Source organism: Vigna unguiculata, chromosome 10 (genome assembly GCF_037176805.1).
Source record: "Vigna unguiculata cultivar grain cowpea cultivar isolate G323 ecotype 2 chromosome 10, ASM3717680v1, whole genome shotgun sequence".
Taxonomy (NCBI): Eukaryota; Viridiplantae; Streptophyta; class Magnoliopsida; order Fabales; family Fabaceae; genus Vigna; species Vigna unguiculata.
Window position 1 is genome coordinate 44,818,212 of NC_140801.1, and position 126,967 is coordinate 44,945,178.

The window sequence follows — 126,967 nt, forward strand, 5'->3', positions numbered from 1 at the left end:
CACATGCTTAATCCCTTATTCCGAGCCACAACTCAAGGGATATGTTCCGAGCTCAACTCAAGGAACATCAGCAAGACCTTTAAGATATCCTAGAAGCCTTGTAGATCACGCACACAGAATCAACAACCTAAGGTTGCTGCAGTAAAATCGCCTGACGTGGGACACGTACCGCCAGGCGCTGCTCGCTTCTAGACCGCCTGGCGGGGGACATGTGCCGCCAGGCGCCAAGCACCTCTGATGCTACTTTTTCAGCAAGTATCACCTGGCGGGACAACCCTTACTACCAAGCACCACACACTTCAATACTCTACTGGTTTTGTAGCTATTGCGTCAAACACCACCGTTAGGCGCTACACCAATACTTACGCATGTGTAAGGCGGTCAACCCTTACATTGAAACTAGGATGCGTCGGCAGGGGAATCATACATATATTCATTACATACATCATGCATTTAATCAAAACATGTAAAATCAGAGTAGTCCAGCTCCCCTAACCTTCATGCCAAAGAACATTTTGGCAAAAATAAAGTTTAATCTGGGTTCACCAAGGTTTGAACCCCCTCACCATGCCAAAGCCAAATCAATGTTAACCATTTAACCAATTCATGTTTCATGACAATTAATATAATTTTATGATTATATTATCACTCAACATGCTCTAGCATATTATTAAAAACAATAATACTAAAATAAAACACAAACGACATACATAGGACTTGAACCCAAGTTCTCTCACACATTTAAGTACTCTCAACCATTTAAACTAGTACTTTTCTACATCATAGCAATCCGCATTAAATATCTTAAAGGCTCTTACTACCCGCATTTTTTAAATAATTATTTAAATTTTTTGAGTCTTACATTCCCCCTACCTTAAAGGATTTTCGTCATTGAAAATTGGACTTACCAAGAAACAAGTATGTATAAGATTGCCTCGTGAGGTACGAGTACAGGGCGGATATTTATCCAGCGGGTAGAGTACGGGGGAGCTACTACCTGTATCCTACCTGCCCTATTGACATCCCAAATCTAGGGGGAGTTCATGATTTGTAGATCAAGCTCCTTAGTCTTTAGGGTCTTGAATTATATAGATGTTCTTGTAATTCTTGTAACTCTATTGATTTAGTGGAATCCTCCTAAGCTCGGGTTGCTTAGGAGAAGACTGGACGTAGATTCATCTTGAATCGAACCAGTATAAAAATTGTTGTGTTTTCTTGCTTCTTTCATCTTTTATGTCATTCCTAATTGATTAAGTCAGTCCATTAAATACAAATTTGGAAAACTGGTATTGGGATTTTAAAGATTGAAGATAATTTCAAGATTCCATTAAAATCAGTGAAAGATTGAATAATGAATTCACCCCCTCTTGGTTGGCTTATATTAGACATATCTCTTTTAACATATACTACAACTATGTTTGAGAAGTGGTAGAGGAAGGAAGTGTAGACTCTGGCAAACTTATAAGTTGAGTGTGAGCAAGTGCCTCTTTGATTTTTTGAAAATGATTATTTGTTATGAATTAAGATTTTTCCTATAAATAATAAGACACACATAAAAGTTGCTCCACATTCTCTCATTCTCTGTTCTTCCTTTTATCTCATTCTCTTTATTATTAGCTTTATTTCATAACATTACTAAATATCTAGAAAAAAAAAAGTATTTTACCTCCCTAATATTATATATTTGTCTCCCTACCCTTGATTCTTTACTTTTACTTTAAAAGATTGGTTGATTGAAACCCAAATAATTTCTTATTATCCCTACTGAATTAAGGTCTTAAATCCACTAATGAGTTTAGATACACAAAATATTCAAACCAATGAAATCCAGTTGACACTGATAGCTTTATGTGGGACTGATCTCACTGTGACCTATTAAAAAATAAGCAACATAAATGGTAAAGAATAAAACATGACGTAAATAAAAATTTGAATAAAAATCTTCAAAGTGAGAAAATATGAGAAGAAAAATCCTACATCAAAAGAATTTTACTCTGATACTTATTTCTCTTGTTATAAAAAGTGTGTAACGTTGTTTTTCATAAAACACACTATAATTACTTCCTTTTTATTTTTCTACAAAGAGAAAATTTAAAAAAAGAAAAATAATTTTTTTATTAGTTATGTGTTTTTATTTGTAGGAGAGAGTATTATTATTTTTTTTTTTAGATTTAAAAAGATGAATGTATTTTATTTTATTTTCTTTAAATGTTGATAATTTCTTATCTTTGTTAGAGAAAAAGTAGAACACCCTATAATTTTGATTAAGTGCTAAAAATAATCAAAGAACAATGTGATAAATAAGCATTAGATCATATAAGATCAAATGATTTCATCTAATAAACGATAAACATTGTGCAATCTTAGATAAATGTCTAATAATCAAAGAAAACTCTTATACAATAAAAATACGTAGAAATGAGCTAACCTCAAACCACTAAAAATATTATATGCTTGTTTTATGGTTGCGAGAAATGTCTATTACCACTAATGTATGACAAAGATATTTGTTCTCCAAAGGACAAGATACATCAGAAGATTTCTCAAGCGTGAGTTATTTTTCTTCGCCAAATGTCTAAACAAAGCCTTATTAATTTTGGAAGTATTGTCACCTTCGTACAACACTATATCTTAAGCTGATTCAAGAAAATGTGCACTACATAAGGACATGATAAGCAATTCTAGCTATTGAAACTTTGACAAAATGAAGAAAGAGCATCTATTATTGCATGTAGTGCGTTAGAGGCACCCATCACTACCAAGCTCGTTATAAGAAAAGGAAATATGTTCAAAAGAGCTTAAGCTACTCAAACAGCCAGAAACAGATTTACAACTACTTCTTTCTTCTGAGGCCTGTATAAAATGTTGAAAATATTTTAATATAATTTAAAAAATAAATAATTAAAATAAAAAACTTACCGTTACTCGTGTTTATAGATCTTTAATTTATGGGTTAATGTTTTTTATGATTAACGGCTATATTTTTATTAGAATTTACTTCTTTGTCTTCCTTTTCTACCTATAGATACCACCTAGGCGCATGGGAAAAAATACAACAATAGAGACAACAAAACACTAGAATTTTCTCAAGAGTGTTCTTCTTTTCTTCTATATACTATCTCTTAAAATAGTGGTGTTCATAAGGTTCGGAGATCCTTCGCTGCACTCGATCGATCTGACGAGTTGTTGTATATTGGGAGAGAAACGCATATGATTTGAAAAACATATAATTGTGTATCCGTTGAGCCCTGTGCAGTAGGGGCGTTTTTCTCTCTAAGAATAATGTTATGTGTGCCTCAACGCAAACTATTTCTACTCCTTACCTTTTATCCATTATTTATTATTGTTATCAGAATTATCAAGTATCTAATTAATATTCTTTGATTCATATACATGTAGTATTATTATTGTTCTAATAATTCTTATTATGTTATTTCATATTTTTATTATTAATAGTATTATTTGAGTAATCATTTTTTAACATTCTTAGAGAGAAAAATTCTTGTTATTTCTATTTTTGGTTACTCGTTTGTATTCATTTCTAACATTAAAAATGATATAGAATTGGAAACTGAAAACACATTTTATGAATGTGTTTGTTATGGTTATAAATAAATGAGTTTCAACTAACCCTAAAAATTGATGTGTATAATTGTTTCTATTTCTATTGGTAACAATAAATGAAATTATGGGTAAATAAAATTCCTGCTCATTGAATAATTTTTTGTGATGTCTATAGCTAATGTTTATGTTATTATATTAATTTATGCTTTAATATTGTCTATTCTTACCATTGATAAATATGTTTTATATCATGTATATATTTTAAGTGTTTGTATGAAAATAATTATAAAATAATTTGTCATACTAAAACTACTATTGTGTTATGGAAAACACTTGAAGTAAACTTTGCATTTGCAAAGGAAAAAAATTAGCTTGATATTTATATGAAAAAAAAGACTGATAATAAATTATCATACTTATGAATTCAAAATTATTGTTTATGACATGAAATTAAAATGAATTATTTTAACATGTTTAAGATCATGTAAATGCTGATAAAAGAAGAAATCTCCATATGATAAATTGAAGGGATGGTCAAGTAAAAACTAAACTTGTCTTCCAACAATTATTTAAAAAAAAAAATTCATGTTTTTGAATTTAGAAACTTTCTTGTGCTCAACAAGGTTATGAAGTGGTTTCCAAGTGCAATAAGATTATTATTTCTAGACATGTGTTTTGATATGGTATTAATCTAATGGTGCAATGGAAGAAAAAAAATGTTTTGATATGGTAAATGTTATGTGTCAAGTTCTAGCTTGCTTAACATTATATTAGTGAAATTTTATATCATGCTTATTATTTTTTGAACAGAAAAGATTGTGATAACAAATTTTATGAGTTATGAAAGAAAAAAGAACCACATTTAAAATATTTCAAAGTGTGGGGGTGTCTTGCAATGGTAACATATCTGTTAATAAAAAAATCTTGGTTATATATTATAAAGTGAATGAATATATACCTCATTGTTTTGCCATCTAGTGATAATATTATTTGTGTTTTTTCTAGTTATGACAATATGTCCAATTTCTTGAGATGATTGAATGATATTTTAATGTAAATTGGATATTTATTCTAGTGGCACAATATCAACTATTGGTTATGGTTATGTTTTAACCTTGGATGAAGGTGTCCTATCATGGAAATATGTTAAAAAGTTGTTGTCATGATCTACTATGCAAGCATAAATTATTCCTTTTTCTAATGCATCCTGATAATTAAATTGTTATATTTAAAGTTTTTAGTAAAAATGTCAATGAAATTGACATATGAGAATGAAAGACAAATATATTAGAAACTTAATTACTCATGATATTATCTCGACTTTGTCAAGTCAAAAAGAAATATTGCAGATCTGCTTATCAAAGGGTTGATGCATCAACAAGTATTTGAGTCGTGGAGGGGAATGAGATTATAGCTCCTAAATTAGTTGTAACAATGGACACCCATCTCCACATGAATCGCGATCCCATGAATGGAGTTCAATGGGTAACAACGAAGTTGTTGTTGACTAAAGTACACCAAATAGTTTGATTAAATTTTATGTCTCATTCCTATGGCGAGGTGTACTATAAATTGTGGCAATAATAAGGTTGAGGTATGTGCATTATTATGCTTATTTTGTAAAGGTTTAATTACTCGAATCATACCCATTTTGGTTCGAAAATTTCAAAATGGTACCCACTTTAAACTTTGTCTCAATTTAGTACCCAATTTTGATTATTGCATCAATGTAGTACCCTCTGTTAAGTCTTCACAAACGCCATTAACTACCTTGCCACGTGTCAGTCTCTGGATTTTTTAATTTTTTAATTTTTTTTTGAATTTTTTTTTTAAATTGCCACGTGTCAAATCCTTGATGTGACATGTGGCATTGTCAGTGACACGTGGTAAGGTATCGCCATGTGTCAAGGTACCTTGCAAGTGTCATTGTCTTCATTTCAACTTAGTCCCCACATGTGTCTATTTGTTTCAATTTAGTACTCATATATATTTATTTGTTTCAATTTAGTATCGAATTTATTTCTTTGAATTTTATTCAAATATTTTTTTTTTAAATGGAGAAATATTGTATCTCTTTTAAGACAAAATTTATTATTTATATAAATGCTATATTGATATTTGTTACTAAAAATGAGTTATAAAATTAAGTATTGAAATTTATATTAAAGTTAATGGTAAAAGTCATGAATAACATATTTGTAAGTCATTTTTAATAACAAATATAAATATAACAGTTATATAAATAATAAATTTGGTCTTAAGGGAGACACAATATTTCTCTATTTTGTAAAAAAATATTCAGACAAAACTAAAACAAATAAATTGGGTACGAAATTGAAACCAATAAACATATATGGGTACTAAATTGAAACAAATAGGCACATGTGGGGACTAAGTTGAAATGAAGACAATGACACTTGTTAGGTACCTTGACACGTGGCGATACCTTGCCACGTGTCACATCAAGGATTTGACACGTGGCAAAAAAAATTCAAAAAATTCAAAAAAAAATTTAAAAAATAAAAAAAAATTAAAAAATTCAGAGGCTGACATGTGGCAAGGTGGTTAACGGCGTTTGTGAAGACTTAACAGAGGGTACTACATTGATGCAATAATTAAAATTGGGTACTAAATTGAGACAAAGTTCAAAGTGGGTACTATTTTGAAATTTTCGAGCCAAAATGGGTATGATCCGAGTAATTAAGCCTTTTAAAAAATACCTCTTAATAAACCCAATGGTTGAGATATGTGCATTATTTTATAAAATACCTCTTAATAAACCCAATGACAATTATTGTAGGGGTGTGAGTCACAAACCACCAATTGAGGGTTTACCTAATAAGTGTGATGGTGGGGCTGCCATTGTGAGACATGGGCAAGTCTCTAAGTGACACTCATGAAATTGGATACATGCACAAGGTCGTAACGTGCACCCACTAATTAGAACCTATAATTAACACCGATATTATATGTGCGGTCACAGGGGATATAGCTCAAGACAATTAAGTCTCTACATTTTCTTGGGTGAAAGTTTATAAGCACTAAGTGTAAGGGTCAGACCCGGAAGGTTCCTTACGCTGAACTACAATATTTTGTTTTAAAAGATAATATATTTTGTTTTATTTTATTTTTTAAATTATGTGGGGGGGATTGTTGGAAATATTTTAATATAATTAAAATAAAAAACTTAATGTTACTCATGTGTTTATAGACCTTTAATTTATGGGTTAATGTTTTTTATGGTTAACTGTTATATTCTTATTAGAATTTACTCCTTTGTCTCCCTTTTCTACCTATAAATACCACCTAAGTGCATGGGAAAAAATACAACAAAATACTAGAGTTTTCTTAAGAGTGTTCTTCTTTTCTTCTATATACTATCTCTTAAAGCAGTGGTGTTCATAAGGTTCGGAGATCCTTCGCTGCACTCGATCGATCTGACAGGTTGTTGTATCTTGGGAGAGAAACGTGTATGATTTGAAACACATATGATTGTGTATTCGTTGAGCTCTGTGCAGTAGGGGTGTTTTCTCTCTAAGGATAACACTATGCGTGCCTTGACCTAGGTTATTTCTACTCCTTACCTTTTATCTATTATTTATTATTGTTATAAGAATTATCAAGTCTCTTATTAATATTCTTTGATTCATATACATGTTAGTATTATTATTGTTCTAATAATTATTATTATGTTATTTCATATTTTTATTATTAATAGTATTATTTGAGTAATCATTTTCTAACATAAAATCATTGAGGAGGAGAAGAAGAGTAAGAGACTATGTGCATAGTGCAAATATGTTGTAGAAAAAATTATGAGCCAATTAAAGCTTCAGAAACAAAAACTAGTAGTGTTCAAATTAGCAAGTTAGAAGGAAGAATGCTTCAATCTTTCCCACGTCGACAAACAATCATCTTCATCTAGCAAACAAAAAGGGTGATCCAAGATCACAAAAAATATATTATCTTCACATGATGAAGGATTATCTTGTTCCTTTTTAAGATTATTGAATATGGTGTGAGTTGATTAAGAAAGCAAAGTGAAATCCCCACTGGACATTAAGATAGCAAGCTATCTAGATGTGAAGGTTCCTTTCACAAAGCTCAAGAGAAGAAGATGATGGATTGATTCGAAACAAAAAGGAAATGGAAAGCACATAAATCATAGAAAACCAAGAACAATTAAAGGAAGAAGAAAACATAAAATGGAAAGGAAAGAAATGGTAAAAATGTGAGAAGCACGCCACTACAAGGGTAGGCTAGAAGCCATGGCAACCTTGAGGATGAGTGGATGTGTGCCGCCACTTGCTATGCAAGATAAGGCTTAAAAGTATTCACTCCCAAGGGAGGAAACTCTCACAAATGGTTGAGACACAAGAGTGTTTTACTTCAAAATGTTGGTACATAGGTACACTTGTTTTATACCTTTTACTTTATGCTTTATGCCTTTGCTTTACTCTCTCATCCACATCATTTATGCTCCCCAATCATCACGTGCCACCTAGCATTGCTTTCTTACTCCTAATTAACCTACAAAGCAAATAAACATAGATTAGCATGTTGGCTTAAGTCAAGTCAACTATAGTCAACAAGTCAAATCTAGTCAAAGGTCAACAAGTCAACTAAAGTTGATTCAACTAAGTCAACTTAGAGAATCAAAAATAACAAACACAAATGAAAGGGATGAAGGATTAGTGAACTTCCTTTCTAAACATGCTTGGTCTTCTTAAGCATGTGCCTTTATCCTTGGTTGGGGTCAATCCTTCATCATCACATCTTATCTAGGAGTGGATGTTTGACAATGAATACTCAATTATTAGCTAGGAGTGAATGTTATTCAAAGGATATTGTTTAAGCCAAAAGTGACTTGTAGAAAGAATACTTGAAGGAAATTAGTCACAAGTAGTGTAGGAAAGAATAGTTAGTTGAGCCAATGGTGGTATGGAAAATAATAGTAGGTAATATCATAAGTGGCTTGAGAAAGAATAATTGGTTGAGTTAAACCAAGAGTAACTTGGTAAAAGAGTATTCAAAGGACTAAACAAGGGTAACTACTAGATGTAATCCGTATAATCAAACAAATTAGTATAAAAAAATATTGTGTATACCCTATCTTTTGTACCTTGCATGTTATTAATGTCTCGAGAGATGTTGTACAAACACTTAATACAAAAAAATATTTTAAACAAGTACAAAGAAAATTTCACATATAACACTACAAGAAATCTCACGTTTAGCATCTTATAATCCCATGCAAATGGGAAAAAAAATGAACAAAATAGTTTCGGTTTGCATGTGTGTGTGACCTACCTTATTACTAGGTGGCTAATGAGTTTTGCGAGGATATGTGAAACCAACTCGAGTAGTGCCAATCAGACCGACCATAGAAATGGACATTAGCGTCACTCATTGTTTTATTTTAAAATAAATGTCATAGTGGGGACAAACCCTTGCTTATTGTTTTTTTATAATAAATATTATAATTATGGACAAGTAGACCCTCACTTATTTTTTTTTCTAATAAATATTATAGTTAAGGCTTAAATACTTTTTTGGTCTTCATTTTGGTAGTGTTTATTGCAGATGGTCCTCATTTTGACAAAATGTTTAAAATGGTCCTCATTTTTACTGAATGTTTAAAATGGTCCTCATTTTCGCATTTCGTGTTTTATTTTGTCTTTTTCTGTGACACCGTTTAAATCATTAACGGAACATTGTACATGTGGTGCGATTTGTATTAGGATGTGTTACGTGCCACCTGTACAATGCTCCGTTAATGATTTAAACGGCGTCACAGAAAATGATCAAATAAAACACGAATTGCGAAAATGAGGACCATTTTAAACATTCGGTAAAAATGAGGACCATTTTAAACATTCTGTCAAAATGAGAACCATCCATAACAAACACTACAAAAATGATGACTAAAAAGGTATTTAAGCCTATTGTTAAAGACGGCCTAACCCTCGCTAACTTTTTTTTAAAAATAAAAATCATAGTTCGAGATGGTGTGGCCCTCACTACCTATTTTCTTTTAAATAAATATCATAGTTAGAGGTGGTCTGGCCCTTGTTAACTATTTTTTTTTTAATATCAGAGAGATAGTCTAGCCCTCACTAATGAAAATGATTTAAAAAAATGTATGTTGGTCATTTATTAGCACTTATACTTATGTAATAAATGACAACTGGTGTAAATATTTATCATTATCACCTATACTTGTGTAAATATTTACAGAAATACCACGGGAGGCATTTTTAAAAATATTTGCATAGATTTTAGTTCTTTAGAGAACTAAAGTCTATACTAGTATAATCACATCTTAAAAGACGTATTTTTTCTTGGAATCAAAACCTATTAGATAATTTGAAATACGTTTTTTACATTAATGAGTTTTCTACAGCATGTAAAACTATAAAATCTTAATATAAAAGATGAGTCAAATTTGTATGTGACACATCATTAATCAATTTTAAAAAAAATAACAAATTATCTATTTAAAACATAGTGAAAATTACAAAATATTAGAATTAATTTAGATCATATTATTAAATATAGATACAAAATTATTAATTAAACTTTGTTTCTATTAAAAGTTGTGAAATAATTCAAGGTGGTTATGAGTGACAAGACTTTTATGGAACTCTAGATGATAAGATATTAGTGACACCATATTTATTATCACAATACATTTCGTTCTCAGCCACACTTTGATGGTCCATGCAAAATTGTTTTTATGGGCAACGACCATGTCAGGTTCTCATCAATAGTATTCAGACTTTATTGTTTTATTTAGCCAAGCAGATGATAAAATGGGGAAAATGAAAAGAATAAAAACTGAAATTATTTAAATTAATTTATATAACTATAAATAAAAGAATTACAATAATCTTTTTAATGTTATTTAGTTGAATAATATTATTTATTTTATTATAATAAAAATATAAATATTAATAGAAACTTAATGATATAATAATACTATTAAAAATATAATTGTGTGTGTATATAGATACATATATTAAATTTTATAACATAATTAATTATCTTAAAAATGTAATGGATTATCTGTTACATTTCTACAAAATTTTAGTTAGGCATGAGATGTTATCAGTCTCGACATAATATTGCGAGTGTAAATTCCTTCGGAATATGCAATTTAAAGATTATTCAGTAACAGCGTAAAATAACTTTGTATTGTCATTAATAAATTATTATTTATGATAATTTTTTATTTTTAAAATTAGATCAATAGTTTTCTGTAATTGACTGTGAGTACCTTATTATTAATATCTCTTATTCTCAAATATCAAATATTAATTTCAAGTTTAAACAATGAAGTACCTTTTTCAACTTGTTCTAATCACCATAGTTTTTGTAACCACTTATGTACTCATGTCAACCTTCAAACCAATGAAAACCTCAAAATACCCTCCTGGACCTTGGAAACCTGACTCACCAAAAACTTGCCAAATTTTATAAAATTTATGGTCCTATAATGAGTCTCAAGCTTGGTAGCACTACCACCATAGTCATTTCTTCTCCACATGGTGCCAAAGAAGTAGTTCAAAAATATGATCAAATCTTTTTCGACAATCCCAGATACTGGTTTGTAAAAAAAGAGGCCTACCAGATTTGATTGATATAGAATTGGTACACACTTCAGAAACAAGTGGCAAGAATAAGACTGTATGTATAATTTTTTGAATTTTTACTCCTATAAAAGTTTTTTGGATCACCAATGATTTGTAGTTCTTATCTATCACATACGTCACAAAAATTGACAAATAACAAGGTTAAGTACTTTTATTGGGTCACTGGTTTGCAATAAAAGAGGCCTACCAAGTCTCATATAGGAGTGATACACACTATAGAAATAAGTGGCGAGCAGCTTAAGGTTTTATGTACAATATTTTGAAACTTTACTCCAATGAAGGTTATCTGGACCACCAATGATTTGCAGTTAAAAAACATGTCTACTATGTCTAATACATAACTCCTAAATAATACACAAATAAGGGTGAGCAGCTCAAGACTTTCTATACAAGTACAAATATGTGAGTCATTCTATCATTATCCTTCCTATAAATATCAAATACAATTCATTACAACATAAATTTACATCTTTTTCAATGTGCATTGCTATGTTTGAATAAATAACAATGTACGTTACTAAATTAGAATAATTAAATCTAAGTCTTGAATCATTGATTCTCTACAGGTATTGTCTTCATCTAGTATCCAGTCACACACATATTTCTCCTCTAATGTGTTGTAGTAGTTCTCAATGACAAATCTAAACCAAAAATTTTCGGGAAGCTAAAATAATATACTCAAAATTTATATTTTTAATTATTGTCACTAATTCAATAAAAAAATACATAATTTAATATAGCTATAACTATAAAAAAATTGCACATATCTAAAGGATTGTCTATCTTTCAGATTCTTGAACTCATAAATAATTGAATCATAACTATTTTTCAACTATTTTTTTCAATTTAAATTACCATATTATATGCAAACTACTCATCTTCAATGTTCATATATTGAGAATGGATAAAAGACTCGTGGGATTGCACGAAGGGCGGGGGGCTATATTTTTGGGAGCGAACTCCAATTGAATATGAATTCATCTTCACCGATAGTTTTATCACTTTTAAAAAATAAATTTAATTATTTTGTTCTTCTTCAATACACCTGTTTAAAAAAAGTTTAAGACTAAAATATAATTTATAATAATCTAATAAAAAATTTAGAGACACAATTACTATAAAAACTATGATAATCAAGTGACAATTAAAAACCAGCCACGAAAAACCACATCATAGATTACTTCTTCTATATTCATAAAAAAATGAATATACACAAGAGTCATGAGATAGTGTTGAATATTAAAATAACATTTCACCATCAAGTGTGACAAAGAGAGTTACATTTTTTTCTTCAAGGATAGAAGAGAAGAAATGAAAAATAATGGCAGAAATAATGAGTGTATTTAATTTTTTTTTCTTCAACAACAAAAGAAAACATGTAAGCACATAAGCATAAGAGATGAGAGATGAGTACAACATTTGAAAAACTCAAAAGAATGAAAAGAGAAAAAAAATTATTAAACTTTTTCTCTTTTTTATATTTGATTTTATGTTTTATTATTGATTTATATTAAGTGTTATACTTTATAAAAGAAATAAATAAAAAATATCTAATTTAATTTTCATTCATTTTCAATATATTATTACCTAATTTAAAATTGTACATATAATTTAAAAAATTTAAAAATACATCTAATTTAAAAATTTTCAAAATATATATAATTTAAAAAAAATCAAAAATGGACATTGACACAGAGCAAAACATAAACAAAGGAACGAACTCTGAAACAATTGAAGGAAGTAAACAATGGTACACCCAAACAACGGACCGAGAGCGACAATGACGATGACGATGGAGCACAACGAAACAAGGAGCACAACGCAAGATAAATCTGAGGAAGCCAAACCCAAACAATAGAGCGAATTGAAATAAGCTTTGTATTTTGTATTTGATTCGTTGCACCACTCAAATTTTGGATTCCATGGATAAAACATGGCTTCATCACCACCTGAAAAAGAAAAATAGAAAATTGATTTTAAAAATGTCGCATGCACGTGCCAAAATAGATACTAAATTATTAGTTGATTTTTTTTTTGTTCTATTAAAAGTTGTGAAAGAATTTAACTTAGTTATGTTCCTTGACAAGACGCTTATGGAACTCTAGATTATAAGATATTAGTATCACACGATATTTATCTTTTAACAAAGTTTTTCTGACAAATTTCTCGTAATGACAACGTGGCAATCTCATTGGATGAAAACTATGTTTAGTGTGGGTTAAAAGAAAGGTTTAGTATGACTTAAAAAGAAAACAACGTAAAGGTTTGGTGTGATTTGAAAAACAAAGTAAAATGAATTTTTTAACAACTAAATTTTGACAACTTTATGTTACAATCTGAGATGACATCTTTTAAGTAGATTCTCATTTTTTTGTTTATCCATGTCTCTGTATTCTAAAATCACTTAGAAGATAACACCTCAGGTTGTAAAAGAAAATTATCAAAATTTAGTTATCAAAATATTATTATCTTATAAATTTTTGAACAATTAAATTTTGATAATTTTTTTTTATAATTTAAGATGACATTTATAAAAGTGAATTTTTTTCATTTACTCATTTATCTATATTTCAAAATCATATAAAAAAGATATCGTATCATATTATAAAAAACAGTTCTCAAAATATGATTGTCTTGTGTCAGAAACATTTCGTTCTGGCCACACTTTGATGGTCCATACAAAATTTGTTCTATCGACAAGGACCATGTCACGTTCTCATTAATAGTATTCAGACTTTATTGTTCTCATTAATAATGTTTTTTCAGTCTTCCTTTTCAGCAAAACAATGGAGTACCTTCTTCCACTTGTTCTAATCACCATAGTGTGTGTAACCATTCATGTACTCATCTCAACCTTCAAACCAAAGAAACCCTCAAAATACCCTCCAGGGCCTCGCTCTCTTCCCATCATAGGAAACATCTTGGAACTTGGAAACCTTCCTCACCAAACACTTGCAAAACTTTCTAAAATTTATGGTCCTATAATGAGTCTGAAGCTTGGTAGCACTACCACCATATGCATTTCCTCTCCACATGTTGCCAAAGAAGTACTGCAAAAAAATGATCAAATCTTTGCCAACAGGACAATCCCAGATTCTGTTCGACTTTTTGATCATCACAAACTTTCAGTGGTGTGGTTGCCACCTTCAGCACTGTGGAGGACCCTTAGGAGAGTTTGTGCTACCAAAGTCTTCTCTTCTCAGCAGCTTGATTCCACACAAGTTTGTCGACAGAGGAAGGTGCAAGAATTGATGGATTATGTGAAGGAAAGATGTGAGAAAGGTGAAGCCTTTGATATTGGTGAGGCTTCCTTCACAACTGTGCTTAATTCCATATCAAACACTTTCTTCTCCATGGATTTTGCTCATTACGCTTCCGACAAATCTCAAGAGTTCAAGGACATCATTTGGGGTATGATGGAAGAAGCTGGAAGGCCTAATATTGTCGACTTTTTACCAATCTTTCGCATGCTTGACCCACAAGGTGCACGGAGAAGAATGAATGGTTACTTTGAAAAGTTATTTGCGTTTTTTGATGGGCTCATAGAAGAAAGATTGCGTTTAAGGGTATTAGAAAATGAAGGCAACGCATGCAAGGACGTGTTGGATTCTGTGTTGGAACTTATGCTTCAAGACAATTCACAAGTGACTCGCACTCTTGTTCTGCATTTGTTTCTGGTGAGTGTGTGTAAAATTTTAATGTCAAATTGTAAATCATTTTACTAATTGGTCACATGTCAGGATTTATTTGTGGCTGGAGTAGACACAACATCAAGCTCGATAGAATGGGCCATGGCTGAGTTGCTACGTAACCCAGAAAAGCTAGAAAAAGTGAGAGAAGAGCTTCAGCAAGTCCTTGTCAAAGGTGAGAAACTAGAAGAATCTCATATCTCAAAGCTTCCTTACCTACAAGCAGTGGTGAAGGAAACTTTCCGCTTGCATCCACCTGCCCCAATGTTAGTGCCACACAAGACAGAAGTTGATGTTGAACTATGTGACTTCATGGTACCTAAAAGTTCCCAAATTCTGGTTAATGTATGGGCCATGGGAAGAGATTCAAGTATTTGGACAAACCCAGATGAATTTAGACCTGAAAGATTCTTGGAAAGTGACCTTGATTTTAAGGGCCAAGATTTTGAGCTAATACCCTTTGGAGCAGGAAGAAGGATCTGTCCTGGATTGCCATTGGCTTCTAGAACTGTGCATATTGTATTGGCCTCTCTTCTGTGTAAGTATAATTGGAAGCTCAAAGATGGAGAGAAGCCACAAGACCTGGATATATCTGAGAAATATGGGATTACTTTGCATAAGGCACAACCTCTCCTAGTCATTCCAATCCAAGCATAACACCACGGAAGATTGTGTTTTATCATAACAAATCTGGTATAAATAAGCATCTGTTTTTGCATAGTTCTTTCTCATGAAACTTCTTTTCTGCCTAAACCTTTGGTAATTGAATTTGCATAGAATAGAAAAAAACATAAGTAAATTATTGAACTTGTATTGGTTTTATTATTTTAATATATTGATATAAAGAGGATTCATTATAGAAAAAAAAAACAAAAAGTCATTATTCCGTGTAAGAATGTGGATTACCAATGTGTTGTTCCACGTAGTAGGGGACGAAGTTAATCAAGCATGTGTTTTGGTTTAGATACTAAACGAGTTTTTGAACTTGCTTAACCTTAATGGGTTAAGAGGTATTCTGAGGAGGGGTAAAGTAAGAATGTGCAGCATTCAAAATGAATTGTTTAGGCTAATATTTGCATCGTTACAAATGCTTCAATTACATCATCTGCTTATGTCGTCGAGCACTTGCAGCTGGAGCCTGATGCTTCGAATTCCTCATAGGTTAAAAGTACACCATACCAGCCTACAACTTCAAACATACTTTTCTACCATTTTTTTTTCAGGTTATTTGCATTTCCAGTTATGGAGGGATACACCTAGGAGTGAAACATGAATCTCTCCAAATAAGCAAATTAACAAATAAGCTGTCATACTTTTCTTCACCCGGATGACAAATCATGAAAAGAACATTAAAAAGTTCAGGGGAATCTTCAAATTCAGTCTTCAAAAAGCAGTTTGTTAATCAAGTCATCAATGGTGATTTGAGGTATGTTAAGGACAAACCTCTTTTCTAACATGTGGTACTCAACAAAGTAGCATCCGAGAGTAATAAGAAAGCCTTTTTTCAAATTCAGATTTTCATTTCTGAGAAAAATCTTAAACAAACGGTGCCTAAAACAAGTGACCTAATGATAATGGAAAAGGCATCCCTCCCACAAGTACATAACAAAAGACTGCCTAGTAGCCTAGTGTCACCAATCCATTCCCTAATAATTAATAAATGCCATCAACAAACGACAATATTCAATCCCCAAAGCTGGGCAGCCAAAACACATAGATACTTTTCTTTTTGGTGCTATATTCCAGTATATAATTATAGCTTAAGAAAGAATGTTAAAGCTACAAAATTTATTCCGCATCACCAGATCTACGATACGGCATGTATCTGTGGTCCTTGGCAGCATTCCTTCTCCTCCTTTTCTCCACAAATGCTTCAAGTTTGCCAGATGACTAAAAATGATGTATGGACAGATTTAGCAGAAAAGACAGTAAACAAGTGGTATAATAGGGTGGGGGCAGGGGTAAACACAAAAAGATGTTCTAAGATATATACCTTGAGCTGATTATATTTCTCAATCAGCCTTTGTTTCCGTATTTCAGCTGCAAGGAATGGAAAAGGATGTCAGCATATATAGTGATGCTTCATCAATGCATTTAACATGTATTTATCTGTTTGTAAATGGAAGAGAGCATGGCAGCAAGGATTACATTTCTTCAGATAAAAGGGACGTTTCCCCTGCTTTGTTGCTTCTCTCTCTTTCTTTTTATGATTGGCCAATATTTCTGTATCAATATTCTTCGTTGAATCAGACTTCATTTGTTTATCCTGAAAAAACATGCAGATATGATGAGTAAATCAATAAATATCATACTTTTGGAGGTAGAAGACAAACTAGTAAAAGTGAAGTACGTACAATCCATGATATACGTTCTTCTATTTCACTTATGCGCTTCGGATCTTTATACTTTTTCAATTGCTTCTTCAGACCCTGGTACAGCAAGATGATGTAATCAGAGTTCATAGAGTAAGCCCTACAAAAAATTCTACACGTATAATCTGGAAGACTACCTGTCTTTCAGCAGGGAGATCGTTTTCATATAAGAAATTATACCTCTTCTTAAACCTGCAAGTCCAAGTACATATATTACAAGAGAAGTTCCAAGATTTAGTTGAAAGCATTGTTTAAAATTAAACTACTTGGTTATGCACTAAGATACTGATCAACATAAGGATCCTTCAACATAGTAGAGGCATAATATGTTTCAAGTAAGGATATCAGAAGCTTTTTATATCAAGAAAGATAATTATTTATGACAGTGAAAAGATTATTATCCACAACAAGGATTATTTCAAACTTGACTGTTTAAAATTTCCTCACATTAAGAAAGTCATTCATTTTAAATTTACATGTTTTTCTTCACTGCTTTAACCACTCTCAGTAAGTTGACTCCTATATAAGAACGGAACTAGCGTCTTCTTTAGATATTAAGTAGTGGCACTTGGCTAGAGATGCTCTAAAACAGCAAAGGCAACCAGAACTAACACAACTTAAAAATAGCACGAAATTTCTTGAAGTTTATAATGATAACTGCATTGCAACTAAACAAGTGTACATGATGACAACATTAAAAAGGCAAAGAAGAAGAGCAAAGAGCACATGTCCAGAGATGAACATACCCATCAGGGTCAAGTGTACCACAGAGAGATTCAAATCGTGGATCACGTACAACCTGACATTATTAACGGTGTAGAAACTCAGAATAATATACATGTATGTAAAATGATGAAAAAATCATTCATCATATCAGTTTTAAAATTTAACATAACTTCCACAACTCAACATCATAGTACCAGCACAAACATTTTAAAACTTCTAATAAACACTTACATAGCCAGAGGTATTGCAATAATTCACTTAACCCATCTCATATCCAAAGTCTACATACATGACACTCATAGTCTTCATAATATGTGAAAATGTGTGTGCATGTGAAAAACAAACAAGATATAGATTGCAATTGGTCTTCCTACTCTACATAAGCTTGCAAATGGCCCTATAGGGTAGTAGCCTAGTAGGTCTAAAATATTAAAATGCTATGGAAGCTTCTACAGGGCCTCATTAGACTTTGAGTTAAACCTCACGAAGAAAGACAGTAACATAAATTTAAAGAAAAAACTAATAGAAAGTTACACTCTTTACAAGGAACAAATAAATCTACCTTCTTTGGAGCTTGGATGACCTCTCTAAAAGCAGAAACTGGCTTCTTGCTACTGGCCTCCATCGGCCTAGTAAAACATTACAAGTTTCTTTGCATCAGGTTTCATGGACACCAGAAACAAAATTAAAAAAGAAAAAAAAAACTCAATTAAACAGTTAAAAATGCAATACCTATTCTTGTTGGCCCTTTTTAACTTTTTGTCATCTTTGGGTTTCTGAAAAAAAGCATGTGCCCCGTTCGAGCGTGCTTTCTGCAATTCCTCAAACGTTACATCTGCTAACTCCTTCTCTATCTCCTCCTCCTCCTGTAATCATCAAAATCAATCACACTTCGCACTCACTATAAACCTAGTTTTGAAGAAATCCCCAAAAAAAATAAATAAAAACACAACAAATTATAACTTCATGAAACCTTTTCAAGTTACTCACATCTTCTGAGGAACTGTCGGTAATAGAGTCTTCTCTCTCGAGTTTTTCATACTGCGTTTCCATGGATTCTGGGACTGTGGCTCCTTGCTTTTCCCTTTTGACAAGAAAATGAAATCGATTAGTCCCCAAGAAAAAAAGAAAATTATGAATTTTACGTGAAAAAACAAAATTGTTGAAGTTGAAAATGCATAAATTGATTGTGGGAGGAGTACCTGAATCAAGTATTTTAGGGCCAATGTCGAACAAGACGGTTAACGGGTTCAGAGAAGAAAATAAAAAGACTGGTATTTGGTGGCGGAAACGAAAGGCAAAATTAAGACACAGAATGAAAACGCACCGTTTGTGACCAGGAAAAGGAAAAGGGGAAGACAATTGCTTCTGCACCCCCACTCTTGCTACCTGCACCTCCTTGTTCTAACGGGATTACAATTTTGTTTCTGTTTCCCTATTGGTTTTATATTTCAATCACGAATTAAGAAACTCTGCGCAACATCTAAAAAATAATACTGTATAAAATTAAAAATACTCAATGTGACTGTCTTAATCTTTTATTTTGATAACAAATTAAAACTACTTTTACTATAACATTAACAAAATTAAAGTAAAGAGAATAGTTTGTATGATTCTCCTTTTAAGAAAGTTTTTATATTTTCAATATAAATTTGAATGGTATTCTTAAATTAATTTTAATTTGTAATATTATAAAAAAAATGTAGATACGTTCGATGTATTTCTATAATTAATTGAAATTTAAATTATTAACTATATTATACTATGAAATATTAGGAATTTAAAATATTTATATACAATTTTATTTTTTGTAACAGAATCTACTTATGTTATATATTGTTTATAACATTTGTTCAACAAACCTATAAATACAAGATATTAACATAAAAGATATACACTCGGTTATTTTATTCATTATTATATTCATATATTTTATAATTGTCCTTAAATCTCTTTTTAACTTAGGGCATATAGACTTTTGCTTTGCAGTTGAATCTTTTATTTCTCTAAAGATTTCGAGTTATCGATAACTTAGTTATTGATAGAGAAGCCCTTCATGTAAATTGGATAAGAATACTAACCAAAATAAGCAATTATACGTATAACGGTTAAATATGATTGTAATTTTTAAATATGAATGCATTCAAATCTATAAAATATAAAGAGGATTTTTGATTTTGTATTTATATTTTAAAATATCAATTTTATCTTTTAAATATAATAATTTTTAAATTTTTAAAAATTATTGTTATTTTTACAAGTTTCTTATAAAATCGATTATTTATATTTTTTTTTTCTTTATTTATTATTTTATCTATTATGATATATTTTTTTTTATTTTTAATAAATATAATTTTAGTTTATATATTAACTTTTAAATAAAAATACTAACCAAAATAAACAATCATATCTATTAATTTTTTTTACAGGATAGGATATAATATGACATGTGATTGAAATTTGTAAATAACTTAAAGTTCAATGTAAAGTATTGTTTTTACGTGTAAAATAAATTTAAGATATTTATTATTTTCTAAGTTTGACAATCAAACTATATTAAAAATTTGAAATAATACATTCAAATTTCCGTCAAAGTAATTTATCATTTTATGACCACTTTTATTTTTTAAGTTTGACCACTTTTTTTAAAAAAATTAATGACATATATTGTGTAAATGGTACATATTAAAACTTGATATTTAATTAAGTTTATTCAATAATTTTATGCTCCGTAATTTTGAGATTACATGCGATTTTTACAGGACCAAGAAGAGCAGGAAAATAAAGTAGATTGATCTATGATTATTTTAAGTCTTTAATTTAATTTTATAAATATTTTATTTCTTTTTAATCCAATTAAACTTTATATCTATCATAAATATTTAATTAGTAAAATAAAAAAATAAACACCTACATATCTATCTATCTATATATATATAAAATTGCGAAATTTGTAAAATATATAAGATAAAAACAATTTTAAAAAATTACGGATAAAATTATTTAAAGAAACAAAAACTGAAATTTATAAGATAAGAAATAGTTTTTTTCACTTTAGTATAAAAGGTCTAACCCGCTTCACTTGAAACAACGAAACCACACAGTAACTGGGGAATGAAACCAATGAACAATGAAACGACTCGCGCAGGGAAGAAGAGTAAGGAACAGTTCTGTTGTATTTCTCACGAATTCTTTCGAACAGCGTACGCAAACCCTAACAAAATAGCAGTGATTCACGCTACCGGCGGGGCGCACCTTTGCCGGGAGTTTCGCCGCGAAAATTCTGCCACCACCGACTTCAACGGCGACATTGCCACCCTCTTAGAGAAGCACGTCGAGTCCATATCTCCGCCATTTTACGACGGGGACCGGTGCTTCACTTACTCTCATGTCTTGGATGCGGTTCGTTCCCTCAGCTCACGCCTCCGCTCTATCCTGCTTGGTGGGGATGACCCACACTTGATCACTGCACAATCTCCAGGTTAGTTATTCACTCGACGATGGAATGTTTTGGTACTTAGATTGTAAGCTAGTGTGTATAAACTTGTGAAGGAACACTTAAACAGAGAAAAATAAAACGAGTTAAAATTAGTTTATGCATATAAGTTTTTTTGGTAAAGTTCTCTCATATTAGCCCATTCAGTTTTCTTCTTCTAGAATTGTTTATGGAGGAATTTATTCGAACATAGTGCTTCACTTAAGGGAAAAGGGTATTTAAAAACCGCCCTTGGCAACAAAGACCTAGCACCTAATCAACGTGAGACTTTCGGTAGGGTTGCAACGGTTAGATAGGTAGTCAGTCAGTCAGTTTTCAGTTCCAAAAGCAAGCTACTTGCTTGTAAATGGCAGCATTGAGTGAACTTGTCGTGTGAGTTTTTCTTGTGCTGTTTGATGTGTTTGGTTCCATGAAATTGAAGGGAGAGTAAGGGAGTAGGTTATTTTTCATTTTTAAAATTGTGAAAATTATGAAAATGTTTATAAAAGTGAACAACGCAGCAACATAACGTTGCTTGGAGTAGAACTGGACTCGAGTTTCTTATTCAAGGTATTGTGTTTTAGTTTTTGCAAATGGAAAAATGTGGTTGGATGGGAAAACTCTGCCTAAGGTGGCCAATCAGGTCTTATAATCAAAATTAGTTATCGGCAAAATCAGTTATATTTCACGCCTACTACATGGTAACAAAAAAGTGAATAAGGAATTATTGATGGTTAGTCCAGGTTAAGAAAATGTGTGATTCCACTTCCAAATGTCTGTATTTTAAAAGATTTTACATATGCCTGAATGTGGAAAAGTTTGTGGTTGCATCCTGTATTCTGCTGCAGGTAGCAATGGTGTCAACCGTGAAAAGAGAACTGTACAGAAACCTGAGTCCTTGGAAACTGTCATGCCCAGTGAAGAGGCGTTGGCTGAATCAAGTGAAGAGTATAGGCCAAAGATAGTGGGGATTTATATGCCTCCTTCTGTTGAATATATCGTAGCTGTCCTTTCGGTACTTAGGTGTGGGGAAGCCTTCCTGCCTCTGGATCCGTTTTGGCCAAATGAAAGGATATTGTTTGTTGCCTCTTCTTCAAATGTTGATCTCATTATAGGATCCCAATCTTCTTTTGGTAAAAGAAATTTGGAGAAGCTTGATGAATCACATTGGCTGGTAAAGTCAAGTAGTTGTCCCGTTTTGAATTACTCCATTGACCAAAAACTACTAGATTGTAGTGGTCCAACAAATTTAGCATGGCCATGTGCCAATGAAAAACAAAGATCATTCTGCTATGTGTTGTACACATCTGGATCAACTGGAAAACCCAAGGGAGTGTGTGGCACCGAACAAGGTAACTTACTATAGTGGTTTCTTGTAGCTGTTATTATTGCATATAAAAGCAATATTTTCTATCTAAAATGTTACATTATTTCTTATCCTTGTTACACATGAGAAGAAGCATGTATTATTAACATCACTTGATTGTTTCCAAATCTCTTCGATGTTTTGGCTGTTTACACTATGCATAATGTATTATTGTTGCAAATTTCACATTGACTAGAAATACGGTTATATTATAGTATATGTTGGGTTCTTCAAACGAATATACTTGGGAGAGTTAGTACCCAACCTGAGATATGTGGATATGATAAATCATGAGGTATGAACCAACCCATACATTATATTGACACCATCATTAATCCAAAATCATAAGACAATGAGTTTGTGAGTTTTTCTTCTAATATATTCCTATCTTACGTATCTTCACTCAGGGTGGGACTACCGACTCCATACTTGAATTCCTCACAATCTTCCTGTCAAGTGTGAGTCTCCTCCACTCATTGCAAACTCCCATTCCACCTCAAAAGTGTTCTAGCCATATGTCCTCTACTTGTATAACACCTTCCACAGACAACGCCAATTGTAGTTGGGTTCACAACAGTAACAAAGCAAGATACACAAAAATAAGATTGAAAGAAAACACTCTATTATCATTGGAAGGTATCACAATACATCATACTTTCTATGCCCATAACGGTTTCTACATATAAAACCTAAGCTAAGGGAATAACTTAAAACCATTCAATGAAAAACTATTAAGATAGTTACAACATAACTCACTAGACAGTCTAATTAGTCTCAACATTACGTCTCTAGTAGATAGTCTTCTATTCCCTTCCAATCAGACAGTTTAAACGTATGATTGAGCTCTCTAACATATCATCTGTTGAACATGATTTAGAGCCACTAATTACATAATAATTTTAAAATAAAAATATATAGTTGTTTTGGTTTAGGGATATATTTTTTGTTTTTTGTTTAGATTGAAGGAATGTAATATAGAACAAATAGGCAATAAACAATAACAACTTTACAAAATATGCTTATATATATGAACTTTCATTTTTTAAATTTTTATTAAAGAGGTAGCAATCATTTTTAAAGTTTTATTAAAGAGGTAGCAAAGGAAAATGATTTCAAGTGATATTCAATTCTTTTATTCCTGTTATTGTTCATGAATAAAACTTGACTAAATGCATTTTATCTTTTCTTTTTCCTTGTTATTAAGGTATTTTTCTTTCCTTTATAGGTCATTTTTTTCATTCTTTCCTACTTTTTTTTTCTTTTGTAATATTTATTTATTTTTTCACATATATAGTGTTCTATTTGTTATGACTTGGTGAGTAATAAGAATGCCAACAACGATATCAAATTCTTCTAGTTCTAACTCAAAAATTGTAAGTTTATTTCATAAGTTGTTCAACAAGTTGATTATGCTCCTTTATAGACTTATCTCGATTTATTAGACAATGGAACAAAAGAAGGGGGAAATAATTGATGGTCTTGTTATTTTTGTTAAAAAACTTTTCGAAGTTCTTAATCTAGAGTAAAAGCCATTTATTGAAAATTTATGAGATTGGGATTAGTGTGGGCTCAAATGTCAATGAAAAATATTTGAGGAATTGAAATCAGTTGTTGAATTGGTAGAAAATAGGGTAAAACTTAAGTACGTTTTCTTAGCCACTAAAGATAAACATGATAATAGTTTATTAAAAGGGAGGAATAGTGATCCTTTAGAGATAACATTCAACATAGAAGATAGAAACAATCTCAAAGCTTTCATAGCTAAAATATTTTATTCTTATGGGTGTTCTGATACCCTTTCAAGAAGCCCCTATTATGTGAATTCATATTTGTTTGGTACAAATCATATCCATAGTGGCTTTATTTGTCTAGGTACAATGCATTGACGACAATTCTATTCCAACAAGAGAAAACACAAGTTGAGAGGTTACTTAAACTAATTAAATAAGCTTCGAACAGAAAAAGGGTTAGCATAGTCTTTGATAGATGGATGACTTCCTAAAGAAGACATTTAATTAATTTTGTGCCTACTAGTGAGGGGTTCCTATTTTTGTTTTTAAAAGTTGTTGATGCTACTGATGAAATAAAAAATAAACATTACATAGCTACAAAATGACTAAAGTTATTAAAGAAGTAGGAGAAGAAAATTTGTGCAAGTTATATCAGATAATGCTTCTTTGTGCAAATGGAATATCGTTGAAGTTTGATTTCCGAAATTTCTTTTGACACCTTGTGGTGTTGTTCAAACATTTAAATCTTGCCTTGAATATCGTTGATGTCATTTGTGGTGAGTATAGTTGGATTACAAAAATTGCTAATGATGTTTCTTATGTTAAGAACTCTATCGTAAACCACTTCCTGATAGATTAAGATACACATTTTGAATATGCTATAGTGATGATGTTCATTGCAATCCATTAGCAAACAACTTCGAATGTGAGAAATGGTTGAAAATGGTCAATCTCATGGAGATGCAAAATGTGCATCATAATTTGTCATGGAGTTTTTCATGATAAAGTTCCTAATATAAGAAACATCATCAACAATTTTTGTAACCCAATTACATTCCCCGTAAACGGCATCATTTCATTTTGTATTCTTTGTTGCACATATGTTCTTCAAGGTAAGATTAATAATGTGCACAACACAAGGTATCCAAAAAACTTAAGGAAATGAAACTTCAATCTTTGCACATAGGAGCATTATTTGATATAACTTTTACAAAATTTTCTTCTTCTACTTTTTTAATAACTTCAATCATTTTGTAAACTATGTAATGCTTATTTTTATTTTATATGAAGCATTAATAACTCTTGAAAAAATAGGAACCCCTTCACTAGTGGCCATAAAATTAAATAAAGGTCTTCTTTGGGAATCCGTTCATCTATCAAAGTCTATGTTAACCCCTTTTTCCTTCCAAGTTGATTTAATTGGTTTAGTAACCTCTCATATGTGCTTTCTCTTGTTGTATTAGAGTTGTCCTTAATGCATTATATCCGGGAGGATTAAAACCATTGATATTATGATTTGCAACAAACAAATAAGAATTCACATAATAGGAGTTTCTTTCAAGGTTAAAAGGCAACCCAAGCATTCTACTTAAGAGCTTTGAGATGGTCTTTTTCTTCTATGTTGAATGCCCCTCTAAATGACCACCATTCCTCCTTTTTAATGAATTATTCTCGTGATTATCTTCACTGGGTAAGGGAAGATGCTTTGGTTCACTCTATTTTCCACCAATTGAACAATCGTTCAACTTAATATTCTTCATTGACTTTTTGAGCACTCATTAATTTTGTTCCATAAATTTTCAATAAATGAGGTCTCACTCTAGAGTAAGAAATTTAAAAAAAAAATTGACAAAAATAGCAATACCATCTCTTGATTCACCTTCCTAGTATTCCTTTGTATAATAATCCGATAAAGTTTAGGAAGGAACATATCAACTTGTTAAGCATCTTTTGAAATAAACTAAACTAGGAAATTTTTGAGTTAGAACTAGAAGAATTTGGTATTGTTGTTGATATTTTTTTGACTCACAAAGTCATATATAAAATATTACATTTGTTTAGAAATCAAGAATAGAAAGAAAAAAAATAGTAGGAAAGAATGAAAAAAAGTCTATAAAGGTAAGAAGAATACCTTGAGAAGAAGATATAAAATGCACTTGGTCAAGCACTTTCTAGTAAAGAATTGAATGTCACTTTAAATAATTTTTCTTTGCTACAACTTTAATAAAAAGTCTGAAGTGATAATTGACATATATAAGCATATTGGTTAAGGTTATCTCTTATCTGGATATTTGTTCTATATTATATTCTCTCAATCTAAACCAAATCAAAAATTATATTCTCAAAACCAGAACAACTATACATTTTTATTTTAAATTATCATGTATTTTGAAATGAAATGCTTAACTAGTTGAATTTTTTTCTGTTATGCGTTTTTTAATTTTTTATAATTTCTTTAATATTATAGATTTTAATTAATGTTTTGTTGTGATGCATATACTTGAGATTGAGACTGAAAATATATGAGTAGTGGGCTTATGGGACCACTCTCACTTTCTTCTATTTATAATAAAAACTTATCCAAGTACATGGAAGACTAAGAGACTCCATTAGGACCCTAGGTGCATAATTAGATACAGCAGTGGAGGTTTCCCACACTCTACACCCTATACATAGGGTTAATGATACAAAATAGAAGTAATAATTCTAACACATATGAATGTTTATTTTTATACTTTTTAAGATTTTTTAAACTGTTATAGTATTTTATTTGTTGCTAATAATATTTTAAAATTCAGTTTATAACCTATTTAAAACTATTTCTATTTACTGCTATTATTATTTTAAAATTTGTCAGATGCAAAAAACTAGAAGCCTTAAAAAACAAAAGAAAACAGAAATCGATTTTATAGTGTGATTGTTTTATATATTAGTGGAATCTTATATCTGAGTCTAGTTTTGGTGAAAGGGGTACTGTGGATATTGGGGCATGTTGTTGAGTTCAACATGGGCTATAAAGACTTCTATTGGATCAAGGTCTAACCCAAAGGATGGTGCACATTTATACAATAGGATTATTAGTTGTACACCTATAAGCAAAAGTGTTAACTTCTAAGGAATCTTTCTACATATATTAAGCACTTCTTTTTATAATTGTCAGGGTATGACACTTTACATATAAGTACTTTAAGCTTATCTAAACGTATTTGTGTCATATATGTCCTCAACATGAATACGTGGGCTTGCTGAATGTATTGGTGCATTACATACTGAGGTAGACCTAGAACGGTAGTTTTGACCATCTACTTTGTCAAAAGTTATAGTATGAGTCCATGAAGAAGAGGAGATATCCCTTAATGCAACAAAGAAAAAACAGATGGCAACCCTACGGTTGTGAAAGAGAGAAACTATGACCAACCTAGATGACTTGCCAAATGATACCAAAATAAAGAATAGAGGGTCAAAATGAGCTCAGAAGACTTTGGCGAGTCGATCTATGGTGGTCTAAAAGGCTTTTCACTATTGGAATGATGTGCATTAGATGTACTCACCTAGGTCAGTCAAGACATTGATAGTGTGTCAACCAGAATATGGATGCACAGCCATTGAGGTTTGGTCATGCTCCTCGAGGTGCCTGACCCAAGTGTCGGAGGTCGGACAAAACCATGGACGTAACTGGATGGCAATTTCTTTGATGTATAGAGATAGTCAGATAGGGGGTCGACATGCTCTAATACCAATTTGAGAAAAATACAAAAGAATAAGTTGTCTTAAATAAGATCTATTTAAGACAACTTGTTCTAACAATATTTTTTTATGTATATTATATATATTGTAATTGTAGTATATTACAATTGTTTTACTTTTATATTCTTACCAGGTCTTTCTAATCGCTTTTCATGGATGCAAGGAATGTATCCTCTGAATGGACAGGAACTGTTGTTGTTTAAGTCATCAGTTAGCTTCATTGATCACCTACAAGAATTTCTCAGTGGTATTTTGACTGCTTGTGTATTGGTTATTCCTCCTTTCAACGAGCTAAAAGAAAATTTGTATTCTATTATAGATTTCCTGCAGGTATGGTAGTTCTGATTGTGCCTTTCTGATTTATGTATTGCCAATATTATCCAACAATATTACAAATTTATATTTTAAATATCACATGTTTGGAAAACATTCTGTATTCTATTTTTTTCTGTCACAGTATCAGTTGGTACTTAGTAATAAAATTATATTTCTTTGAATTCCTTACTTTGCCTGTTATATTAATTGCTTCTGCAGGCATATTTTATTAATAGGCTCACGGCTGTTCCATCACTAATGAAGACTATTCTTCCTGGATTGAAAACCAATGCTAACATGGCGGTTGAAAATTCACTGAAATTGCTTGTGCTTAGTGGTGAAACTTTTTCTTTGACCTTGTGGGAGATTCTTTCAACTATATTACCGAAGACATCAATCTTGAATTTATATGGAAGCACTGAGGTTAGAGAAGAAGGTTATCTTGTACATTATATTCTGTTTCAACAATGTTCATAATTTAAATTTGCTGTCTGGTTCATTATGACATTCTTTCCCCATCAATTTAATATAGCATTGTTTTATTTGATGCCTCAAGGTAATTTCAAATTTTTCCTGGCTGCTGTCTTGTTTTAGTGTTGCTTTGTTCCTGCTATTTAATGCTTATCTAGCCATGCATGTTGGATATTATAGACTAAGGTAATTAATTGGAAAGGAGTTGACACGGTGCTTGTCGAATTGCACTTTTCTAGTGTTTTGTATAATTATCATTGGCTAATGCATTTATGTTTCTTTCCATTTTTTTAACTAAGGTCTCTGGTGACTGTACATATTTTGATTGCAAGAGAATGCCATTGATTTTTAAGGAAGAAAGGCTAACCAGTGTTCCAATAGGTTTACCCATTCCTAACTGTGATGTGATTCTTCTTAGTGAAAATGGTGCATCAAATGAGGGAGAGCTATATGTTGGTGGTCATTGCATCTTTAGGGGTTACTACAATGAATTTAAGGAAATGTCTTATGCATTTGCAAAGTTGCTTCCACGTTACAGTTGTGGTGATTTTGTTAAAGGATGCCAAGATCAATTATACTTTAGAACAGGTGATTTAGTCAAACAGTTGCCTAGTGGTGACTTTGTATTTTTGGGAAGAAAAGATCGCATTGTAAAAATCAACGGACAGCGAATTGCCCTAGAAGAGGTTGAAGATTTGTTAAGAAAGCATCCACATATAAACGATGCTGCTGTAGTTTGTCGAAATAATAAAGCAGAACTTATGCTTGTTGAAGCCTTTATCATACTGAAGAAAAAAGAAAGCTTGGGTGAATCATTAGTACCTGCAATCAGAAGTTGGATGATGAACAAACTTCCTTCTGTTGTACTTCCCAATCGTTTCTTCTTCATAGAATCATTCCCCCTGTCTTCTAGTGGTAAGGTTAATTATGAGTTATTGGTTGGCTCAGAATTATTGACAAAGAATGTCAAAGATGAAGTTGGTAACATTGATTGCGGCAATCTTTTGCAACTTATTAAAAAGGTATGATTTCATTATTTTATAATGACATTATCATTTGTCTCGACACAAATCACATTTTCTTAGTGGACCATGTTGTACTGAACTTTATTGTAAACTCAATAGTCATAGTTGGTCTTGAACCATGGTGTAAGCTGTAAAGTATTTGACATTTACATTGTTTTAATTGAATTAGGAAGGAATATTTTATAAGTCATCTTGTTCAGTTTTTTTTTTTTTTCTTGAATGTTTATTTTATTAAATACACATCTATGATTGGTTATTTTCCTTTAGCTTTTTTTGTTTGAAGAATTCTTCACTCCTGTTCTCTCTAATAAAATTTTCTGAGGAAAGTGCCTTTTCTGAATATACATTTCTTTCCATTTTGGGATCTATATGGTGAGGACAAATGATGAATGAGTTTATGAACCTTTGGTATACATGCAACTTCTTGACCCTAAACTATTCATGCAATAACTTTGAGTCCTCTAAAGCATGTTTCCTTCTGGAAATTTCTTCAATTATTATTGCTCAATTAAAGTCTTTTACTAAGATTATGGATTCTGATTTTGGTAATTGCTTTAACAGGCATTTCATGATGCTTTGATGATTGAAAAGGTTTGTGATGTTGATGATGATTTCTTTATGATGGGCGGTAACTCTCTTTCTGCTGCACATGTTGCTTACAGTTTGGGGATTGACATGAGATTTCTTTACTACTATCCAAGTGCTCTTAAGCTTTGCATGGCTCTTCTCCAAAAAAAAGGATCTTGCACTTTGCATAACAGTCTGGACTGTTGTTTGCAAATAAACACAGACAGACAAGATAACCATATTTCTACTAATCATACTGAAAATTCTAGTCCTCTTGAGTCTAGGATGACATCCAAAGATAACAATGATGGTCCTATTCCTTCTAAACGTTTAAAGAGGGGTTTGACCAATGTTACATCATGGGATGATGAATCACTCCCATGGTATTCCCCTTCACTATTATCATTCTCATTGAACCGATGCAACAAGGTGTTGCATAAAGGACAGCTGCAAGTAATTGATATGCACCAAAATACTTGGTTTGCAGACATTCCAAGAGGCAACAGAGGTCACATGAAAGACTTTTGGAAAGTTTACATGGAATCTTGTGTCGATGCTTCACCGATGCTTGTGTTTAAAGGCACACACATTTATTTGTTCATTGGATCTCACTCTCATAAATTTCTCTGCATAAATGCTAGAAGGTAATTATGTAGCTTCATGTTTCTCTTATTATTGAACTAAAATTGATCAAAGTTGTGTTTGCTTTTTCATTTTTTAGTTTAATCTCCAGGTTCTAACGAAATTTTGCATACCAGCAATAACTCATTTTCTCATCTAATATTTGACAAATTTTTCATTTGGCATCATGATCATTTCCTGTACACTCAAATACTTTTTGTATAGATTGATGAATGATGTGGACCTGATTGAATTTGAGGTCCTAGTGGGCTAGGAAGCATTTGTTGAACGATTTGAGGTGACTACTATAATGAGTGTATCTGATAAAAAGTAATTTATCCTGCATCAGAAATTTTGCATTAATTATGTATTAGAATCTCCGTGATTGTAGCTATTCACTGAAAATAACTAATGACAGTTATTATTTCTCAAAGTAGGGTACGTGGTTAGGCAATTATATTTTTATTTTATGTTTGTTTGTTGACTGAGAACACTCCTTTTAGGAGATTTTTGTTTTGGAGAACATGTGTGTTGCTGCACTTTGGGTTATTTGTATTCAAGTTTATATTTTACTGGTTTATCGATTGGGCATGTCTCAAGTCACAACTAAAACAACTACAATCTTGATGATATAGCTTTTGTAACAAGCATCAATATGACAGAACAAAATTGATATATTATATGTTTTCTTTCTACAGTATCCTAGAACATTGGAAATTTTGACTATTACTCTCTAAAATTTAATTTGCACAATGTGGCAGTGTTATGCGTGAATTGGCAAGAATACAGGAAACACCAGCACCACTATAGTATAGTACCTTGTTTGGCACATTTCAAATACAACACTTCTCAGAAATGCCTTTGATACGACCTGTGCTCCTCAACCATGTCATAATTAGAAAATAATTCTTTTCAGCTTAGACACTTCTTTGACACAACTTGAACACAAGTGAAGAGAGTGAGTTGACTAAACACTTTATGTGCACTGCTATCATGTAGAAATAATAAGAAATTAAAAGAAAAAAAAATTATACTATAAACATTGTGAGGCTCATAATTTGTTTTCATATGAATTAACTGGTTGTTGTAACTATTAAGAGATATGTTTCTTAAAATTTTGTTAAGGTCATTGTTATAGAAAACCTGTAGAACTTTGCAAATTTGTTTTTATAGGGAGTTTTGTAGGTGTTAACTCTTATTTGAAATTTTTTTCTAGCTTAAAGCCCAAAATTTCAAGCCAATTTTTTCTCTTCAAAGCCCAGCTATTTAATAAAATTCACTCCCATTGCTTAGAAACATCCCTTAACCCGCACAACCCATTGCCTATTGTCTAAAACCACACCAGTTCTTGAATTATCTGTACATTTTAGATTTATCATGTTCTTCAATTGTCGCTGATTTTCTTGGTAGCATATAAAAAGAGGGTTAACAATGTAAGTGCCTTCAGGTATAGCAGTGGCATCCACTATTGATGCTAGAACTATATTTTGGTTTCTATTTCTTTTCTAGCACTACCGAAGCTTGTACCTAATCAATGTTTTAGTGGTTCTGTCCAGTGGGAGATCAAACTAGAAGGGCACATTGAAAGTACAGCAGCAATTGTTTCTGATTTTTCCCAGGTTGATTTTCCTTTGTTGTTAATATGAAGTTACATTAGTTATAAGATTATACCCATCTGTTCTAACATGTGACATTTCTCTAGGTTGTTGTTGGTTGTTACAATGGAAAAATATATTTTCTTGATTTTTTGAATGGACACATCTGTTGGATTTTCCAAACTTCTGGTGAGGTATCTTCTTCTAATGCTCAAATTTCTATCCTTTCTTGTTTGTGGTTATGGTGTCTTTCTTTTATGAAATCTCTTTTTCTTTTTTAATCACAATAGAAGAGATTACTAATATGTTAAGGAGGCTTCAGTCTTAGAAACATCTGACACTTTGACACTTGGAGTGTTAGTGTCCATGCTTCATTACTTGTTTTAGATGTGGTAAAGTCATTTATACCACTCACCTAACAGCATAAACATTACTAAAGCCTCCTTGTGACCCCATTTTTTTTTAAATAAAACTGAATTTCTCAGCATAGTAAAAGTAGGTCATCAATTTCCATGTCTCCTTAGGGATCTTGTGAGATGGGGTGTCTTAGAGATGCAAGCCATTTATGTAAATGCTAGTTTGTTCATGATGAAGACAACAATGTTTGGATTGCTAAATTTTGGGTATCCAGTTAAAACCTTTCACTTTGATCAGACAAAGTCTTGAGTGAAATAACCAGATAATATTTGATTCTTCAAAATTTTCATTCTGGGAGTATTTGTGTGGAAAAAAAATATGACTGAGTTTCTTCATTTCTTTAGATAAGTTGATGTATTATTTTGTTAACAAGCAGAATATTAACAGATTGTGTTCATGGATTTATATGGATGTTCTGCTCGTGTCTGTTTCAAGGGAATTCCATTTCTGATCTGATAAGACACAACAGCATTGTGGCATTTTTTCCTTTTTAATTTTTTATTTTATTTTAGAGGATGTGATGTTGCTATTTGACTTCATTGTTCATACAGAGGAATAAGTCTATTGTTATTCTTTGTTTGTCATTTGACTTCATATAGTCCCCTGCCCCCCTCTTTTCTCTTCTTTTGTGGTCAATCTCTTATTATGTTTTTGAACTCTTGAAGGTAAAATCACAGCCGGTTGTAGACAAACGCAGACAATTGATCTGGTATTTTGTTTTCTGTTCTTGCTTCTCCTTATATAGTGTTATTATACATATTCTCCAGTGTGCAATAGCCACTCACAAGTCATAGCTACCCAAATGATTGATTGCGTGCCCAGTCATTTTCCCTGTCTTCTCTTATATACAACTCAGACTCGGTACTTCCCACAATTATTGTCATGTATGCAAATTTGTTATATAGTCTGTAATCTCTCTTTTAGAACCCTTGTAGGTGGGCTGAATGTGCAATATACTTCCTTTAGAGGATTGCTGCTGGTTTGTACAAACCAATCTTCGAAAATACTATTTTTGGCATTTTGTTTGATGAGGAGAAGAATGAAAGAGACTAAAATTCAGGAGTTGTTATAGGTTGATAAATTTGTTTTTAGTTTGGCCTCTTAGTTTTATTTTGTTGGAGATTCTATACCGAGTAGATATGACTAAATAATAATGTATATGTGGGCAAGCTAGTTCTATGAGATTGAATTAAGCTTAAAATTCCACTTTCTAAAATAATATCAAAGGCTATCTTAATGAGAGGTTTAGTAGGCCTATCTGTTACTTGCTATCAGGTCCACTATTGGACCATTCACAAATAACTAATCCCACTTTAGAGATGTCTAGTCCTCAAGCGTGATGGGGTTGAGTGGGAATGGGAAATGTCCAGTCCTCATATGTGAGGGGATGTGGTGGATAATGCACATCGATTAGAGATACTAGATGACTTTTACTGAGATATATTAAATCCTTTGTCAATTTCCATCCCATCCGAGTTGTTTTTATAAGAAATTTACAACCTACATATTTACATTCAAACATGTCTTTTTTATTTTCAACTAAAATCTAATATACTGCGGTGATTATCTGATGACCAAATTCTATCCACACGGAAAAAAATTGACACACCTTTAGGACAACACAAATTGTCAAACCTAGAAAATCATAAGGGTGGAAGGATTCTCTATAAACATATGAAAATTAAGGATTTTGATGTATGGTTTAAGATTTCATTCAAGACTCTCAGTTGTTGAGTTTCCTCGCTGTGGGAATAAATTCCCTGCCTAATGTGCTTCCCTTTGATGCCCTCTACACATTGCTGTTTGAAAGTGTTTTCATTTCTAATTAATAAACTGAATGGGGTTTTCTTTGCTATTTTTTTTTTTCATGTTCTTGTTTCTTGACTTTTCTATTTAGAAGAAATCATATACTGTCTCTTGTAATACTTTTCTTCCCCCTTTAATAATTTTTTTCTGATAATATAATTCATAAAATTAGTAATCCGCCTAATAAGTACATGTTGGTGACCATATTTACAATCTTAACACCATCACACACAAAAATGTTAACTATTAGACTAGAAGCAAGGGTGGAACTTCTCCCTGTAGAGTTCATGTTCAAAGAATCTATTAGTGTGTCAGAAGGCTCTCATACATGTTGAAAAGGTATGTAACATGTAGCTTGATTGGAAATTATTTAAGTTTCCAGCATGCTTTGATGTTTATATAGGTGTGGCTCACATGATCGTAACTTATATGCTCTTGATTACAAAAAGCATTGCTGTGTGTTCAAGCTACCATGTGGAGGCAGTATATATGGGTCACCTGCAATTGATGAGGTGAGTTTCCCTTGTAAATGAAATAATACATACATATTGTTTAATTAAATATTACTATTGAGTTCTTACTAATTTTTGTGAAGGCTCGTGACTTGCTTTATGTGGCGTCCACTGGTGGTCGTATCACAGCTATATCAATATCGGTATGTGAATTTATAAATCCATTAAATACATGTACATGTATTTCGTTATCGGAGCTTCAATTCTGTATTTATATGCACTGCTTTGTTTCTGGGTGTGCAAATTTCATCCTTTGGATTTAGTTTCTTATGGAAATATTTTGTAGAAATGGCCAATTCTTTCCATTTAGATTCAAAGGTGTCCATTTGATGGTAAATAAACTATGTAATCATAGAAGAATGAACCTAAAAAGAATAAAAGGAACAAGAGGAAGCAGAGAGTTTTATACTTAATGTTTTATCTTGCAAACTGACAATTATTGATGTCTCATAGAGGAAAGAACAAAGAGAAAAAGAAAAGAAGTATTATTTTTTTTCGTGATAGTATTAAATTAGCAGAATATAGAGGTCTTTTCAAGTGTCAACTAAAAGTACAGGCCAAATGAAGTCTACCAAAGCCTCTTTGCATACCTCTGACAGGATGACAAGGAGTTAGACAGTTACACTAATGTTAAACATTTGGAGTTATTATGATTTAGGATTTGTTGCCTGCCTGCTGTTCACAACTTGAGCCATTTCACACTCGATTCATGACAAATCTAGTATAAATAGGCACACATGTTTGCTTTTTCTTAGTTATTTTTCATGAAACTGCTTTTCTACCGACATCTTTGGTGATTGTTTGAATTGGCATGGACGTGAAAAAGGTATAAAAAGTAAATGATTGAAGTTGCTCAGTATTGACCCAAGAGATCAATCCTTGGTTTGAAGTTTGAGGATTAAGTGCATAAATCTGTTAGTGTTGCTGAATAATGAAGTTGCAAACATGTTCAAGTCAGAACTATTGGCATAAGTCATACTTAAATAATCCTTTTCTGAATTCAGGCTTCTCCTTTTACTATTTTGTGGCTAAATGAATTAGAAGTTCCTGTGTTTGGTTCTCTTGCAGTCGCCCACAATGGAACTGGTATGTATTGTTACATTGCCTTTTGATTATGTGTTATACGCCCTTCTAACTATTTATGTCCTGTATTTTTTCCTTATAGCAGTATTTTTTTTCCTGTTTCTTCTAGTGATATGTTGCTTGGTGGATGGTCATGTTTTTGCATTGAGTCCAAATGGCTCCATTGTTTGGAAGGTATGAAATATGGATCACGTTAGGGTTGCAATCCTTAACTCCCGGATGGAAGTAATTTTAACCTGATTTGTTCCTGAATTTTTCTCAGAAAACAACTGATGGTCCAATATTTGCTGGGTCATGCATACCTTCTGTTCTTCCTGATGAGGTAGATCTATCTCTTCATGGATTTTACGTAGTCATTTACTTAATTCTTTTCCAGTTGCCTCGTTACATCCTTTTTTCAAGATCACTAAAAGATTGTGAAAGTTTATGCTGCTTTCTGTTTAAAATACACTATAGTAATAACTAATGTGGAAATGTATTCACTCAGTTAGTTTACCTGTAGTGCATCCAAGTAAGTGATATTTGTATTTTTAAGAAAATTCCTCCATATTAATATACAAATATTAGAATTACAGGTGAAACATATTACCATCTCACTAAATAACCAACGAAAGATTTATTTGTATTAGTAATTGTTTTATTTATTCCACCTTAGGTGCTTGTATGCTCCAGAAGCGGTAGTGTATACTCATTCAAACTGGTGAGAACTGACAGATAACCTTGTTTCCTTTTTATTGCATTTTGGCGGGTGTTAATTGCTGAATATGTATCAGTTTATTGGTTGATTGCTATTAGAATTTTTTTTATCCATCCCCTTTCCCTTTCTGATAATACTCCCATTTATCGAGTTGTGTTTCATAGCTTGTAGCTTTGTTTGGTTAGGGGTGTGGAAAGTGGAGGATTGATTTGTAGTGTGATTTAAAAATATTATTTATTAATTTCCAATAATATTTATAAAACAGTTAAAGAAAAGTTTAATGAATATAATTGTTTTAAAAAAACAAATATTGAATATAGTGGTAAATTAGTAATTTATCTAACAATTCCCACAAATCCACCACTTTATTCTCTCTTTCAAAACTTTTCCTATCAATCATCATAAATCTTCACAAAACACGTAAATTAAATACACACAATCCTCACAAATCATCTCAGATCAATGGTCACAAATAGTCTAACATATTAATACGCCTTGTGTTTTCGGTAAATGAGGCGAAAAAATAACTTGAAATTTTGTACTGCTAACAACCGTTGTGCATTCTAGTCCCTCCTCAAAGTATTATACAATGCCTTAAATGTGCATGTTTAAAAAATGAATTTTTCAGTGTGTACTGGACATACATCTATTCTATACCTACCTACCACTTTAAAGCACTCATAAATTGTCCTAGAACGCAACTATTTTGAATTTGCATTTTCTTATTTTCAATAATATGCCAAACTTTGTAGAAGTTTTCTTGTGTAAGACTTGAAATAAGATGAATTTCTTCTACAAAAATGATATCAAATCATTGTCCCATATAAGAATGTGTTATATTGTGTTGGTCCAAATTTCAGGGTTCACTAAGCATATGGTTCTGGTTTAGATTCTAAGATTTATGCTTACCGAAAAAATATAATTGGGAGGTGTCCTTTCACGTATGACCACATACTGAAGAAATTATTCTCACTTATTGTGTTAATGGGTATTCTGGGAGAAAGTAAGTATGTGCAGTGTTCAAAATGAATTGTTTAGATTAATATTTATTTTGTTCCATATGTTGGATTATCATCAGGAGGAGGGGGACCTACTATGGGAATACAATGTTGGACATCCAATTACAGCATCTGCTTATGTCGACGAGCACTTGCTGCTGGAGTCTGATGCTTCCAATTCCTCGGACAGGTTAACTTGGTCTTCTTAGGGTCAATTTTGATAAACTTGTACATAAGTACTTTCAGGAGAAGAAAATAATAAGAAGAATTTCATAAGTTAAAATTAATTTAAATGCAAGTAAACTAACACAAGAAAACTTGTATCATTTTTTCATAAAAAAGTTAAGTACTTATGAAAAAATTGACTCGAAGACATCTTTAAACTAGAAGAGAAAGTGTGCTATACCATACCAGCTATCAACTTCAATCTTATATTTACAAACTTTTTCAGGTTAATTTGCATTTGTTCCAGTTCTGGAGGCATACACCTTCTTCGAGTGAACATGAATACTAATTCCTCCAAAGATGCTTATCAACAAAGAAGCTATGTGGAAGAATTTGCAAGGCTAAACTTGGCAGGGGATATATTCTCTTCACCTTTAATGATTGGTGGTCGGATTTTTGTTGGTTGTCGAGATGACTACTTGCATTGTATTGCCCTTGAAATTCCAAAACAACATGAAACTTAAAAGTTTGTATATTTTAAATTTGGTGCACTGTGTAGGTGGATTGATTCTGTGTTTAAAGTCTGAAATGTATTCAAAAGTTTTAACCTAAGTTAGACGTGTTTAATCTACAGTTCTCTAGTGATAAAAATGAAAGAATAAATAAAAAAAGTTATTGAAGGCTGATTATGCTGGTATAAATACATTCAGCATAAGATTTTATTTCATGATCAATTTTCTTGCTTAATATAAGAATTTTGTTTACTTGACATCGCAGTGTATCAAATTGTTGCCATTTCAATATAGAAAAAAAATATTATAATAAAAAATATCATGTGTTTAGATGAAATATTTTAAAAATTGTAAGAGGATGAAATGTATTTATATATGTACAGTTTATTATAAAGAAGAGTTAACGTGTACATCAAAAATAACTTTATCCCAAAGCATGAATAAGAACTAAGGCTAGACATCCCTAGCCACGAGTCAACTCCTGTCTAAGAGGGGAGTGTCTTCGCTTGGATCTTTCTCTACTCACACAATTAGTAGGTGATCATTGCAAAAGAGAACATACACAAGGAGAACAAACGCAGACAAGAAGGATAAACTAACTTAAATAATAGAAATCATACAGTTCATTTATGAATATCAAGCAAGTATTCTACATTCATCAGAATTATTTAAAACCACCACAACACAGCACAGACACATGACTCTAAACTCAATATCCGGATTATGTAAGCGACATTAGATCTCTTGGTGGCGTGCTCCTGTGACGGTCCCCAAACTTTGAGAGTTTGGGCTCAAGGGGTTATCACCTGACCACTCCCAGGGTAAGTCACCTTTGTGTCTAAGACAGATCAAGTTCAAAGACTAGGATCTCCTGCTACTCCTCACTACATAATCCATTATGCTCTATCTGAGCGTGAATGATTATTGGAGTTTCAGGATACCAACCAATCAAGAGTCCTCATGTCTTTACACACATTAACATACTCTTTTGAATTTCCTTTGAAATTCTAGTTCAACCACATCTCCTCATAATCCAAATTCATAAAATTCCACCACTCATGTTATTAGTAACAACAATCCAAGCATATAATATGCTAATTGCACATTTTCACATTCAAACATATAATTTCATCCATTAAAACAGAGAATTAAACACTCAACTACAGTGGTTCTCGCTCAAGCTAGAAGATCTAGCCCAGGCGAAAGACTATCTCGCTTAGGCGGGTCATTCTCGCCTAAGCGAGGCTCCAAACAGTGGGAAATTAAAAATCTGAGTGAATTCTCGCTCAGGCTAAGTTGTTTCGCTTATACGAGAGTGTCTCTCGTTCAAGCGAACCCAGCTCGCCTAGACGAGAACTCGCGCAGGGACAGAGGTGAGTTTCTAGTGTTTTCGCTCATGCGAGAACTACTCGCTTAGGCGAAAACAACAGATTTCCAATCTGTTTTCACATGCAGAGCCATGAAATTTATACCAACAATCCCAATTCAGCACAAACAAGTGATCCAAACATCAAACAAACACAAATTCATGCAATCAAAGTCATCAGGGATAATTCTATACGAAATTTTAAGCAAAATAGTCAGTTTTCCTTACCTCTAGAAATCACCAATTAGCACGAATACTTTCAACAAGGGGGCACCTCAATTGCATAAAGGAACTGGAATGCATAAACTTAGAGTGAGAATAGGACCCTAATTCGATTTGGTAAGAATGGAGCTCCAAAATTTTGAAATTTGAAGAGAATTGGGGAAACTGAAGTTGACTTACATGGATGAGAAGGAAACTCAGTTGGGGGAAGGGTATCTGTTCTGGTCTCAGGTTTGCTTGCTGCAACAGAAATGGAGGATGGATCAGAATGGAAGCTCAAGTTCTCTGGTTAGAGAGAAGGCAAATGGAAACAAAAAGGGAAGAAATGAGAAATGTAGAGTGAGAATGGAGTGTGTTGTTATGTGAAAATGGTAGCAGAGAGAGAAAGAGAGTATATGGAAAAGGAAAAAGAGGTATCACAATATTTGAATTTGAATTTTTTGCAGTTGAATTGTGAAGTGATTTTAATTCATATTTTAATTCATATTTCAATAACTTATTTTATTATTGACATTTCACTATTTTTTAAAATATTTTCTTTATTGTTTTCATCTCTAATTATGACCACTTAGCTGCAACATAAAAACTATTACAATATGTTGTGTATGAATGGATATTATATTTATAATTTATGTAGGAAATTATATTACTATATCTTTTAATGTATCTGTCTGTTGTATTTTTAAATTTATATTTACATAGGTCTCTTAAAAGTAACAACTCTAAATATAAAGTCTATCATTTCTAAGAAAAAAATTGTATTAGTGAAATAAAATATGTTTTATTATGAATCGTTATAAAATATTTATATATTTATCATTAAGTATGGATCATTAATATAGTGAGAATTTTAATATGAATAAGTATAGTAAGTTATTTTAAAATTGTGATAATTTATACGTAGATTTTTTTTGTCCATATTTATTCTTTAATTTACTTTTAATAACCACTTTTTAAAATTTAAAGAATTAATTATAATAAAAATATTATAATTTACATAATTATTTATAATAAAAAAGTATTTATATATTAAAAAATTATACAAACTATTTGTTTCTATAATTATTTTTAACAAAATTCATTTTTTAATTTAATAAATTTTACTATAATAGAAAAAAAAGAGGTTAAAATACCTTTTTGTCCCAATTTTCATCACATTTTTTTCAAATAAGTCCTATTTTTGGTTTTGTGTTAAAATAGGTTCTAATTTTCGTCAATTTTGTTCAGAGTGGTCCTTTTTTGCTAACACCGTTTAAATCATTAACGGCACTGAACAATAACTGCCACGTGTCACTTCATGGTTTTTTTGAATCTTTTTTTTAAGTTTTTTATTTTAAATTTTTTAAATGTACACGTATCAACCCAGTAGCGTGTTACGTGTCACTTCGTGGTTTTTTTAAATTTTTTTGAATTTTTTTGAATTTTTTTGAATTTTTTTTTGAATTTTTTTTTGAATTTTTTAAAATTTTTTAAAATATTTTTTTAAATGTCCACGTGTCAACACAGTAGCGTGTCACGTGTCAAAGTTAATGTTATATATTCAATTTGGTCCTTATATTTGTTATTTTTGTTCAATTTAGTCTCAATTTTGGTTAACATTAACCAATTTGGTCCCTATCGAAGATGTGATCAAATTTAATTTTTATATCAAAGTTAGAATGATGTGAATTTTAATATATTATATAAAAATATTTAATAAAAAATTTAAATTTTAATATAAAAATTAAATTTAGCTTCAATTTGAAGAGGGACCAAATTGGTTAATTTTAACCAAAATTGGGACTCAATTGAACAAAAATAACAAATATAGGGACCAAATTGAATATAGAACATTGACTTTAATATGTGGCACGCTACTAGGTTGACACGTGGACATTCAAAAAAATTCAAAAAAAATTCAAAAAAATAAAAAAATAAAAAAATTCAAAAAAACACGAAGTGACGCGTGACATGCTACAGGGTTGACACGTGTACATTTAAAAAAATCAAAAAATAATCAAAAAAATTAAAATTAAAATTCAAAAAAATCACAAAATGACACGTCATTGTTCATGGTCGTTAATGATTTAAACGGTATTAGCAAAAAAGGACCCAATTGAACAAAATTGACGAAAATTAGGACCTATTTGAATACAAAACCAAAATTAGGACTTATTTGAAAAAAATTGACAAAAATTGAGACAAAAAAGTATTTTAACAAAAAAAAATAACACACAAGCGTGCATATATTTTGACTGATAACATAAAGTTAATATAAAGTTAACATAAACAAATGATAAACATGTTTCGATAAATTACTCTATAAAAAATTTAGTAGTACAAAATATGAAGTAAAATAAAATAAATTTATCATATAATAAATTTTTTTGAACAAATTAATTTGTAAATAGTTTGTTATATATTCTATAAAACTATCAAGTAACTTTAACTTATGAAAGAATTTATATTTTTCCTTTTTTTTTTCTTGTAAAAGCTTTTTTTTTTTAAATTGTTCAAATTAAATTAAAATCAATATCCTTTCAGGATTTTAACTGCTTTATTGACTATTGAATATATACTTTAGTTCCTATAATTAAATATAATATTATGCTTTAAAAATAAAAGTGGTCTATATTCATAAAAAATTAATCAACATGAATTGGTAAGAAAATTATTTTCCCATCCACTTCCTTCTTTCTTATTGAAAATAAATAGATCTTACGGTGTGAGCTCCTCAGCGGGATCTGTTTTCGAATACTGACAGGACAAACACTAACAGGAAACAAACGGACTGTGTTGTCGGCGTCAGTTTGTTGCTGAGGTTGTTTTGTTGTGTTGTCAGGGAAATCATCCTCACTTCGTTAGGTTAGTTCCACTTCTTCTTTCCTTTTACTTTCACTCTTTGTTATGTTCTTCTTACTCTTTCTTTTGTTGTTTACATTTTCTTCATCTTCCTTTGCCAATATATTTTTTTTCAATAAAATGTAGATCGAATCTATGGTGGGGTTTCCTGGGAATAGAAATTGTACTTTTCCGTGAACAGATTTTAGAACATGTTTGTTCAATTTAGGAGGATTCTGTTCGACACTACTGTTCCTCTTTCTTCTGCGAATTTGAATTCACTGTTCAAATTAGGCCTCTTTGTAAAATCTGCTTTGTTCTATTTGAGTGATTTGTGATTGTTAAAGCAGGAAATCTCTCTAGGGTTCTTGTTTTGGGGGAAGGGAATGCATTATGTAGATAATTAATGAATTTGTAATGCTGAACTCTGATGTGTTGGATTTTACCTTGGATACTGTACCTGACAGTGTATACACTTGTAAATGTGATCATAATTTAAAGTAAGTTTAATTGGAATATACGGAAAAGGTTAATTTGTTATTTTTTTCATTCAATCATGATGTTCATGAAGTGTAAAATTGTTGATTTTAATAATAATGGTTTAATTACATGTTTGATTTCTATGATTGTAAAATCTTTACATTCTTGGTTTCAATATTAAACAAAAAAAAAAATCGTTTTTGTTTAGACATAAGTAATTTTTAATCACTTCTAGTTTTTCTTTTCTAGGGACTAAAAAGGATTAAAGATTATAAGAATAAAGACTAAAAATGATTATAAGTAATGTGTACAGGGACTAGAATGGGATATGTTTAAGTATATGAACTAAGTGGTAAAGCTTTTTATTACTATAGGAACAATATGGGGTGATCTCTAGTGTAGGTTGATTTTTAATTGTTTTGAGGGTAAAAGAATTTAGTCTTACCATTTCTTAGAATTAAACACTTTTTCTTAGGATACTGACCTTTAGTTGTGATATAATATATTTCTTTCTAAGGGAAGCACCAAAGCAAAATAACCAAATTTCTTAGCAAGTTAAAATTAACCAATTCACCTCAGATTTTAGAGAGATTGAATTAAGAGCTTCTGGAAAAGTTGAAGAGCATATATTAATTTAAGCTTATGAGAGAAACTTAATTCAGTTTACCTTTCTTTTCTTTTCAGTGTGTATTTACAGAAAAAATTATCATAAAGACTTTATCAACAGGAATATAGTACTTTTGAGGTAGATGTTCTCATTGGTGTTAAGCTAGCTGTGTATGGCTATGGTTAGAGTAAACTTTAGATGCATGTATATGTGAGTTTTAGTTCAATAACTAAGGATCTTTTTTTTTTTCCTTTTACATCAATCTGATTCAAATGTTTAGTAACTATAAACTGTCCTCTAAAGGGGTTTTAGTCTACCAATTTGAAGGTTTTTAAAGAGTGAGCTGAAACTCGTGTTTGAATGATGGAAATTTAAGATCATTGTGGAAGGTTTTGGGTGATGGCCGGTTCAAAACCTGCAAGTGGTGAGGGAGAAACAATGGTTGTGGATGCTGCACCAAGGAGGCCCCGGATTCTGCTTGCTGCTAGTGGGAGTGTTGCTGCTGTAAAATTTGCAAATCTTTGTCATTGTTTCTCTGAATGGGCTGATGTAAGAGCAGTTGCCACAAGTGCATCTTTGCATTTCATTGATAGAGCTTCAATGCCAAAGGATGTAACTTTATACACTGATGACAATGAATGGTCTAGTTGGATGAAACTTGGTGATAATGTGCTTCACATTGAGCTTCGCAAATGGGCTGATATCATGGTCATTGCTCCATTATCAGCAAACACCCTTGGCAAGGTAATTAAGAATGTTATTCGGTAAACAACTCAAGTGCTTATTGAATAAATGCTTTGGTCGTTTCTACAATTGAAGAGAAAATATGATTACGCTGTTTGCAGAAAAGTTGCAACTTATAAACTGCTTTCAATAGCTACCCTGCATAAATTACGAAGGGTTAAATATGTTTTTAGTCTCTTAACTTGGACGCGAAATTGGAATTAGTACCTATTTCAAACTTTGATAGAATTGGGTCCCAAAATTTTAAAAATGAATGGGTATAGTCCTTTTAACCTAATGGCATTAAATTTTTATGGGCTTCTTAAACGGTATTCCAGGTTAACATTTGATCTAGAACTAATTAAAACGGTGTAAACAACTCACTTCATTATAAAACATGTTTGACATGTTAAAAAAATTTAATGTAGTTGGATTAAAAGGATTATATATTCATTCGTTTTTGAAGTTTGAAAACCAAAATATATCAAAGTTTGGGACAATAACGAATTTCAATTTCGCATCCAAGTTTAAGGACTAAAAACATAGTTTAAAGACTAAAAACATATTTAATCCAATTACTTATATAATCTATTTCATTTTCTTTCCTAGACATTTGCACAAATGCTTATGTCATAAGATAAAGCCTAAATAAGTTATAAATGAGTTCTTCTGAGCATATAGTATACAAAATGGTGGTACATTGTCTTTTCTACATGGTCACAACAAGTTGAAGTTATAGCTTATATTTCTCCAAATAGATTAAACAAACTGGCATGTCTATGACATACCTAGTCTATGACACCGTGCAGGCAAGTTCAACAAAGGATGTGTTTTTCTTTCCATCTGTTGGTGTTCAGTTTTGTGTGTACATATTTTAAAGGGTTCAAATGAGTTTCTGTTAAAGTAAGTTGAATATATGTTGCTGTAGATTGCTGGAGGGTTGTGTGACAATCTACTGACATGCATTGTGCGAGCTTGGGACTACAGCAAGCCGTTTTTTGTTGCACCAGCCATGAACACTCTTATGTGGAACAATCCTTTCACCGAGCGGCATCTCATCGCCATTGATGAGCTTGGGATTTCTCTCATTCCACCTGTTACAAAGAGGTTAGCTTGTGGAGATTATGGCAATGGTGCCATGGCTGAACCCTCTACCATTTACTCAACTGTAAGGCTCTTCTATGAGTCAAAGGCTCAGCAAGGTAATGGTGATATCTGACAACGTTCACAATTGAAAACAAGTATCAATGGCTTCCTAGGACATGTCTTGGCCCCTTTCTTTTATTGCATTTCTATTTCTCTTACATCTAGTCTGATCATAGGTGGTGTGTATTATTTGGGACAAAACTTAGATGTTTTCATCTTTCGGTGCTTTTTAATGTTGTTCTCCGATTAGAAACAGAGTTTTATCTCAGTAATTTGGAAAGCAAAAAAGTTTACATCAAGTGAACATTGTTTATTGAGATAAATGTCTAATTCTGATTAGAGAACAACATCAAATGCACATGAAAAACTGTATCAAAGTTTTGTCGTATTTTTTATTGCAGAGGGATTGTGCTGCAGATTCCTTTATGTATCAATATTGGTCCATGTTCATCTCCTTAATCAGAGGACCATCTGAACTTTCTTATGCAGAGAAAAAAAAAATCAGAACATTTTATGCAGATTGCACATAATGCCAACCTTTTAATAACCAATGAGTTTTCATGAAATGTAACATCTATAAAAATAGAATGCAGAGTGGTTTTTCCATAGCAATTATTGAAATTTCCTAAATGGGTAAAATATTTACTCTTGGAATATCATTGTTTGAGATTTTTTAGGTAAAATATTTTGAAAAATGTTATCTTTGTTTTCATCTTTATACTCCTTAACACACAGTAGGTAAAATGATGATATGTCAAGGTGTGCAAGTTTATCAATTTTAATCAAACACAATATGCCATCAAATCTGGTACCTTGTGATGAGATTGAATCTGACCCCATTTAAAGGGGTTTCCAATTTAAGTTCAGTAAAAGTATGGTTCAATTTTTTTTTTATAAAAGATTATTGATGCAATTAATTATTACTTCTAAACAGTTAATACCATCTTAATTGCATGAATGTTTTTTTTTTTTTGTATAGAATTATAATGTTAATTGAAAAAACAAAATGTTTGTATTAATTGGAAAAAAAAATGATGTTGATATTTGGAATACAATCCAAAATTAAATGTTCATGTTAATTGATGGAGAAATCAATTTTGTTTGTATCATCAATTGGTAACACTAGTTGCAATGCATATTTACACCTGAAGTCGCTTTCTTGCACAACCACCACTCATTTCAAATGACAATAATTTTATCATATAAGCTACAGAAAATTGTGTATATACTGTATAATTTGTTAAAAAAAATTATATTTCTTTTCAAGTGATAAATTATCTTGTGTATATATAATTATTTTAAAATCGTATGAGTTAGGATTCATTGCTTATACACAAGTTTATCATTGACAGTGTATGAAAAAAATTTAACTCAGAAAGACTAAACATTCATCTATTGTATCATTAATTTTATTTTATCATTAATCACAAGCTAATTTGTTGAGATTATTACTCTATAAAGCTGAATTTAAGGATACTTAAAAACCCGAGTTTAAGGAATTAATAGTGGACAATAAATAACAAGAATTATCACACAAACGCACCTTTTATTATCTCTGTCTAAGACGAAATAATTTATAATAAACAAATCAAATTTTCTCGTTTATTATTGTTAAAATATGCAAATGAATGAAATGAAGGTTAAATATGTTTTTTGTCTCTTAACTTTCAATAAATTTTGGAATTAGTCTATTTCAAAATTTCGAACCAATTTATTTCTTTATTTTTCGAAATACGTGAATTCAATCATTTTGATCAAATTTTGTTAAGCTTATTTGACATTTCAAACACGTTTCATAATAGTATTTGACTTAACATTAAAGTAAAAATGTTTCAAACAATATAAACAACTCAAATACAATTCTGAAATGTGTACAAAACATCATATAAACCTAACAAAATTTGACTAAAAGTATTAAATTAACGTATTTCAAAAGATGAATGACTAAATTAGTCCAAAATTTTAAAATAGACTGTTAGGTTACGGCTACAACTATTCTAAAATGTGAGAGAGGGAAGAGAAAACTAATAAAAATGTTTTTTCTGCCCTTCATTCATAACAAAAGCAACCCTAAATAAGGTTGTAATGGGTCAGGTGTGTCCCTGGATTACAGAAACATTCGTATGTTATTTTGGGCTTCCAAACCATAACTAACATAATTAAAACGTGATCACCAAAACTAACTTAAATGAAATCCTTCATCCAGTGAGGTTTTTTATGCTCTCTTATGGGCCTTGTGGTGGTATTGGGTTGTGTTGTATCATTGCCTACCCCTGAAGATTGCACTTTGTCCTCAAAGTGGGGAATGGAGGGAGTTTGGGCCGAAATGGGTGGCATTGGTGAAGTGGGTATTGGGCTAGGGTTTAATGTGTGGGGTTGGTCAATGTTCTGGATGGTTGTGGGGTTGTGTGGCTCGAGGAGGTTAGGTGGGGAATTAAATTGGGGAGCCGTTGGAGTGGGTTGAGGTAGCACGGTTTTATTGGAGAGTGTGGGAGGTGGAGTTAATGTGGTAGGTGGCAAAAGTAGATAATGGGTTTTGAATATGCGGGAGGGTTGTAGAGAAGGGAAACTCGAGGGGGTTAGGTGAGCTAAATTGGGGGACAGCTGGATGGGGATGAGGTGGCACATTTTCAGTGGAAGGTGGGCGGTGTAATTAAAGTTGTAGATGGGGAATGGGTTTGCACGTCTAAAGGGTTAGATACGGGTGAGTTAAGGGGAGGGTTTTCAGAATTGGAACGTGAGATTGGGGTTGCACAGGGAGGGTTCCATCTAAAGGGTCTTAACATCGAAACATGAAACATCGGGTGGACGCGTGAGGTAGGGGGAGGCGAAGCTCATATGCGACCATGCCTATGCGGCAGAGGATTTGGTAAGGACCTGAGTAGCGGGGTGCGAGTTTGGCGCAGGGTCGACGATGGATCGAGTGTTGACGGTAAGGTTGGAGGCGAACCCAGACCTAGTCATGGACCTCAAAACTTCTGTCCGAGCGGTGACGGTTGGCTTGATCGGACATACGTTGACGAGTGCGTCAGAGGTTGTTTTTGAGGTTGTCAGGGACAAGCGTATGTTGGTTAAGGAGGTCCGAAATGGTGGTGCCAGCGCGCGGTGTATGTAGCATGTCGAGGGTCGTGGGTGGGGGTCGACCATATAGTGCTTGGAACGGTGAGGTGCAATGGCAGAGTGGTAAGATGTGTTGTACCACAATTCTGCCAAATGCAGGTATTGGTACCAACTGTGCGGGTGCTCACTGGTGAAGCATCACAGGTAAGCTTCTAAGCCTCTATTCAACACTTATGTTTGACCGTCGGTTTGGGGGTGATATGGGGAACTGAACTTGAGAGTTGTTCCCTGTGCTTTAAACAGGGTACGCCAGAATGTGCTGATAAAGAGTGGGTCTCGATCAGAGATGATGGACTTGAGAATTTCATGAAGGCGGCAAATCTCAATGGAGAAGCGACGAGCCAGATTTGGGGTAGTGAAACTTGTGGGCAAGGCAATCAGATGTGCGTACTTGGTTAAGCGGTCGCATATAACCCAAATAATAGTGTGGCCTGCAGATGCTAGTAAGTGTGTGATAAAGTCCATGGAGAGGTCTTCCCAAACCTGAGCAGGGGTGGGTAGGTTGAATTAATCCTTGTGATTTATGGGGCAGGTATTTGTTGCTTTGGCAAATGGAGCATTGTTGAATGAAGGTTTTGACATCCTGACTCCACCCAGGCCAGTAAAACGAAGCTGCAACTCTAGAAAGGGTGGGTTTGAGTCCTGAGTGACCCGCCGTAGGTGATGCATGGAGTTCATAGAGGATGCACTGTCGAAAATCTTGTGTAGCTGGGAGGAATATGTGATTTTGAAAAAATAAGATCCTTTGGCATGTTGAGAAGAGACTAGGTAATCGGTGGTCTTTAGTGCAGGATTGAATGAGGGCCTTCCCTTCAGAGGTGGAATAAAAGTGTTGAAGTTCTTGAAGGAGGTTTGGAACGGGAGAGGATATGGCTAGTAGCAGTGAAGGGTTGGGGGTCTCTTGGCGGGATAGTGCATCTGCAACAATATTCTGTTTTCCAAGTTTGTATAAGATTTCAAAATCATAACCTTGTAGTTTAGCTGTCCATTTCTGTTGTTCTGGTGTTTGTATGGTTTGGGAAAGGAGTGTGTTTAAGCTTTTCTGATCTGTGAAAATTTTGAAATGGTTGCCCAACAAGTACTGACGCCATTTCTTGACTGATTCTGTGATTGCATACATTTCTCGTACATACACTGATGCGGCACGTAGACGGGGGCACATTTTTTTGCTGAAGAAGGTGAGTGGGTGGTCATTTTGATTGAGGATAGCGCCAATGGCAACGACTAATGCATCAGTTTCGAGGGTGAATGGTTCAGTGAAGTTGGGAAGATGTAGGGTAGGTATTTCGGACATATGTAGTTTGAATTGTGTAAAAGCTTGTTAGGCCGATGAATGCCATGTAAACTTGTGATCATGTAATAAATTCGTGAGAGGAGCGGTGAGTGTGGCGTAATGGTGTACAAACTTGCGATAAAAACCGGTGAGGCTGAGGAAACCGCATAACTCCGTGTGTGATCATGGTGTGGGCCAGTCATTGATGGCCTTCACTTTGTTTGGATCAGGGGCCACTCCGTCAGATGAGATGAGGTGGCCCAAGTAACTCACTTGTGTGGTAGCAAAACTGCACTTAGATAAAAACTGTAGCCGAACCTAATTCATCGAGCAATTCATCGATGGTGGGAATAGGAAAACGGTCACAAATAGTGACAGCATTAAGGGCTCTGTAGTCCACACAAAATCTCCATGTGCCATCTTTTTTGCAGACTAAGAGTACTAGGGAGGAAAAAGGGCTAGTACTTGGTTTGATGAAACCTTGTTCAAGCATTTCTGAGATTAATTTGGAAATGGTATCCTTTTGGGGGTGAGGGTAACAGTATGGTTTGACATTAATGGGAGGGGTTTGTAGGCTTATATCTAATGGGAGTGGTGAAGTGGAGGGAGGTTCCATAAATAATAGGTGGATGGAGGCCACGGCATGGATGGAGAGGAATTGGCAAAATTGGTGATAACTAGCTGGGGTGGCTAAAGTTGTAGTGGTGGCTTGGAGCGTAATGTGTTGGTTGTGGTGAGTGAAAGCGATACTTGGGATGGAAAAATCAGATGTGATGGGTCCCAAGGTGCGTAACCATTCAATGCCTAAGACAACATCTGCTCCTTCAATGGGGAGGAGGTAAAAAGGGATGCAAAATGTAGAGTCCTGAAAGGAGATATTCACTGAAGGGCAAAGGCCTTGATAGTTAATGAAAGCACCGTTGCCTACCATCACTGAAAAGGGAGGGGTAGGTTTAATTGGTAGGTGGAAGTGATTGGCAATTCGAGGTTGCAAGATATTATGGGAACTACCAGAGTCAATAAGGACTATGACAGGGAGGTTATGGATGATGCCTTTGAATTTTAGGGTTTGAGGGGATGGAGTTCCTGTGAGGGCTTGAGTGGAGAGATGAAAATGGACAAGGTCATGGGTTTCGGGTATTGTGGGTGAATCAATGGGTGGATCTGGGTCAGGTAGGGTGTCAGGATCATCCAAAAGTAATAAGAATCTAGAGGTAGAGCATTTGTGGCCAAGGATGAACTTTTCATCACAATTGTAGCAGAGCCCTTGGGCTCGATGTTCTTGTAATTGTGTTGGTGTGAGACGTTTAATAGGAAGGGTAAAGGGTGTGGAGTTGGTTGGGGTTGTTCGATTAGGTGTCGAGGTGGAAGGGTTAAAGGGGTTTGTATGAGAGGTTGGGCGGAAGGGTTTAGGTTTAGAGTCACGAAGTTTATCCTCAATGACTTTGGCCAGGCCAATGGCTTGAGAGATGGAGTAAGGGTTGAGGATGGTGAGTTCTTGTCGAATTTCAGGTTGAAGAACTTGAAAGGAAGTAGTTGAGGATGGTGTCTGGAGAGAGGCCAATAACACAATTACAATTTTTTTCAAAGCGAGTTTGATATTCAGTTACAGTGTTGTGTTGTTGTAGCTTAAAAAGTTTGGCTTGATGGTTAGTGTAAGAAGAAGGGCCAAAACGGAGTTCAAGGGAACGAGTGAATGAGGGACAATCGGTGAGGAGATTGTTTTGGTGCATCCATTTAAACCAGCTAAGGGTTGGTCCTTTCATATGGAAAGCTACCATGGATAAACAGTGTTCAGGAGGTATTTGGTAGAAGGCAAAATATTGATCAGCTTGGAATAACCAATCTAGGGGTTCACGGCCTTCAAAAAAATCGAGTTGAAGGTTAGGTGGTCTAATCAGTGGTGGTAGGGGAGCAGCAAGAGAATGGGGAAGAGGTTGTGTTGTCATGGTCGTGGAGTAGTGTGCTTGGGCATGGAATGGGGGGAATATAAGGAATGGAGGTGGAAGATGAACCAGGAGGGGTTAAGGATGATACCTGCTCAAGAAGGGCTGAGAGGGAGGGCTGTAGGGATTCCTGTTTGGTTTCTATGGCATCTTGACGTTGCTTTTGGGACTCCATATGAATTTGGATGGCAAAAAGGCGATCTTGAATGGCATGAAGAATGTCTTCTATTTCTTTAGATTGGGGTTTGGAAGGCATAGAGAAAGCAATGAAAGCACCAATGTTAGATTACGGCTACAACTATACTAAGATGTGAGAGAGAGGGAAGAGGAAACTAATAAAAATGCTTTTTCTGCCCTTCATTCATAACAAAAACAATCCTAAATAAGGTTGTAATGGGCCAGGTGTGACGATAAAAAAAATATTCTATTTATTTATTTATTATAGTATACTTATAAATATTTAGAGGCGAAAATTTATACACTAAGATATAATTATATTTAAAATATTCACATTTATATATATATTTACAATACTATATACTTCCTATATCCACATTGTTTAGTACATTTTATATTTCCTATACTGGAAGAGGAAGAAGGATTATTTATTTACAGTTTCCCCCTCATATATGGTTTATCAAACAGGTGGAGGGAAAAGGTTATGGATAGGATTCACTTGGACTGTTGGGGGTAAATAAAAGGTAACTCCGATTTGTCCTTCGATGACAATCGGTGCATTCGGAGCAGAGAGAAAAGTAATGGTAGAGTTTCCCGTTCCCTGAAATGTTACAGAATTATTCACTACATTGGTTTGCCATGCATTTCCCGGAAAAACAGCCACAATGTCGGCGAAGAAGGGATCAGGCGTGTTCGGAGCAGCCATCTATGATAATGTTATAAAATTTTGTTTTTCGCACACAATCAAAAGAAATAGGGAAGTGAGACAAATATCACCAAAAAAAATAACATATCATAATAAATAAAATGAAATGAAAATTCTTCCAATTCCATAAAACGGGATCTTTATTATACTTTTATAAAGATATTGATTAATTTTGTAGTGACTAGTCAGGATAAATGAGTTCATGGCCAACAAAGTAACTCAAGAACATCTCATCTTGAGTGATACTAACTCGTTTAAATCCCCAAGGTCATACCTCCAACTACATTAATCTAATCTTTATTTATCATAATTTTTATTTCAATATTAAATCATATAATTATATAAATAAATAAATAGATAGGATCAATGAATAATTAAAATAGATATAAATGAATAAAAAGGGTCAATACGTAACTAGAAATAAATATAAATAAGTAAATAAGAATAAATATAAATTAAATAAATAGGACCAGTGCATAACTGAAAATAAATAAATAAGATTGGGAACTAAATATAAATTAGAATGAGGTTAGGGACACCTCACTTAGGGTAGATATCGAGATAAAAATTACTAATAGATAAAAACAAATAATCGAAGTAAAAAGATAAAGTGATGGATGTCTCCTTCCCTTACCTTAATTATTGTAAAAAAAACACCAAGGTGATAAGTGGATCTGTTTGCTACTACGCTCTCACTCTGTTATTTTCCTCTCTTCTATTTTTGTTCACTACAGCTTTTCCCGTATTTTTTTCCACATTTGCCTTCTAACATCTCCTTGCTATTTATAGTGGTAGAGTAATGATTACTTAGTTTCAATTAAACTAAGTATTTTAATGGTGTAGTTCTTATTAGGTTAGTTATAGATTATGGTTAGAAGATATTTTATCTTTTTTATCCTTTCAGTACGTCATTTTTGCTGCAACATATATACGTATATTTATCATGTACTTATATTCTACAATTATATTATTATTATTTTATTTACCTATTAACTAATCAGTACATGTATCAGAATGCATATTGATATGTATGAAATTTATGTATTGTAACCGAAACAAAATTATTATACCAATTGTTTTTTTTTTTACTTGATATGTTAGCTTACCTATAAGTTTATATATATATATATATATATATATATATATATATATATATATTAATAGTAATATATAATAAAATGCTTATAAAGTAATACATTATTTATTGATTTATGGATGTTACACCAGGTGTGTCCCTGGATTACAAAAACATTCGTATGTTATTTTGGGCTTCCAAACCATAACTAATATAATTAAAACGTGATCACCAAAACTAACTTAAATGAAATCCTTCATCTAGTGAGGTTTCTTATGCTCTCTTATGGGCCTTGTAGTGGTATTGGGTTGTGTTGTATCATAGACTAACTCCAAAATTTATTGAAAGTTAAGAAAAAAAAATACATATTTAATCTAAAATTAACTCTCACATCTTATTGTAATCGGTGTAAAATAATTTTAATAGATGACGAAAACATATGTATTATTTTATCTATTTCCTTTTCTTTTGTCAACTTATATCAATCAAAATTTTGTTGTAATTCTTATTTTATAATAACAAGTAACAAATTTTGTGATTTGTCATCCATAAAAAAAACTAAGTTTCAAGTAATCTGATTTTTCTTTTTTTTTTAAATGTGTATTTTAAAGTATACAATTTAACTTACTTTGTTCTTCATTCTTTCTTTATTTGTTATTTGCTATTAGTAATATCATTTCTTCCTTTATTTTTCCTTAAAACTTTTTAAATTTTTTATCCACATCTTTTGTTAATTTCTGTAAGTTTTTTTCGGTGGAAGAATACTGCAAACTTCTAACTTCGATAAAAATTTAATCTGCATGTGTATATCACTTTTCTTTTTCTTTTTTTTTTCTCATAAATTTCTTTAAATGAATGTTTTGTTCTCCTTCACTCTCATGCATTTTACAACAACAAAAACTAAAAATAAAAATAATGTGATTTGTCACGTCAACAAAATATAAATTTATAGTGAAGTGACTTTTTCTCATTCTCACGTGTTTTGTTTATATATATATATACATATATATATATATATATACATATATATATATATATATATATAATATAAATATAAATAAATAATAAATATGTATGACTTTGTATTTTATCTGCATCTTCTATTTGTGATTTTTTTTTTCCATAATATAGTTTATTTCTTCATTTATCTTAAAATCTGATTTTATTTTTGATGTACTTTTTCCATTTTGTACATTTTTTTAATTGGAAAGGACCAAAAAAAACTCTTGCTATATAGAGAAATTCACATGTAATTATTCTAATTAATTCATTACTAAATTAAATTAATTAATAACTAGTTCTCTTCGAATTTTATTGAGACAATAAAGGTATACACATTCCATGGTTTTAATAATGCAAAAAATGTATGTAAATTCCCTATTGAATTTGTACTTTTATTCTACTTTGTATCGATTGTTTTTTTTTTTAAGTTTGGTGTAATCTAATTTTTCTTATTTTTACATATAAAAAATTATATCACCTCTGACCCAAAATTTTAAAAATAATGAATTTATGGATCTTCATTTTTATATGGTGGTCAACTTTTCCACTCTTACTTAATGTGAAATTTAGATTTACACTTGAATCTTCCAATATATATATATATATATATATATATATATATATATATATATATATATATATATATATATATATATATATATATATATATATATATATATATATATATATATATATATATCACAATCTATTTTATGCCCAATAATTTTATGAACCTCTCTCATGTGAGTCAAGTGAAGGACAACCGTGACTATGATATCTTAAAGGGTTAATTATGTTTTTTGGTCCATCATTACAAGAAAATCTCCATTAACAATCAATTTTAGTAACAAAAAATTGTTATTCCCGTTGTGCATAAACTATAACAAGATTTTGATTTTCATCTTTATATCAACTAACAAGTAGTTTCAATTTGGTTCCGGTTTTTAAAAATCAATGCAATTTGATCGTTTTTATTAAATTTATAGGAATAGATCAAGGATTTTCATCAAAATTGAGACTAGGATGATGTTAATTACACCAACAAAACAAATCATCTTTATTCACAACTTCAATTTTGATAAAAAAAAAATCTTGATCTGTTTCAAGAAATTTATCGAAAATGACCAAATTACATCAAATTTTTAAAAATTAGAACCAAATTGAGATTAAGAAAACTAAAGGATAAACTTGATATTGTTGAACTAAAATAGAACCAATAGAGTAATTAAACCCAAAATTTTTATATAAACTAGGAAATACAACGTAATTACTTTTTTTATGGTAATTAAAAATAATAAAATTATTATTATTGTTATTATTATAATTATAATTATAAAATTAAATATATATAATTTATATAAGTTACTATAAATAATTTTTATTTATTATGATTAAGTTTAAAAAAACAATCAAATAAAAAAAGACATTTTTCTACTATTTTTTTAAGAGTCTTAATTGACAAATAATTCCTTCGTGGGTATTTGTTATGTATTTCCTACAAAATTTGTTATGAAAAGTGTTTTATAAAAAATATTTTGCAAACGAAATTGACAGCAATTTCTTATAAATTTTTTTCATAACAAAATTTATAAGTATTTCCTACGAAAATATTTCAAAACAAAATTGACAGGAAATACAAATTTTTTTAGTAGTGACTTAAAAAATAATTATTTTAATTTTAAAAAAAATATTTAAAAGGTAAATTTGGAAAATAAATATAGACACACACAAAAATTCCTTTATATATAAATATAGATGTATACAAACTTGTGAGAATATAAAAAAATATAAAATATATTAAAAACATTTTAAATTTTATATTAGATGACATAAATATAAAAAAATTGGGTGATCATAACCCCTCCCATCTCTCGTCGTTATAAAGATCCGTCTTTATGTCAAACTTTAATTCTAATAGATCCTCAAACTTAAAAATCACATTATACTTCACCTACCAACAAATCACATTATAATTTAGGACCTAAAACATAATTCATTTATCTTAAATTACAACTTTTTGGATTTAGTTCTAACGAGTTCCTATTTTTATAGAATATGATGTATGTACTCCTAATTTGTTGATTCATGTAACACGTGTCTATATTATTATTAGTTTTATCCCATATGCTTAAATGTTTATAACATGATTGACATATATTTCTCACTCGAGTACTATATTGCTCGACTGTGTTTTTATTAGGGCTAAACATTTTTATATGTGAATATAATTTTGATAAATTTAGAAAGATTATAAAGAACAAAAGTTTTCTTTTCTTTTAAACAATTGTTTTAAACTTTTATTGCGATATGTACTATTAACAATTTGTAAAAGTAATTTCAGTATTTAAATTATTTTATTTCAGAATTTTAAATTTTTATTTTTATGAGCCCTTTGTAGAAATAATATATATGCATTCTTTCACTCTTAATTTTTCATATTTTAACATTTAAAAAAGAAATATTTCCCACAAGATATCAAAATAGTCACATTAAATTTTTAAATAGAAAGATAAATAAAGTACACACAATTAAACTAAACTCTAATACTTTTCTATGTTGGAGGGGCTAATAATTTTTTTGTTCATTTAATAGTTTTTATTATTCATGTTAATTGAAAAATAGTAAATATAGAATAATAAACCATACATATATCTTAAAATCTTCACCTGTTTATAATCCCTAGGTTGCATACCTAAGTCACCACCATACTATACTTAATTACATAGGAACCATATACTATGACATATCATGTCAAACTCTGACAAATATATAATATATAAACCATAAAAAATACAAATTAAAATTATGTAATTTTTTAAAACCGTACAAGATCTAAATGAAACAAAAGAAAGCTTTAGCTTATAATAAAAAATTAATAAATGGTTATTTGAGGATGAAGCAAAAAATGGTTTGAAAAGTAGAGAAAATGTAGTAACCTAAAATATAGGGAGTATGGTTCCTTGTGTTTTGGAAAGTAGGACCCAAAATGTGAGTAAGGAATATGATATTATCATTCTCATTCATCATCCAGCTAACACCATGCTGGATATTTTTCTCAACTCATCCCAACCTAACAATACTGCTTTTTTTTTTTTTCACTGCCCTACCCAATTCAAATTAATTAATTAATTAATAAGACAAAAAAATCCATATAAAGCTTTTACTATAATAAAACATCACCATGAAATATTTTAAAATGCATAGCCTTTTAATATGCACCTTAATAGTGAAGCAACTGGGGGCATGACATGATATTGTGCTTATCTTAGCCAAATTTCTCACTCAAATAATCCAAATAATATATTATATTAGATGTTTACATAGATAGTGTGATTTTTCTTTAGGTTAGAATTCAGTTTTTAGGAAATTGCATTTTGAATATTATTGTATTCTAAAATTAGTTTTTTTTTTTATAAAAATATTTTCTTCTTTTATTTTTAAATGAAAAAGGAAAACGTTTAAAAATATTAGTTCAGAATTCAATTTTCAAAAAATCTAATTTTGACTTGTTTTTCACCATTTTTCTTTTAATTTCAATATCAAATTTTTAGTTTTTCAAAAATCGAACTCTAATATTCTAATCTGAGAAAAGAAAAAGATATGTTTTTTATATAAATATTTGATTCAATATGTTATCCAAATAATTTTTGGATTCATATATACTATACATACTATTTGTATGAGAAAATCTATCTTATCCAAGAATGGATTGAAAGTATACAACCTACTCCTAGAAGAAAGGGGTTTGAAAATTGGATTTTATATTTGAAAATAATGCATTTTGGACAAAATTGTTACTCGAAAAATAGATGAGAGATTATATATGATATTTCAAACGTAGAACACCTCAAATCAATGAAAAATTCATTTGTCTGAAAGTGTGTGTGAGACGATAATGTAATCTTTATGGTAAGTTATATTATAAAACATATCTCACAACAATTTTTTTTTTTATGTCATGTATTCAAACTAACTAATGAAGTATCAATTTTATAATTCTCACCGGTAGAGATAAAGAACCTCTTAACATGTTACTGAATATTCAAATTTATCATATATCATTCATTGAACAATTCAACCATAAATCCATCAGAGACTATTCATCAAAAACCTAATATGTATTATTCATAAATTAGTAACAATTATGCAATATAATTTAAAAATTAATGTTAAGTCCATAATAATAACAAACATAAGGTAATAATTTTATATAATAAAATTATATAAATACAACAAAAATCTTGTAAAAACTTGATGTAAAAACTTGAGAAACGGAGATGAGGGTTTCTTATTTATTGAAACACTTTGTAAGAGAAAATGTAATGGAATTTTTTAACTCTAAAATTTGAGTAACTGGTATTTTGAATATGATAATTCTAACAATATAAATTAATTTAAGATTATAGAACATTAATATCAAAAAGAAGAATCCAGGCCACTCTAACTCTCATTTATATATCTAAACATTCCATGCACCTTTTCAACTAAAACTCAGATGAACATTAAAATAGACGATACTTTGAATGTGAAACCTTTAATTCAACAGATTTGAAGTTATGACAAAGTATTTTTAAAGAGTTTTTACTTGTATTCTTTTAAAAAAGATACGTTCCTTATATTTAAAAACACAGTTTAAAAATGATAATGATTACATAATATCTTTCAATAAATTAAAACCACAGAATAATTTTTAAACTTTAAAAAAAAAACTTCTGAATTTGTGTGTTATCTAATTTTGGACAACAATGTGAAGTTATAAAAGGGATGATGAATTTATGAGTTATAATAAAAACAGAAAAAGTAGTATCTGAAACTGTTGTAAGAAATGGAAATAACTGATACACAATGAATTGTGAAGGCAAATTTAGGTCCCCAAAACCCTATTCAGAAAACAAGTTGGTCTGAAAAGTGAAGGTAACACATGATTTTCCCCAAAAAATTGGTTAGGCTGGTGGATATGATAGGACAAAGACATTGTGAGAGTAGCAAGAAAGAGACAAATTCCAAGTGTCATCAATGCACTGGAAATAACACCTTTCATTTTTTCACTTTCCTCAGATTTTTCTTTCCATAACCAAATGGTCAACACCCCACAAATCTAATTTTCTCAATTAACTTATAAAGCACAAAAATTTGTGTCAAGTTTAAATTTTTATATGCAAATAAAAAGTTAAAATTTATGGAAAATTATGAATGAGAAAATGACTTTTGCTCTTTCTCCTTGTCTGTTGACTTCATAAGAAAAAAAAAATAATGCTAGAATCACTCTGTTTATTACAAGTTCAAATTTATTAGTTCTCACTTTTCACTTAGTTATTCTATCTTGAATTAAAGGAGGGATTCATCACAATTTGTAATTTTTAGTAAATGTAATAAAAAATAAGATTTTTATTATGATTATACCAACATGTGTCTAATTGGTTGATGTTGTAAAACAATTTTAGCATCATACTCATATTAAATTTGTGACATTTAACTTTTGAGTTAATAAACATTACTCTAATTTTTATTAAAAATTTTAATGAATGAAAATAATTTTAGAAGAGATCATAGAGATAAATAAATTTACAGAAAGTGATGGGAAATTATGAATAGATAAATAGATAAATAAATTTACAAATGGCAACAATGTTGAAGATGTGAAGACCCTACAAGTCAGCTACAATGCTTTTAATGCTTTTTTTATAATCTTGTGGAGGGAGAGAAGATGAACCCACAACACTGAAAGTAACGTTAGAAACGAGAAGGTTTGCATAATTTACAGTTCTGAAAACTCACTCACACGACACTGTAAGGAATCCTTGTAAATCCAACCAATACCACAAAAATCAACACTTTGGGATTTTCTTTTTGCTTCCAACTTTTGGTCTCTCTGCAAAATCTCATTCCAATTGGCGTTCATCCTCTAAAGTGAGACCCTTTGGGCTGTTTTACTCGAATTTCGCTTTAAGTTTTGTTTTTGGCTTGACTTGGGTTTTGTTTTGCGGGTTCGAGGGTTGAGTTTGTGTCTTTTTCTCATGTGGGTGTCTCTGCTTTGACTTTTGGGTTTGTGTTTTTTGTGTTGGAAGGGGAAAGGTGGTGCTTGGCATCTGGGAAAATGGGTTTGTTTTCTGGGATTTTCATGGGGTTGGTGTTCGGCATCGCATTGATGGCTGGATGGGCACGCATGATGAAGTACCGAAGCGCTAAAAGAATTGCAAAGGTATGGGTTTTCGTTTTCAGTTCAATCATGCTTTGACTTTTGCTTTGTTGATTCATGTTTGAGAGATGGTGATGATTTTATAAACTAGGCTGTGTTGGGAAAAAATGTTGATCAATAGAGAACATCACGGTGGGGGAATCTTTCAGTTTTGTAATCAATAGGGAAACATGTTGGTGAATAGAGAATAAGAATTGGGTGAAGATTGGGTTCAGGGGGTTTCAATAATCTACTTGTGGGTTATAATAGAGGTTATCATATTGGTGTGGTGCAAGTAATCAATGTGAAACTGGATCACAGGGAAATGATACCTAGTTTGATTCATGAATACTAAAAGTTAGAGAATGAAACATCATGTCTCAAAAGTAGATGCTTCAACAATTTGCAGAATTTTCTGTTCAGTAAAATGCAGAAGCAAAACCTTATGAGTAGTAGTGCTGGTTAGATTTTCTTTTGGCTAGTAAAATACAATCTTCCACTGACTTCCACAACTGATGTGGAAATCAAGACGTCAAAATGATAACCTTTGTTACACTATTATGTTTATAACCGTAAGACCCTAATTAAGGTTTTACACTATAATTAACTTTGAGTCATGATTAAAACACTCAAATACCCCTTTATATGAAAATGTCAGCAATTAAACTCTATTACAACATTAAAGCAGACAAACGATATTTGTGGATCTTTAAACTTGTGAATTCAATTTATTTTTTTCTACCTCTTTCATGAAGCAGAGTTTTGTTTTTTCATGCGGACTTGAGAAGTGAACAAGTCATAACGATGTTGCACTTACCGAATAGACCTTACATTAGTTAGTGCCTCCCTTAGCTACTGTCTCACCTTTATAATAGAGAAGTTAGTGAAGTACAACCTCTTATTATCTTTTGCTTATTCATAAGATAAGACAATTTGGACTTTGTATTGTTCTGGCAGATTTTCTTCTAGACCCTACTTTCAATTTCTAAACTTCATGTCTAGGAATCTAAGTTCCCAATATTGGCAAGTCCATTTTGAAGTCCAAATATCCCTCAAAAGGTTATGTCTAATGGTACTTAACAAGACTAATACTAACAACATGTTGCATTGCATATTCAGAGGCCTCATGTGGCCCTTTCTCCTGATATTTGTACTTGTGCAGAATCAGTTTAGAAACAGTTTCCATCTTTCCATGAATTGTAAATTAGCCACTTTCCATTGAAACAATCTTTAAGTATTCCTAGATAAGCATTATGTGAATGTGTTTCACAACTTTGGTTTGGAGCCCTTTTCGGTGGTTTAGAACAAAGGTTATGGTAAAAATGAAGGAAGCTAAAAACTATAATGCTGTTTATACAACGTACAGTGTGTGCTGTTTATTTGTAGCCACTTTCCCTTGAAACAATCTTTATGGGTTTTGCAGCCATGTGCTGTTTATACAAAACATGCTTACACTTTAAGAGTGTTTCTTTGCCCTTGAACTTGTTATGGGATAGGACTATGTCTGTGGCCTCTTTTTGGTGTTTCTCATGGTTGTTTCCAGTGGTAGCTTGCATTGACTTACATGAACTGCAGCTTTGCTGCATTCTTGAATCTTCAGATGTGTTGTTTTCTGCAGTATATCTCTCTCCCTAGTTGTATTCTTCTGTGCTCTCTAATAAAGTTTTTTTTTTCTATTAAAAAATTTAATTTGTGGAAATTTAAACACGATGGTGAGATCTCTAGAATGTGATTGCTTGATATTTCAGGATGATTGCTTGAATATTCTGTCATTTTAGGTTGATTAAAAATCACATGAAATTTCATGATAAAAATGGCAAATGATGTAGTAGGGAAGGGAGACAGATTTCAATGTGTGTTAGTATTTTTGTGAGTAAATGGAATGAAATAGTGGAAAGAAATGAGATATGTGGAAATAATGTTCCCTTTTTCGATATTTATAAAGGAGTTGATGTAGAATGCATGAAAAGTGTAAGTCATCTGATTACAAATTTCCATATGTGTGGTTCTGATTCTAAACCCCAGCCTTAATTTTTTTCTTTTAACTAAATCTCTAAAGAAAATTTATCAATCAATAATTTAAATCAAATGACCAAAAATTAGTTGAAATGTTGCGGTCTGAACAGAGCACATCAGTTTTGAAATGTATGTAGGAAAGAGAAGTAAAGAGAAAGGAGAAAGTTGTAATTGTGTTCTAAGCTGTTCATATGTTCTGTTTAAACAAATATCTTGTTTAAACATTTCTTTTCTAGTCTTACTTTACATTTGGATAGGAAATTTCATAGTTTCTAAGATATTCAAATACATTAAATTTGAATTTTTCTCATTTCAAATTGTATCAGATTTCATATTTCAAATATTTTGCTTCTTATATAAGGCAATTCAAATTTGTTGAAATTTTTCTCATTTGGATAAAGTATTTCATTTACCACCAAACGCAAAAAAAATATAAAAAGAAAAATCAAATAATTGTTAATAATTCAAAAAATATCAACATTGATGATATTTTTTAGTTGATATCGGTTGATGTTATTTTTAGTATTTCAATCACCACCAAATGCAAAAAACTGAATAAATATCAAACAATTGTTAATAATTCAAAAAAATATCAATATTGATGATATGTTTTAGTAGATATTGGTTGATGTTATTTTTTGGTCATAGTTTGTCAAGATTGTTTAAACTAATATTGATGAAGCTGTTTCTTGATTGACATCTTGTTGAGTTTTCGATCAATATCGCTGAAAAATTTCTCCGAGTGACATTAGCAAAAAATTCCCAGTTAATGTTGACCAGAAGTTTTCCTAGTAAGCATTAGAAAAGAAATCCTGACATACTATCAACAAAGAATAACGTTGTTGTCAATGATAAAAAAGTAATTATTGCAAACATCAATAAAAAAAATAACCAAGACAAATGTCATATGCTAGAAAATAGCCTCCTTGACATTGGCTGATAAAACCATAGCTGATAGCGAGCGAGAAATAACCATGGTCTACAACAACAACAATAATCCTAACAATTTAAATAAAAAAAAAAACTCCTATCACCATCAATAGAAACACTTTAGTTGACGTCAATAAAATAAAGTCATCCCAATAATGTCTTGGTCTTAGTCAAGTTGACGATGTTCTAACCAAGAGTAGGGTAGAGAAGACACATGAATTTGAAAATATGAAGAATTTCAAATTTTTACTTTCTAGGTTGAATTTGAAATTCTTTAATTTTAAGTAATCTATTTACTCATAATTTTTAAACTTCAGTTTGTTTTAAAATTTCTTACCCAAACAATATGTAAAACCTTTTAAATTCTCTATAAAATTGATTTACCCTCTTAAAATTCCTTATCTAAATTCACCATTGGTGTTCATTATTTATTTCCTCTGCAGGCAGCTGACATTAAACTCCTTGCATCCCTTAACAGAGAAGATTTAAAGAAAATTTGTGGTGAAAATTTGCCCGAGTGGATATCATTTCCTGTATATGAACAGGTGGATTTGAAACAACTTTAGTTTACCTATTATTCTAATATGATTGTGTAGTGTGCTTGACTTTTCCTTTCATGGGCTATTACAGGTGAAATGGCTAAACAAGAAACTGACCAAACTTTGGCCATTTGTAGCAGAAGTGAGTATGCTTGCACACTATAATATATTTGTATAATGATTTACAACAATTTGGGAAGTTTACAAGATTTGCTTTATATGTTTGAACTTAAAATCTATGAAAATTTTTAGTTGGGATTGTTATTTTATAAAACATACTTTATTTATACTTTGTTTGTAGTCAAAATTAGATTGTTTATTGTTCGAGAAATCATTTTAATCGCGGTTACTCTCGTCCACCTTAGTATTAGTCTCTAGTACTGTTTTATTTGCAGTCTCTAGGGTGATGTTTAGTCTCACATTTAAAGCTTATAAAGTCTTGGCGGTCCTTACATTATAAGGGTTGAGTCAGATATTAAATCTAAATTCTGTAATGTTATTGGAGTTTATCCTAGATCTATTGTTGAACCACTCACATTACTATATACTGCAAGCCAGTGAAGTGATTTTGGAAAATTTCTGTAATTAACATGCCTTAGTTGGGACCACTTTGGGACTGCCTTAATTATAGGCTCAAGAGTGGTGTTTAATTTCATGATACTAGAGTTATGGTTTAAATAGAGCTTATAAAGCTTGGTCAAATCCTTACCTTACAAATTGACTTTGTGGGGTTAAGCTTCAATAATTTCTGAATTCTGGTATTGGACTATATTGTTTTTAATACTCCAGTTTGAAAGAAATTTTTCCTCAAGTATTAGTTATCGCGTGTTCATGACTCTTGTTTTAGCAATAGCAATGCAAGAAAAGTTGTGTTCCAACATATCATCTTTCTAATTATTTATACTGTATTATTATTCACATAAATTGAACAGTTGTTAATTTGTTATTTGGTAATAACCTTTATTTATTAGTGTGATGAAGTAGTAGTCATGTTTAACTACTTTGTTAGAACTTTGAACTTAGTGGTTGGATTGGTTTATTTCATATTTTATCTGAAGTTATTAAGTGGTATAAATACACAGGTTTGAAATCTAGTGTTTGTTATATTTTGTTTTTAGTAAATATTATTTTATTAAACATATTGTTTAATGAATTTTTAAGGTTTAATGTTATATATTGCTTTACTCTCTCTCTCTCTCTCTCTCTCTCTCTCTCTATATATATATATATATATATATATATTTATATAACTCATAACGATTGACAATTTACTAGGTTAATATTTTGTGACTTTAGCATTATATGTTTTATTTATTTTATTATTTGGTATGCCAACTTATGAATCATTCTTTTTATAACTTTTTTTAGTTTCAAATTTTGTTTGGTTAATCCTATCCAATCTACAACCCACTAGATAGGGTGAAATTTTCATCCAATCTTAAAATTATCCAACCTAACCCACTTTTTATGACGAGCTAAGAGTTGGTTGGGTTGACCTATTTCACATCTTTATATGAGTGATCAAGATTAAAAGCTCTTTAAATTAGTCTTGTCCATTTTCTTTTAACTTTTACCTTCCAAATAATATCCAATGTCCCATATTTATAGTTCTAATTTCTTATTGGAGATACGGTATCAATTAGAGATACGATCGTGATATATATATATATATATATATATATATATATATATGTATATGTATATATATATATGTATATGTATATATATATAGATATATGTATATGTATATATATATGTATATGTATATATATATGTATATGTATATATATATATGTATATGTATATATATATGTATATGTATATATATATATATGTATATGTATATGTATATGTATATATGTATATGTATATGTATATATATGTATATATATATATATATATATATATATATATATATATATATATATATATATATAAGCAGGGCAATTATCTTTGAGCTAACTTTTAGGATTGAATAAATTCAAGATAATATTACGGTCTATCCTAGAAATTGTTGTTAAGTTTATTGAGCCACTCACTATCTAGCCATAAAAAGATGTTTGATCATGCCAACTTTACAATTAAGATATTCAATCCTCAAAGTGAGGGTGTATTGGATTGAGTATGACTCAATTTGACCTATTAACCCAGCCAAAGCCAAGGTTGATTTGGACGGGTTCAGGTTATGCTTTTAAAGAGTAAATTTCTTTATAACAATTACATATTAATAATAATTTTTTTTATTTAATTCATAATATTTTGTTAAACATGATGTTACATTTAAAAAGATATTATTTATTTCAAATATATATTATGAAATATATCTTAATTTAAGTTTGTTCTTCTTTTGTTCTACTATTTCACTACACATGATATTAACATTAATATATTATGGTAAATTAACTAGTCAAGATTTTTTGTCGAATAAGGACATAGACAAACTTGTCTCAACCCATTCCTTGCTAACCCCTTTGGAGATATATGATCAAAACAGAATATATAAGTGAACAATTCTCTGCTATTATTGACTTAATCTTTATGGTTGATTTATGTTCAAATCCAAATATTAAGGTTTCCAATAAATATTCTCATTTTATGTATATTATTTCTCTTTTTTTTTGAAAAATTCTATGAAAAATTGTATTTAGTTATGTGCTGTTCAATATGAACCATGCTATGCTTAGACACAACCATCTTCTGTTTGTTTTGCTTAAATTTCCTTGCATGTATCTGGAGTTGTATTCCTTCTTTGCTTAAATACATAATTTGATATTGATGGATTTTGTTTGCCTATAGGCTGCAACTTTGGTGATCAGAGAATCTGTTGAACCACTGCTAGAAGAGTACAGACCAACTGGAATTACTTCATTGAAGTTCAGCAAACTCTCACTTGGAAATGTGGCCCCAAAAATTGAAGGTAGCAACCAATAGTAATTCCTCTGCACATTCTTTCTCTAGTAAATTTACCAATTACAACTGCCTGCACTTAACAACTTAAGCTTTTGGAATTTTTTTTCATTCAAATTTGGTGAAAAGATTATAGCTACGTTTTCATGGGTATCTCTTTGCCCTTTGCGTTTAGGATTTATATTTTTTTTGGATTGGATTCTGTCCACTGATTAGTATATTCTTCTATCAAAAAATAAAAATTAAAGAGAGAAAAAGTCTATCTTGTTTGGATTCCATGAGATAAAAGAAAAATGTTCTCATATATTGCTATCCTTAATTTGAAAGCAAAAATCTTGTTAGATCAGTGTTGGAGCCATGTCCGAAACTTTTGGAGCTAATGATGTTTTTTAAGAAAACAGATTTTTTTAACTTGTAAGTAGTTACACACTGATACACTGCATATGGTTTCTTGCTTCCTACTGAGGGATTGATGGATGAGAAATCAAGATGATGGAAGCCAATTTGGAAGCTATTTAGAGTGAGGAAATCAGGATGTTTTAACTAGTTACATATTATATGTAACATATACTGTTCCAATTTATGATTCTAAATTTGAGGAAACAAGTAATCTATTCAATTGCTATTTTACATTTTCCTGCAATATATATTTTACATTTTCAAATACTTATATTGTTATATATAGGGGCCTTTATCTATTATACTCTATGGATCTATAAGTGGTAACCAAACATATGAACATCTATCTAAAATCATGTTAACTGGTATGTATTTAGAGAATCCCACATGAAAATAAACATGCACTAAATTGATCACGAAATTCAAGATAATATGTGTTGAATCAATGGTCTGTATCTTACTTTTTTTTCACTAAAGAATTACTTTTTCATAGTTTTGGATGTATTTGTTTCTCTTAGAAAATGGTTTAGGCATAACTCAGCCTTGCAAAATTAATTTGTAAAGTTTACGTCCATTTATATACTGCACTTTAACCATATCTTTAGTTGATGTGAATCTCTAACACACCTCATCTCGTCAAGTATTGAACATCTTGAACATGAGACTAGATATTCATGGACGATAGGCCTAATGAGCCTTTTAGGATTGATTTTGATACCATCTTATAAAGCAATTAAGACATAATTCAATTTCAAAATCAGTTTGTAAAGTGAAATTTGCATGTACTTTATACCATAATTTGGCTATATCTTTAATCAATAGGGAATTTCCAACACTTTAATCTTTTCAAAATAATTAGAAGGTGAAAAGAATCTAAAATATTTTTAAAAATATGAAACTATGATTAAAATCTTATTTAAATCAGCTATTTTTAAAATGCGAGATTTTATGATTTTAAATAAAAATAAATTAGTATTTTTTAATCTGAAAAATATCTAGACTATTTATATCATTTTTTTTTTTGTATCTTTAACAAATTGATCCTAAAGGCATATATTTAGAATCTGCATATGCATAATTCTTCATCCATGCAGGTATTCGTGTTCAGAGTCTTACCAAAGGTCAAATCATAATGGATATTGATTTCCGTTGGGGTGGTGATCCTAGTATTATTTTGGCTGTTGAGGCTGCACTTGTTGCATCAATCCCTATTCAGGTAAGATTTATCTTAGCAATGCACTTTCCCTTGAATTTTTCATCACATTCCTTGTACAATTTGTCATCGTTAGAGTTTGGTTATTGCCTTTGGTTTCAGTTGAAGGATCTACAGGTTTTCACCATTATCCGTGTTATATTCCAACTTGCTGAAGAGATCCCGTGCATTTCTGCTGTTGTTGTAGCTCTACTTGCTGAGGTAAACTTTACAAGGAGGGAAAGGAAAAAGATAAAATGATAATGTTGATTAAGAAAAAACAAACCAAAAAAGGTAGATAAAGTGTCCCTTCATATCAAACGTGTTAAATGTATTTATAGATCAATTTAAGTGAATTGCCAGAGTGATTAAGTTAGGGACATTATTAGGATAATATACTTCTCAAAGATTGTGAATGGGGGAAACTACTGTTAATAACCAAAAACTGTTCTATTTTTGGCCTAAATGTGTATTTTAGTTGATTCTTTAAAACTTTGATCAGCCTTCCACATGATCCCCACTAAACTTTTTTTCTCACTCTCTGAATTCTGACTTTGCCATTAATATATAATCAGCCAAAGCCAAGGATTGATTATACTCTGAAAGCTGTTGGTGGAAGTTTAACAGCTATTCCTGGAATCTCAGATATGATTGATGTGAGTCATTTATTTTGTCTACTGCATCTTTCCCTTGGGAACGTCTTTGAAGTAGCATGTATAACTCTAACATTTACCCACCATTTTATAGGATACTGTGAATTCAATTGTTACTGACATGCTTCAATGGCCCCATAGGATTGTGGTTCCACTTGGTGGTATTCCTTTTGATATCAGGTAAATGTGAATCATCAAGTTTTTGCTTTTGGATTTATTCTTTGTTGCAGCAGATAAAAAATACGACTAGGTATGTTGCTATATCCTTTTAACAATTTTACATTTTATTTTGAAATTTGTGCAAGCAACAAAACAACAATATAGCCTTAAGAAAATCAATCTGCCACTATGAGATTCTGTCTTGTGAGTAAGCAGGTGTTTCTAAACCCTACCTTTGAAGAAAATAAACTGGGAATGTCAATTTCAATGTTAGTGCTCAAGTATGTTTACAATCACACTGCATAAACAGCACCGTTTTTGTTTTCTTGCAGTGATCTAGAGCTTAAACCCCAAGGAAAACTTTCAGTGACTGTAGTGAAAGCGACTGCTTTGAAGAATATGGAAATGATTGGAAAGTCAGATCCTTATGTAGTTGTGTATATTCGACCATTGTTCAAGTATAAAACCAAAGTTGTTGATAACAACTTGAATCCTACTTGGAATGAGAGATTTGAGCTGATTGCAGAAGACAAGGAGACCCAATCACTCATTCTAGAGGTTTTACCATACCAATACTTTATCTCCTTTTTATGCTGCAGTCTCTACCTCATTTCTTAGGGACATTCTGTGACATTTTTGGTTTCATAAATATATGCCCTTAAATTATGGTAATTACTTACTGAAGAATTTGAAAGAACTATTTTCATATATGCTCAATATGTATGAAAATAAAAATCTGGTTAATTACCTGCTCTTGTTTCTGACACGGTGACTAGAAACATACTGCATACTTCTTTCCAAGTATGCTTACTTTTGTTTAACAGCTCAATTTGTTTGAACCTTGTTATTGTGATCCTGTACCATTCTTTTTGTAAACTAGAATATCTTTAATACATAAAATTCTGTTGGTATGTCTTGTTGCCTCAAGCGACAACAAATTTTGGATCTTCCACCAGTGGCAGTTCTATAATATCTGGTGGTATATATTATAATCTATGTTTGATTACTGACTTCTGAAAATTTGTGATTGCTTCTGTAATATTGACCGAGGTTGTGTATTTTTGTTTAGCCTAGCTGAAGCCCAATGATTTTAGCCATATTTACAGAGTTAAAGCGGTTATTATTTTGATTTGAAATCTAATGTTTTTCCCTATAACTCAACATAAATTGTTCTGTAACTTGATTTGTTTAAGAAAATTAACACAAATGATGTCCATGACTCCTCAAACAGGTTTTTGATAAAGACATTGGGCAAGATAAGCGATTGGGAGTAGTACAGGTACCCCTTAATGATCTAGACGCACAAACTGAAAAGGAGATGGAGTTGAGGCTGCTGGCATCACTTGATACACTGAAGGTGAAAGATAAGAAGGATCGAGGAACCTTGACAATAAAGGTACCTATAATAATCTATTGTACTTGGCAGTGACAATATTATGGAGCTTTGCATGGTATATATGAAGTTTTTTCTCTTCCCTATGTTCTGATCTTACTATCATTAAGCTCTCCTATGTGATGGGAAGACGGATTCAGCGACTTTTTCCAGGGAAAAGTCACGTAACCTTCTCTTAATGTTCATGTGTTGAATGATCAACTTCAATTTTCCAAAAAAATATATAGAACAAACCAGTTAAAAATTGAGCAAAGTTACGTGACTTCTCCCGAAAAAAAGTTACTGAATCCATCCCCGTGTGTTGGTCACTTGTAGCAATCTTAGTTGATTGAAAATCATAATTATATTTCAATTTCAGGTGTTATACTATCAGTTTAACAAGGAAGAACAACTGGCTGCACTAGAAGCTGAGAAAAAGATACTAGAAGAAAGGAAGAAACTGAAAGAAGCAGGAGTGATAGGAAGCACAATGGATGCGCTAGACGGAGCAGTATCAGTGGTAGGGTCTGGCGTTGGACTGGTTGGTGCCGGTGCCGGTCTTGTGGGAAGTGGCGTTGTGGCTGGTGCCGGGCTAGTTGGCAGTGGCATTGGAAGTGGTTTTGGAGCTGTTACCAGTGGATTGAGCAAGGCAGGGAAGTTCATGGGAAGGACAATCACAGGCCATAGTGGCTCCAAAAAGAGTGGCTCTTCAACTCCAGTCAATAATGCACAGGAGAATGGTGGTGGTGCAAAGCCTCTTTGATTCTTTCCTTTGTATTGTAAGACTAATGGATGAACAACCTTTGCAGCTTCAAGCTTTGATAATAGATAGATTACATGTGTATTTGTTGCTTTATTTTCTTACCATAATGTTTTCTCCATGGCTGTTATAATGTTTCCTCCATGGTTGTATCATCTTTGTCTGTGATTATTATGTTTACCTGAATTTGTATTTAGACTCAACAAATTGTAAGAATTCTTTGTTTAGTTAAGTTACCTGATGCAACATATTGTTTGACATGGACTTGTAATGAAACTTTAAAGGGTAAAAGAAAATCCTATTTATCGGTAATAATATGCTTATAAAAACTCACCAGATTAGATTTCATGTTATTTTAAATAGCAAGGATGACCTAGTTCATGAACAACATAAGGATCATATTCATGTCAAAATTTGCCACATCAACCAAAAACAACCATTGAGTTCTATAGTGTTTTGGTTGTTTCAAATCAAATTAGAAATAAATTTTTATAATGCTCATCTGTCGTGATTAAATATTCCATGAGCTTTTATTGGGAGATGGGATATTGACAAATTGAGAAAAAAAATACAGATTAATGAGAAACAGTGAAAGATACATAACATTAAGATTCTAAAACTTTGTTGAACCAGGTCAAATCTCATCTCCTTGACATTAATTGGATATAGAGCTGCAGAAAGATAAAAAGGGAGGTGCAGAAAGAAATATATAATAATTTTTTGAAATATGTAATCTAAAATAATTTTTTAGATTTAAAAATATATTTAAAATTTTGAATTGTAATTACAATCTAAACATCTAATTTTAAATTAAAAAATATTATAAATTGTACAATTGAGAAATATATTTCCCATTGTAAAATTTAAACTGCAGGATTCAAAATATATTTTCATACTATATAATGACTAATTTTTTCTATCCATAAACAAGGGGGAAATTAGATGAAAAAGTTATGGAAGTATTGACAGAAAAGGCTTGGTAGAAGAAATGGGACCCAGTTGATAAAAATTAGGAGCAGAAATTAAAGAACGTGTCTCACGGGATTACTATGGTGAGTTTTGTCACTTAGTTTGAGTGGCATGAGTCACAGGTAAGAAGCAGTTGAAGGCACACACAGTCACAGACACCATTGTTAATTCCTCTGCCTCTTTAATTTCAAAACTGAACCCTCTCATGGAGATTTATTGTACCTTCTGAATTTTGGTACATGTCTTGTTGCCACTTCATCAAATACAAATATTTTTTTTTCATACCATTAAACAAATATATTCAAAATCCCAATTAATATTAAGATAATAAAAGAGGAAAAAAAAGGTATAACATAAGATTGTTTGGATTAAGTAATAGAAATATAATTATCAAGAACAGGTAATAAACTAATTCTAAGTACTTCTATTATACAACAAAGGTATCCCTCAATAATACCTTGTAATGAATACCTTTGTTGAAATATTGCTAACAAGAGGTAAGAATTCTTGGTTACAGCTTCAGCGTAGAGAGTAACTATAAAATACCTCATAAAATAATATTAGTATTAAGCATATCTCCCTTACTTAATATTAGCAAGTTTTCAAAGTTGAAATGATAGGGATTTTATTTTCTGTAATACCAAATATATTAATAAAAAAATTATAATTATATAAATATCAAATAAAAATATACAATAATTAAATAAAGGTTAAATAATATAGAAAAAATTTATCAAATACTTGATTTAGAATAAGTCACGAAGTTAAGAACAAAAAAAAAATAATAAGTGTTTTGAATTACCTAATAAAATGAAAGTGATTTAGTAATTTAAAACAGAAATGGAATGTTATGAAGACGAAGAAAAACAAATTTGTATATGTTCATTCTCATCTATATATCCAAATATGTTTTTAAAGTATAAAGATTTGTGTCGATCTCTATTTTGCTCAAACTTTTAAGTTATGGTTTGAACTCTGTGTTTGTATATAAAGCAAAGGATATTCCTCTCTTTTTTTTCTATATTTATTTTTTATTTTTCCTTTTTAATATATTTTTAAAATTAAAATAATTATTTTATTAATTTTAATTTTTAAGTAATTGTTTATTTAAATTTACCTTTTTTATTTGACTATTTTTTAAACATAACTAAATTTTAATTAAAATATTACTTATAAGTAAAACTATTTACAATAAAATTATAAAAAATATTTACATTTAATTTTGTAATAATAATAATAATAATTTTATTATTTTTTATTATCATAAGAACAAATTTGTGCGTAGAAATATATTTTTGCTATTATTATGCAAAATATTTGTTGTATTTTAAATATTTTATCTTGATAATAATTTTGAAAACGATTAATAATCATCCTACCAAACATGCACTGATTTGGTTGCATCATAGGTCAATGATATGATGCAAGGCGACAAGATACGTAGGTTGCAACAAGAGGTTGTAATTATTAGTTATTTTTAAAATAGTATAGTTGTAACAAAATTAATCTTAATCAATAGTTAATTGTTGCATGTCTAAGATTTAATCAAACCAGAAGAACCAATAAACCTTTTTTCATTTCCAAAAAGGGACATCTCATCCTTTGTGAGAAAGATATGTCAAAAGAAAGGCTAATCAGCAAAAACAAATCCAATAATTGACTAGTATATCCATGTAAGATCCTAACATGTTATTTCGGTGTATAAATAAGTATTTCACAATAATAAGAGCTTTTTTTTTATTTAAATTAAAAAAAAAAAAAAAAAAAAACTTGAGTGGTCCACTGAAATGAAAAAGAATGTCGAAGAATAAAATGATAGAGCAGAATGAGTAATTTGTTGTGTGCAGAAGAGAACATGCAGAGGTTATGTGAGAAAGAAGAAGACAAGAATACAGAAGAGCATGCATTAATACAATAATGAACAAATGAATGAGTAATGTTGAAATAACGTTAACAGGACAACCACTGAGTTCTGATTTGAAGGTTCATACAAATGCATTGAAGATACCAAAGTTACTCACCATTGCTGTCCCCTTACTTTTACCCAAATATAATCAAAATCTTTATTTTGGAAAAAAGTGATTGTGTTACTTCATTATAAATTTATTGAATATACTTAAATTAGTGTATTTGATATTAGGTGAGTTAAAAGTATTTTAATGAATAAAAATGAGTAAGATAAATTGTGTTTAAGATTTTTAATTAAAAATAGTGTTTTAATTCGTATGTTTACATCATTTTATTGGTATGGAATATTTTTAGTTTTTCTTTCCTGAAAATCTCGCATTTGACATATAATCTATTATAGGTTTAATTTTGAATTTGTCATAGTTTTAGTCTTAGAAAAGGACTACCATACTTTGACAAAAAAAATTTAAAATTTTTTTTTAATAAAGTTTGACAAAGTTTGTTTTTTAATACATATCAAACTCAAACATTTTTCTTCTCTTTCCGGTCATATTAAACATTTCTTTCATCCATTGAAGTGTTGTCACGTGTGCATTGTTAAAAGTTTGTAAACAAAACTTTGTTAAAACATAATTTTCCTATAAGAAAACAAGTTTATATTTTGCATCTTATCTTCATCATAGGAAATCTCGTTTAAAATATATTTGGTAAATATGTTTCATTGGAAGAGATATCCCTTAATAATAGTTGATATTTCCTAATATTTTATTCTACAAGTACAATTTCAATATAGATAGGATATCCTACACAAAATCTCAAAGTTCAATATACAACCTAAACTTTTCAACATAATATTCCATACCTAAAAATAATTATATTTATAATAAATCATGCAAAATTCATCACATAAATATATAATCAATATTCTATTACATTTAGATTTAACATTCACGTTCAATCAATCAAACCAACAAAAGAAGAAAACAATTGGCTTGTACGAAAAAGAAAATTCACTTAATTGAAAATTTCTTCGCTTGTACGAAAATCTAATTGAGTGAAATTGTACTTATGCTCTATTTTTTTTTTCTTGAGCAAGATTGATTTCCTATTACATTTTTACTTAAGAAACAAATGGAACCAAAAACAAATGTTGATTTCCTTTTATATTTTCACTTGAGCGAAAATCTTTCACTTTAATGAAAATACTAGAAAAACAACTTCATGCATCATGATCAAACTTCATTTTAACACTTTACCCAAAATCAATATAATAATTTGCAACAAATTTACAAACTTAAAATGGTCATCATAATTATATTTTGTTTAAATATAACTCGCACTCTCATTGAGTTCATAAATTAATCCATAATAATTATAAGAAATGAACTATGATCATAAAAAATCATATTGAAAACTCAGTTTTAGAATATTTCATAATTTAACATGCAAAAATACATTCACCATATCAATATCTCAACAATGGTATTGAATCAAAAGTACTCGAGAACAATACTCTATTAATCGAACACTCAAATGACATTCTACTCCATTTCAAACACTTGCATATTTTCAACCAAAAACCCAAAGTTTACATAAAAACTAAAATAATTGTGACCAAATCACATTCACATTCAGATCATCTAGTCCAAAGCATTATCAAAATATAAATAACTCCCCTTACCTTTTTAACTTGCATAAATCAAGTTTAAACTCTCAAGCCAACTACTCTGATAGGAAATCTAAACTTATAGATTAAAAATTTTGGTCAAAAATTTAAACATACTCTCATGTTCTTGAACTAGTATAATTGCATATTTACGAGAAAAACAACAATGCAAACCTCTATCCTCAAATATACAACCATTTCCACTAGGGGTGGTAATGTGGGCTTAGCTCAGTCAGTCGGTTCGTAGGCTCACAAAAAAATGCGAGGTGGGTTGAGATATTGTGTTCGTTGGTCCGCACAAGCCTGATCCGCATAATTCGCAGCCCGCGTGGGCTGGTTTACAACCCGGATAAAAAATAATAAAAAACTTGTACTTATATATATTGATTACTTTCTTTATGGACTTCTGCATCAACGTTCCAAATTTTTGAATGAGTGGAAAAGCAAAGAATTATCAATTTATCATTCAACTCTCCAAAGTCTTTGCTTTTAATTTTGTGAACCTGTGAAAGTTTCCCAATTTGTTGAACATTGAAAGTTTTATTATAAGAATTAAAAAAAAAAAGGTAGCCCGCGGGCAAAACAAAATGCGGGGCGGACTAGACTTTTCAACCAACATTTTTTCTACAAGACAGGCTTAGTGCAGGCTGGGCTTAAGGGGTCGGGTGAGCCTACATTGCCAATCCTATTTTTCATAAAATCAAGTCTAAAAAAAAGAATAAACAAAAACTTATCTAATAATGATTACTCTCCACCATGATTGCTAAGGTAGGTTTTGATATAAAAAAAAATGGACAAATTCTTCAAGCTTTTAGAAATAAGTTTGACAGCAAATATTTTAATAGAATAGTGATTTTTTCGTAATGAAGTATATTTTTATTTATAAATTTTGTAACTTAAATAGTAAAATATTTGTATTTTATCTCATTTATACTAGCGCAAAAAAGTCTTTTTATACCGATTAAAAAATGTTTTCTACACTAATTACCAATGAAGCATTGATACTTTAATTTGGGTCACGTATCCATAATCGACACATATCTGTATCTGATACTTTAGGATATTTTACCTATACTTATTAATGAAGTATGTAACATATAAAGCAACAATACTTTTAAAATGACAATAATTGATAGTTTTTTATGTTGACAACCTTAATACTTGTGATTTTAATTTGGATACATACGATAACATTAATATATTTATCATGTTTTTAAAAAATATTGTACATTTTTCAATATGCATATATAACGTATCATATTATATTATTTTTAAAATAAATGTATCTGTGTGTTGGATACGTGTCGAATCCAATACATATATCGTATTCATGCATCATATCTAATTATAGAACCGTTATAAATACATGTTGTATAGAAAAAAAATTCAATATAAGTTCCAGAACTAGTATAGAAAAACAAAACTTTTTATATCGGTCAAGGTTATAACCGGTATAGAAAGTTGTCTTCTGGTAGTTCGTCATTTTTCTTTTTCTTTCTCTTTTTCATGTATCCCATGTTTTGCTTACATTATGAAATGTATGTGTTTGTTCATCTTTGTCGGGTAATTGTTCAAAACTTATTGTGACCATCTTCAATCCCATTCCCCCTCCATCATGTATCTCCAAAATATTTTCTCTCCACCCACCAATCAAACACGTAGCCACCCATTGCCTCTTTCACAACTTCACCAATATTGCACCTTCACCATCTTTTCTCAATTTTTCATCTTCTCCAACACACACAAGAAAATGTGAGAAAAGAAGTCCCATATGATGGGAACTTACTTTGGGGCTTACTTTTAATGTTATAAAAGGAGTCCATTGTTTCCTTAGGAAATCATCCCAAAGTCTCTCCCTTTTCTATTTCTTTTTGCTTTATTTGCTTGAGAGAAGAATTAAGAGAGAATATTAGTTTCTCCTCTAAGAGAGAAGGTTAGTTTCTCCTTTAAGGTTCTCCTTGTATTAGTTTTTCCTATTTCCAAGAGAGGGGTTGTCATTGTTTTCTCCTTAGGATTAGAGAGAATGATATGTAATTTTTCTTTTTCTTGAATAAATTATATTCGTTGCCTATTATCTATTTTTGTTCCTTTATTTTCATCTTGTATTTTAGTTGTGAGTACTTGTGCTGGTACTCTGATACCCAACAGTGGTATCAGAGTTGTTGGTTCGTGTAATTATCTTCCGCTGCTATTGTCATTAGAATAGTGTTGTGATAGTGGATAAAGTGTGGTAGTGTGAAAGTGCTTGTCTAGGAAAATTCTGGCTAGGAAAGACTTGGTACTTAAGCGTGTCCATTAGTGACCCACCTCTCTTTCCTGGGAATTACCTGGTGCACTGGTTCACGGTCTGCTTCCATTGTTCCAGTAGACAGTACTATTCATAGTGAGAAGTGCATAAGTCAGTTTTAAAGCCATGACAACAAGATATGAGATAGAGAGGTTCAATGGGAAAAATTTCTCATTGTGGAAACTGAAGATGAAGGCAATTTTGAGAAAGGACAACTGTCTAGAAGTAATTGAAGAAAAACCAGAGGGCATTACAGATAAAAAGTGGAAGGAAATAGATAACAATGCTATAGCAAATTTGCACTTAGCATTGGCAGATGCGGTTTTATCCAGCATTGCGGAGAAGACTACAGCGAAGGAGATTTGGGATACTCTCACAAGCCTGTACGAGGTTAAGTCACTTCACACAAGAATATTCTTGAAGAGAAAACTCTATACTCTTCGAATGAGTGAGTCCACATCGGTAACAGACCACATCAACAATCTAAATATGTTGTTTGCCCAACTTTCAGCGACAGATTTCAACATAATTGAAAATGAACGTGTGGAGCTTCTACTACAAAGTTTACCTGATTCATATGATCAGCTTGTCATCAACATTACAAATTACAACGTTGCTGACCTCCTACACTTTGAGGATGTTGCTGGAGCTCTTCTTGAAGAAGAATCCAGGCGAAAGAACAAAGAAGATATGGTGGAAAGTGCAAGGCAAATAGAAGCTTTGGTGATGACGAGAGGTAGATCAACAGAACATGGATCTAGTGGGAGTCAGTCTCATGATAGATATCAAAGTAAGAAGCATCTCAAATGCTACCATTGTGGCAAAAGAGGGCATGTGAAGAAAGATTGTTGGCATTTGAAGAATGGAGGAAAGAACTCTGAGGCATCAACCTCACAAGGTTGTATGGCAAATACCTCGGAGGACGAAGATATTCTGTGATGAAGAGGAGAGATCTGGTAAGTCATGAAAGCTCAGAAGATCATGGCAAATGTGTATGTGCTTTTGGAGATACGTTGTAGGAAGCTAATGCAATGGTTGCATCGACAAGTCAAGAAGAAGCGATGTTGATGTGACATTGTAAACTTGGGTATAAGTCAGAGCGAAGTTTGCAAATCCATGCAGAAAGTAATCTCTTACTCGGGCTCAAGAAGGTTGTTTTATCTCTACACGAGCACTGTGTGATAAGCCAAAAAACATAGTCATAGATCGCAGATTGCTAGTTTGACTACCAGGAAAAAGGAAAACACAAGAAGACTTGGTTTATTCTGATGTAAGGGAATCACCAGAGTTATCACTAGGAGAATCAAAGTTTATTCCAGGAGATTGTGGGTGTACTACATCAAGAGAAAGTCAAATGTGTTGTTACCAGTTCAAGGAATCCAAAGCACGAGTAGAGCTTGAAACTGGGGAAAATTAAGTGCTTGGGCTATGCTAACAATGTGAAGGGGTACCACCTGTGGGTCCCACTACCCACAAGGTTATTGTTAAGCAGAAATGAAATGATGCTCCAACCAGAAGGCGTTAAAGAACAAGAAAACTTGGTTTGCATGGTTGAACAAATTTCAATACGGTTTAAAGAGAGCTCAGGTGTTCGTACCAGAGATTTGATTCCTTCATAAGCCTCAGTTACAACAGACTGGGTGTTTAGACCATTGATGTTGTATGTGGATGACATGTTGGAGGTAGGCCCCAACAAAGTTCAAATCCAGGAATTGAAGGCAAAATTGGCTAGGAAGTATGAGAAGAAGGACTTGGAACTAGCAAACAAGGATTTCAAGGATGCAAATTCACCGAGACAAAAAAAGATAGGAAGGTTTGGCTTTCTCAGAAGAAATACTTACTGATAATCTTGCGACGCTTCAACATGCAAGATTGCAAGACAATTTCGACCCCACTTTCTATCAATTGTTCCTCATGTATGAGTCCTAGTAGTGAAGCGGAGAGGATGGAGAAGTCTCGAGTACCGAGTGCATCGGTGGTGGACAGCCTTATGAATGCTATGATGTGTACAAGACCAGACATTGCACAAGCAGTGGGAGTGGTTAGTAGGTTCATGGCGGGTTTGGTGGAGAGCAGTGAAGTATTGATAAGAGGTCGTAGAAGGAACCTCGGGTGTTGCATTGCGTTTTGGAGGATCAGAATTATATGTCAATGAAGTTTACGTGGATTCGATCCTACTAAAGTCTACCAGAAGAACAAGCAACATGAAGGCAGAGAATAAAACATGGTGTGAAGATTTGATTAATTTCATCAAAATCTTCAAGTGGGAGATTGTGAGAAAAGAAGTCCCACATCGATGGAAACTTACTTTGGGGCTTACTTTTAATGTTATAAAAGGAGTCCAGTGTTTCCTTAGGAAATCATCCCAAAGTCTCTCCCTTTTCTATTCCTTTTTGCTTTATTTGCTTGAGAGAAGAATTAAGAGAGAATATTAGTTTCTCCTCTAAGAGAGAAGGTTAGTTTCTCCTTTAAGGTTCTCCTTGTATTAGTTTTTCGTATTTCCAAGAGAAGGGTTGTCATTGTTTTCTCCTTGAGATTAGAGAAAATGATATGTAATTTTTCCTTTTCTTGAATAAATTATATTCGTTGCCTATTATCTATTTTTGTTCCTTTATTTTCATCTTGTATTTTAGTTGTGAGTACTTGTGCTGGTACTCTGATACCCAACAGAAAACACAACACTACAACGCCCCATTTACCCATCATAACCTCTATCTCAACCCAGTCATAATACCATCATCTTCAATATGCACGACACTTTCTACAAAAAGCATCGCATATGCTCATTGCACCAAGACTTACACAAACTGAAACATCCTATACACACACATAGTTTTAAGCATGAAAAAAAAAGGGAGAACAAAAAAAGAAGAATAGCGACGTTGGTGATGATAAAGTTGCCCACGCATCCGGTGATGAGTGTCGAACAGGGAAATTGCAATCGCGAACTGTGTTGAAATAAGTTGCTTGGCATCCTTGGGTGTTGAATCCAGTGGCTCAAACCCAAAAGAACGAACATAAGTTTGTCTTGCTTGTTTCATGATGCTGAAAGTGTGAATGGACGACATGCTAAAATTTTAGAAAGTTTAAGGTTTCAGTGTAGCTTGAGAGGAAGAAGAAGGGGAAGAAAAAGGAGAATGAGGGTAAGGGATTTGTGTGTCTGTGTTTATAAAAAAAAAGATAAGAAACTATTTTCTATATCGGTTTAAACTAGAACTGGTATAGAAAGTTTTCTTCTTTATTACAAAAATGTCACATTACTCATTTCCTATTCCGGGTATAACTACAACTAGTTCAAAACATTGTCTTCTTTATTTATATTGATTATAAGTACAACCAGTATAAAAGGTGTTAAGTTATTTATAGTTCTATCACCACATCACTTATTATACTAGGTGGATTTCAACTGGTATAAAACCTCACTATAAAAAGCAATTTTTAAACTAGTAATTATTCTTTTTTGTTGGAATCACGTCATAAGAAAATAATCCCTTCAAGTATAAGCGTATCCACAAATTAGAACATAGATTTCATAAAAACACACAAGAAATTTATTGTGATTCGACATCTCAATACCTACATCCACAAGTACTAAACAAACATATTACTCTAACATGTAATTTTTTTGACAAAATTTACAAATTTTTCAATGACACAATTACCCAAATTTGTCATACACCAAAAGACCTATTAAGTTCTGGTGATTATTAAAAAAATAACTCTTTATTTTTATGATTTTTTTATTATTCTCTTTTTAATATTACTAGATGTGAAACTTTGATGAAGACCGACTTAATAATCCACTTATGCTAATATTAATATTCCATATATTCAAATTCATTTTTAAGATAAAAAACTTCTTTTATTTAAAAAGAATAATTATATACACATACATATTATATTATATATATATATATATATATATATATATATATAATTGAAATTTATAGATCAAACAGCCGATATAATATTTAATGTCTTATTAGTAATTAGATTCTTAAAGGTATTAATTAAAAAGTACCAAAATATTTTATTAAAACTATGAATGACCTTAAATTATTGTGCATTATTTTATATCCGGTGTATACTTACATCATGAGTGAGGTTAGAAAAATGCCATAATATTATTTAACTTTTTAAATGTATTGTTGTTATTTGGAATTCTTCTAAAAATTCATAAGAAAAAATACAAGTTATATTTTAAGTAATTTATAAATTTAAATATTAAAAATAATTTATTAATTTAAATATTTCTTAATTATATTTATTTTTAAATTTTAAAAGTTTTGATATATTAAATGTTTATTTTTTATTTTTATCGAAATGATTTATTATTAACATAATAACACATGATCATTTATTCTATCTCCATGTATTCAGATTCAGCTTGCTGGTCAAGTCACTTTTTCTCTACCGGTAGGTAAGTTGACTGAAAAATTAAATAAAAAAGTTAATCGATAAATTTAAGATGAAAAAAAAAATAGTAACAACACCATTCCATTATTATGATAATATTTTAAAAATAATAATAAAATAAATTAAAAAATAAGTTAATCGATGAATTTAAGACAAAAAAAAAAATAATAGTTAAAAATCATTCTATTAATAACAAAATAAAATAATAAAATACTTAAAAAAATTAATAAATTAAATTAAAAACAGTCAAATTCATAAATCAATTAAAATTTAATTAAGTTTATTTATTTATTTAAAAAGTTCAAAAGATTGTTTTTTTTCTTCTCTATTTTAGTTATAATAAAAAGAAAGTATAAATTATAATAAAAAGAAAGTATAAAGTAAAATGTGGAACATAATGATGAGTTAGGCCTTGGAAATATCGCTCTCACGGGTCAGCTCTGACCCCGACAACCATGCCTTTCAACATTTTTTAACTAACCAAGTGGACTCACATGAAATATTCCCATTTTTAATAAATATTATTATTATTATTATATTATTAACACAAATATTATAATAAAAATCACTACAAAAAAAAAGTTTGTTCATCCAAAATAATTATAAAAATGTTGCCATTTTAATACATATTAGTATAGATTTCACCAAACATCATAACTATTTTAAGAACGATAAATTTTTGGTATGCTTAATATTGACGAAACTGGTTATTCTCTAAAGCATTTAATATGCTGAATATTTAATTAATATAAGTCCACCGGTAACTTTATTTGAATTAACAGTTTTATTAATTAATTTTAACCCTGTCACGTATGTATTAACACAAGAGTAATAAAGACCAATCTGGTTTTGGATAAATCTAATAACCAGATAAATTCTGAATCGATTAAAAATAAAATGTCTAAGTTGATTTGGATCGGACTGAAAAATAAATAAATCTAATTAAAATATTCCAATCTGGATTTAGATTTTGAGAACCTAAATGAATCTGGTTCACCTGATTTTATTATATATTTTTATTAATCTTTGGATTTTTGAAACCCTAGTTTAGTCATTGATTTAAGCAATGACTACTTTTTACTCAATTTTTTTTTTTATATTTTGTGGTTTTCGAAAAGTTCTAGATTCCTTCTACGAAGCTACAAAAGTCAAAGGCTGTGTTTGTGCATCTGGCACAGTACCTTTCAAATTAATGTGATTTTGGATTATGTGTTGGCCTTGTTCCTCCCAAACTTGTCGCAACATTCTTCAATCTACACTCTTTTTTATTTAAGATAATAATAGTTTGAAGTAATTATTGATGTTGTATATGATTAATTTTATCTTACTACATTTTTCTTCTTCATTATTTTATTTCATACATAAAGTTCGATATAAAATCTAATTTTCAAAAGTCAAATTTAATTCCACTAGGATCAATGCTGTATTGATAAACGATAAGACTGTTTAACTCAAAGTTTACTACAAAATAACTAATTAAAATGTAGAATATAAAAATATCATTGCTCTAAATACTGTTAAAGTTTGTTCAGTGTAAGGCCAATTAAAAATCTTTTAGCTTTTCTGCCCTAAAGTTAGTGGGCTGCCCTTGTAAGTGGGCCTAAGGCCGGCCCAACATATATAGTCTTTAGGTCTGCCCTAAACCTAGTATTCCTTACCATTTCAGAAAAGTTGTTGTCCTTATCTTAGAGCCGCAGCCGCCTTTCACTTCTGCTAGGGTCCCGACGTTCTTCAGATTCACGCTTGGCTTGGCCATTGTTCTGCTAACGTAAGTACCTTTAACCCTTACCGCCTCTGTTTCGTATAGCTTTCACAGTAACAGTGGGGACTCCTTTATAATCTCGTTTCATCCACTGTTTCAGTTGCGAATCGGGCTCTAGGAGCTGTTGTGGTCCTTGTTCGTGCCCAAAAACCCAACTGTTAGCCTTTTCCAGGTACGGGAAGTTAGGGTTCTAGTTTCGAGTCATTTTTTTGAACTGTTTATGCGTTGTTTGTTGATTGTATGGTTGGATATGTCGTTTTGAGGTGTGAAAGTACCTTGCATGTGTTGTTGGGTCGGAAAACATGGTTGTTGCAGTGAAGAACAGTGGCGAGACCTGTTAATTTCGCCCAAGCGAGTCCATCTCGCCTAGGCGAGATGAAACAGGGAGCTCGCCCAGGTTTCTTTGCACGAAAGGTCGCCCAGGCGACTCGCTCAACTTTTGAGCGAGCAGGCAACTCGCCCAGGCGAGAGGGATCTCGCTTAAGCGAGATCCCGCGTTGCTCCTGCCCTTGCTTTTGTGCTCTCGCCTAGGCGAGGGGGAGGCTCGCCTGAGCGAGACTATCTCGCCTGAGCGAGATCCCTCAGCCTGAGCGAGGTGCTGGGCGAGACAGTGCTGTGATTGAATATTTGTTTATCCTTGAAGGGTCTGTTTTGGTTAGGTATGAATGCATGATGAGTGATAAGTATATAATGGAGTATGAGGTATACGTGGTATGATTCCTGGATTACAAATGATGGGTTGGCATGAAAGTTGGCATGATCTCTACATGACTTGTATATGATGAGTTGGTTACATATGTGTGTGTGGGGGGTCACAAACTTGGTATGAGCAATAATGAATCTTGGTGGTTGGTAAAGCTTTGGTATGGTTGGCATGAGGAGAAACACCTTACTCCTGATCGAGAATAACAAGTTGGTAATGATTCAACATATGAGCAATGGAGTTTTGTTGTGGGTTTTGGGTTGAAACCTTGTGTACAATGTATGTATAAATCCCTGGTTGTATATGTATGATGGTCCGTGTCAGTGCATAATACCTTGGGGTCTCTAGGTGAGACTTTCAGGGTTGCGCTTCAGTGGTCGGGACGTAATTCCATGGCCCTTGTTAGTGGGTGTCCATGGTGGTGCCCCATCTGTATAACTAGGTAAGGATTCAAGGTAAGGACTGCATCCTGACACTCTAAGGGGCCAGTTAGTCTCACTTAGACCGGACTGATCCCTGTGGTGAGAGTAGCAGGAGGCCTGAAATTCATTAAGGGCTAACCTTGTGGTGAGGGAGATTTGATTCATCGTAACACTTGTAACATATAGCTCGGGGATGAGCAGCTCAGGGTCGAGCAGAGGTATCCACCACAAGTGCAAGCATCCGCTGAATCTAACCAAGTTATACGTATCCGGATGAGTCGAGTCGAGTCGTAGTGTATTGATTGAGAGTCATAACATGTTTGGTTGATCATTTGGATGTGAGATGATGAAAATGCTTTTGACTTTATGATACATATGTTGTTGGCTCTAGCTTACCCGTTTTGTTGCATGGTTGTGATGTATGTGGCTGTTCTTTCTTGCGATGATCATCGACGTGGTTGATGGGAGCAGATGGGCGAAGTTCGCGTGATCAACAAGGGAATGATGATTCCACCGCTTAGCCGGTTGGGCTGGATCTTTCACTTCTCTTCTTCATGTCTTCTTTAGGGCTATGGCCCTGTATTCGTTGTTTTTGGATTGTAAACTCTTAGTCAAACTGTTATCCTGCTTTGTTGGCATCGTGGTGTGCCTGGTTTTGTAGGGGTGATGTTGGGGACCCCAGGACTGCGTGATTTTACTATCTTATGTGTGACGTTTCTTTTAATTATGTTTATAAATTAAATGGGACGTTACATCCAGGATCATGATTTAAATACATTAGTAATACTTTTAACAACAAAAGTTGTTTTCTTAATGTGCTATTAATTATTTTATTTGGTGTTAAATATAAGAAAATAAATGTGGTTTTATCTCAAATATAAACAAATTTTAATTAATTTTATCTCTTGGAGAATTTATAATATTTATTTTGTAACTTTGGTGAGAGTTTTTCTATGACAAGAAAAACTCATGAAATGTCTTATGCATTCAAAAATGTAATTTGAATATGTGATTCTTACATTGTCACATTATTAGTGTTATTATTATTAAGCAAGTTATACTAAATTTGTTTTATTTTAATTTAGACTTTGTTATTGTATATAATATTGTTTTAACGAACAAAATAATTGGAAAATATTATATACAACTTTGGGATGTCATGTAAAGCCATTTCAGCGATAGGAAATGACATGAAATTAAACATGCAATAAATTTGATCATACTTGAAAACTTAATTGTTAATGCTTAAGTTTGAGCTACTATATACCCTTTTACATATATCAATAAGTTATCTAATTGATATATATATCTAACCAACATAAAGAAGTTGGTAAAATATTGAAAATATATTGTTTAAGTCCTAACATTAAATAGAAATGAAAAAGTTGATTACCTTATAAAAATAAAAATTACTAAATTTAATGTTTTAATAATGAAAATTACTAAATTTAATGTTTTAATATTTCGAATTAAAGATGGTATATGATTTTTTGTTTTATTGATATTGTATTTCTCTCAAAAAATCTATCAATAGGATCAGAATTTTTCTCCAAAGATTCATTATAAACATATTATATAAGAATTATGTATGATTCATGTTAACACTAATTTATAATACACAAAAAATCATAGATAAATGTTGCATTTATACAACTTATCATCCAATTGTTATTCATATAATGTTATAGTTTCTCCACAATAAACTCTAATGTTGTTCATTTCTGACTACAAAAACTCAGCAAGCATGAATTTGCATTGAAAGTTCAACAATCAATCCAGAATTACACAAAAAATAATGCAAATTGGTTTTGAAAACTTCTTTGCTTTGATGCGAAAATTTGCAATAATCAGTGGCATATATATATATATATATATATATATATATATATATATATATATATATATATATATATATATATATATATATATATTTGCTATATTTATCTATATATATATTCTATTTTTTTTATAATAAAATATAAATCATTATTAAAATAATAATAATAGTAATAATAGTAATATAAATAGTAATAAATTAATAATTATAATAATAATAATAATTAAATTAAAAATAATACCAATTCACATATCATTTTAACACAATTTACACCGATTATATTTTATTTTAATTATCTAATTTTATCAATTAAAACATTTTTTTTAATCTATCAAATTTATTACATTACTCACTAATTTTAATAAAGTTTTATCTCACTTCATTTCCCACTCTAAACAACCTCACTTTCATCTCTTTTTTCCTTCATATCTACTCAAATTCATTCTCTCAAATACATCATAAAAAAACAAACACACCATGGTGCATGAAACTACTATAGTTTAAATTACATAATTTAGGAGTAGGAAAATAATTCCTTGATCATACAAAAATGTAAGAACATGGTAATAAGGTAGGCAATAAATCAATATTGTGACTAGAAGACTTATTAATATTATGAAAATTAATAACATTAAAAGTATCAATTTTACAATTATATTTAAACTAATATCTAATTAATCAGTAGTTACTTCTTGTAGGGTCAAATGTGTTTTTTAATTTCTCAAATTTGTTTAAAGTTCGGTGTTAGTTTTTTTTTTCTTAATGTGAAAACATCACTTTTGATTCTTCAAACATGACCTAAATAGCATTTGGTCTTCTTAATTTGAAAACCTCATTTCACTGTGGTTGTGGATAAGAGGAAGGGATAATGATATATTTTTAGCAACAAAAGTACCTAAAAGACAAGCATTGAAGTTTTTGTGGCAGTTGATAACTGTTACCAAATGACCCCACTCCACCTAAGTTTCATCACTTCGTATAATCTTTTCTTTTCTCAAATCATTGCTCACTTCCACTCTCATTATTAGACAACACTTCTTACTTATTATCATCATTACTATATATAATATATAAACTTAAATGGGAAGTAATTAAGATTTACAATGAAAACCACATAAATAGATATTAGCTAACGGTAAAAAAAAAAAAAATTAGCTTCCTCACTTAGATATTTGTTTAAAAAAATATTAGGGTTTCTTCACTATATTATGTTTTTTGAATAGTTAAACTTATATATATGTTTGAAAATATTTTTACTAAACACATAAATATTAAACTTACATTTAAAACACTTTTTAATATTTTTCGTATAAAACGGTTCAATTGAACTCATAAAGATAAGTTTCTAGTGTAACTGAAATTTGAATTATTCGAAATGAAAAACAAATACGTAACTGAGATTCTTTGCGTTACAAATAGTGAAACTGTTGGAGCGATTTTTTTAATGACTGAACATAGTACACACTAGAAAACGGTCAATAGAGATTTAATAATAAAAATTAAAAAAAATGGTTATCATATTTATTTATTTATTTAGTATTGGGTTGATGCTACCATTGGACTTTATGTCCACACATGAAAGAGATTGCTTGTTGTATTATTAAATTAAATATATTCATAAGTTTGTCTTGAAATTAGATAATTTAACAGTGAGTGAAGTGAAAAAGGTGTTAAAAAAGGAAGAAAAAAAAAACATGCATATTGTTGAAAAGTCAACCCTTTTTCTGAGCTGGTTCACACAGTGAATGAGTGAAGCCATGGACATTGCTTTCTGCTGAAGCATTCCAGTTTCATAATTCAGGGAATCTAGATTTTTTTTTTTAATTTTTTTATTGTTCTTTTGTTGAATTTTAAAATATATTGATGTTGAAATATTAAAAAGATTTTAAATTTGAGTTGGTTAGTATGTTTTGAAGATATAGAAAATTCAAATTCTAACTAACTTAAGTATGTTTTTTCTTCCTTCTAACAATTATTTCATTTCAGCATTTTGGTTTAGATTTTATATGAAATATAATTATTTTTTAAGTTTGTACTTAACTTTACAAACAGAATTTAAATATATACATTAATGCACCTTGTGTAGAGTATCCTAATGTAAGTGAACTTTACACATGTGAAGGAAAATGTCTTATGGATATACAAAATATTCATCAATAATTCGTATGTCTTTTAAGAGAAAAGACAAAAGTAAATTATGAATTTATAAGATATAATGTAATAAGAGAAGAAAAGAATAAAGAAAACTTAAGTTTTTAATGATGTATATCAAACGAAATGAAAATAAATTTGTAACAGTGAAATCATTCAACTCAAATCACTCGATTATATTTATGAGATTAGATTTTTCTTTGTTTAATCAGAATTATGTTATGTAATCTAAACTTTTAAATTAAATGAATTAAATCAATTCAATTTCATGCTAATTATATAATAACAATGTTATTTATTTTTTGACTTTACTATAAAAATAATTTATTTTATTATTTAGATATTAATTTTATATATATATATATATATATATATTAGTTTTTACCTTATAAATATTAAATATTTTTATTTTTATTCTTCATTTAAAAAAATATATATCTTTTGTATGCATGGTTAGTTGCACAATTTTCACATATGTTATACAATTCCTGAAAGTATGACCTTCTCTCATAAATAGAAATTATATTTAATCAGTAATTCGATCTAATAATCGAGTCTTTGATTTAGTTCTAATTTTTATTTTTTTCATTTAATTAAGTCTCAGTATTTATCGATTAGAACGTTAATCTAATATCATTAAATTGATATATAAATATATAAAAGATTTAACCACTAACTTAGTCTTTATATTTAAGTCTTTAATTTATTTTTATTTTTATTTCTTTTTACTAAATTATTTTTCTGTATTATTTAAATAAAGATAATGTTATCATTTATGTAAAATCAGTCTTTAACATCGTTAGAAACCCGCATCATCTCCTTCTAACTCAAGGTTATAAATATAATGTCTTTGTTATATCCATATTAAAAATTTAAAGACCCACTTAGGTAAGAAAAGAAATATTAAACAGAAATTAAAATATACATCTCTGTCACAAATAGAAAGATTTTGCAGGAAAGAAACTATTTATCACATAAACAATATTAAACGTAGTAATAAATACTATCTCACAAATTACTGCGATTTAAGGTTATTGCATATTTATGTAAATACTGTTATTTTTCTAAACAGTTTTATTAAAATAATTTATTTTCCCCCTAATTATACTATTTTTAATAAGTTATATCAGAGTAAAGGTTGTAATTTAAGAAACAACAACGACAACCTTTTTTAGTAATATTATTTAGACTACTTTTTTTCAAAAAGAAAAAAAAAAATAGATAGATAAACAATATCATTTGATCAATATATAAAAGATAGTTGATTTGGTGTAAATATAAAATATTTTAATCTCACCATAACTAGCATTCCTTCAATAAATCACCTATCTTCCTCCAGCACTACAGCATACCATAAATCACTAAGTGACATATTAATTTGTTTTTTTTCAAAATATAAAGACACATAATTTTTTATTTTTTTCACCATGTATATATTCACTCACATTCTATTTTTTCTTATTTTTCCTATCACTGAGTGAATATTAAACATAATATTTTTTGTTGAAATAATTAGTAATATATATTAATTAAAGTTTAATACTTATACACTCCGTATAAAATCAATCAGAAATTTAAGATTTTTAAATTTTTATGAAATTAATCATATTTATTATATAACATGTAATTAGTTTATTACATAAAGTAATCCGAGATGATGTAAGTAATTTATTTTTGGATTTTTTTATTAAAATAAAATATTTTTAAATATTTTTCAAAATAGACAATTAAAAAAAATTACTATATGTATAAGTCGTATTAAAGAAACATAATTTTAAAAAAATTTATATGAAGATAAAATATTTTAGTTTAGAACACTTTAAACTAAAATCATATTATCCTGACACAATTTTATTAAAATTAAATAATTAAATTAAGATAGTATCACTTAAACATAATTTTAATTTAAATATAGGGTTAAATATGTTTTTGGTTCCTCAAGTTTCAGCGAAATTTGGAATTAGTCCCTAATCAAAACTTTTGATCAATTTAGTCCTTCATCTTTCAAAATGCGTGAATTTAGTCCTTTTAACCAAATTTTGTTAAGTTTATCTGCCGTTTCAAGCGCATTTCATGATAGTATTTAAGTTAACATTGAAGCAAAAATGTGTCAAACAGTGTAAATAATTTAAATACTATCATGAAATACGCTTGAAACGTCAGATAAACTTAACAAAATTTAGTTAAAAGGACTAAATTCACGCATTTTGAAAGATGAAGGACTAAATTGGTCAAAAGTTTTAATGAGGGACTAAATCCAAATTTCGCTGAAACTTGAGGGACCAAAAACATATTTAACCCTTAAATATATTAAAATAAAATTGTGTCACCTAAAATAATTTTAACTTTAAAAATATTCTAAACTAGTATCACTTTTGTGATAACCCTTTATTCCAACCTTCTCCCCCTCTTTTCTAGCACACTGAACACTTCACTCTCTGCTTCACCATCATCCCCTACACAGCCACCTTCAATCCTAACCAAATTTCTCCTTGCTCCTGAAACAGATTCTGGAGAAGGGACCACGACAAATCCTCTTGCTGCCTCCACTCTTAGCCTTCCTTCCTCCAGGTAAGTTCCCAATTTCGTTTTGAGGTCCAATTCCAGATTTCAAACTCGAAATCTTGTTCCTGTTTCAAGCTTAATCGAGTGTTCCTCACTCCTTTATGTCTGAATGATGAATTTGTTAGGTTGAACTATAGAATTCTGCCCCTCCTCTCTAAGTTGCTCTCACCCAAAGCATTCTCCATTAATTAGGTAAGGGAAGCTGACTTTTCGCCCAATTTTTGTATGAAATGTGTTCATGAGTGATTGAATTGCTTGAATATGTGTTTGATTCGTGTTTAAAACTGCCTATGTGTGAAATTGGGTGTTGGATGATTCTGAGCGAGCCTGCATGTGAAGAACAAATGGAATTTCCTGGTAGTTTCGCCCAGGCGAGCAGCACCTCTGTCATTGCGCGAAATCTCGCCTAGGCGAGCTGGAGTCGTCTGAGCGAGATAACTTCTCGTTTAGGCGAACCAGTTTAGCCTGAGCGAGAATTTGCTCAGAATTTTTATTTTGCCACTGTAAGAGGTCTTGCCCAGGCGAGAGCAGCTCGCCTAAGCGAGACAAACTCTTTAGCTTAGGTGAGACTCTCTAGCCTAAGCGAGATTCCCTGCAAAAATTAGCTCCTTCACTGTTTTTGACTAATTGATACTGTATTAATTGCATTAATCTGATAATGGCTAGTCTTGTATGTGATCCTTATGCATGATAGTCAGTGTGATGGAATTGAGTGTGAAATTGGTATGAATGAGAATATGTTGGAATTAGGATTTCAAGGGAAATTCTAAAGAAAATGGTTTTAGTAAATGTAAGGACATGAGGACTCATATTGGTGGCATCCTGACGCTTCTAATAACCATTAAGACTCATGTAGAGTATGATGGATTACGTCGGGGGGAGTAGCAGGAGGTCTTGGTCTATGGACCCGATCCGTCATAGACAAGATGGGGTTTACCTCGGGAGTGGTTGGGTGAATACCCCTTTTGCCTAAAGCTCTGCAGAGTTTAGGAACCTTCACGAGTGCAAGCCACCGAGAGCTCCAATGTCACTTACATAATCCGGATATCGGGTCTAGAATGGTGTGGGGTGTTATAGTTGTGATTAATTGGATGATTTTGATAATTGTGTGATTAATTCTACATTCTGCCTAACTATAAAAATTACATGATTTTTTCTTGGTCCAAGTTAGCTTACCCTTCTTGTATGTTGTGTGTTCCTTGTGTCTTCTATTTTTGCAATGATCGTCCTTATTTGAATGGCGTGAGCAGATATAGGTGCAAGTGAGGATACCCCACTCCTGGACAAGAGTTGAATGGGTTCCAAGACGTTCCTAGTAGTAGTAGTTGTCATCTGTTTTTCCTCAAAGATGCTAGGGTGTTTTGCATCCCTTTTGCTTAGTATAGGCCGTATGTATGGACATTATATGTATAGTTATTTTGAGGATAACTGTAACGTACTTTATATTGGGCTGTTCCTATCAACCGCTTTTGAATTATTAAAAATTTAATGTTTTGTTTAATAATATAACAACTATGAAAACGGGATGTTATAACTTTAACGACTTTTTTTTCATCATAATTGTACCACCTCCTAATTTATTTAAAAATTACCCATTTTGATAATTTTTTAAAACAATTAGCCTGTAAATAAACCTTTATTTTGTCTATGATTTTTAACAAAACACAGCATTTATTTTATTCTTAATCAATATCCTAGCGAATGAATAGGGGTGTGTGTGGAACATGGTTGGTGCATGAAGCACGTGACAAGAAGGCACGTTCGCTTCGCCCACGCGCACTTCCTGTGCTCGTGTTTACACTCCAAACAAGATTTACTCGCTTTTCAACGGGATTTTCTCGTTGACCTTTCTTCTGTCATCAAACCCAACACAAGTTCCAGTAACATCATCATTCAACGTTACTTTTTCTTTATTCTTTTTACCACCACAAATATTTACGAAATTATTTTAATATTTATTTATCAATTTCTCAAATCCTATATTCCAAAAAATACACTCCTGTCCAAAGTAAACCAAAAAAAAAAAATGCAAAAAACATTGAAATTAAGAAAAATACATTCGAATAATCCAAAAAGAGTTGGAACGTATGTCATCTCATTATTCGAAAAATGTAGTAAAAGTTGTAGTTTTTTAAAAATATATTTAAATTTATTATATGAAGTTCAATGTAGTTACTATCTTTCCCAATAATATTTTTTAGTGGTAAAATTGATTGGTGATTTGTTTTTCTCTAGAATATAACGTGAATAATTTAAAACATTTAGTAGAAAAATGAAGATATTAACAGTAGATAGTTTGGTCTCTTAATTAAGCATTAATATCAAGTTCTATGGCTTTGCCTTCTTCTTTAATATCTTTAATTATGACACTAACACACCAACTAAGCATATTAAAATAACATATTTTTCGTACAATTTTAAAAAAAAACTAACTTAATCAAGAGGGAAGGATAAGTAATTTAAAAGGACAAAAACACATCCATTTTAAGCTAAATTATTTTAAAATTAATAAGTAATTATTTCTTTTAATTTTTTTTACAGTTTATTGAATAATGTAACATGTTGGACAGATAATTAATTAAATGTCCAACCTAAAAGTTTGTACATTTTAAAAAAAAAACATCTATTGTATATGAAAAAAGATTTATTAAGACAGATAAACATTTGAAACAAATTAATGATTTGGTTGATTGAATCAAAGCAATGTTTGTTTAGATTTTTACCAATTTTGGGTAAAATATGTTTACAGCATTTGTAAGAGACAGGTCCACAAGCACAGTGGCACACTGCAACTCCCTCCAAACACAGCACTTATGAAAGGTTTGAACTTTTTTTCTCCAACTTTCTTCAATTGTTTAACTATCACCCTCACTCATCTTCTAATACTTTATTAATATTAGGAAAAAGGAAAAGAAAAGGGGAATCTCAAGATAATTTTATTTTTTAATATTATTCTTCAAAAGCAACACTTTATTTATTTATTTATTTTATTTATCTATCACAATATTGGTTGGCCAAGGAAACAAAACAAGTCACTCCTCACTCCTACTTCTTCTTCTCAACACAAGAAAAAAATTTCTATTCACTTTCTCTTTCTCTTTTCTCATGAATGGTTAACATCAAAATTAACATTTTCATTTCGCTCTCTTCGTTGTTACAGCCATGCCATCGCGTCCGCCGCCACCCTCGCCTCACACGGCGGTTGCCGCCGTCTCGCACCGTCGAGAGATGATTCTCTGCGGGGTAATCGGCGGCGCGCTCTTCTTAACGGCGCTTATCGTCTCTGTCACGGTCTTTCTCTACCGGAAACTTTCTTACAACCGAACGGCGCCGTTTGAGCACAACCAGCGACGTTTCTCTTACTCCGTTCTACGCCGCGCGACGAACTCGTTCTCGCCGTCGACGAAGCTCGGGCACGGCGGGTTCGGTTCGGTTCACAAAGCGACTCTGCCTTCCGGCCAGACTGTGGCGTTGAAGGTGATGGACTCGCCCGGGTCAATCCAGGGGGAGAGAGAGTTCCACAACGAGTTGACGCTGTGTTCGAATCTGAAGTCGCCGTTTGTTATTTCGTTGCTCGGTTTTTCGTCGGACCGGCGCGGTCGGAAGCTGGTTCTGGTTTACGAGCTGATGCCGAACCGGAGTTTGCAGGACGCGCTGCTGGACCGGCGGTGTCCGGAGCTGATGTGTTGGGGGAAGAGGTTTGACATCGCCGTTTCGGTGGCGATGGGGTTGGAGTATTTGCACCACGCGTGTGAGCCTCCGGTGATTCATGGGGATATAAAGCCGAGTAATGTGTTGCTGGATGAGGATTTTGGAGCGAAGATTGGGGATTTTGGGCTTGCTAGGGTTAAGGCGGTGGAGGATCTGGGAATGGTGGAGGAGAAGAAGGAAGGGGTTGTGGAGATTGGGGTTGAGGAGTTTGGGGTGATGGAGGAGGGGGAGAGTGTGAGTGTGGTGGATGTTGACCGGTCGCCGGAGAGTTGTCCGGTGAGGGTTGTCGATTACTCGGACGCGTCGCCGGTGGGAGGTGATAAGTTGAGTGTGGTGTCGGATGGGTGCTTTGAGAGTGTTGATAGTGAGAACGTGAATTTGAATAAGAAGAAAGGTGGTGGTGGTTCCGGGAGGGATTGGTGGTGGAGGCAGGAGAGCGGGGGAGGGGGGGAATCGGGGAGGGTGAAGGATTATGTGATGGAGTGGATCGGGAGTGAGATTAAGAAAGAGAGGCCCAAGAGTGAATGGATTGATTCGTGTTCATCTTCTTCTCCTAAGGTGGAGAATGAGAATAGGAATGTTAATGGGAATGAGAAGAGTAAGAAGAAGGAGAGGAAGAGGTTGGATTGGTGGGCCTCTCTTGATGAGGAGAAGGTTAAGAGTAAGGTGAAGAAGAATCGGAAGCCGAGGGAGTGGTGGAAGGAGGAGTTTTGTGAGGAGTTGTCTAAGAAGAGTAAGAAGAAGAAGAGGGGTTTGGAGTGGTGGCAGAGGGAGGAGGAAGGGGTGGAGCAGAAGAAGAAGAGGAAGAGCAAGGGGAGTAGAGGAAGTATTGATTGGTGGTTGGATGGGTTGAGTGGGGAGATAAGGAACAATGGGAGGAGGAACAGCCAGGATTGGGGGACTAGTGGGGATGTGCCAAAGAGTGGTGGGATCAGTAGCACCCCTAGTATGAGGGGGACTGTGTGTTACATTGCTCCTGAGTATGGTGGAGGAGGGCAATTGTCTGAAAAGTGTGATGTGTACAGTTTTGGGGTTCTGCTTTTGGTTCTGGTGGCGGGGAGGCGGCCGCTGCAGGTGACGGCATCGCCGATTTCTGAGTTTGAGAGGGCGAATTTGATTTCCTGGGCCAGGCAGCTTGCTCACAATGGGAGGCTCTTAGATCTTGTTGACACTTCTATTCATTCATTGGATAAGGAGCAGGCGCTGCTCTGCATCACCATAGCCTTGTTGTGTTTGCAGAGGTGCCCGGGGAAGAGGCCTTCCATGAAGGAGGTTGTGGGAATGCTCAATGGGGAAGCTGATCCACCACATTTACCGTTCGAATTCTCACCATCACCGCCGTCAAATTTCCTGTTCAAGGGGCGGAAGAAGGCTCGGTGAGTGTGTGTTTATCTGTGAATGAGTGGGTCTGTGGTGGTGGTTGTTCTTGTCATGATCATTAACTTGTAAGAGTGTATTGTATGGTTTTAGTTTTAGGTAAACTCTAATTGATTTTCTTGATCACCATTGTAGAGACTAATGCAGAAATGAAAGGGAGAAAATAGCGAGTTACAAGCTTTGTTGCATAAATCCATTTCTTCCCTTTCTGTTTTTAGTTTTGTTCTGGTTCTAGCTTTTTAATCTGAAAGAACTTTTTGGGTGCATGATTCTGGCACGAATACGTGTCTTTGCCTATACAAAGTTGGTGAATTTCAGGAAATTTGGGGTCTCTTAAAGTTGAGGGAACATTTCTTTTACTTTTGAAGCCATTTAGCTTCGCCCTTTTTAGAGAATATATTTGTCTAGTGCCTTCTGACTGTAACTGTGTAACATTTTCAATTTTCATGACCTTAGTGCCTTTAAAGGACCCAAGGAAGATTTATTTATCTTTTTGGTTGTTCGAACTTTATAAAGTTGAATGCACATTTTGCCATTGTTGGTAGTATCGGTTTCAGTTGCAGAGCGAACACATCCTGGCCCCATTCGCGTCTTTTACAAGTAATCATGATGTTACTTTGAGCTAAGTGGAGGCTCCACCGTCCCTGGAAATGAAAGAAGAATAATATCATTTTATCATCACTGCTTGGACCTACGGCTGGCCTTTCACTCACAAGCTTTAATCCCTTTGGAAGATTTTTATTGAAAAGGACGTGACAAAAATTTTCATATTAGAAGCAAATAAATGCATTTAATTTTTTGTTATTGTTAATATTCCATAGCAATTTCTTCTTCCCCAGTTCCCTAATGCTACAGTAGAGATCAAATTTATCTAAAGTTTCGGTAAAGTTTGCACCTGCTAATTCTATTTCTGAATGGACTGTTCTCACTCTCTTTTCTGGGACGACCAGGGATTTTAAAGATTCAGATACCTGAAATTGCTGCACAAATTGGATAGCACAGTTTTCATATGGTAAATAGTTATTGTACAATAAATTATCAGTCATATTGCATAACATATGGAAAATGGTTTAAATTTAGTGTAGTTAATTGAAGAATTAATGAGAACAAATTTAGGAAGGTATAACTACCCATTTATTCTTATAAATGTAAAAGTTCTACTTTTTAGTTTTTCTATACTTAAAACTTCTTATCAATATCATTTATCTGTTTACATTTTTTTTACATGTTAGTTTTAATATTTTATAGTCTTTATTGTCTAAAGTCAAAGGAACTAAATAAGAAAATAGTGTGGATAAAGACTAAAGTAAGTTATTTGTAAGTGTAATGATAAAAGGCAACTTTTGTTCAATCATGGTGACCAAACCAGAAATTTTACCATTTAGGACTGATGATGTGAAATCCTTCCAGAAAAGGAACTGGAATGGTGTTTTAAATTGGACTGGTTTTTCTTTTCACTACAATTGGCATGCAGAGAATTTGGAATTTTTGTGATTACTGCAAAATGCATCTTCTTTTTGCTTCTTGATAATAAACTTTCAAGAGTTGAAAAATAATCAACCTCATCTAACATTTCACAAGAACATCATCATCCATTCCTAAGTTATGGTTACTTGTGGATCAAATATGTTGTAGCAATGAGTGTAATGATATTGGTATTGACATGAGAAGCTGAACTGCAAATTTTGTACTTTGGTTCAACAAAAGCATGTGGTGAAGAGGGAAAATGGTGGGAAGATGACAGAAAAAGAGGTACTATGTTCTGACTTTTGGATTTATATCTTTGGATTCCCACTTGAGGAGCCTAACTTGCATTGCTTCTAAAGCTTCACTTCTGCCATGTTAAGAGCCATTAAGCCAATGAGAAGCTGAAGCAGAAGCAGTGACAGAACATTTGTAATCATAGTAAAGTAGGCGTGACTAACAGAGCCTCCAGGGATAACAAAAAAAATAATAATTTAATAAAAATTAGTAATCTAGCCTCTATAATGTATGTGATAAATGCAATTTTAATATAATTGGAATTTATAAATTATAATAAATAATGTTTTCTAAACATATATACTATATAGTGAATAAAATTACAGGAAGTAAATATTTTTTGATATTTATGAAATATGCTTTGCATTTCTAATTTTTAACTATTGTTAAAAAAAGAGACTAAATGCAGAAAAAAAATGAAATTAAGAACAAAACATGAAAGAAAAGTGGGTTTAGATGATTGAAAGATATTTTGTTTTTGGAATAGTTTGTTAATTAAATTGTTTTAAATACAATTTTTGTTTTCTGATATTAAAGGAAGAACAATTGAAGATAATTACACGTACTAAATTGTTTTCTATGGCATCTAACGGTATGTGTTTCAAATGGACCAGTCGTTAATTATATGTTAAAAAAATCCATATTTGCAGGAATTTATGGAAAAAGTCAGTAATGGATAAGAAATGGATACTCATGGGTAACGGGTACGGATATTTTGAGTATCTGTATGTTAACGGGATAAGTATGGTATCATAGTATTCGTACACGTGGATATTACCCGCTATACTCTAATTTAAATAAAAAAATAAAAAAACATGATTAAAATATTAACATATTAATTTTGAATGGGTTATTTTTTTATCAATTAGTTTTAAAAAAAAATCATTTTTTTGTATAGTCATTCAACACTGTTTAAAGGAGTTATTTGGACTTTGTTTAAAATTTATGAATGTTATGTATTGTATTTTATTTGAATTTGTGATTAAAATATGTTGTTAAATATTTATTTTTTATTTTTTGTAAATACCCGCGGATATCCGTGGATATTAAAAAATTTTGCGGATACCCGCATAACGAACACTCGATGGATATGAGTATGGATACGAGATATATATTTATCCAGCGGCTAACTACTACCCATATCATACTCGCTCCGTTGATATTCCTATTAATTACATTGTGGTTTACCTTATTTTTTTTAAATAAAAAATATATTTATAAAACCGAATTTTAAAAGGTGATGTGTTGTTTTTAAAATGTTACTTTAGATTTATAAAAAAAATTATAAATTATTTTAACAATTTATTATTTTCCTTTCAAGTCTTTGCCAACCTTTTTCAAATCGATATTATTAATTTTTAAAATTTTATGTTTTCAATGTTTAAATTTTTTATTTCTTAATTGTCATTATTGATTGTTTAATTGTTTTAGTATTCATATTAAATTTATAACTTATATGTTTACGATGCTTAATTTAGCTTTTTGGAACTGACATATGAATGCAAATTGGTGTTTGATTTGATTTGCTTTCTAGGTGATAATTTTCCTAGTCTTTTTCTTTACAGGTTAAGTGTTCTTTTTCTTGTCTTAATTTACTATTTAATTGGCTTTCACAATATACTTTCTAATAAACATTTATCTAGAAATGGAAAATAAAAAAAGTTGGTTAATTAAAGTATAATGAGCTCTTAATAAATTTATTTTGGAAGAAGTAACCTCATGCTGTAGTCCTTAAATTTGGACACTAAGTTAAAATTTGATATAAAAATTTGTTTTTCTATCAAATTTTGATATATTTTAGATATAAAATTTAAAAATTAATTAATGTAATTTTTTTTAACGAATATATTAAATTTTGTTGTGTTAAACAATAGAAATAATTTTAAAATACTGTTTGATGTGTTAAAATTTTTTTATCACAGTTGAATTAAAAAGATTATATTTATTTATTTTTAAAATTTGTAGACTAAATTATATCAAATTTGGAAACATAGGAAATTCTAATTTTATGTTAAAGTTTAAAAACTTATTTACACTTTTTTTTTATGAAAATTTACATCAATAAAATAAAATGTTGCACAATGAAGGTCATGTAAGTGAAAATGAAATTAACAATTCAAGTTAGTCCAGTGATGTGTCAAATGCATATAATACGACAAAGAACAATTTATTCCTTCTTTGGATTTTTATTTTCTCAGAAATCGGGTAATCTTGACAATGAAGCAATGGAAATTTTAACAAAAGAAAGTTCGCTAGAGAAGCGGATCTTAGTTTTTTTATAAAATAACTTTTTTGTCCTAATTTTTGTCAAATCTATCTTAATTTTGTTTTTGTGTTTAAATAGGTTCTAATTTTTTTCAAGTCATTTTTTTCTAATACAGTTTAAATCATTAACAATCATGAACAATATCTGCCACATACTACTTTGTGGTTTTTTTTTTTTTTTAAATTTTAAAATTAATTTTTATTTTTTAAATGTCCACGTGTCAATCCAACAGTGTGTCACTCGTCAGAATTAATGTTTTATATTCAATTTGGTGCCTATATTTGCTATTTTTATTCAATTTAGTCCAAATTTTGGTTAAAATTGTCCATTTGTCCTGGTTAAAGATGAGATCAAATTTAATTTTTGTATAAAAATTCTAATGATGTGAATTTTTAATATATTATATAAAAATATTTATTTAAAAATGTGAATTTTAATATAAAAGTTAAATTTGGTTTTAATTTGGAAAGGGAAAAAATTGGTTCATGTTAACAAAAATTAGGATTAAATTGAACAAAAATCACGAATATAGGATCAAACATACTGATAGATTATACATTGCTAAAAAAAGTGATTTTACGTTTAATGCAAAACTATAAATTTATTTTAATTTTAAATTTTGATATATTTTTATTTCTAAATAATAAAAATTGATGGATATAATTCTTTTAACACAACGACTCCTCTTATATATTAAATGGTGTTTTAAGTTGTCATATTAGTTAGAATGTGTACAATATATAAATAATTCAAATGTCAGATTAAAATAACATTTCACAAAAAAAATAATAATAACGTACTTAAATTATGAGGACTATCTTTATCATTTTTTAAATTTAAGGTAAAAAATGTATCAAAAATTTGAGAAATATACAAATTTTAATTTTACTTCAAAGTATAGAAACTAAAAACTTAATTTTATATTAGTTTGAAAATCATGTGACATTATCATTGTTGTAAATATAAAGATATAATGAATTATATAGTTCTTTAGATGAAAAATTTCAAAAAGATGATATTTAAAAAAATATATCACATTCTATTTTCGTAATAAGTTACAACTATAATATAGAATATGACATTTTATATTATTCAAAATCACAAATAAGAAATAGTGTTAGAGTTTACTGAAAGAAATATAATACTTTTTAAAGATGTGTTGATATAAAAAGATGAATTACTTTTTTTAAGTTACATAATTTTTTTTTATATAATACATATTTAAATTTTAAAATGCCAAAACTACCTTTATTTATTGTACATCTATAGGTTCACAAAATTCCAAGAAACACCACATGTAAAAAATAGAAAACACATTTTAATGTCTAAATATTCCGATAATGTATATATAAACCTTCGACACATATTTGTCATAACATAACTTATCCAAAAAAAAAAAAAAGAATTATACAAATATTTTGATTTAAATATAACTCTTATCGGTTTCTTTAATATATTTAGAAAATATTTAATTAACTATTTATTTAATTTGGCTTAGATTTATTATAACTGATAGAAATTTCACATCAGTGAATAGAATTATAATATATAAATAGTAGTAATATTTATCTTAGAAATTGGTTTTATTCAAATGACTTAAACTTAAACTTAAACTTACATCATTAATATAATATCAAAATTTATCTTAATGCACCAAATATATATATTTTCCCTGAACAAATAACCTTTTAAAAAAAACAAAACTCAATTGAGTGGTGATAAATATTTAATTTTTCTCCTTTTGTGATGATGTGTGAACACAACAAAAAAATGTAAAATGAGTTGGTGGAGTTGATGTTTTGTGCTAAAACCTAAAAAAATGTTTTGTGTGAAATGAATGATGAGTTAGATTTTGGAGTATGGTTGTTGTGTGAAATAAATGAGGTGAGAGTGGTCCATGTAGTTGCAGGTGAGGTGGTAGAATTTATAACTTATTATTTAGTTGTTGCACTCCACAATCATTAATGCAGTGCCCTTTCAAATCTGTCGTACCCTTAGGGGTAACAATGAACTTTGGATCCGGTTAGCAGATTCATTTTTGTACTCTCTATATTGTTTTAAACGTTTACTATTTTAAACACAGCCTCATCTTATTTTTATTAAATTAAAAATAATATTATTTTATTAAAATACTAGTTTTAAACTCTATGTCTATTTTTTATGTTATTAAATGATATTAAAAAAAATCTTAGAAGTTGAGAAAATAAATAATAAATATTTTAAAGTTTATAATTAAATTTTAAATAAAATCAACATGAAAAATGATTTATAGGTTTAGAAAGTCAATATGTATATAAAAATGTAATAAAGAGTATATTTTATAAGCATACAAAGGATTGAGCATGTGTACAAATATAGAGTAGATTCTCTAAAAATACAAATAAGAGATTATACAAAAATAAATAGAGTAGACTTTCTAAAATTACAAATAAGTGGATTGATATACTCGTCTAATGTGTGTTTACTAAATTCGTTTAATAAGTGCATCGACAAATTCATTTAATATGTATTGCTAGATTCATCTAATCATTATATGGATATATTTGTCTGATGTGTATTGTTAGAATCATCTAACCATTATATGGACAAACTTATTTAATGTATATTGTAAGACTCGTCTAATCAAATAATGGATAAAGTTGTCTAGTATGTATTAATAAACTCATCTAATATATGTGTGAACATCTATTATATATTGTTAGACTCATTTAATGTTTTTTGTTATACTCATCTAATTAGTGTATGTATAAACTCCTCTAATATTTTTTGCTATACAAATCTAATTAGTATATGAACAAACGTGTCTAACATATATTGCTAAATTCATTTATCAGTAAATGGACACACTCGTTTAATGTGTATTAATAGATTCATCTAATATATGTTTGAACAAATATCTCTAATGTATATTGCTATAAACTCACCTAAGTGATCATTGTAAAGGAAAAGAAACACAAAAAGACAAGACACAAATGAAAGGTAAGCTAATATATATAAGAATTAATCATATAGAATTATAAAATCAATTAATCACACAGGATCAATCTTGAATCATTAACATTCTAACTTATACAAGAACTCCAAAACAAGGACTCAATTATCCAGATACATCTCTTTGATATAAGGTACACTTATTAATTTGTAATAAATTAATTTTAAATTATTAAAAAATTATTACTAATCAAGCTTCGATACAATTGTCACATGATAGATGATTATATTTTATTATATCTTTCTCATGATTTTAATTAAATCCTATTTATTTGTAAAAACTAATTGAAACTTACTTGAAAATTTGAATCCCTAAAGTCAATCATAATCTATTTCTAAATCTAAAGTAACTAAATAGTAAAATTAGTGGTGAAGAAGCAATTGTATTAAACTTTTAAGGTTGTTGTTATATGCTGAATTCATCTTTTTATTCATATACATTATAAAAAAAAGGTGATGTGAACAAAATGCCGATATAAGCAAAATTGATATGTTATTATTTCTTCTATAAAAGACTTTTTGGATGTCTATTTAAAAGAAACTATCTGTATTGTGAAAAATAAAATAAAACATGTCTTCTAACCTAAATAGAAGAATAGAAGAATGAATGAGCCCAAATAGCCACCTGAATAGAAGAATGGAAGAATGAATGAGCCCAAATAGCCATCAATGAGACGCTTAGAAATGGAAGTTATGTGCGTCGGCGAAGTCACAACAAAAATAAAAAAATTAAAATTATTGTTAATATTATCATTATTAATATTAGTTATTAATATTATTACTATTGCAACTATTAATATTAATATTATAATTAATATCGATATTAGTGTTAGTAACAGTAATGCTATTTGTATTACAGTATTACATTTTGAATTAATATTAATGTTTGTATTAATACCATTAATACGAGTAATTGATAAAGATTATTTCTCGATCCCACATAAAAAGAGTGTGAGCATGAACTATTGTAATTCAAATTATCTATGACAAAATTAAAGACTAATAACTTGGATTAACAAATATCCTTGAAGCTCATATTTTCCATGAAACTTGGAACTCAAAAGTATAAAGATTGCTTGGAGCATATTTATAAAATAGTTTTAGGCAATTTAAAGTATTTACAATTTTTTTTTTAGTTTTTTGGTAATCTCGTTGAACCAATTGCATCGTTGAACGAGACTATGTTTTTGAGTTGTCACATATTGTAACTTTGCAAAGAGTTTGTGTTGGGGAGGAGTTCTTACAACTAATTTTTACGTCACGAGTTCGTCATCTTTGGACCTTTTAGTGAGACATCTAGACTATATATACTTGCCTCAAAGACAGATGTAAACACTATTATTTGTCAATATATAAATTTTGAATTCATCAAAAAAAAAAAATTCTCTTAATTCTTGTCATAAAACATGACTTCTTATTAAATATTAAAATCTTTTTAACAAATTTTTATTGACTCATTAATATACATTGTGACATCTTCATCTATTTCTTTATTTTACGTTTTTTTTTTTATGATTTTCGTTGTTTATGTTAGTAGAGAAACCAAATTAATTAACGAAGAATATATAATAAGAATATTTGATATAATTAAATTGTTTTGATTTTGAGATATAATCAAATCTTTATTATTCAATAATTTTAATATATATATATATATATATATATATATATATATATATATATATATATATATATATATATATTCTTATTATTAACATACAATTTCTATATCATTATATATATTTAATGTACATTAATCTATAATATATAAATTTTATGTAAATTAATCATAAAATATATAAAATTATACATTAATTATTTCTATGATATATAAAATTTTATAATTAATATGCAAATATTATTTATACATACTTTTATATTAATTGTATCATCAATATTCTTACGATTCTTATATACATTTTTTAAAACTATTTGTATATTATATACATATATCAATTAAAAAAAGTAATAATAAAATCAAAATGATGATAATTAGTAAAATGATAAATAAAAATAATAAAAATAATATTTAATTAAAAAAGTAGTGATTGTTTTATTTTAAAAGTAATTATTTGAAATAGGATTATTTGGGTAGAAATGTGCCCTAAGAAAGCAAAACAAATGGGGTGTTACGTTTTTTATATAGAGTAGTTGAGCCCAAAGTGATTTATGGGGAGTAAGCTTCTTGTATTTCTATTGTGCATTATCAGTCTGTTTTCGAAATGTGTGGTCTAGTTATTTCAAAATAGTAGTTAGATTTTTTTTTCTACTTTATACAATGTCTCCTAGAATCGCACCTCGAACCCAAACTATTGAGGGGATGAATGGAATTATACAAGCCGCAGAGATGATGGCCACTACAATCTAGCAGTAAAGTGTTATGATGGTTGAGAGCCATCGAGTTTCATTGTAATAGTGGGAAGTTGCTAGAGCAGTTATTGGAATAATGACCACCCTTATGAACAACTTGCCCAAGGCGAGTTTATGAGACATAATCCCTACAAATTTATTAGGAACATTGTTAGCATTAGACACTAGAAACCCAATTAGATGAGTCTGAGATTCAATAGGTTTTGATGATAACAAAACGTATGATGAAATAGACAGAGATAAGTATATATACATGTTCAAGATAAGCTTAGAATGATTATACCAATATCTTACATAAAACTTTAGATATAAAAGGGGCCAGTCAAGTAGCATACTTCATTAGAGACATGAACATGACCATTTGACAATCCAGGAATGTGTGCAATAACTACTAGTGAATGTGAATGTATATATTTCATATGTTTTGTTCAACTAATGTGTGTTCAATGAGATTAAGCCAAACACAACGCAACAAAGAATAGGTTAATGCTTAAAGAAAGAAGAAAGCACTAGTTAGACGAGTTGAAGGTTGGATCAGATGACCAAGCCACATGAATTGGGTAAAGTTGGACGTGTCAGACAACTCAAGACAACAAGTCAAATTACAAGGACCAGACGACTCAAATAGTGCAAGAGAAAAATATAGTATCAAACGAATATGTTAACCAGACGACTCAACCTAAAGTAGCAAAGCACTAGACTTCTACAAGGAGTGGAGAAGTCAAAGAAAACAAGCAGATCAACAAAGAAAAGAAGCACTAGACAAGTCAAAAGCACTCAAACAAGTCAACATAATGTCATCTCTTCGATACTCGGCCTATCCTGCCTTAATGATCCTTCACCTTCTCTTTTGATAAAGTGTTTAAGGTGCCTTCCTCTAAACAACTCTTTTACTTTGTCTCTAAGAGCTTAACACTCGTTAGTAGTATGGCCGTTATTGTGATGATATCGACAATACATGTTCATGTTGGCGTTTGGTGGGCTCTGGAATTTCCTCAAGGGCGGGATGAGGTCAACTTATAGGGCCTCTTCCAAGATATATGACCAGGGTCGTTAAGAGGAGCATAGTTGGTGTATTGGACAAGTTTACGCTCCTACGACCGTGTGAGACCTCGAACAATGCCTCTGGGTTTGTTGCGGTACCTTCTCAACTTCTATTTTTCCACTACGTTGATATCAACTTTAGCGTTGGCCTTATACTTTCTCATATCTTCTACCCTTATGAACTTAGCGGCCCCTGTCTTAGCACGTTCATGTTGGCAGGAGGGTTCATGCATACTTCATCAGCAAACAACCCTACCTGCAAGTTGTTAATCATATAATGTAGAATACTATTAGAGTTTAGGTCCTTTACTTTGAGGGCGACAGTTCTAAAGCGGACAATGTAGACCGTTAGGGATTCTCCCTCTTCTTGCCTTTTGTTGAGCAGGGAAAGTGAGGTAACATCATGCAAGCAACTTGTCTTGAAGTAGGTGGTGAAGGACGACATCAACGCATCAAAATAGTCTATGAAGAAGGGAGACAGGTTGGCAAACAAGTCTAGGGCTGGTCCTCGTAGGGTCGAGGAGAAGGCTTTACACAAGACGACATTTGGTTGAGTTCAGGCTGATTTGGTTGGTGTACATAGACAAATACTCGTTTGCGTTAGTAGTGCCATCATAGCACATTTTCAGTGCCTTCCATTGCTTGGTAAGGGTAGTCTTTGTTATTCCTTCAGTGAAAGGGTGGTGACGACTGTTCCGAGTGGCAGAGTTATTGCTCTTCCTTAGTTTAATGGATAATGGCTCGTGGTCTTGCGTGCCCAGATTCGTCAAATCCTTTTCCGTTGGTGGCCTTAACTCTTCTCTTTAGCCTAACATTCTCTTCTCTCAGGGCCTCCATCTCTTCATCATTTCATTTCCTATAACTGGCAAATTCCTGTTGCAATTTTGCCGGGGCTTCCAGCATAGTGGGTCAAGTTAGTGAAGGGGTTGATTCCCCTTACTTCCACAACTCTACTTCTAGTAAACACCATGTTCCAAATACTTTAACTTCTTTCTTGCTCTTTACAGAATATTTGTCGTCCTCAAGGTGGGTGCCAATTGTTCGTACGACGATGATGTAAATTTTGCAAAGCCTCCAAAATAGGCTTCAACGGTCCACAATCTTCACTTCCGGGGTATCTCGTCCTCATGTATCGAATTAGGGGGAGTTGCCTGCAAAAGACACTTTGATGCCAAAGTCAGTCTGAGATACGAGTTAGAGCCAAAGTAAAAATGTAAGCATGTACTTCATAAAATGTGGCTTTTATACTAGGGTTCATGGGCCTTACCTTATTGACCTTTGGTTCAATTGGCTTAATTACATGCTAATCATAATAGGTTATGTAATCTCGTGTTAACCTTGTTTAGAGTAATTAGACAAAATTGACTTAGTTGGCCAAGCCGAGTACATGTCATCCTACAAGGTCATTATGTGTCTAACTGGAACGTGTAAGAGGTGGTTCCTTCAGGTAGGTAATCTTGAATGGCTCCTTAGGATTGTGTACCCTAGAGGACGAGGACGGATAGTCCAACAACCCCCTAGTATTAACATGTTTAGATGTTAAAGACTGCAAGGTGGTCGTGTACCTAGGGGACGGGGACAAGTAGTCCAATAATTTTTATTTTTCTTAATTTTTTTAATTAATTGTAAAAAGCGTGGCCTAAATTGATGCAAGAATTTTAATTTTATAAAAAAATAAATAACATATGGCACATCGTTTGCCACCTAATATAAACTTTAATGTAGATAAACTTTTACGCCGTTAAAAAAAATAGGGACTAAAACCAATGTTTATAAAAGAATAAGACCAAACCAGAGACCATATTCAATTTTACACAATGTTTTTGTTTCAAGGACGAAAACATATTTTTTCCTAAAATATATAAATAATTTTATTAATTTATCAATTATTACTTTATGGTTAAGAAATATAAATATTCTTTTGTTAAAATATAACATTTAATATCAGTCGTCACCATTATCATAATGTTGTAAAAACTATTTTAGTTTTTACTTTTTTAATTTCTTTAATAAAGAAAAACCAATGGATACAAAATAGTAAATTAATATAACAAAATGATGTTTCTGGTGCAATATTTTTGTCGGATAGGGAAGCAGACTTATTGATGATTTTCGGCATGAGACAATACACGTTCTTAATATTTTTGTCGGTGCTTTCTTTTTCTTATTTTACGTTTCGATGCACTTTCTTGCTTCCCCAAATTTTATTGTTATATTATCCAATTTTATTTGTTCCTTGATTTTTTGTGATTAGAGTCTGAGTTATTTTGGATTGGATATAATGATGCAATGTTTTATTGGTGTAATTTTTCATCCGTATGGCATATGATGGACCCAATTGCCAGAATAGGAAGAAATATGAAGTCTAACATCATATTTTCTTCTATATTATAATGCATGCGTTGTCATAATCAAAATCGCGACGGGATGATGAATTAAAAATAGAATATTAAAAAAAAAGTGAGGTTTGGAGTCGCTACCATAGTTATTATAGAAAATTACAAAAAGCCATAAAAAAGAGAGCAAGGTCTACACAAACATATTTTGGGTACGAGAGCTGGTTTCACCTAGGGAAGGTGTTAGCACCATACAAAAATCATTCTAAGACGGTACCTTTAATTAAAATACAAATGGATGTGGTATCCGTTAATTGTTTATTCACCAAACTAACAAAACAAAAAAATTCAAAAGAAAAAAAAAGATTTTTGTTTTTTGGGTCCGACAAGGATTAATCCTTGCTCCTACGTATCTTCATTCATAATGGAGAATTAGGGTCAGATAGTTATTTTTGAAAAAACTTTTTGAGAACAATTTATTCAAAGACGTTAATAACACTTTTTTTATATTTGAAAATTTATATTTTATATTGGTTTTAATAATCTTATAAAAGAGCGAAGGTATTAAGTACTAAAGCCCTTAGTGGAGTCACCATCTGTCACAACATAAATCACGATGAGATGACAAACTAAAAATAAAATATTTAAAAAAAAGAGGTTTGGAGACGCCACCATAGTTATTATAGGAAACTATGGAAAACCATAAAAAAAGATAGCAAGGTCTACGAAAACAGATTTTGGGTACAGGAGTTGGTAACGCCTAGGGAAGTTGTGAGCACCCTACAACGCCCATTCTAAGACGGTACCATTAATTAAAATACAAATGGAGGTAGTCTCCGTTAACTGTTTATTTCTCAAAATAATAAAACAAGAAAATTCAAAATGGAGAATCATGGTCACGTAGTTCTTTATGATTTTTTTTTTAAAAACAATATGTTCAAAGACGTTGATATCGCTTTTTGTTGTGCTATAGCATTCTCACCCGTAAAACGATACTGAATCCTTTACTTGAAACAAATCCTCTTGTTAAGTTGATACACACTTTTTATGATTAGACCAAGAACTGTGAGTCTTGGATTGCTACAAGAGGTAGGATTAGTACTGCCAAACTTGTATGGTATACGATGCAACATTGCTTTATTGGTGTAGTTTTTCAACTATATGGTATATGATGAACCCAGTTGCCAGAATCACACTCGCAGCAAAAGTCTTTACCAAGAAGAATCCAGACTCAACGCAGGTACCACTTTTCCGATAAGAGGAATACACACTCCAATTGCACTCGCTATTAAAATTGATACCAAAGCTGTTATTTTGTATCTCAAAGCTTTTGCTCTATCACGATCTTCCTTCTCTTTGTCATAAGTACATTCTCTTGAACTAAAGATGGAACTACAACTAAAAGGACAAGAATAGAAAAAGAAAACAATAACTGTTTGTTTATCTTGAATCTACCCATTGTAGATATATCTCTACCCAAGGAAAAGAATAAGAGAAATCAGAAGGAAAAGAAAAGTAGAAGTAGAGTGGAGTGAAGAAAAATTTTTGAAGTATGATTTAATAGAAAATCGTGAACCGTGTTGTCAACGTAAGTGGTTTTTCTTTGGGAATCAATATTAGGACTAACAAATTAAGATGAAAGAAAATTGACCCACTTTTGTGGTATTTTTCTAACTGATAGCTAAAATTAAGTGATTATGAAGCACACTTATTGATGATTTTCAGAACGAGACAATACACGTTTTTAATGCCTTTTAGATATTTACAAAATTTGGTTATTTTTTCATATACCTTATTCTTTGGACGTCGTATAACTTGTTTTCTTGCTTTTGTTAATGAAGTCTGTCACTTTGTTGCATCCTTGTTTGCATGAAATTAGTGGAGAGAAGATAAAAAAGTGTGAATAAAATTTGGTTGAAGCTACATTGGATACTCCCATAAAGGAACATTGCATCATATACCATTTAAGTTTGGCTCATGTAGCAATCCAAGGACTCCCACATCATATATTGCTACAGGAGCTAAAGTTGTATGGTATATGATGCGGGAGTCTTGGATTGCTACATGAGCCAAATTTGAATGGTATATGATGTAACATTGTTTTAATGGTGTAGTTTTTCATCTGTATGATATATGATGAACTCAGTTGCCAAAATCACACCCGCAGTAAATATGTTTACCTAGAAGAAAATATTTTTCTCTGGACTCAACGCAAGTACCACTTTTCTCATAAGAGGAATACACACTCCAATTGCACTCGCTATTAAAATTGATACCAAAGCTGTTATTTTGTATCTCAAAGCTTTTGCTCTGTCACGATATTCCTTTTCTTTGTCATAAGTACATTCTCGTACAACTAAATATGGAACTACAACTAAAAGGACAAGAATAGAAAAAGAAAACAATAACTGTTTGTTTATCTTGAATCTAACCATTGTAGATAAATCTCTACCCAACGAGAAGAATGTGAAAAATCAGAAGGAAGAGAAAGGTAGAAGTAGAGTAGAGTGTAGAAAAAACTTTTAAGGATGGTTTGAATAGAAAACTATTAACTATGCAACGTAAGTGATTTTTCTACGAGAATCAATATTAGGACTAGCAAATTAAGTAGAAAGAAAAGTGACCCACTTTTGTGGTATTTTTCTAACTAATACTTAAAATTAAGTGATTATGAAACAGACTTATTCCTGATTTTTGGCACGAGACAATACACGTTTTAAATGTCTTTTAGAAATTTACAAAATTTGGTTATTTTTTCATATACCTTATTCTTTGGACGTCGTATAACTTGTTTTCTTGCTTTTGTTAATGAAGTCTGTCACTTTGTTGCATCCTCGTTTGCATGAAATTAGTGGAGAGAAGATAAAAAAGTGAGAATTAAATTTGGTCAAAGCTACATTGGATACTCCAATAAAGGAGCGTTGCATCATATACCATTTAACTTTGGCTCATGTAGCAATCCAAGGACTCCCACATCATATATTGCAACAGGAGCCAAACATGTATTGTATATGATGCGGGAGTCATGCATTGCTACATGAGTCAAATTTGAATCGTATATGATGCAACATTATTTTATTGGTGTAGTTTTTCATATGTATGGTATATGATAAACCTAGTTTCCACAATCACACCCGCAACAAAAGTCTTTACCAAGAAGAAAATATTTTTCTCCGGACTCAACGCAGGAACCACTTTTCCCATAAGAGGAATACACACTCTAATGGCACTCACTATTAAAATTGATACCAAAGCTGTTATTTTGTATCTCAAAGCTTTTGCTCTGTCACGATCTTCCTTTTCTTTGTCATAAGTACATTTTCCAGCAACTAAGATGGAACTACAACTAAAAGGACAAGAATAGAAAAAGAAAACAATAACTTTTAAGGATTGTTTAAATAGAAAACTGTGAACTGTGCAACGTAAGTGGTTTTTCTACGGGAATCAATATTAGGACTAGCAAATTAAGTAGAAAGACCCATTTTTGTGGTATTTTTCTAACTGATAGCTAAAATTAAGTGAATATGAAACAGACTTATTCATGATTTTTGGCATAAGACAATACACGTTTTTAAGATCTTTTAGAAATTTAAAAAATTTGTTTTTTTTTCATATACCTTATTCTTTGGACGTCATATAACTTGTTTTCTTGCATTTGTTAATGAAATCTGTCACTTTGTTGCATCCTTGTTTGCATGAAATTATTGGAGAGAAGATAAAATAGTGTGAATAAAATTTAGTCGATGCTACATTGGATACTCCAATAAAGGAGTGTTGCATCATATACCATTTAAGTTTGGCTAATGTAGCAATCCAAGGACTCCCACATCATATATTGCTACAGGAGCCAACCTTATATGGTATATGATGTAGGATTCGTGGATTGCTACATGATCCAAATTTCAATGGTATATGATGCAACATTAATTTATTGTAGTTTTTCATCTGTATGGTATATGATGAACCTAGTTGCCAGAATCACACCCACAGGAAAAGTCTTTACCAAGAAGAAATTTTTTTTCTACGGACTCAACGCAGGTACCACTTTTCCCATAAGAGGAATACACACTCCAATTGCACTCGCTATTAAAATTGATACAAAGCTGTTATTTTGTATCTCAAATCTTTTGCTCTGTCACAATCTTCCTTTTCTTTGTCATAAGTACATTCTCCTACATCTAAAGATGAAACTACAACTAAAAGGACAAGAATGGAAAAAGAAAACAATAACCGTTTGTTTATCTTGATTCTACCCATTGTAGATAAATCTCTAACCAAGAAGAAGAATGATAGAAACTAGAAGGAAGAGAAAAGTAGAAGTAGAGTAAAATGAAGAAAAAACTTTGAAGGATGATTTAAATAAAAATCTGTGAACCGTGTTTTCAATGTAAGTGGTTTTTCTTTAGGAATCAATATTATGACTAGCAAATTAAGTAGAAAGAAAATTGACCCACTTTTGTGGTATTTTTCTAACTGATAGCTAAAATTAAGTGATTATGAAGTAGACTTATTGATGATTTTCGGCACGAGACAATACACGTTTTTAATGTCTTTCAGAAATTTACAAAATTTGGTTATTTTTTCATATACCTTATTCTTTGGACGTTGTATAACTTGTTTTTTTGCCTTTGTTAATGAAGTCTGTCATTTTGTTGCATCTTTGTTTGCATGAAATTAGTGGAGAGAAGATAAAAAAGTGTGAATAAAATTTGGTCGAAGCTACATAGGATACTCCAATAAAGGAGCGTTGCATCATATACCATTTAAGTTTGCCTCATCTAGCAATCTAAGGACTCCCACATCATATATTGCTACAGGAGCCAAACTTGTATGATAAATGATGCAAGAATCCTAGATTGCTACATGAGCCAAATTTGAATGGTATATGATCCAACATTATTTTATTGGTGTAGGTTTTCATCTGTATGGTATATGATGAATCTAGTTGCCAAAATCACACCCACAGGAAAAGTCTTTACCAAGAAGAAAATATTTTTCTCCGGACTCAACGCAGGTACAACTTTTCTCATAAGAGGAATACACACTCCAATTGCACTCGCTATTAAAATTAATATCAAAGCTATTATTTTGTATCTCAAAGTTTTTGCTCTGTCACGATCTTCCTTTTCTTTGTCACAAGTATATTCTTCTGCAAATAAAGATTAAACTACAACTAAATGGACAAGAATAGAAAAAGAAAACAATAACCGTTTGGTTATCTTGATTCTACCCATTGTAGATAAATCTCTAACCAAGAAGAAGAATGACAGAAATTAGAAGGAAGAGAAAAGTAGAAGTAGAGTGGAGTGAAGAAAAAACTTTGAAGGATGATTTAAATAGAAAACCGTGAACCGTGTTTTCAACGTAAGTGGTTTTTCTTTGGGAATCAATATTAGGACTAAAGTAGAAAGAAAATTGACCAACTTTTGTGGTATTTTTCTAACTGATAGCTAAAATTAAGTGATTATGAAGTAGACTTATTGATGATTTTCGGCACGAGACAATACACGTTTTTAATGTCTTTTAGAAATTTACAAAATTTGGTTATTTTTTCATATACCTTATTCTTTGGACGTTGAATAACTTGTTTTTTTGCCTTTGTTAATGAAGTCTGTCATTTTGTTGTATCTTTGTTTGCATGAAATTAGTGGAGAGAAGATAAAAAAGTGTGAATAAAATTTGGTCGAAGCTACATAGGATACTCCAATAAAGGAGCGTTGTATCATATAGCATTTAGGTTTGCCTCATCTAGCAATCCAAGGACTCCCACATCATATATTGCTACAGGAGCCAAACTTGTATGGTAAATGATGCAAGAATCCTGGATTGCTACATGAGCCAAATTAGAATGGTATATGATCCAACATTATTTTATTGGTGTAGGTTTTCATCTGTATGGTATATGATGAACCTAGTTGCCAGAATCACACCCAAAGGAAAAGTCTTTACCAAGAAGAAAATATTTTTCTCCAGACTCAACGCAGGTACAACTTTTCCCATAAGAGGAATACACACTCCAATTGCACTCGCTATTAAAATTAATACCAAAGCTATTATTTTGTATCTCAAAGTTTTTGCTGTGTCACGATCATCCTTTTCTTTGTCACAAGTATATTCTTCTGCAACTAAAGATGAAACTACAACTAAATGGAGAAGAATAGAAAAGGAAAACAATAACCGTTTGTTTATCTTGATTCTACCCATTGTAGATAAATCTCTAACCAAGAAGAAGAATGATAGAAATTAAAAGGAAGAGAAAAGTAGAAGTAGAGTGAAGTGAAGAAAAAACTTTGAAGAATGATTTAAATAGAAAACCGTGAACCGTGTTTTCAACGTAAGTGGTTTTTCTTTGGGAATCAATATTAGGACTAGCAAATTAAGTAGAAAGAAAATTGACCCACTTTTGTGGTATTTTTCTAACTGATAGCTAAAATTAAGTGATTATGAAGTAGACTTATTGATAATTTTCGGCACGAGACAATACACGTTTTTAATGTCTTTTAGAAATTTACAAAATTTGGTTATTTTTTCATATACCTTATCCTTTGGACCTCGTATAACTTGTTTTCTTGCTTTTGTTAATGAAGTCTGTCACTTTGTTGCATCCATTTTGGATGAAATAAGTGGAGAGAAGATAAAAAAGTATGAATAAAATTTGACCGAAGCTACATTGGATTGGATACTCCAATAAAGGAACGTTACATCATGTACCATTTAAGTTTGGCTCATGTAGCAATCTAAGGACTCCCACATCATATATTGCACAGGAGCCAAACATGTATGGTATATGATGCGGGAGTCATGGATTGCTACATGAGCCAAATTTCTATGGTATATGATGCAACATTATTTTATTGGTGTAGATTTTCATCTGTATGGTATATGATGAACCTAGTTACTAGAATCACACCCGCAACTAAAGTCTTTACCAAGGAGAAAATATTTTTCTCCAGACTCAACGCAGGTAGAACTTTTCGCATAAGAGGAATAGACACTCCAATTGCACTCGCTATTAAAATTAATAACAAAGCTATTATTTTGTATCTCAAAGTTTTTGCTTTGTCACGATCTTCCTTTTCTTTGTCACAAGTATATTCTTCTGCAACTAAAGATGAAACTACAACTAAATGGGCAAGAATAGAAAAAGAAAACAATAACCGTTTGTTATCTTGATTCTACCCATTGTAGATAAATCTCTAACCAAGAAGAAGAATGATAGAAATTAGAAAGAAGAGAAAAGTAGAAGTAGAGTGGAGTGAAGAAAAAACTTTGAAGGATGATTTAAATAGAAAACCGTGAACCGTTTTTTCAACGTAAGTGGTTTTTCTTTGGGAATCAATATTAGGACTAGCAAATTAAGTAGAAAGAAAATTGACCCACTTTTGTGGTGTCTTTCTAACTGATAGCTAAAATTAAGTGATTATGAAGTACACTTATTGATGATTTTCAACACGAGATAATACAAGGTTTTAATGTCTTTTAGAAATTTACAAAATTTGGTTATTTTTTCATATACCTTATTCTTTGGATGTCGTATAACTTGTTTTCTTGCTTCTGTTAATGAAGTATGTCACTTTGTTGCATCCATTTTGCATGAAATTAGTGGAGAGAAGATAAAAACGTGTGAATAAAATTTGGTCAAAGCTACATTGGATTGGATACTCCAATAAAAAAACGTTGCATCATATACCATTTAAGTTTGGCTCATGTAGCAATCTAAGGACTCCCACATCATATATTGCACAGGAGCCAAACATGTATGGTGTATGATGGGGGAGTCATGGATTGCTACATGAGCCAAATTTGTATGGTATATGATGCAACATTATTTTATTGGTGTAGATTTCCATTTGTATGGAATATGATGAACCTAGTTGCCAGAATCACACCCGCAACAAAAGTCTTTACCAAGAAGAAAATATTTTTCTCCGGATTCAACGCAGGTAAAACTTTTCCCATAAGAGGAAAAAACACTCCAATTGCACTCGCTATTAAAATTAATACCAAAGCTATTATTTTGTATCTTAAAGTTTTTGCTCTGTCACGATCTTCCTTTTCTTTGTCACAAGTATATTCTTCTGCAACTAAAGATGAAACTACAACAAAATGGACAAGAATAGAAAAAGAAAACATTAACCGTTTGTTTATCTTGATTCTACCCATTGTAGATAAATCTCTAACCAAGAAGAAGAATGATAGAAATTAGAAGGAAGAGAAAAGTAGAAGTAGAGTGGAGTGAAGAAAAAACTTTGAAGGATGATTTAAATAGAAAACCGTGAACCGTATCTTCAACGTAAGTGGTTTTTCTTTGGGAATCAATATTAGGACTAGCAAATTAAGTAGAAAGAAAATTGACCCACTTTTGTGGTATTTGTCTAACTGATAGCTCAAATTAATTGATTATGAAGTAGACTTATTGATGATTTTCGGCACGAGACAATACACGTTTTTAATGTCTTTTAGAAATTTACAAAATTTGGTTATTTTTTCATATACTTTATTCTTTGGACGTCATATAACTTGTTTTCTTGCTTTTGTTAATGAAGTCTGTCACTTTGTTGCATCCATTTTGCATGAAATTAGTCGAGAGAAGATAAAAAAGTGTGAATAAAATTTGGTTGAAGCTACATTGGATACTCCCATAAAGGAACATTGCATCATATACCATTTAAGTTTGGCTCATGTAGCAATCCAAGGACTCCCACATCATATATTGCTACAGGAGCTAAAGTTGTATGGTATATGATGCGGGAGTCTTGGATTGCTACATGTGCCAAATTTGAATGGTATATGATGTAACATTGTTTTAATGGTGTAGTTTTTCATCTGTATGATATATGATGAACTCAGTTGCCAAAATCACACCCGCAGCAAATATTTTTACCTAGAAGAAAATATTTTTCTCTGGACTCAACGCAAGTACCACTTTTCTCATAAGAGGAATACACACTCCAATTGCACTCGCTATTAAAATTGATACCAAAGCTGTTATTTTGTATCTCAAAGCTTTTGCTCTGTCACGATATTCCTTTTCTTTGTCATAAGTACATTCTCGTACAACTAAATATGGAACTACAACTAAAAGGACAAGAATAGAAAAAGAAAACAATAAATGTTTGTTTATCTTGAATCTAACCATTGTAGATAAATCTCTACCCAACGAGAAGAATGTGAGAAATCAGAAGGAAGAGAAAGGTAGAAGTAGAGTAGAGTGTAGAAAAAACTTTTAAGGATGGTTTGAATAGAAAACTATTAACTGTGCAACGTAAGTGATTTTTCTACGGGAATCAATATTAGGACTAGCAAATTAAGTAGAAAGAAAATTGACTCACTTTTGTGGTATTTGTCTAACTGATAGCTAAAATTAATTGATTATGAAGTAGACTTATTGATGATTTTCGGCACGAGACAATACACGTTTTTAATGTCTTTTAGAAATTTACAAAATTTGGTTATTTTTTCATATACCTTATCCTTTGGACCTCGTATAACTTGTTTTCTTGCTTTTGTTAATGAAGTCTGTCACTTTGTTGCATCCATTTTGGATGAAATAAGTGGAGAGAAGATAAAAAAGTATGAATAAAATTTGACCGAAGCTACATTGGATTGGATACTCCAATAAAGGAACGTTACATCATGTACCATTTAAGTTTGGCTCATGTAGCAATCTAAGGACTCCCACATCATATATTGCACAGGAGCCAAACATGTATGGTATATGATGCGGGAGTCATGGATTGCTACATGAGCCAAATTTCTATGGTATATGATGCAACATTATTTTATTGGTGTAGATTTTCATCTGTATGGTATATGATGAACCTAGTTACTAGAATCACACCCGCAACTAAAGTCTTTACCAAGGAGAAAATATTTTTCTCCAGACTCAACGCAGGTAGAACTTTTCGCATAAGAGGAATAGACACTCCAATTGCACTCGCTATTAAAATTAATAACAAAGCTATTATTTTGTATCTCAAAGTTTTTGCTTTGTCACGATCTTCCTTTTCTTTGTCACAAGTATATTCTTCTGCAACTAAAGATGAAACTACAACTAAATGGGCAAGAATAGAAAAAGAAAACAATAACCGTTTGTTATCTTGATTCTACCCATTGTAGATAAATCTCTAACCAAGAAGAAGAATGATAGAAATTAGAAAGAAGAGAAAAGTAGAAGTAGAGTGGAGTGAAGAAAAAACTTTGAAGGATGATTTAAATAGAAAACCGTGAACCGTTTTTTCAACGTAAGTGGTTTTTCTTTGGGAATCAATATTAGGACTAGCAAATTAAGTAGAAAGAAAATTGACCCACTTTTGTGGTGTCTTTCTAACTGATAGCTAAAATTAAGTGATTATGAAGTACACTTATTGATGATTTTCAACACGAGATAATACAAGGTTTTAATGTCTTTTAGAAATTTACAAAATTTGGTTATTTTTTCATATACCTTATTCTTTGGATGTCGTATAACTTGTTTTCTTGCTTCTGTTAATGAAGTATGTCACTTTGTTGCATCCATTTTGCATGAAATTAGTGGAGAGAAGATAAAAACGTGTGAATAAAATTTGGTCAAAGCTACATTGGATTGGATACTCCAATAAAAAAACGTTGCATCATATACCATTTAAGTTTGGCTCATGTAGCAATCTAAGGACTCCCACATCATATATTGCACAGGAGCCAAACATGTATGGTGTATGATGGGGGAGTCATGGATTGCTACATGAGCCAAATTTGTATGGTATATGATGCAACATTATTTTATTGGTGTAGATTTCCATTTGTATGGAATATGATGAACCTAGTTGCCAGAATCACACCCGCAACAAAAGTCTTTACCAAGAAGAAAATATTTTTCTCCGGATTCAACGCAGGTAAAACTTTTCCCATAAGAGGAAAAAACACTCCAATTGCACTCGCTATTAAAATTAATACCAAAGCTATTATTTTGTATCTTAAAGTTTTTGCTCTGTCACGATCTTCCTTTTCTTTGTCACAAGTATATTCTTCTGCAACTAAAGATGAAACTACAACAAAATGGACAAGAATAGAAAAAGAAAACATTAACCGTTTGTTTATCTTGATTCTACCCATTGTAGATAAATCTCTAACCAAGAAGAAGAATGATAGAAATTAGAAGGAAGAGAAAAGTAGAAGTAGAGTGGAGTGAAGAAAAAACTTTGAAGGATGATTTAAATAGAAAACCGTGAACCGTATCTTCAACGTAAGTGGTTTTTCTTTGGGAATCAATATTAGGACTAGCAAATTAAGTAGAAAGAAAATTGACCCACTTTTGTGGTATTTGTCTAACTGATAGCTCAAATTAATTGATTATGAAGTAGACTTATTGATGATTTTCGGCACGAGACAATACACGTTTTTAATGTCTTTTAGAAATTTACAAAATTTGGTTATTTTTTAATATACTTTATTCTTTGGACGTCATATAACTTGTTTTCTTGCTTTTGTTAATGAAGTCTGTCACTTTGTTGCATCCATTTTGCATGAAATTAGTCGAGAGAAGATAAAAAAGTGTGAATAAAATTTGGTTGAAGCTACATTGGATACTCCCATAAAGGAACATTGCATCATATACCATTTAAGTTTGGCTCATGTAGCAATCCAAGGACTCCCACATCATATATTGCTACAGGAGCTAAAGTTGTATGGTATATGATGCGGGAGTCTTGGATTGCTACATGTGCCAAATTTGAATGGTATATGATGTAACATTGTTTTAATGGTGTAGTTTTTCATCTGTATGATATATGATGAACTCAGTTGCCAAAATCACACCCGCAGCAAATATTTTTACCTAGAAGAAAATATTTTTCTCTGGACTCAACGCAAGTACCACTTTTCTCATAAGAGGAATACACACTCCAATTGCACTCGCTATTAAAATTGATACCAAAGCTGTTATTTTGTATCTCAAAGCTTTTGCTCTGTCACGATATTCCTTTTCTTTGTCATAAGTACATTCTCGTACAACTAAATATGGAACTACAACTAAAAGGACAAGAATAGAAAAAGAAAACAATAAATGTTTGTTTATCTTGAATCTAACCATTGTAGATAAATCTCTACCCAACGAGAAGAATGTGAGAAATCAGAAGGAAGAGAAAGGTAGAAGTAGAGTAGAGTGTAGAAAAAACTTTTAAGGATGGTTTGAATAGAAAACTATTAACTGTGCAACGTAAGTGATTTTTCTACGGGAATCAATATTAGGACTAGCAAATTAAGTAGAAAGAAAATTGACTCACTTTTGTGGTATTTGTCTAACTGATAGCTAAAATTAATTGATTATGAAGTAGACTTATTGATGATTTTCGGCACGAGACAATACACGTTTTTAATGTCTTTTAGAAATTTACAAAATTTGGTTATTTTTTCATATACCTTATCCTTTGGACCTCGTATAACTTGTTTTCTTGCTTTTGTTAATGAAGTCTGTCACTTTGTTGCATCCATTTTGGATGAAATAAGTGGAGAGAAGATAAAAAAGTATGAATAAAATTTGACCGAAGCTACATTGGATTGGATACTCCAATAAAGGAACGTTACATCATGTACCATTTAAGTTTGGCTCATGTAGCAATCTAAGGACTCCCACATCATATATTGCACAGGAGCCAAACATGTATGGTATATGATGCGGGAGTCATGGATTGCTACATGAGCCAAATTTCTATGGTATATGATGCAACATTATTTTATTGGTGTAGATTTTCATCTGTATGGTATATGATGAACCTAGTTACTAGAATCACACCCGCAACTAAAGTCTTTACCAAGGAGAAAATATTTTTCTCCAGACTCAACGCAGGTAGAACTTTTCGCATAAGAGGAATAGACACTCCAATTGCACTCGCTATTAAAATTAATAACAAAGCTATTATTTTGTATCTCAAAGTTTTTGCTTTGTCACGATCTTCCTTTTCTTTGTCACAAGTATATTCTTCTGCAACTAAAGATGAAACTACAACTAAATGGGCAAGAATAGAAAAAGAAAACAATAACCGTTTGTTATCTTGATTCTACCCATTGTAGATAAATCTCTAACCAAGAAGAAGAATGATAGAAATTAGAAAGAAGAGAAAAGTAGAAGTAGAGTGGAGTGAAGAAAAAACTTTGAAGGATGATTTAAATAGAAAACCGTGAACCGTTTTTTCAACGTAAGTGGTTTTTCTTTGGGAATCAATATTAGGACTAGCAAATTAAGTAGAAAGAAAATTGACCCACTTTTGTGGTGTCTTTCTAACTGATAGCTAAAATTAAGTGATTATGAAGTACACTTATTGATGATTTTCAACACGAGATAATACAAGGTTTTAATGTCTTTTAGAAATTTACAAAATTTGGTTATTTTTTCATATACCTTATTCTTTGGATGTCGTATAACTTGTTTTCTTGCTTCTGTTAATGAAGTATGTCACTTTGTTGCATCCATTTTGCATGAAATTAGTGGAGAGAAGATAAAAACGTGTGAATAAAATTTGGTCAAAGCTACATTGGATTGGATACTCCAATAAAAAAACGTTGCATCATATACCATTTAAGTTTGGCTCATGTAGCAATCTAAGGACTCCCACATCATATATTGCACAGGAGCCAAACATGTATGGTGTATGATGGGGGAGTCATGGATTGCTACATGAGCCAAATTTGTATGGTATATGATGCAACATTATTTTATTGGTGTAGATTTCCATTTGTATGGAATATGATGAACCTAGTTGCCAGAATCACACCCGCAACAAAAGTCTTTACCAAGAAGAAAATATTTTTCTCCGGATTCAACGCAGGTAAAACTTTTCCCATAAGAGGAAAAAACACTCCAATTGCACTCGCTATTAAAATTAATACCAAAGCTATTATTTTGTATCTTAAAGTTTTTGCTCTGTCACGATCTTCCTTTTCTTTGTCACAAGTATATTCTTCTGCAACTAAAGATGAAACTACAACAAAATGGACAAGAATAGAAAAAGAAAACATTAACCGTTTGTTTATCTTGATTCTACCCATTGTAGATAAATCTCTAACCAAGAAGAAGAATGATAGAAATTAGAAGGAAGAGAAAAGTAGAAGTAGAGTGGAGTGAAGAAAAAACTTTGAAGGATGATTTAAATAGAAAACCGTGAACCGTATCTTCAACGTAAGTGGTTTTTCTTTGGGAATCAATATTAGGACTAGCAAATTAAGTAGAAAGAAAATTGACCCACTTTTGTGGTATTTGTCTAACTGATAGCTCAAATTAATTGATTATGAAGTAGACTTATTGATGATTTTCGGCACGAGACAATACACGTTTTTAATGTCTTTTAGAAATTTACAAAATTTGGTTATTTTTTCATATACTTTATTCTTTGGACGTCATATAACTTGTTTTCTTGCTTTTGTTAATGAAGTCTGTCACTTTGTTGCATCCATTTTGCATGAAATTAGTCGAGAGAAGATAAAAAAGTGTGAATAAAATTTGGTTGAAGCTACATTGGATACTCCCATAAAGGAACATTGCATCATATACCATTTAAGTTTGGCTCATGTAGCAATCCAAGGACTCCCACATCATATATTGCTACAGGAGCTAAAGTTGTATGGTATATGATGCGGGAGTCTTGGATTGCTACATGTGCCAAATTTGAATGGTATATGATGTAACATTGTTTTAATGGTGTAGTTTTTCATCTGTATGATATATGATGAACTCAGTTGCCAAAATCACACCCGCAGCAAATATTTTTACCTAGAAGAAAATATTTTTCTCTGGACTCAACGCAAGTACCACTTTTCTCATAAGAGGAATACACACTCCAATTGCACTCGCTATTAAAATTGATACCAAAGCTGTTATTTTGTATCTCAAAGCTTTTGCTCTGTCACGATATTCCTTTTCTTTGTCATAAGTACATTCTCGTACAACTAAATATGGAACTACAACTAAAAGGACAAGAATAGAAAAAGAAAACAATAAATGTTTGTTTATCTTGAATCTAACCATTGTAGATAAATCTCTACCCAACGAGAAGAATGTGAGAAATCAGAAGGAAGAGAAAGGTAGAAGTAGAGTAGAGTGTAGAAAAAACTTTTAAGGATGGTTTGAATAGAAAACTATTAACTGTGCAACGTAAGTGATTTTTCTACGGGAATCAATATTAGGACTAGCAAATTAAGTAGAAAGAAAATTGACTCACTTTTGTGGTATTTGTCTAACTGATAGCTAAAATTAATTGATTATGAAGTAGACTTATTGATGATTTTCGGCACGAGACAATACACATTTTTAATGTCTTTTAGAAATTTACAAAATTTGGTTATTTTTTCATATACCTTATTCTTTGGACGTCGTATAACTTGTTTTCTTGCTTTTGTTAATGAAGTCTGTCACTTTGTTGCATCCATTTTGCATGAAATTAGTCGAGAGAAGATAAAAACGTGTGGATAAAATTTGGCCGAAGCTACATTGGATTGGATACTCCAATAAAGGAACGTTGCATCATATACCATTTAAGTTTGGCTCATGTAGCAATCCAAGGACTCTCTAATCATATATTGCTACAGGAGCCAAACATGTATTGTATATGATGCGGGAGTCATGGATTGCTACATGAATCAAATTTGAATGGTATATGATGCAACATTATTTTATTGGTGTAGTTTTTCATCTGTATGGTATATGATAAACCTAGTTTCCACAATCACACCCGCAGCAAAAGTCTTTACCAAGAAGAAAATATTTTCCTCCGGACTCAACACAGGAACCACTTTACC

At 31.3% G+C, this 126,967-nt stretch overlaps 7 protein-coding genes across 12 annotated transcripts; 5 read left to right on the forward strand and 2 right to left on the reverse strand.

The window, feature by feature from the left end:
- Nucleotides 1–13,952: 13,952 nt before the first annotated feature.
- Nucleotides 13,953–15,625, forward strand: LOC114166695 (cytochrome P450 76T24-like). The gene is made up of 2 exons (XM_028051465.2): nucleotides 13,953–14,893; nucleotides 14,957–15,625. Exons 1-2 carry the CDS (start codon nucleotides 14,003–14,005, stop codon nucleotides 15,560–15,562), a joined length of 1,497 nt encoding a protein of 498 aa, XP_027907266.2. The 5' UTR covers nucleotides 13,953–14,002; the 3' UTR covers nucleotides 15,563–15,625.
- Nucleotides 15,626–16,531: 906 nt separating this feature from the next.
- LOC114166696 (uncharacterized) lies at nucleotides 16,532–19,340 on the reverse strand. The gene is made up of 10 exons (XM_028051467.2): nucleotides 19,206–19,340; nucleotides 18,994–19,087; nucleotides 18,736–18,869; nucleotides 18,566–18,632; nucleotides 18,024–18,076; nucleotides 17,415–17,469; nucleotides 17,260–17,334; nucleotides 17,054–17,171; nucleotides 16,899–16,945; nucleotides 16,532–16,795 (listed from the first exon to the last, which is right to left on the reverse strand). Exons 2-10 carry the CDS (start codon nucleotides 19,054–19,056, stop codon nucleotides 16,694–16,696), a joined length of 714 nt encoding a protein of 237 aa, XP_027907268.1. The 5' UTR covers nucleotides 19,057–19,087; nucleotides 19,206–19,340; the 3' UTR covers nucleotides 16,532–16,693.
- Nucleotides 19,341–21,080: 1,740 nt separating this feature from the next.
- LOC114166697 (AMP-dependent synthetase and ligase family protein) lies at nucleotides 21,081–39,063 on the forward strand. Of its 3 annotated transcripts, none has more exons than XM_028051468.2 (17): nucleotides 21,082–21,484; nucleotides 22,327–22,830; nucleotides 28,236–28,432; nucleotides 28,637–28,840; nucleotides 29,188–29,910; nucleotides 30,475–31,124; nucleotides 32,645–32,720; nucleotides 32,804–32,890; nucleotides 33,779–33,822; nucleotides 35,323–35,431; nucleotides 35,515–35,574; nucleotides 36,436–36,517; nucleotides 36,624–36,688; nucleotides 36,777–36,836; nucleotides 37,170–37,214; nucleotides 38,290–38,399; nucleotides 38,661–39,063. In XM_028051468.2, the coding sequence occupies exons 1-17, from the start codon at nucleotides 21,118–21,120 to the stop codon at nucleotides 38,896–38,898; spliced, it is 3,621 nt and encodes a 1,206-aa protein (XP_027907269.2). In that variant the 5' UTR covers nucleotides 21,082–21,117; the 3' UTR covers nucleotides 38,899–39,063. The 3 variants fall into 3 exon arrangements, with proteins under 3 accessions (XP_027907270.2, XP_027907269.2, XP_085524105.1); XM_085667979.1 differs by having other exon boundaries at nucleotides 28,266–28,432; XM_028051469.2 differs by lacking the exon at nucleotides 37,170–37,214 and having other exon boundaries at nucleotides 21,081–21,484.
- Nucleotides 39,064–43,102: 4,039 nt separating this feature from the next.
- On the forward strand, nucleotides 43,103–46,768 carry LOC114165040 (phosphopantothenoylcysteine decarboxylase HAL3a). 3 transcript variants are annotated; one of them, XM_028049669.2, is made up of 3 exons: nucleotides 43,103–43,318; nucleotides 44,709–45,125; nucleotides 46,033–46,768. In XM_028049669.2, exons 2-3 carry the CDS (start codon nucleotides 44,781–44,783, stop codon nucleotides 46,321–46,323), a joined length of 636 nt encoding a protein of 211 aa, XP_027905470.1. In that variant the 5' UTR covers nucleotides 43,103–43,318; nucleotides 44,709–44,780; the 3' UTR covers nucleotides 46,324–46,768. The 3 variants fall into 3 exon arrangements, with proteins under 3 accessions (XP_027905470.1, XP_027905472.1, XP_027905471.1); XM_028049671.2 differs by having other exon boundaries at nucleotides 43,162–43,318; nucleotides 44,758–45,125; XM_028049670.2 differs by having other exon boundaries at nucleotides 43,177–43,318; nucleotides 44,694–45,125.
- Nucleotides 46,769–51,244: 4,476 nt separating this feature from the next.
- LOC146883309 (uncharacterized) lies at nucleotides 51,245–52,845 on the reverse strand (the record flags this gene model as incomplete). The annotated part of the gene is made up of 2 exons (XM_085667512.1): nucleotides 52,681–52,845; nucleotides 51,245–52,192 (listed from the first exon to the last, which is right to left on the reverse strand). Coding segments are annotated over exons 1-2 (1,113 nt in total), but the record flags the coding sequence as incomplete, so codon positions are not given.
- Nucleotides 52,846–61,197: 8,352 nt separating this feature from the next.
- Nucleotides 61,198–72,912, forward strand: NTMC2T4 (Calcium-dependent lipid-binding (CaLB domain) family protein). 2 transcript variants are annotated; one of them, XM_028052160.2, is made up of 12 exons: nucleotides 61,198–61,459; nucleotides 61,618–61,751; nucleotides 65,117–65,218; nucleotides 65,304–65,354; nucleotides 68,009–68,129; nucleotides 69,613–69,734; nucleotides 69,834–69,932; nucleotides 70,286–70,366; nucleotides 70,458–70,543; nucleotides 70,855–71,080; nucleotides 71,754–71,918; nucleotides 72,274–72,912. In XM_028052160.2, the coding sequence occupies exons 2-12, from the start codon at nucleotides 61,647–61,649 to the stop codon at nucleotides 72,655–72,657; spliced, it is 1,542 nt and encodes a 513-aa protein (XP_027907961.1). In that variant the 5' UTR covers nucleotides 61,198–61,459; nucleotides 61,618–61,646; the 3' UTR covers nucleotides 72,658–72,912. The 2 variants fall into 2 exon arrangements, with proteins under 2 accessions (XP_027907961.1, XP_027907962.1); XM_028052161.2 differs by having other exon boundaries at nucleotides 61,278–61,296.
- Nucleotides 72,913–96,341: 23,429 nt separating this feature from the next.
- LOC114167242 (Protein kinase superfamily protein) lies at nucleotides 96,342–98,620 on the forward strand. The gene has a single exon (XM_028052264.2). The coding sequence runs from the start codon at nucleotides 96,503–96,505 to the stop codon at nucleotides 98,429–98,431; it is 1,929 nt and encodes a 642-aa protein (XP_027908065.2). The 5' UTR covers nucleotides 96,342–96,502; the 3' UTR covers nucleotides 98,432–98,620.
- Nucleotides 98,621–126,967: the final 28,347 nt, after the last annotated feature.

Coding starts and splice junctions, on each gene's coding strand:
- LOC114166695 (XM_028051465.2), top strand. CDS start 14,003: ATGGAGTACCTTCTTCCACTTGTTCTAATCACCATAGTGTGTGTAACC. Junction 14,894..14,956: donor TTGTTCTGCATTTGTTTCTG/GTGAGTGTGTGT, acceptor GTCACATGTCAG/GATTTATTTGTGGCTGGAGT.
- LOC114166696 (XM_028051467.2), bottom strand. CDS start 19,056: ATGGAAACGCAGTATGAAAAACTCGAGAGAGAAGACTCTATTACCGAC. Junction 18,870..18,993: donor CCGACAGTTCCTCAGAAGAT/GTGAGTAACTTG, acceptor TGATGATTACAG/GAGGAGGAGGAGATAGAGAA. Junction 18,633..18,735: donor AAAAGGGCCAACAAGAATAG/GTATTGCATTTT, acceptor ATGTTTTACTAG/GCCGATGGAGGCCAGTAGCA.
- LOC114166697 (XM_028051468.2), top strand. CDS start 21,118: ATGAAACCAATGAACAATGAAACGACTCGCGCAGGGAAGAAGAGTAAG. Junction 28,841..29,187: donor ATTTATATGGAAGCACTGAG/GTTAGAGAAGAA, acceptor TTTTTAACTAAG/GTCTCTGGTGACTGTACATA. Junction 36,837..37,169: donor CTTCTGTTCTTCCTGATGAG/GTAGATCTATCT, acceptor ATTCCACCTTAG/GTGCTTGTATGCTCCAGAAG.
- LOC114165040 (XM_028049669.2), top strand. CDS start 44,781: ATGGCCGGTTCAAAACCTGCAAGTGGTGAGGGAGAAACAATGGTTGTG. Junction 45,126..46,032: donor CAGCAAACACCCTTGGCAAG/GTAATTAAGAAT, acceptor ATGTTGCTGTAG/ATTGCTGGAGGGTTGTGTGA.
- NTMC2T4 (XM_028052160.2), top strand. CDS start 61,647: ATGGGTTTGTTTTCTGGGATTTTCATGGGGTTGGTGTTCGGCATCGCA. Junction 61,752..65,116: donor GCGCTAAAAGAATTGCAAAG/GTATGGGTTTTC, acceptor TTTCCTCTGCAG/GCAGCTGACATTAAACTCCT. Junction 69,735..69,833: donor TTGCATCAATCCCTATTCAG/GTAAGATTTATC, acceptor CTTTGGTTTCAG/TTGAAGGATCTACAGGTTTT.
- LOC114167242 (XM_028052264.2), top strand. CDS start 96,503: ATGCCATCGCGTCCGCCGCCACCCTCGCCTCACACGGCGGTTGCCGCC.